General features: G+C 40.6%; 2 protein-coding genes and 2 long non-coding RNA genes across 8 annotated transcripts; 3 read left to right on the top strand and 1 right to left on the bottom strand.

Moving 5' to 3' along the window:
* Positions 1-14,898: 14,898 nt before the first annotated feature.
* Positions 14,899-35,287, top strand: LOC117776876 (uncharacterized protein C18orf19 homolog B-like). Of its 2 annotated transcripts, none has more exons than XM_034611247.1 (4): positions 14,899-15,078; positions 26,717-27,172; positions 30,863-30,974; positions 33,617-35,287. In XM_034611247.1, exons 2-4 carry the CDS (start codon positions 26,772-26,774, stop codon positions 33,929-33,931), a joined length of 828 nt encoding a protein of 275 aa, XP_034467138.1. In that variant the 5' UTR covers positions 14,899-15,078; positions 26,717-26,771; the 3' UTR covers positions 33,932-35,287. The 2 variants fall into 2 exon arrangements, with proteins under 2 accessions (XP_034467138.1, XP_034467137.1); XM_034611246.1 differs by having other exon boundaries at positions 14,959-15,130.
* Positions 35,288-49,255: 13,968 nt separating this feature from the next.
* Positions 49,256-76,029, top strand: LOC117776881. Its single transcript, XR_004616503.1, has 4 exons — positions 49,256-49,965; positions 60,358-60,373; positions 60,632-60,636; positions 76,016-76,029. It is a non-coding gene; the product is annotated as an uncharacterized LOC117776881 (long non-coding RNA).
* Positions 72,356-143,454, bottom strand: LOC117776873 (low-density lipoprotein receptor class A domain-containing protein 4-like). 4 transcript variants are annotated; one of them, XM_034611243.1, is made up of 5 exons: positions 142,981-143,454; positions 139,191-139,251; positions 83,260-83,414; positions 80,958-81,008; positions 72,356-74,322 (listed from the first exon to the last, which is right to left on the bottom strand). In XM_034611243.1, the coding sequence occupies exons 2-5, from the start codon at positions 139,219-139,221 to the stop codon at positions 73,738-73,740; spliced, it is 822 nt and encodes a 273-aa protein (XP_034467134.1). In that variant the 5' UTR covers positions 139,222-139,251; positions 142,981-143,454; the 3' UTR covers positions 72,356-73,737. The 4 variants fall into 4 exon arrangements, with proteins under 4 accessions (XP_034467134.1, XP_034467133.1, XP_034467132.1 ...); XM_034611242.1 differs by lacking the exon at positions 139,191-139,251 and having other exon boundaries at positions 142,981-143,451; XM_034611241.1 differs by lacking the exons at positions 139,191-139,251; positions 142,981-143,454 and adding an exon at positions 96,740-97,072.
* Positions 108,856-127,257, top strand: LOC117776887. Its single transcript, XR_004616509.1, has 3 exons — positions 108,856-108,988; positions 120,852-120,857; positions 127,247-127,257. It is a non-coding gene; the product is annotated as an uncharacterized LOC117776887 (long non-coding RNA).
* Positions 143,455-144,179: the final 725 nt, after the last annotated feature.

Genomic DNA, 144,179 nt, shown 5'->3' with positions numbered 1-144,179 from the left:
CCCACATATAAGTCTCAGTGTGCCACTCTCTCACGGACCATGGCACGATGTCGCGTCAGGAGCGTTTCACCAGAGAACAGGTTCTCCAACAGCTATTCTCCCAGCAACCATCCTCTGAACCCGAAGAGGACGGGATGCGGGATGAAGTCGTGGGTGGCCTGCGATGCGAAATCAAGCTACGCTTGGAAGATGCAAGTGTACACCGGAAAGCTGATGTAGTGCTCGATGTAACGGAGGGAATGCACGGTCGTAACGTCACGTGCGACAATTACTTCACCTCCTACGAACTCGCGCGGCAGCTCCTGGAGAGGAAGCTCACCGTGGTCAGTACTGTTCGGAAGAACAAGCCCGAGCTCCCGACCGGGCTGCTCGCGGTCAAGGGAAGAGAGGTGTTCTCATCCAAGTTCGCATTCACGCCCACTGCCACTCTTGTGTCCTACATCCCAAAGAAAAACAGGAATGTGGTGCTCCTGAGCACACAGCACCCTGAGGCCGACATCAGCGACCGCGAGGACGGGAAACCGGTCATCGTCCTGGACTACAACCGCAACAAAGGTGGCGTGGACAACCTAGACAAGGTGATCGGAATGTACAGCTGCAGGAGGATGACCGCGCGCTGGCCCCTGGTTGTCTTTCACAACATTCTCAACGTCTCTTCCTACAACGCCTTCGTGATATGGAGAGAGATCAACCCAGACTGGATGCGGGGCAAGCGGAACAAGCGGAGGGTGTTCCTAGAGCAGCTGGGAAAGGCTCTCGTGACTCCGTTCATCGCACGAAGGGAGCGCATCCCCCGCACGGACACGTCCGCCGCGGTTGTGAAGGCAGTAAAAGCCGCCGCCGCCGCTGCACAGAGAGCTGTTTACTATGACGCTCGACCCGAGTGTCCGGCCTCCTCCATAGCCCTAGCAGCAGCCCCGCTCGGGGCGAGTAAGAGGAAGAGGTGTCAGATATGCCCCAGGAAAAAGGACTGTAAAACTCACACCATGTGCCGCGGGTGTAACAAATACATCTGCAAGGGCTGCTCACTTGTCTATTGCGCTACGTGTGCGTCCTAATATGGGGTGGGCTATGTGAGGGGGCCAACAGCCGGGGGAAGCAGGGACAACACAAGGGTTATATGGCAAATCCTCCTACTTTCACTCTGGTAATGTTAGAAGTTTATCTTCCAGTCACACAGACTTTTAAAACAAGGTGATAAGTCTAAACAGCAGCAGCTTCTGTATATTCTAGAGTAGACGATGTGTAGGAAACCAGAGTAATGACGGGTTAACGTGCCTGGCATCACCAGATCCATTAGCAGGTCTAGAACCTCTTAGTTCCTTTTTGATTTCCAATTAACCGTTGCAGAACAGACCTAAAACTAATCGGAGCAATTAAATGTGTGACAAAGGCCAGAGCGACAGAAAAATGTTAACAGACTAAAATGAGCAGCAGTTATCTGTTCTTGTTTATGAGAAAATACACTGTCTCTTGGTTGTTAACAAAATGCTTCAGCTGGGCTCCCACTGGGTGCTTCTCTGGCTCTGTTTTACCAATTTAAGAAAAGATAGATGGATAGATAGATGTACTTTATTGATCACAAATTGGGAAAACATTGTGTTACAGCAGCATGTCAAGGGCATTGCACATAGAGCAAAGAACAAAAGATTAAATACAAAAGACGACAAAGGAGACAAGCATGCAAAATTGCAGTAGTTGTTTGCAAAGGTAAAGTTAGGAACATGACTAATATAAATGAATATGGATATAAGATGTGCAGTAAAATATGAATATGAATATAAGATAAAAAAAGATACAAAAAATATATTCTACAGGGACTATAGGGCTCATTGTTTTGAGAGTTCACCTTTGACAGAGGTGAGAAGTTGTACAGTCCTAATGCTGTGGGCAGGAAAGATTTCCTATATCTGTCCTTGCAACAGAAAAAAACATAACATGCCTCCATCCTGCGGTGTCATCCAACTGTCCGCAAGCCCCGACATTAATTCGACTCAAAACGGCATCATTTACACCATGTTATAAGCCTAAAAGTCCACTCCCTGAAGTAGCAATTCTAGCAGACGTAGTGATGAGTATGTGCACCCTGAACGTGCCCTTGGCTGAGAGTGTGTGCGGTTTTACAGTGTGTCTGTGAGAATGTGAATGGGCCTCCGAGGAGGATATCAGAGGACATTTAGGCTAAAGACACAGTGTAAATGACACCGTTTGGAGTCGAATATAAATGTCGGGGCTTGCAGACCCTTGGATGATACCAGACGAGCAGTATGGAGGCATGTTAGTTTTTTTTTCTGTTGTTTCATCACATCCCCAATACCACAGTAATAAATCATTAACAGTGATAAGTGAAGAAACTAACAAAGAATCCAAGTTGAATTTCAGAGAAATAAAGGTCAGCATGATTAGAAAACTTGTTTGTTTACCTTTTTACTCTGTTCATGAGTTGTCCATATGAACTATCCCCTCTTGTGCTATTCACAAACACTGAATCTTCTGAAAGTTCAGAGTTCACAAGTTGTGACCTAAACATTTTTTTTTTTGCGTGATGTTTTACATTTGAATGTGTTTAAATGGGTACGACTGGTAAAGTGAAGCTTTATTGGGGGCACTGACAAATAGCAGCGCAGGGGATGAAGGCTGGGAATTGAACAGGACTGGGCAACTGGTCAGCAGGCGTAAGAAAGAGCTGGGGAGCAGACAGATGAGGAAGGGGGCTGAGTGAAGCTGGAGACCGGTGGAGATGAACTCCTTATGGAGAGGTGGCAGTCAGAAAGCCAAGCAGACAAACATGCAAATTGAGGTGAGCCTGAAGCTCAAGGAAATGAAGCTTATCCTGAGGAAATTACATCAGGATAAATCGGAGCAAACATTTCAAAGCAGCCGGGAGCACTTGGACACAAACTGGCTGAAGCAATGATCTGTTATATAGTGGGTGAAGAACTGGAGTAGATGCACTGCAGGGCTTGTGAGTTGAGATATGGCTGATAGACAGATAGGCGAATAAGACACAGGGAGGAAAGAGAAAAAAACACTAGAAGTAATCTACTTAAAGGGATAGTTCACAAAAAAAAAATCAATTCACTCATTATTTACTCACCACAAGGGGTGGGTGAAGTGTTTGAGTCCGCAAAACACTTCTGGAGTTTCAGGGGTAAACTTTGTTGCAGCAGAATCCAATACAATTGAAGTCAACGGTGAGTCCTTCTTCAGACGTAATAAAACAAAAACATAACATGCCTCCATACTGCTTGTGTGGTGTCATCCAAGTGTCCGCAAGACCAGACATTCATATTTGAATCCAAAATGAGGTCATTTACACCGTGTTTTAAGCCTAAAAGTCCACCAGAAGTGGCTAAGCTAGCGGACGTTAGCATTTCCGATGGTCTGAATGCACCTTGTCGGAAGATATCAGCGGACAGAGTTAATCTGTCACTTCATGCCTCTGGCTGCTGCACCCAGCTGCTCCACCTCTGGCCTGAATAATACAGAGGTAGGAATCTGTTCTTTACTAGCAAGACCTGGTAAACTGAACTGAAGAATCCTCTTGGATGAGTGACGAAACATTTCACTAAATCACATGATGTAGCCTCTTTAATGGGCTTTAGTTTGACACACACTGTCTGCACTGACTCTGAGGCCAGACTGTTGTGGAAACGTTTGCAATTAATAGTCAATAAAAACATATGGACCTATTTTCGTGTGCCTTGACCATACGCATTTGGTATTCTTGTGACAGGAAGTGCCTGGCGCATCTGGAAACAGAGAGAGATCGAGATCTACTCAGACTTACTGAGTTGATAACCAGCGTCGTGTGACCGCTTAGCCTGATTGCGATTGTTAGATTAAGTTCTCCCAGATATCAGAAATATATCCTGGGTAAGTTGAACTTGTTTCGTAGTACAGGCCCCTGGAGCTCCTCACAGTAAGGATCTTCCAAGTGGATTAACAATAATTATGCAATTAAATTAAAGCAATTATGGCAATAAACCTTCCCACACAAGCTATGGCGCAGGTATTCCTTAAAAAGCTCATCAACAAACAGCTTACAGCTCGCCCAGATGACGTGATCATCATAGTAAGGGACTTCAATCATGCAGATCTCAAACTGGTTATACTCAAATGTCATAAACATTACCTCATTGCTATGCATCCTGCAAACAGCTGTGTCTATTTTTTCACTTCTTCCAAAACAAATAAACATACTGGCTAGACTAAAAGAGACAGTGGAAACACTACCGCCTTTGTCCACAAAGGCGCCAAAACCTTGAGAGAACTTCAATTTGGTGACTACTCACTGTGGGTTTATCATCATGAGGAACACCTTTATATTACACACAGTCATTTGATCCATGGTTAATATGAAAGTTTAAATGTGTCAGGTTTTGATAACAGGTGTTTCATAAATGTACATAAACACACTCTTTGTGTGAACTCAACCTGCAGACATGTGGAATGAAATTCAAATATGTAACAAAAATGCTATGTGATGTGTCCTTTGGTTAGATTAGCCTGTTTGTATGGTGACCTGAGCTGCTGCCTCTTGAAGCAGGGATGATGTGTGCTTGGATTTCAGATGCTGGTAAGTACAAACAGTGCCTGCAAATGTGTGGACAGGAATACAGAGGGAATATGTCTGCACTGGGTCAGGGAGGTTTAGTGGTGAGAGTCTCCTTCTCAGCTGAAGGACTTCTCCATCACCCAGTATCTGCTGTGTCGAGGATCCATGAACATGATCCTGAATCCTAATTAGCTTCAGGATGATCTTAAAGCCAAAATTAATCATACTTTCTAATGAAAGAAATTTTAAGAATAAACCACAACATTAATTTCACTTGGAAAAAATCTAGTATAGTGTTGAGACATTTTAAACAGATCTTTTTCCCTATTATACAAGACCAGGTAAAGAAGAGTCCAGTGGGTCCAGCGTCAAGAATGTAAATATGCTGTCCCCTGCTGGTGGAGCTATTGTAATGCAGATGGAGCGCATAGTATGTGCCATCATCCTGTACTAGACAGACCAGTGTGATTTAGGCACATTTATGAGAAGCCATTTTAACTTTTAATAGGTAGGTTTGACTATCCTGACTAAACATTACAGATATCTGCCTGATTACATTTTGACTAGTGATATTTCTATTTTGGATATCCATGACATCATTGTGACTATTTAAAATGACAGTAAGAGATATCTGTAACTCAGTTTTGACTAACAGCTCCTGCCAATTGTTCTACCCATTAAAAATGTATAATTAAAGACATCTTGAATTAGATTCAAAAATAATTTCAAGACATAAATAACTTTTCAGTTGAAGGGGAAATAGAGATTAACTTGAATTATGAGTGGTCAGAACTAAATTGTAAATATCTAAAACTGGAATTAGTTTGGTCTGTATATAGGGCTTTGCTAGTCTTGATGACCACTCAAAGCGCTTTACAGTAGGGTTTATTGCCATTCACCCATTCACATGCACATTCATTCAGTGCATCTATCCGCAGCACTTTGTTTTCTATGAGGAGCAATCAGTATCCTGCTATATACTATCTTATATGTCTGCTTGAAGGTCCTTCTATTCAAGCTGATCCTGACCCAGCTACAGCGACAACACATCCAGAACCATCATCCAGTTCACAAGTGTGTCCTACTACTGCTGGTCAGGGAAAATTAATACTAACTGTGTTATGTGTGACATTGCAGATATACAGTATGTCAGTATATGGTAAAGGTTTTCTGGTTATTATATATTATCTCAAATGTCTGCTTGAAAATCCTTTCTACTCGAGCTGATCCTGAACCAGCTACATCGACAACCCAACCAGAAACATCATCCAATTCACAAGTGCGTCGTACTACTGCTAGTAGTTTCAAAGTTAACACTGTGCATTAGTCTATTAATATAGTGTCTTATATGTCAGAGGTCCACTACAGTTAAAATCTGACTACACTTTCCCCAAAAGAAAAGATGGCAGAGCATGCCGCCACCACTACTTCTTTAGAAGATGGTAAATAGTAGCATTTGGCTACCTGGAAGAATTTAGAGTTGCATCTCAGAAAGGGGGAGACTATAGACAAGCACGAAATGCCATTACTGGAGGCTGAGAAGAGGCGTTGGAGGGATGTTCTTACTCATTTAGTGGCTATCATCCAATCTCTTGCACAGATAAACCTCGCTTTAAGTAGGTTGTACCAGCCAGACAATGGTCATTTTTTTAAAGAGGTGGAACTTCTTTTTGATTTTGATCCTGTGATACAGCAACATATTGCAAGGGTGCAAAGAGCAGTTGGATATCATCCACATTACTAAGGGAAAACTGTTCAGAATTAACTAATTGCAGCAATGAGTGGCAGAGTAATGGAAGAAATTCTAAACGTAGATTCAATCGGACATCTAACTTAGACCCAGGAGACGACTCTGCAGACAACGGGCCATAGTGTGGAAATGTGAAGGGCTTCCGTGTCGTTCCCTCCGGTCGGACAACAGGAGTTACACTAACGGGCTGCCCCATCCCCTCAGTTACCTCTGGATCAGAGGACGCCGATAAACTGATAATCCCCTTACTAATGAGGCTATCGAGAAGAAAAGCCTTCAGCTCAGCTTTGGCAAGGGAAATAGACACAGATATGTCATAATATTCCGCAAGTTTATAAAAATCACTCTTTTTTTCCGGTCAAATTTAATTAAAGTCGGGTTGGATATAAACAGATTTAAATCAAACGCTGTCATCTCAAAGACACACCGCAAAATAACCTTCAGCAATATGAAAATATTAATGTCTGATACCACACAAACTGTGAACACCAAGCCTTGCCCCACAGAAACAAAACTTCCCCGGAACCTGCCTGGTAAAAAACTTGTCCTTACTTATCTTCTGAAGCCGTGCCGGGCTCGAGGCGATTTAAAGGCACCAAATCAGCGGCCGAAACCCTGAAACGCCTGCCTCCTTTGGAGAGCACGGTCTCCGCCCAGGATTGGCTCCAAAAATAAAAAAGGAAAAATAATAAATGAGTGCCCGAAGGAAAAGCTGGATGAGCTAAGCTGGACACTCCCCTGCCTAGACCGAGGAAGCCGTTCAAACGTTAGTCAAGGCTACACTAGGGTTATACAACTTGTTTTGACCAAACTTGGCTGCAGTATTCCCAGTTGTAACCTTATCTGGACAAAAACACATGCAAGGTTGCACATACAATTGTTGGCTTGACTATAAGAAAGTCCTTCACATACACACTAAGGGCCTGATCTACTAAAGGTTTGCGCGTGTAAAAACGAGTGCAAACTTGAATTCACCCGCAAAAAAACACTCAAGCTGATCTACTAATGGTGTGCACTGAGGATTGCATGCAGAATAACACGCTATGTCCATTTAGTATGTTTGCCTTAATGAATATGCAATATCGGGCGTTTCTACCCGAGTGCGCAAAATATTGGGAAGAGTAGATGCAAATACTTTAATTTAGCACACGCATTGTGATTTTCAAAGCCTGAAAATAATTGTGATTGTGACTGCGTCTATATTTAATATGTTTGAAAGGTAGGTGCTAATTGGCACAGCCTTGTGCACAGATGGCTGCAGCCAAACAAAACTGAGCATTCACAGCCACTGAAGAACAGAAAATGTACCTCAAGTCCAAAGAAAAATTACCTTTGACATTCATTATGTCTTCCTATTTCGCTACAATGGCCCGAGTGTCGCAGAAAGTGAACTGCACCTGCTGCTCAATATTGGTCAAGGGCATCTCTTCCACTGGCCCACCACCTGTTTTATTTACCGGTTTTATTATGAGCTATTTTTTCTTTTGTTCTTCTTCTCATGTCCTGCTATCTTCTCTTAATTTCATCGGTTGTTTTTTTTTTTCATCCACAGCAATTACTTTCTCGCAGATACTCTCCCATATCGCGTTTCTTTGAGTCAAGGCTGTAGTCATGAAGTGAACATTGGGGGGGGACCAAAATCAAAATTTTGTATGTGTTTTGTTATTCAAAACAATGTTTAATACTGTATTGTAAGTCTAATGTGTGCATGGTAATATTAACTTGTTCATGTGTATTTTATACAACTATATTTATTTATTTTTTATATTTTTAAAACTACAATTACATAAGTATATCAAATTATACAAAATATACATAAATATCTTTAAATTAGCATGTATAAATTAGACTTAGATACCACTTGCTGGCCAAGCATACAGCTGATACAGAGAGCCCTCCTCCCCCTCACCAAAGGCAGACCACGGTGGATAGTTTGCAACGGAGACGCATGGACAACTCCACAAGCAACAAACCTTCAACAGCGATAGCTAAATGGGTGGCTACAGCTTGCAGGCCGATGAACATTGTCAATATGCCCATCTGTTGTTTATTGTTGGGCTTGAGTTTACCATGTTATGCTTTCACCATATGTTTTGAGCATGCAGTACTTTTGAGGGTATTCTGGAGAATATTCTGGGAAGGGGAAGGAAAAAGAGAGGAAAAAGAGAGGAAATGGAAAGAATCGAGAATTGAAACTGATCCTGGTGCCTGTCAGAAGTTATAGGATGCAGTTTTTATTGTATTAATTTGAGTAATATGACCAAAAAGACACTGCTGGAGTATGGCATAAGACCCAAAGGTCGCTGGATCAATTCCCGTCAGCAACATGTGTCTATTTACCTAAACTGTTACCTAGTATTATGAATCTTTCAAATGTCACTTAGTTACTTCATATTTGATACAAATTGGACAGTGACTCATTGAGAATAACCACAGAGCCAAATGGTCAAACATTCTGTTTGTAATGCTTATGTAGGCGGAGGCACGCTCCCTCCCTGCCGCTGCGTGGCGCTGTGCCTGCTTTCATGGCGCGCTGGTTGCTAGGCGACGTCATGCGCCCCCATATTTAAGGAAGCGGCCGTGCATGTCTCTCCCACCTTCCGTTTCCGCTCGTCTCCTGTGGCGGAGTCTTTGGTTTGACGTGGACGAAATCGTCTCGTTGCCGTGGCGGAGTTGTTGTTTGGCGCAACAGCCAGCGCACCACTCGGACATCCCCAATACACAGGTAATGTGTACTACTTGTTGTAGTGCCGCTGGCGTGGGATTGCTCCGCCAGGGACCTTCGGGGCGCAGTTGCGGGTCTGCTTGGTAGGTAGAGTTGTCTGCCTATCTCTCTGGCCTATTTAATCCCAGCTGGTGATTGTTGTGCATGTTGTGCTACAGCTTGACGTGTTCTCTCTCTTTTTCACTGTGGCTGTCTATGCTCATTTGAGTGGAAGCGTGGAGTGACCACCTCAGAGGGACGCCTGACCGTTATTAATATTCTAATCCCATTTAAATTGTTTATATTGGTTTGGATTCTGTTTATTTTGTTGTTTTAACACTGACATGTTTTAATTATCTTCTTATTGTTGGACAGGTGCTGTGGGCCTGAGGCGGAGACCCAATCCCTGGTGATGGCGTTTTCTTCACGACACCTTTTGTTGGTTTGCAGTGTCACGGGTGGTTAGTTTATTAATCCTTCCCTTTTTCCTTTGGTTTTTGTCGCCGTGGTAAGTCCCAGCCCTGTCTTTTTTCTCTGGTCTAAAGTGTTTAATTCCATATGTTAATTTGTGTTCTGTTGATTGTTTTTATTTAGCTTTTCGTTGATTTTATGCATTTGGGTTAAATAAAATTTATTTTCTACGAGTAAAACACTTCTCTCGCCCCGTGATATCAACGAACCTGTGCTGTTGCACACAAAATAATTTAGTTATTTCCTGGAGGTGAAATTCCCCAGGTGGCGTTGTTGAAATCCCTCATTTCCCCCGCTTTCCCTCACGCTACACTTCCATAGAGATGTGATTCTTGTTAATTAAATAATAATAAATCTTGTTTTGATAGCAATGGAAAACAAATTCTTTACAATCTGTAGTTGCACCAACAAATATTTTGTTTATTTTGGCTAGAATGGTCTTTTCTTATTGTATTTATTTATATATATTAGGGCTGTCAAAATTAAACGCAGGATGATTTAATATGTGGAATTAACGCATACATTTTTTTTGCGCAGAATGGCTCCATGCTCGTTCACGTTAAGCAGCCAGTCAGTGACTTCGTAGAAGAATACAGAGTTTCTCTGGTCAAAGCTGCTCAGTGATCAGCGCAGAAGCTGCAGTTGGTTTGTACCGAGCTGGAGTCTCTGTGTCCTCCTCCACTCTGCTCTCACTTGAACTAATAAACACTCATCACTAGTTATCAGGACCTGATCAGCACATGAAGTAACTTAGTGTTTGTTTGATTCGCTCCAGAGTTTATGAGGCTGCATTTAAACATCATGAAAATGACTCGTCAACATGAGACGTGATGCTCACAGTCAGAGATGGGCAAAAATACATCAAAATGTATTTTGATACAAAATACCCCTCAAATAAATGTATTAAAATAAAATACTGGTGCCAGAAAATGTAACAAAATACAATACTTGTATTTAAAATATAGGAAATACTTTTTCTGGATTTTCCGTTTTCTCACAATTTGGTATAGCAGAGCATTCAGGTTTGGGCTATATAATGTACACAAAGCTCTGGTGAACCCCACAAAAAGGAAGAACAGTCACAGAATGTCAGTGTAACTAAGCAAAGCTATTAAAAGACAACTTGATTGATTATGTATATATATATTTTTATTAATTGGACTTAACAGCCCATAAACGTTGGCTTTGTATCAACAAGAAATATTCATCATGTATGAATAGCATCACACATTAGGCCTATGTATACTATAAAAGCAAAATATAGAATTAAAACCAGTTGTACACAGGTAAAGAGCCTAAATAAATTACTGTACATCAAGTTCTGCACAGAAAAATGAATAAAAATAAAAGCTAAATAGTAAATCAATACAAAAGTGAACAGGTAACTTAACAAGTGAGTAGCCTACTTACTTCTCTTTTACTGTACCTTGGCCAGTGGCATGGTAGCCTACTTATTTCTCTCTTACATTGGCCAGTGGCATGGTAGGCCACATAGTTCTATATTACAGTGTTAAGTGTCTCATACAGGTTCACACTGACATCTTTATGACATAATAATCCTTCCATTTTGGTTAGGGTTAGGGGTAAGAACATACAAGCTCCCAATCTCCCTCTTCCTATAGCTAGCTACTCGACTGATAAGTTAACTTGCTAAACACTGGCTATGCACTAGCCTAGACAGCATGCTAGCGTCATTAGCATGTTAGCATCGATCGCTAGCTTGATATTATAACCCTCACCATGTATATACAATAGGCTATGTACCCAGACATAAATTATACATCAAGCTAGTTGACATCTGTCACACTCAGATAAAATATTTACCTTGACAGACAATCCGTTGAACTTGAAGATCTGAAGACTGAACTCGTGAACTGTTTTTTGATTCGTGGAGAAAGTATTTTGAGTATTTTAAATACAAAATTACTCCACTCTAAAGTATTTTGTTACAAATTACGTTAGATTTTTTTATTGGCCCTATCAAATACAAATTACAAAATACTCAAAAGTAATTGAAATACGTATTTTATATCACAGTCAGGACTCAGTGTTAAAGTGAGGGGAGCGACATGCAGACATGATCCGCCACCATCGATTCATAACCAAACACATGACTGTATGTTTGTCACCTAAATCATCCCAATAAAAAATTTACTATGAACGTGAACTAGTTAATTTTCATCTGCATGAACTGAACTTGGAACTCGTTCTTTTTAAGTGTGAACTGGCTCAGCACTGCTTCTACAGATGGGCTCAGATTCAGATTTCACATTTAATTGTGTAAAGGTTTGGTTGTTTGTTTGATTTAAAAAAAGAAGTTTTATTAAACCATCCTATATTTGCAATCTTAATTATCATTTGGACTTGTCATCAGTAATAAACAAATGTTATAGCCACCTTCTGTCATTTATCTTTCCGTTCCCACAACAATATACAGAGAAAATGGGGATTTTTCGGTCATTTAGAAATGGTGATTAATCTGATTTTAAAATTGTTATCGATGGCAGTATATATATATATATATATATATATATATATATGGTCCTTCACTTTTCTGTGAAAATAAATCTGTTAAGAGTTGTCTGTGCTATGATGAGCTCTAAACCCTGACTGAAACACTTCATAAACATTACTTTCCTGAAGAAACTCCCATAGCTGATTGGCTACAACCTTCTAGAGGATTTTAGACAGGAAAGGGAGATTCGATATTGGTCTGTAGTTGGCTTAAACCTCTGGGTTCAGGGTGGGTTTTTTGAGAAGGGGTTTGATTACAGCTATCTTAAATGACTGTGGTACATATCCTGATGATAATGATAGATTGATTGTGTTCAGTAAAGTACTATTAATTGGGGGCAGAAGTTACTTTCTTTAACTAACTCTGTAGGAATGGGATCTACGATAGAAGAATAAGAGAATATGGGTATCCAGTTTTAAATGATGCTGACAATCATAAGCGAAGAGGGAAGAAGAGAAACTATGATGGAGGTGAAGGAAGATTTATTACAGGAAGAGGAAGATGCTACTGATTTTTGAAACAAGCCATTTAACAAAGACAGAGCTATTTGAAAGAAAATTATAAATGAAAGGTAACATTATGTAGAAAGTAAAGGATATTTATCCAATTACCAGAGTAGCTTTGGACAGGTAGAAATACAATAAATCCAACTGTATGTTTGGAACATGAAATTAGGAAGGCGCAAATAAACAAAGAAAGTGTTGTGGCTGTTTTCTTTGATGTAGAGAATGCATAGGAGAAATGTATTAATAAGAATAGGCAAATTAGGCACTGAGGTTTGAATGTATAGATGGATAAAGGAATTTTTTATCAATAGGTTAATACAAGTCAGAACTGATTGAAAATGGCATACCTGAAGGCAGTATAGTAAGTCCTTCATCATTTTCCATAATGATGTGTTTATGGAAATAGAAAATGGGATAGGATTCTCACTGTTTGCAGATGATGGAGCAATTTGGAAGAGGGGAAGAAATCTGGAATTCATAGATAAAGTAAAGAAACTGCAGAGAGCAATTATGAAGTTAGACGAGTGGTCATATAAATGGGGTTTAAAATTATCAGTGGATAAGACAAAAATAATGTACAAGGAAAGTAATGTAATGGATAAATCTAAGAAAGTGTTAAATATATAAGGTGCTTCGTGTGAAGTGAATGGGGGGCAGATAGAACAGCTTTGAAGGCCATTTACAGTGGATTAATTAGATGAGCATTACATTATGGTTGTATGGTATATGGATTAGCAGCAATGAGATTGTGTGCAGGTGCTTTTAAAACAACCCCAACAGCAGCATTACAGGTAGAAATGGGAGAATTGCCTCTAGATACGAGAAGGAGTCAGCATGCATTAAATTACTGGGCTAATTTACAGGGACGAAGTAAAGAACATGCAACACAGGACACTTTAAAACCTTGTTGGGGAGAGGAGAGAGACAAAAAGCTTTGGATGGGCAGTAGAAAAAAAGAGCAACAGAACTAAACATAACAGAATTAAACTTCAGTCCAAACGCACCATTACCAGCAATAGCATTGTGGATACTTCCTGATGCTAATTTAGATTTCACACTATTAAAAAAGGGTAGAGGGGCTATTTTCAATTTGAATACAATACAGGCACATATTGAAAGTTACTACAGTTATATCCAGTTTTTTACAGATGCATCAAATAATGTATTCAATAATGTGGGAATAGCAATTATAATTCCAGAATTTCATATTAAAATAAGGAAAAAGATCAGTGAGGGGTTATTGGTATATGCAGGAAAAATAATTGCAATAATGTTAGACTACATTGGATAGAGGACACACGACCATAAGGAGCAATTATTTGTTCAGATTCAAGTTCATCATTAGCCAGCATACAGAACAGTCATTCAGACAGCAGACTGGACATTTTGATTGAAATACAACAAAAGTTATACAGAATTCAGATGATGGGCCTGGCAGTAGTTTTTTTATTGATACAGGCACATGTTGGTGTTAAGGGAAATAAAATGGCAGATAAACTTGCAAAGGAGGCAGCGGAAAAAAGCTGCACTGATGTGGCAGTCAGCCTCAGTAAAGCATAGACTAAGAGCATCATTAAACAGAGGTTGAAGGAAAGGTGGCAGAAACAATGGGAGGAAGACAGGAAAGGACGATGGTTTTACCAAATTCAAAGGAAAGTAGGAGAAATTAGATGTGCAGGAAAAAACAGGAGAGAAGAAACAATAATATCAAGACTGAGATTTGGACACACAGGACTAAACAATACTTTGCAAAAAATAGGAAAACAAGATACAGGAAAATGTGATTATTGTGGACAAGAGGAAACAGTTCATCATGTCATAGTACACTGTCCAAAATATGAGCAAGAAGAATGCAGCTAATTGAAAACCTTGGTAAGATTAAGAATTTAAATTTTGATTTAAGAGATATCCTACAAACAACTCAAAAAGCAAGTGTTATCGAATACTATTTGATTATCTTAGAAAAAAAGATATAATTAAGATAATATATATATATTTTCTCAATTGAATAGATAATATGACATCCTGGTCCTAACTCCATACCAGCTGTTGGTAATGTCCCAAATCGCTGTTTGCCAACCGCCAATAAAACCCCCCAAAAGATATTTTATTCATGCCTCTGACGCAAGACCAGACCGGGATAAAAAAAAAGGTGGTGGCAGTAAAACCTTGAATACATTTATTACAATATCAATGGCAATCACATAGATTTTTCATTGCCCGGTCTCTTAGGAAGAACAACAGGCAAGATTTACTGTGATATTATCAAGTTCATAAGAGACAAGGATTTGGCTAAAAGGATATCGTTTTTTCTGCAGAATCTCATGCACACTCCAGTCCAGTTGATGGCGGTAATGCACCTTTAAGCTGGTTTGTCAAAAGCCAATATACACTGAAGAAGAAGAGGAGTAGGAAGAAGTTGGTGCGACATGCTTCTTCCCTACTTAGCCCGTGCTGCTTCTGCGTTAAACGTCATCCATAAGCCTGGTGGGCTCACATCCCGGACACCCTCGCTCTTGGCCCTTAGGAATGAGGAGAACGACGTTGTCTTGAGCTGAACACGTAACTTCCACTGTAAGTGTAGTTGCCTGTCTGTGCTCTGCATTAGTATGGTTAATTTATAAAGGTAAGACTTATTTACTTGTATGTCTCACTGTTGGTTAGCGGTGCAACCAGCTAGCAGCTAACAAGCTAACACCAGTCGTCAGAAGCCGAAGTTGGCAGCAGTTCAGACTGTACCCTTAGCAACAGCCGTCTGCCAGTCAGTGTCTAAACCAGGTGCTCCGTCTGCTTTAATGAGATAACGTCTCATCGCCTCCACAGAGAACCTTCCCCTTCTTGTCCTTCACAAAAACTGACCAAAGTCAACTAGCCTAAAATAGCCGCCTGTGTGAAGTTAGCACGAGTTAAAATGTAAACTTCCGGTTGAAACTTCTATAATAAGTGGGGAAAATGTTCGGGCTCATTGCTTTCCACAGGATAATTTTATTATTATTATATTATTACATTAGCAGTGGAATAAGTAGAATTGAAATGTTGCCACCCTTTTGTTTTGCTGGAGATGCTGCATTTATGACTCTGCAGTCCTAACATAAGGTATGTTTGTGACCTTTGTCCTATAACCCATGTCATCAGAGATTTAAAAATGAGAACATTACAACTAATGCATAATGGAATTTAGATCAAGACTGTTGCTCTGTGTTGTGGGAAACTTGCCTGTATAATGGTGATAAATTTACATCAGTGGATTTGCTGTCATGTAGGACTTGGTGTTGAAACACAAGTTGTCTATGTACACATGTACAACTCCTGAAGGGAGCAAATGTATATCTCTAGTAGTATTTACCGAGAAATATCATATACACTATAACTTGCTAGACTAACGATACTATAGTATTTATAATGTTCAGATCACACACACTGGACGATTTGGCCAGAACGTCAGACCACACACACCATTTGTAGGAAACATGAAATTTCTCAGAAAGTGAGCTGGAATGTGAAACACTCTAATGATTAAATGTTACATCAGTTTTTAGAATATAGGACAAGATGGTCAAATCAATTGTACGTTTGAAGGTCTTCTGCAAAATTTAAGTTACCGTCAAACGTTTTGGCCTTGTAATCTGCAATACAAGCCGAACTTCAGGGTACGCTGAGGCGAAAGATAAATCTGACCGGCTACTGGCTTGTATGGCAGTACTATGAAAGCCATGTGGCTGGCATTTTATAGCATTTGGCTATATATTATATATTATTGTTAAGATCAAGGTCATAACATAGATGTACATATTATAACTGCGGCAGTGAGAGAAAGAAAACGCAGGTCCACAGGGAGGCACTGCAGGTTGTTCATTTTTTCCCACCTTCCACGCGCAGAATATAGAGAGAAATTCTTTCAGCACAGTTTTAGTGTTTATCTGACCAATATGTCACAAATGTTTGCAACACTCCCTGTAGGACACCCTTTTCCGAATAAAAGCACTCCAGCGTTTCTGTTGACCAAATCCATTCATTTGTTTTCAAGTTTTATTGTGAAACATTTTCAGGAGCAGAAGATGCATGGCTTATACTGTATGGTACCGGTATTTATTTGAGTACGTAGGACTACTTTTATACAAGGAAATACTAGGGATGCACGATAATAATTTTTCCGGCCGATACGATAACCGATAATTGCCTGCTTCGCATGACCGAAAAGATAATCATTTTATGTTTAATATTCCACTGTTAACACAACAAAAATAGGGCTGTCAAACAATTACAATTTTTAATCAGATTAATCACAGGGTAGCTGTGATTAATCTGATTAATCTCCATTTCTAAATGCCCGAAAAATCCCCATTTTCTCTGTATATTGTTGTGGGAACGGAAAGATAAATGACAGAAGGCGGATACATACATGTATTTGTTTTTTTTATTGATGACAAGTCCAAATGATAGGGTTATGAAGATTGAAAAATTTAAAACTTAAACATACAACACCATAATTAAATGTGGCTGTCTCTTTGCTATGCCTCTGAGCAAATATAGGATGATGTTATTTAGAACTTTTTTTTTTTTTTTTTATCAAACTCAAAGATAACTGTTATCCTAAACAATTGGGGCATCTTAGCCTTTGCTTTTTTAGCAAATATAGGATGGTTGAATACAACTTTTTCCATTTCTTTTTTAAATCAAACAAACAACCAAACGTTTACACAATTAAATGTGAAATCTGAATCTGAACCCATCTGTAGAAGCAGTGTTGTGCCAGTTCACACTTAAAAAGAACGAGTTCCAAGTTCAGTTCATGCAGATGAAAATGAACTGGTTCATATTTCATTTTTTATTTGGAAGATTTAGGTTACAAACGTACGATCATGTGTTTAGTTATGTGTCGGATCATGTCTGCGTGTCGCTCCCCTCATTTTAACACTGAGTCCTGACTGTCAGCTTCACGTCTCGTGTTGTACTGAACACAAAATGTTGAGTCATTTTCATGATGTTTAAATGCAGCCTCATAAACTCTGGAATCAAACAAACACTAAGTTACTTCATGTACTGATCAGGTCCTGATTATTAGTTACAGTGAGAGCAGAGTGGAGGAGGACACAGAAACTCCAGCTCGGTACAAACCAACTGCAGCTTCTGCTCTGATCATGATGCAGCGCCGCTGATCACTGAGCAGCTGTGACCAGAGAAACTCTGTATTTCACTGTTCTTGTACGAAGTCACTGACCGGCTGCTTCACGTGAACGAGCTCTGATCTCACTGCGTGTGTCACTCTGAGCGAGTGAGTAGGGGTGGGGCATATGGGTACATGGAGCCGGTCATTCTGCGTATACTTTAAGGCGTTCAAAAAATTAACCCGTTAATTCCACAAATTAATCATCCTACGTGTTAATTTTGACAGCCCTAAACAAAAAAAGTTCTTACTCAGTTCTGAGTGTTCATTTAGTTTCAACTTCAAACAACTTTAGTTTTTAGAACATTTCTCCTTCAAAATACTTTAAATTAAATATTTTTGACATGTCAATTTATTAAAATAGAAATTCAAATAAAATAAAGTGGATTTGAAAAGAAAGGCTGTTATAGAACTGAAAGCCTAATTAATAACTGACCAAAGCACATGGAATATTATGTGCAATAAAGGAAAAAGGTTGAGGATAGCTCATGTACTTTTTGTTTAGTTTAATTTGGGCTTCATGTAACATAAAGCTTATCAAATGTTTTGCATAAAAATTCAAATAAAATTTAATTCACTGACAATATCCCTGAACATCCTCACTCCGGAAGAAACGGTACAGAAACCTGTGTCTTTTGTGGCTTCCAACTCCGAATTATTTCAATTTCTGGTGTTGTGAAATTCTTATGTTTTTACCCTTTGGGACCATCTCTTATAACTTCAACTTCTCTGTTCAGCACACAGCTCTCTTACACCAAACAGATGTCCTTGTATAGAGAAATAGTTGTGGCAGTATGCAAAGCTACTGTGTGGGATAGAGGCCTCTCTTGTGTAGTGTTCAATGTCCCTCTCGAGCAGTTTCTGTCACTTTCGGCTCAGCTCCCAGAGCCCCCTCTCTTCCATGTGTGAGCTCCACCTGCTGCCTCTTTTCCCCTCTCCTCAATCTCCTCAGCTGTGGTCTTTAAACAGCAGAAACACTGGCTTTAACCTTAATAAGCAGCAAAGAGCCCCCTTCTCCTTTTCAACACACACTCTCACTCTGATGCTCATGTTTCTATCACATGCACACACATTGCATAAATCCATTCATTTTTTTCAGTTGGTAGTACCATAGACCGTATAGATCAGGGGTGTCCAAACTTTTTTTCCCGAGGGCCACATACAGAAAAATACACGAAGGACTGGGCCACTCACTAGACGTGAGGTATACTGCCTCACCTCTCATGCACTAATATTGGCAAAATCAATCAAATGCAGGTAAATTACATTCGATAATTGAACATGTTTGAAGAAAAAAAAGCCTCCATCAAAGCTCTCCATTAGTAGATTTTCATTTTATTTTTTACAAAAAGGTTGGCAGGTCATTCTCTCAGTGACAGCCTCAGATTGGTTCTTAGGGTGCTGATCCCCCTTCATTGTCCTGTATGAAGGGAGAGACAAGAAGAGAAATAGGGGATGTGGATATTTCAAGCTTATTACACAAATAAATGATTGGGCTTGTTAACACATCAACTAACGTTTGTTAAAAAATTGTCATCAACTTTAATTGACTGAATTTATTAAGTAATTGGGTTTATTAACAAATGAAAACTGTGTATATTTTTAACTCACCTGTAATGGGAAGAATGTTGCGCTCAGTGGGAGCAGTGATGCTGCGCTTTGGTCTGAAGGATAGCTGGCAGGTCAGGAGTAAGTTTGGTGGTTGAGATGCGAAGGACGTCACGGAGATGGCTGTCGGTCGTTCTGGTTCTCAGTCTGCTTTTGTTCAGCGTTAACAGAGAGAATGTCTGCTCACAGATGTATGTTGAGCCGAACAGACTCATCATTCGTTTAGCGTGGCGTCTCATCAGAGGAAACTTGGCCTTTTCCAAGCTCCGGTAGAAGTCAGGTAGGGAGAGAAGCTGATGCTGATTCTTCACACTGAATTTCGATCAGTTCTAATTGCAGACTCTCCTCCACTTCTTCTGCATCCATTGAAAACGGAGCCGCAAACAGTGTGATTTCCTTCTCAATGACAGAAAAATCTTGGAAGCGCTGACTGAATTCTGTCATGAGAGATGTGATCACAGACACATATTCTCCCATTTTTGCAGAGAGCTTGGCATTTGGAAATGCGCATTTGATTTCGGTCAGCGTGGGGAAGTGCGCTACATTGAAGTTGCACAGTTGTGACTCGAAGAGACGGAGCTTCGCACGGATATACTTCAGAACTGGTTATTGTTGCATTTTCTTGAGCTTTGTTAGCACGGAAAAACTGTTGCTGCGTTAGCAGGCTAGCTGCCATTTGCTTTACCTTCTCTTTCCGCTCGGCGCCAGTGTAGGACGTGAAGGTCTGATGTTTCGTTTCATAATGCCGTCGTACATTGTACTCTTTCATCACGGCAACACTCTCATTGCAAATCAAACAAACACACTTCCCCTTGGTTTCTATGAAAAAATATTCATTTTTCCACCGAGTCTGACATTTTCTGCACTCGCTTGCAATCTTGCGTCTCTTCGGTTCTGGCATTCGGCTCCAACTGGCTAAAAGAAATCTCTTACTCCATAGACTGCCATTCAAAAAAACACCAATTTCTCCCATGAAATTAATTGCCCACCGGTGATTACGGTCTCATTCGCTAGATACTCTCCTTCTTATCACAGATCTGGTGGTCCATCTGAAAATAGTATCCTAATTAATTAGATATTAGACCTAAAAAATCTGTAGATTTGTCTGTTTGATTAACACACAGACTCCCGGATGATTGACAGGCAGCAGCTGCAACGGGTCTGACTAGAGAGAGAATCACCGGAGGAAAACTGGAGCTTTATTTACATCGTGTTCAATCACTTCTCTCACATATAGTAAGATTCTGTAAGTAATATATAGTAAGATCAGTCACTGGAAAAGGTTTTTACACTGACACGTTAACTGTTAGTTTGTCTTTATTACTGTCCAAGCACCATGCAAGGACCATATTGCTTTAGCTTTGATTATTAGTTTTGAGTTTACTGGGTTTAAGGCCTGTTCTTCATTAACAACAGACACGGAGGAGCTGATGTCTGGTTTGTTCGGTGAGTAAACTCTTGCGTTATTAACGATTTATAGTCTTTATCTTCACGTGTTTACTATGCTCCACAAAAGTTAGTGTTTCTATGTGTTCTGACCGGAGAAGAGTAGCTAGCTAGTTAGCCGATAGCTTTGCAATGCTGGGCCTACCAGTTCCCTCAGTGCTGCTAACCTGTGTTAACAAGGTGTTAAAGTTACGCTTGATTTAAAAAGGTAATTTTATAAAGTCCATGCAAACGTGGTGATAGTTAAGTTTAACATAATATTTAGGTAACTTCTTGTGGTTAAACAGTAGCATTAACATTTTGTTTTGTTGTGATTACCTGCTGTATGTCTAAAGTTAATCAGTTAAGAGGTTATGTAGTAAAGCTGTCATATTATACTGAGTGTGCATGAAAAACAGACAGTAAGTTAACTACATTAGATTTTTATGATTACATTAAGTTTTATGATTTCTCCTGGGCTGTGGATGCTGGATTTCTTGGTGCCAGTGTCTTTATTTCTACTTTTATCTTATTACTTATTTCTGATGTGCTAATGTCTGATTGTTACCAACTAATTCATTATTTATTTTTTCTATCTCTCTCTCTGCTGAAGTGCTATTGGAATTATTATTATTATATTTTTTTTTTAAATCATCAATGAATCTACCAGAGGCTGAAGGACTGAAGCTTTAGTTGATGATGTTGACCTGAAACAACTGCACCTCATCCAACGATCATGATGACTGGTGTGTAAAAAGAAGGAAGATCCATGTATGGAGCAGAATATTTGGTGCCATTTCTTCAGGATGTGGAGTAGAGAGACTGGATAACATATCTTTAATGAGATGTGATGATGTCAATAAGCCACCTTCAGTTTTGTCTGAGATGACAAACTAACAGAACATTGTGTTTGATTCTCTATATTCTCAGATTCCGTTTCTTACCTTTTACTTACTTTCTGCTGTTTTTAGAGGTGGTAGTACATTTTTTTTAAACATAACTTTCAAATGATTTACCTAGAATTAGTAAATGGATCAACTTCAGCAGACACAACCTTCACAGGTAAGTGTTTACCAATGTGACATGAAGAGTCTTCAATTGTAGAAAGCTGGAACTGTCCAACCTGAAGTTCACCTGGATAATTGTGACTACTATAGCCAATGGTTATGGCTGTTAACACTTTAAAAGTTTGTATTAGATATACATGATTAAGTGTTTACCTAACCTCTGATATTTATGATTAAACTGTACTGAGTACATTTTCCATTGACTACAGATGACTTGCCTGGTTTTTGCACATTTACCCCTTTCCTTATAAGTCAAACAGGACACTTTGGTGAACTAATCTTTTCATTGTCATTAAATTTAGCCATAGGACACATAAGGAAAGTATTAACTCATCTTAACTATCAATGATGGATTTGATTAAAACCAAAATGTAAAAGGCCTGTGATTAATTTCAAATTCCAACAACACGTTCATCAAAGTGTTCTTGTATGATTATAATACTGTGCATGTTGCTGCTGTTACTTTTTATCAGATGTGCTCCTTAGAATCATGAGTAGTAAAACACTTTCATAGATAACTTTATTGCACATTAAACTAAATTAATTATTTTAATAAAGACAAGCCTGGACCGGCTCTAACTATAAGCTTTATCGTAAAGGAAGGTTTTAAGCCTACTGTTAAATGTACAGAGGTTGTCTGCCTCCCGAAATGAAAGTGGGAGATGATTCCACAGGAGAGCAGCTTGATAGTTGAAATCTCTGGCTCCTACTCTACTTTTTGAGACTTTAGGGACGACAAGTAAACCTGAATTCTGGGAGCACAGTGCTTTAGTGGGTTGATAAGGTACTATCAGCTCTTTGAGGTATAAGGGCCTTGAAGGTGAGGAGGAGGAATTTTTAATTCTATTCTAGATTTAACCGGAAGCCAGTGTAGTGAAGCTAATACAGGAGAAATGTGGTCTCTTTTCCTGGTACTTGTCAGGACACGGGCTGCAGCATTTTGGACAAGCTGCAGAGTCTTTAACTGCTGGAGCTTGATAATAAGGAATTACAATAATCCAGTCTTGATGTAACAAAGGCGTGGACACATTTTTCTGCATCTTTTTGAGAAAGGACATTTTAGATTTTTGAGCTGTTACGCAAGTGAAAGAAGGCGGTCCTAGAAATTTGTTTTAAGTGAGAATTAAAGAACAAATCCAGATCTAAGATCACTCCCAAGTTCCTGAGTGTTTCATTGGAAGCAAGGGCAATGTTGTCTGGCGCAGCTATATCATTAGATAATGTATCTCTAAGGTGTTTAGGGCCAAGTATTAGAACCTCTGTTTTATCTGAGTTCAATAAGAGAAAAATGCTGGTCATCCAGGTTTTTATGTCCTTGAGACATGCTTGGAGTTTAGTTATTTGATTACTTTGTTCAGGTTTTATTGACAAGTATAACTGTGTCATCCGCATAGCAGTGGAAATTTACAGAGTGTCCTGTATAATGTTTACTACTGGAAGCATATATAATGGGAATAAAATTGGGCCGAGCACAGAACCCTGTGGAACACCGCAGTTAACTTTGGTGTGCACAGATGACTCATTAATTTGCACAAATTGGAATCGATCTGAAAAATAGGATTTAAACCAGTTTAGGGCGGTTCCTTTAATGCTAATTAACTGTTCTAGTCTCTGTAATAAAATTTGATGGTCAATAGTGTCGAATGCTGCACTAAGATCTAACAGAACGAGGACAGACACAAAACCTTGATCTGAAGCTATTAGAAGGTCAGGACTTTTGCCAAGGCTGTCTCCGTGCTGTTATTAGCTCTAAACCCTGACTGAAAGTGTTCATATACATTACTCTACTGGAGAAACTCACACAGCTGATTCTCTTCAACCTTTTCAAGGATTTTTGACAGGAAGGGGAGGTTAGATATCGGTCTGTAGTTGGCTAAAACCTCCGGGTCCAGGGTGGTTTTTTTGAGAAGGGGTTTGATTACAGGTAGTTTAAATCAGTGATTCTCAACTGGTGGGACCCCAAAAGTGGGTCGGGGACCTGTTTTCAGTGGGTCGTGGGGCTTTGCCTGGCCAAAAAAAATGTTCCGAAAAAAATCCTGTGCTTTTATTTTGAAGGGGATTTTTTTATGCAGTGGAGTGCTATCTATTCACACTCCTTAACTTGAAGTGAGTGCTGCTTAATTTTCTTCAAAGCACAATGTTTTTCAGTATTTACCTACTGATAAGGTAATCAAAAGAAAAGTAAATTTTGTTTACTTGAATCTTTTTGAATTGCACTTTTTGTTTAATTTATTTTGAGTTTGTGGATAAAAGCTGCTACTCAAGACACTGAATTTGTTCCATAGTGGAGTGTTGGTTGTCATAGATTCAGTGAGTGCGTATTCTCAGCTAAAGCTACATAATTTGAGTCTTTTTGAAACTACTTCTCAGTAGTTGGAATTTTTTTATTTCATGTTTGTGCATGAAAGCACTGTTGAGTCTGTTTTAAAAAAGGCTGAAGTTACTGAATTGTTATATATGTTGTATTACCTTGTGTCCTTAAGATGGACTTTTTGGTTTTTAATTCAAATGCAGCTAATTGAGTGTAAAAGGGAATATTTCCCTCTAGCATCGCCACCTGCTGGTCGTTTTGGTTTATCATTAAACTAGTTTTTTTGTGTTGGCATACTGTGATATTCTGTACTATCTCAGGTTCAAACTGCACCATCTTTTCATTAAATAAATTTGAGAAGTTGAACATTTTCCTCGATTTGGTGTCATTAAGGGGTGATGGTGAGTTGAGAACCACTGGTTTAAAGGACTGTGGTACATATCCTGATGATAATGACAGATTGATTGTGTTCAGTAATGTACTATCAATTAGGGGCAGAATTTCTTTAAGTAATTTTGTAGGAATGGGATCTAAGATACAAGTTGTGGGTTTAGAAGATGAGATTATTTTGGTCAGCTGATCAAGGGTGATCAGAGAGAAGCTGTCTAAATAATTGGTAAGATTCTCAGCTGTTTCTGAGATTTCTGTTCTTGATAGGGTATTAGTGCCAACTGAGGGCAGGAGATGGTTGATTTATTTCTAATAGTTAGAATTTTATCATTAAAGAAAATCATAAAGATACTGCTATTCAGGGATCCAGGAATACTGGGTTCGGTGGAGCTGTGACTCTCTGTCAGCCTGGCTACAGTTCTGAAGAGAAACCTGGGGTTGTTTTTATTTTCTTCTATTTATGTGGAGTAGTAGGCAGCTTATTATATGCTTTAACACTATTTTGCCAGTGTTAACATGCTAACTTCAGCTTCAACTGAATATGTGGACATGTGCACCACTTGCTTTTCAGATTACTAAAACATTACAAACTTTACCTCAGATGATGGAAGCTAACTGTGTTAGCAGCTAGTTCTCAGTGCAGTTCAGTGTGGTCACTCCTCGAGTTGAAGGTCAGAGGTCAGGCTGGCTCAGCCTGGCTCCAAATCGCCAAGATGGCGCTGATCAAATTCAAAACTCTCGGCTTCAAAACGGCAGTTCACAAACCAATGGGTGACGTCATGCTTGGTTGCCACTTGGTTGGTAGTGGGAACATAAATTGAGTAGGTAGAAAACATTGTTACACACGCACATGGAAGAAAGCAATTTAAAGTGATATACCTGATTTTGCTGCAACTGTTTTGCCTTCTTCTCTACCCTCAGGAAGACAGCATGGCACTGTTTATGGTCTAGCTGTGGTTGAGCCTGGAACCTAGGGTCAAGCGCTGTGCACTCCAGCAGATAGTTGTATGCATCCCTGCTGTATCTGCCCGAAATATGTTTCTGAGGATTTGCTCTTCGTTCCGGCCACAGTGGTGGAATCGCAATTGTTTGGTGTCATGCTCTGTTTAATCATGCTCTTCAGTGGCACAATGAAGGACACTGTGGGGCTCTTCTCCTCACATAAGACTGTGGTGGCTGCCTTCAGCAGCTTCATGCTATATTGTCTTCGGTATCTCAGATATCGCAGCTGTCCTGTGTATAAATGATTCAGGCATTTTGTCTTATCTCTGCGCAGGTAATGATCCAGCATATCCGAGGTGCTGTTCCATTGCATGGTAATGTTCATGATTAACTTGTGTGATGGCAGTTGTAGCAACTTCTGCTTGGACATTAACACCGCGGTAGCTGTTGAACTCTGACGTCTCACCCGCCCGAGCAAACGAGTGAGGCGTGCTACACAGAGACCACCTTGGGTTGCAAGGTTTATAGTGTGCGCAAAGCACTTCATGTGCAGCTCCAATCCTGCCTCACGTGCAGCCACTTCCATATTATACACATTTTCAGTCACAATATCGATGCCATGGTTTGGCCTTAAGCTGTCAGTTAGCTGCTTGTAAAAGTTTGGCTATGTTTGCCCCTGTGTGGGACTCAAAATGGGTCAGTCTGCAGTACAACATTTACCATTTCCCAGTCACTGTTGATTGTGTGGGCTGTAATTGTCATATAGCTCAGTGTAAGGCTTGTAATCTTCGTTTATTGTTTCCACCGGATTCCCAAAATACTGCAGAGTCTAAGTCAATGTTGTAAATATTGTGATTTTATTTGTGTGTTCAGCTACAAGCGGCATCTATTTCACTTCTGTCCCTCCTGGAAGAGGGATCCCTAACATGTGGCTCTGTCTGAGGTTTCTACGGTTAATCACGCTAAGTCCTAATTTTAAACTGCACTCAGCCCCATGTCACCACTTCCTACATTTTGCAGTGAGGTCGTACGGTGGCCAGAATGCCACCCAGTTATTACTCTGACAGAAGAGATTGCAGATTTTTTTGATGCGTTTCACTGACTGTGGTTGTACATTTCTAGAAAGAGAAGTATGAAAGGTGCTGATTAAAAATTAATTAGATTCAAGAAATAAAGATTAATTGAAAGTGAAAATATTTGTTAGTTGCCACACTAGACTAAAATATAATCATTAGGTCACTGCCTGCATTTGGAGTTTATACTGTATTTAAAGACGGTGTTTTTTTTTGTCTGACCCCACAGTCTGGGTGAACATCACAGCAGCAGAAAGGAGGAGGAGGAGAAGAGAGGGAAGATCATGCAGCGTATTCTGACTCCTGGGACACTGTTGCGTATGGCAGCAGTGCGCCCACTGCTGGTTGACATCACCCTTCCTAAGCCAGCAGTAGCAATGTGCTGCTGTGCTCTCCGTCTGATACCAATGCCATCTGCAGGCCAACACTGGCTCTCAACCTCAGCCTCCAGCAGGGAGGCACATCAGCCGAAACACCAGCCACCACAGGAGGAGCCTCAGACCCAAGAGGTTCAGAGAGGGGAGGCTGGTCCTGATGCTGCAGAGGTGGATCCCCTGCAGGATAAGTCCATCGGCCTGTTCCAGAGGTTTAAGAGGACCTTCAAACAATATGGGAAGGTGATGATCCCTGTACATCTAGTGACGTCCTCGGTCTGGTTTGGAACCTTCTATTACGCTGCTATGAAGTGAGTTTACTTTTATTCTTAGTTTCTGGCTTTGTGTTTGACAGGATTTTATTTGTAGGGTTTTGTTTGTAGGCCCCCCAGTTGCAGGATAATATAATAATATTGTTCAGAACACAGTATAGCATTAGTCAGAAGTATAAGTCCTGGTCAAAGTAATTGCCATCTCTGAATTTAAAGAAAATAATTAATTATAAAAATTAACAAACTTTGTCTAACCACTATATTTTAATAAAATGTCTAAGGTTACTGAACAGAAAAACCTCATAATAATTGCATAATACAGTGGAAACCACTTAGAGTGAACACGTTTGTTCCGGGCCGAATTGATAACTAAAAGCAATTGATTACTATATCCGTATTGTGTAGCCTCTGTATGATAGTCCCGGAACTTGAGGGAAAGTAATGGTGATATTTAAGTATGTGCGCGTTCACGCTTCTCTTTCGCTCTGTCTTAACATTAACACACACACCGACTAAGCTGACATCTCTGACCCGCCACAGTTCAAATGTTGATTTGTTTGAAATGACGCCACAATATGAATACTGATCACCACATAATGATCATAGCTTTTCTTAAATAAGTAAAATCTTTCCTCATATCTGTGCATTCATTCATAATTCAGCTTGTCTCTTGCGCTGACACACACATCACATGCGCACTCACACATAAAAATTGTCATGGGACACGTGTAAACAGACTTTGTTAAATTGGCAGCTCGAATGATTGACGGAGACAGGAGCAGTGAATTACTGACAGAGCTGGTAAAAACTGTAAAAAACAAAATCACTCTCTGACCCGCTACAGTTTAAAAGTTTATTTGTTTGAAATGATTATATCAACACTGATAACCACATAATGATACTTTTCTTGAATGAGTAAAATCTTTCTTTATATCTGTGTGCATTAATTCATTAATTCACCTCGTCCTGACTCCGCTTGCTCTCCTTTCTCTCTCACACTGACGTGCACATAGACACCCGCACTCACACACAACAGTGTCATCGGATAGAAATTGCCCGACCCTACTGGGCGATATGACTTCAATATATTTATATCTATTTAATCAATATCAAGATTATTTGAAACTCCTACCTTGATTAGAATTAATGAACGATTATATATATTTTTTGAATTTATTTTTTACATTGCGCTCATATCTCTGAAAAGGTCTGCATTGGAAATAAGTACAAAATGATAACTTTGCATCTCTTGTAAACAAATTGATTATTTAAAAGAATGCCATGTTCAAAAATGTTATGCAACACTGCTGATTAAGAACAAGAGAAGGGCTTGCACTGGGCACCTACAATACTTCAGCAAGCTGTGTGCTCATAGTGTTGTAGATGTGTATCTCAACACTGGGCGGCTGTGGCTGAGGGGTAGAGCGGTCGTCCTCCAACCTGAAGGTCGGCAGTTCGATCCCCAGTCTTCCCCATCTGCATGCCGAAGTGTCCTTGGGAAAGATGCTGAACCCCGAATTACCCCTCATAGAACAAAAAAGTGCTGCTAATTGATGCACTGTATGAATGTGTGTATGAATGGGTGAATGTAAGTGTACTGTAAAGAGCTTTGAGTGGTCATCAAGACTAGAAAAGCGCTATATAAATACAAACCCATTTACCATTTACTCATACCCTCTGCTGAGAGATGAAATGATGTGAACATTTTGTATTATGATTATAGTGACCAAAAGGATCAGTTATCAGTATTATCGCTATCCTTACTATATTAATTTCACAAAATTTTACTTTGAAATAATGTATATCAATAAAAATTTGAGTGTTTTCATTATTCATCAAAGGTCAAAAACTTGTCAAAAACAGACGTCATCCTCAAATCAGGCACAAGTCGGGACAAAATATCCGTATTAAACGCACGCAATTTGGTGACAATGGATGTTAGCAATTCTTATCTATGGCCATATATTTCTAACAGCTCTCCTGCTGTTGCAGCCCCCACCTGCCTGCCAGACCTTTCCGCCATGTTTTTACAACACATAAAAAATGCTGCGCCTGCATCTTGGAGACTTGCTGACTTTGGTTGATGGACAGTATCAAGACTATATGTTGCTGGTTTTCCCATTAACATTTTTGAATTATTAGTAGGGCTTACTATCAAATTTATTTTACATTTAATTTGCCCCACCTTAGGGTTTCATGTTGGCACCCCCCTCCACAGTACCCACATAAGCGTCACTTGAGGCACCAACAGGCAGCACACATTCACACTTGGACCAATTGACTGGCATATATGCAAAGAACTATGCTGGAAATAATCACACACTTCTGCACTGACTCTGGTGAAAATGCTTGCTGTTAATAGTCAATAAAAACATTCCAGCTGGTCTTCTCCATGCTAACTTGTTCCGAAGGCTAACAACATCTGCTCGCACCATTGCAAGGTAAATAGTGTCACAAAACCTGACTGGTTAGGGTTAGAACACCAACTGGTCTGTATTCTTACACAGTGATGCCTTTTGGCCTCCGGAATGCGCCAGCTACTTTTCAGCAACTCATGAACCGTGATTTGGTGATTTGTTGGGGTGTGCAGAGGATGATCTGGTGGTTTAATCAGACACCGGTGAATATCACCTAGAGCGTTTGTGCTTTTCACCCATTTGGCTTTGACAAGGCTCACTGTTAACCTCGCTAAGTGTGAGTTTGCAAGGTCAACTGTGACCTAGCTCAGCCTAGTGGTTGCGCAAGGCCTACTGCATCAATGCAAAATTACAGGGTTTAGAGCAGTTTAATCTTCACAACCAAAAAAGAGCTAATGCGCTTTCTCTGCCTCATTGGCTATATTTCAGTGGTTTTGGCCCCCCTTGCTGAAGGGAAAGGCAAAATTTCTCTGGTCCCTCAGTTGCCAGCAAGCCTTCAAACAGGTGAAAACACTTCTTTGCTTCACTCCTGTTCGCGTTGCTCCACGTTTTGAAAGACCATTTAAGCTTTATGTGGATGTCATGATCCAGCATCATCAAAAAATAAACTAAGCATCATGTTTTCCATTTTAATAAGAACACCAGCAGTCAAAGCTACAAAGAAGTCTACAAGGTAAATGAATGACGCTGAGGCAGTCGATGAAAGGTTTCTGATGGACCAGATTGTGAACATCCCATATGGTTGTCAGTTTTGGTGTGAGGAGGGACAGAGAAGAGCGGGGACACAGAGACACACACACACACTCCCGCAGACAGAAGTTCCCTCCCGCAGATTATGACAGAGCAGTGTTTTAACTTCACTGTTGCAGAAGAAGTGATGCCCCGTTTATCCAGGTACATAATATGAATTCATCAGATTTTTATAAAGATTAGTTCAAAGTGTGATGATTAAAAAACATCAGAGGAGCAGAGTCACTTGTTGACCAGTGGAGAGTCAGAACCCTATTGTTTTTACTCCGGTTTGTTATTATTTATTTGTAGTCTGTCGCTTCGGCTCAAATTCCCGTGAGCTGAAATGAGCTAGTAACACGAAACTTGGCACAATAACTGGCATTGATGTGCATCAACTTTCTGTGAAACATGAGCTCAATCGGCCTGATGGTGGCGTGCGTGCGTGCGTGCGTGACAATAGTTTATAGAAAAAGCAATTTTTCGCCCATATTTTCTCAATTGCTGTTGTAGGACATATAGACTGTTAAAATAAGATTGTTTCATAATATCTGTCTTCCCTTTACATTTTGTTTCCCCTCAGAGGTGTGAATGTTGTGCCATTCCTGGAGATAATGGGTCTACCGGAGACATTAGTGGGCCTTTTGAAAAACTCTTCGAGTGGCTACGCTCTGACTGCATATGCCATGTACAAGGTAATTTGATGGGTTTTTATTGTTTTTGAACATTTTGTTTCATTCCTTCATTGATCATTTTCAATTTGTTTTAAAACAAGCTTATTGTCAGGTTTTCTTAAATGTTCCCAATGCTGATTTGCATGTGTCTCTCATTAGGGCTGCACGATATATCGAAAAATTATCGTCATCGCGATAACAACATGCACAATATCAACACATGCGATATACGTATCGCAAAAGACTGCTTGAACTGCGATAAATGGTGTTCCATGTGCCATGCATTCATGATCTACATGTCTATATTATACACTGCTCGGGAAAATTGAGGGAACACTTAATTGTCACAGTAGAACACCAAGTCAGTTCAACTTCAGGGATATCAATCTTTCCATTTAGGAAGCACAAGTGATTGTAAATCAATTCACCTGCTTTGGTGCAAATAAAAGTGACAACAGGTGCAATGGAGAGGCTAAAGCAATACAACCCCCAAAAAGGGAGTGGTTTTGCATGTGATGGACACAAATATTTGTTCTCTCCTTATCCTTCCTGACTGATTCTTCTCTAGTTTTGTGTCCTGCTACTGTTGTTGTTACTACTGGTAGCATGAGGCTGTACCTGCAGCCCAAGTAGGTTGCACAGGTAGTCCAGCTCCTCCAGGATGGCACATCCATATGTGCGTTCGCAAGAAAGTTTGCTGTGTCTCCCGGCGCAGTCTCAAGAGCATGGAGGTGATACCAGGAGACCAGCCATTACACAATGAGAGCTGGACAGGGCCGTAGAAGGCCATCAACCCAGCAGCAGGACTGGTATCTACTCCTTTGTGCGATGAGGAACAGGAGGAGCACTGACAGAGCCCTCCAAAATGACCTCCAGCAGGCTACTGGTTTGCATGTTTCTGACCAATCTGTCAGAAACATATTTCATGAGTGGCATGAGGGCCCGACGTCCTCAGCCCTGTATAGCTTGATTGGCATTCGCCAGAGTACACCAGCATTGGTAGGTCCGCCACTGTTGCCTGTTAACTTCAAAGATGAGAGCAGGTTCACACTTAGCACATGTGACTGGCGTTAAAGAGTCTGGAGATGCTGTGGACAATGTTATGCTGCCTGTAACATCATCCAGCATGACCAGTTTGGTGATGGTCTGGGGAGGCATATCCTTGGAGGATCGCATAGGCCTCCATGTCATAGCCAACAGTATCCTGATTGCTGTTAGGAACCGAATGAAATCCTCAGAGCAATTGTCAGACCTTATGCTGGTGCAGTGGGCCCTGGGTTCCTCCTGGTGCCCAGCCTCATGTGGCCAGAGTGTGTAGGCAGTTCCTGGATGATGAAGGCTTTGATGCCATTGACTGGCCCTCACATTGCCCTGACCTAAATCCAATTGAGCACCTATGGGGCGTGATGTATCAGTGTATCTGGCGCCGCCAATTACCACCACAGACTGTCCAGGAGCTCACTGATGCCCTGATCCAGGTTCTGGAGGAGATCCCCCAGGTTACCATCCACCGACTCATCAGGAGCATGCCCAGACGTTGTCGGGAGTGCTTACAGGCACGTGGAGGCCATACACTACTGAGTCACATTATGAGTTGCCGTGATGAAATTCACGCAAGTTGGATAAGCCTGTGATTTCAATTTTCTACTTAGATTTTCGGTTTAGTTTTATATCCAGCCCTCAATGGGTTGATGATTTTTGACAGATCATTGACGGATTTTTCTGTTTGTCCCTGGTCAAATTCATCACTATGAGCGGTTGATTATATAGAAGAATTACGTAGCTTCTTTATGATAGTACCAGAACCTGAAGAAAAAGTAACCGCGTGCGCACACACACACACACACTCTGCTGCTCTATATCTCCCTCTCACTCTCTCTCTCACAGACTCAGCTGACGTCTCTAACACACTACAGTTTAAGTGGTCATTTGTTTAAAATGACACCACAATATCAACACTGATCGTCACATAATGATCAATACTCTTCTTAATTTGTTAAATCTTTCTTCACAGCAGCGCACGCATTCATCAGCTGACTCTGTCTCTCACACACACACACACACACACACACACACAACTTGCAACAAATTCGCATTGATTGAATCACTCTCGAATTGGTCTCAACACCATGGCTGCACTGGAACCATATGCTTAAAGAGTTGTTTGAAACTGGCAAGACGCATGCAGAGATGTTCACCACGCTGCAGCAGATGGGTATCCAGCGATGCTCTGAAATGCAGCAGCGCTGGGTGGGTGGTGGAAGGAAAAGCGGGTCGGGTGTGTTATTGGACGCTAGATGAGTTATCAACGCTGATACTCTCGTCATGCACCTCGTAATGCCTAAAGGGCAAAAGTGGCCATCACCCCCAGGAAATATGGCTACATTGCTGTCATCAGTGATTTAGAGACTGAGACCATGTAGCTTTTCAAATGTAAACAGTGAGGCAAGGGTTTCACCACAACATAACTTCCAGATCAAACAAATCATACAAATTAACTATCAAAATCAAGTTTGGCCCGTGACCCGTTTTTTAATTGTCTAATATCGTGCAGCCCTTTCTTCCATCCTTAGCATAGATTTAATAAAGCAGATGCAGTATAGTCATTTTATGAGGGATGGATTCAGGGATTCCTTGTGTTCCTTGTCTTTGTTTTCTTACAGATTTCCACCCCTGCTAGATATACGGTAACTCTGGGTGGCACATCACTATCAATTCAGTATCTCCGCAAACACGGCTACTTGTCCACGCCACCACCTGTAAAAGAATACATCCAGGACAAAATGGAGGAGACAAAAGAGAAATTTACAGAAAAGATGGAGGAGACGAAGGAGAGACTGTCAGAGAAAATGGAGGTTACAAAGGAGCGCATCTCTGAGAAAATGGAAGAGACTAAGGACAAGCTTTCTGAGAAACTGCAGGAAACCAAAGACCGAGTCTCTGAGGGAAAATCATTTTTTAGAAAGAAAAATGATTAGCGAAACACATCGACAGGTTGACAATTCATCAGTGAATTGGGAGCAAGACAGCACTTCTGAGACTGGGAGGAACAGAGAGAGACATTGCACTGTCTTAGGTCAGAAATCACCTCACACAGTTAGCTTTCACCTGTTGTCTGTTTTAATTGTCAGATTCCATTTCTTATTGTCTAAACCCTGCGACTGTTAGTGTTGACAAGACAGCAGCTTCATCTCTCTGATTTTACACAGGCTCAAGTTATCTGGACTTCAACTCTCTGCTGGCTGATGAAGAGGCATGGTCATATTTCTCTTAACAAAACTTTTTAACACATACATTTACAAGAGGGGAAAATGTCCATGTACCATTTATCTTTGTATAAACAGTAATAATAGAAACATAAAGATTGTAAAGCTATTTTCAGACATGCACTGAAATCCAGATATCCTCAGCAGTTTTATAGGAGGTGTATGTGTGAACGCAAATGTGAGTGAGAGTCTCTGTACTTCCTGCCTGGCCCCCGTAGATTAATGTGGGCACACAGCAGGGGATCCCCGTTGGATTCACTGTAAGTGAGTGGGGTGGTTAATGAGGCTTTTTACATGAGACAGACGTAAAAAGATAACAAATCTAATGGTGATAAGTGCCGATGTCAATATGCTGTGAACAAAATCACAAGTTCTCCGCAGCAGAATTAATTCATTACTTCCTTGCTTTGCCTGCTACCCCACCCCTCACCTGAATCCTATATGTGACGGGTGTGAGTGGAGAATCTCCAGCTGCGTTGCGCATGTCCTCCGCAGGACATGTCTGAAAATGGCTTATGAGAGAGAGCAGTCCTAATGCATCTGGGTGTTGAGAAAATAAAAGTTGAAGTTTGTGGTTACTTATGTGTACTAGTCCATCAAAGCCTTTCAGAAGAATCTTTTAAAACCTTATGTCTTTTCTCGTGAAATGAGAAAAAAATAGTTTTTCTGATGTATTTTTATCTCATAGCCAAAACGATTATTTTACTGTCTGTACCACTTTATGTTGTGGATGAAAGCCCATTCATTTTTTGGAGACTGCTTTTGGGGCAGAAATTGTCACAGTGCATGTCAGTTCACATGTGATGAGTTATTGGTCCGGTAAATTGAGTCATGTAAACATGGTGGGTCCAGTATTGTACATGCAGTCATATGTATGAACACAGGAAGTACTGTGTAATACACGGATATAAGAAAGTGGTTACAGTGTCCTCCCTGCAAGCTATCTCAGCTGGTAGGGGGGACACTGTAACCACTCTCCTGGCTTTTCTAGTAAATATAAAATGTTGTCTGAATTTCAAACAGATGTGTGGTTCAAACTACAGATGAATAAAATAAATTGCAAATCAACAGTTTGTTGGCTTTATTTATAAGCTTGATTATAAGACTAAACAATTTGTAGAATTAAGACTATGTGCATTCAGATAGAGCCTATGTTGCTTCTCAGGTTCTCACAGTTGATTTGTATTGAGCAATAATTCAGGTCAAAGGTTCTGTTGAACAGCCCCTCTTTAAATCCATCGTCATTTACCATAACTGACATTTGACTGAGACTCAAAATAATTCGCTGCAGTAACAACCTCAACCTACAACTGTGGAGGAAGCTGATCAGATTCTTTATATGAACCTAGCAACCTAATATCCTGAATTTGAATTCATATTCAAATAAAAGTACCAAATGAGCTAAATGTACTAAAATCTGCAGTTAATATGTTTACATTGTGGCAAGTGACTACTTGCAACACAAAGGGGATCCAGTTGTGACAAACCCATGGAAAATGATCACCACTTTCCAGACTATTGCAGTTAAGTGTCTATCAGTTCTGTGTTTTGGTTTTTGCGGACCAAAACTACTATTTTTCTTCACCCTCACTAGCCTCTTCAAACTCGATCATTGCGACACTCCCACCAAGAATCATCACAACAATTACACAAACCTCTACAAAACCTTTAAGCATCTTTCAGCTTATTGATTTTTTTGTTTGGTCCACTCTCACCAATCTCATCAGTGTTATTTCCAATGGCAGTGGGGTGCCAAACGTTTTAATCCACAATACTTTTCCTGCCCAGCAGCAAACAGAAGACAGACACAGTAACTAGGTGAACATAGTATCAGATACTTTTTACAGGGGTAGTTAGAGACAAAAACAGCTAAAATTAATGAATATTGGACTTTCATTCAGCAGTTGGTCAGAAACATGACTCCAGTGAATGCTAATATTGTCATGTGTCTGCTGTATGTGTAATACAACTATTAGCAATATCACCTTTACTAGGTCAAAGTTGAGTCATTTTTAGCTTATGGAGTTGCTACTAAGTAGCCAAGAGAAAGATAAGTAATGCAATTACAGCTCCTGTAAGAGAAACCTTATTGTTATTGAGCATTGCAGTTGCTCAAGTTGGATCTTATTTTATCTACTTTAAATATTGCAATTACTCAATAAAATTTTATTTGCATAGTCAATATTCACAAATCATAATTTGCCTCAAAGGACTTAACAAAGAGGATATCATCCTCACTAACCCTCCACTAGAGATAGGAAAAACTACCAAACCAGGATGGATGGAAGTGTAATATATGTTGCATGTAACAGAGAATGTCAATAAAATAATATTTGTAACATTCATGAGAAAAAGACAGTGTCTTACATAAATGGCGAGGTTTATCAATGTTTGAAGTATTTATAAAAAAGAAAAGCCAGACAGAAATGAAAGGAGGAGTAATGAGGATTGTAATTATAGCAGTATGGCCTGTAATGATCGTACATGTGAGTAGGCATATTGTATAACGGTATCTAAGCAATCAGGCTGTAATCATTATCCATGATCAACGGTCACCACAATCCCTCATCATGAGCCATGGTGTGGCTGTGAGCTGCGATCCTGGATCTATAAAAATACAGCAAAAAGTAGTCAAGGAGGAAAAGCTCAAAAGTGAGTAAAAGCTACTGCTGCAACAGTCTGCCATTAGTGAGGCAAAATTCAATAAGATAAGACTGTGTTGCAGTAAGTAGAAATGAAATTATAATGGAAGCAATATGGGATATTGCCCATGATATTGAAATGTATAGAAATAAAATATTTTACATGATATTGAAATCAGTTGAAAATATTAAATATTGAATTAATGTGAAGATGACCAAAAACAAATGTTACACAAATTGCACGTGAATAGTGTTATTACATAAGTGCTAATATTGCACTATACACTATTGTGTATGTTGGAATTATGTCTAAGTGTCCGATTATAATCTGTGGCCCTCAGAGTTATACAGGTTGATGGCCACAGGAAGAAAAGTCTTCCTGTGGCACTCTATGGTGCTCCTTGGCGGTCTTAGTCTTCCGCTTAAGGTGCTGCGGTGTGACACCTGTGTGGCATGCATGGGGTGAGCAGCATTATCCATTATACTGAGTAGTTTCCTCAGCATCCTCCTCTTTGTCACCTCCACCAGAGACTCAAGTTCCACGACCAGGACATAGCCAGCCTTCCTGATGAGCTTGTTGTGACTTAGTTTCAGTTTCATTCACCCTGCTGCCCCAGCACACTACAACATAGAAGATATGTTGGCCGCCACCGAGTTATAAAAACATCTGCAGCATGGTTCTGCAGACATTGAAAGACCTAAGCCTCCTGAGAGAAAACAACTCTCTGACCTATCTTGCGTCTGTGTTTCTAGACCACTCCATCTTATTGTCTATGTGGACGCCCAGGTATTTGTATTTCTCAACGACATCCACCACTGATACCTTAATGGTGACTGGGTTCAGAACAGTCCATTGCTTTAGTCCACCAGCAACTCCTTGTAAATCAAATATTCTTTATCTTTTTAGTTCTGAACTGAACGTTTCTGGCCCTTTAGCTGCTAAGTGCTCCACTAAGTTCACCTGTAACTCGTTAACTTTGTCTGTCTGACATTTGGTTTTTAACAGTGGCATTATCAGTGTACCTTTTAAAGAAAATATCTGCTGCAGTTAACACCACAAACATGTACAGGAGGCAAATATTTTAAAGAACCAAAAGTATCTACATGGCCATGCTGGTATCGCTCGGTTACGTTGTAACCCGTGTTCTCTGAGTGAAGAGACCATCTCTCCAATCCGTTACATATTCCATATGTACGGGTAATGATCCCCTTGCTGTCTAGGTTCGTGGATATTTCTTTAAGACACACCGGCTTGCCTGTCTTCGTCCTACAATTAACCAATAAAACATGTGTCGGCGTCGAACCAGTTGATAATTTGATCGACACGTCTCAGAGCGGCCTATGAGTTGAAAAGATAGTCTCTTCACTCAGAGAAACAAGGTTACAACGTAACCAAGCATTCTCTATTGCATTCAATTCGATTTCAATTCAATATTATTTGTTAAGCGCCTAATCATAATATACATTATCTCAAAGCACTTTACACAGAAGGTCTAGACCTTAAAAATTATAGAAAAACCCAACAGTTCCCACAATGAGCAAGCACTTTTGCGACGGTGGAGAGAAAAAACGTCCTCATTAAGTTGAAGAAACCTCTAGCGGAATCAGACTCAATCTGCCTCGACCGGTTGCGGTGAGCAGAGAAAAATGAGGAGGAGATTAGTGATGGATGGAAAAGAGTGGAGAGAGACCAGGAAAAGTGCTCAGTGCATGATGGGAGCTATAGGTCTAGACTAACCCTAACCCTCACCCTATAGCAGCATAACTAAGAGATGGTTCAGGACTCACCTGATCCAGCCATTAACATAGGTTTAAGTGTCCTTGGGCAAGATACTGAACCCCTAAAATGGCCCCTCATAGATGTTGAATGCACTAATTTTAAGTCGCCTTGGATAAAAGCGTCCGGCAAATGACATGTAAATATAATTGTAAAAGAGGAACGGTTAAAGTTTAACCTTAAATGTAGAGATGGTGTCTGCCTCCCGAACCCAGAGTGGGAGCTGGTTCCACAGAAGAGCAGCCTGGTAGCTGAAGGCTCTACCTCCCGTTCTACTCTTACAGACTCTTGGAACCACAAGAGAGCCTGTGTTTTGGGAGCTAAGTGATCTATTTGGACAATACCGTGTTATGATCTCTTCGATATAGGTGCTTGATTTTTAACGGCTTTGTATGTGAGGAGCAGGATCTTGAATACTATTCTGAATTTTATAGAGAGCCAATGCAGAGAAGCTAAGACAGGAGTAATATGATCTAGTATCCTTCTAGTTCCTATCAGAAGTCGTACTGCAGCATTTTAGTACAGCTGGAGGCTTTTATCAGACTCACTGGGACATCCTGATAAGAATGAATTTTTAGAAAGTGCTTTAAAAACATATATTATTACAATTGTGCTGTTTTCAATTCAAAAATCTGACTACAACAGTAAGTCTATGACAGTGGTCAGTGCTCTCCACACTGATTTGACAGTTTAGACTTAAGTGATGCACCTAAGGCTTGAAAGGACAAACTCTGATTATAGCCTTATTGTACAGTATCAAGGTGGCCCAGCCAACCTCTGTCTACAGGAGTGTGTGTGTCTGCTCGTCTCTGTTACTCTTTACACAAACAGATAATCATTTGTAATTAGTTATTAATCGACTCCGGGTCGTTCTGCTCACTTTAACACTGATGTCCTGACTGTGCGTCACATTACGTTACATGTGTCTCATAAACTCTAGAGCAGTTTTGTCAAACTCAATCACAGAGAGGGACAACATTTTAAACTGGGACGACGTCGAGGGCCAAACAGGGTCAACATTTATTAAACAGGATATTGGATAAAGTGCAAAAAGAAAACATTCACATTCTTCTTTTATGCACATGTGCCAGAGCCAGATGTTTGGCATCTTTTCTTGGCTGCCAGTTTATTAATGTTTGTGTTTAGGTTCTGTGCTGTGGAAACCCTCAAGATGGAGGAAAGGTGTGCATCAGTGAGACGACTCCTGTGTGGGTTGTTGTTCATCTTCATCACAGAGAAAAGCCTGTGGGTGAACTTGATAGGGCAGGCACTGGGGTCTCTGGAACGCTCTCTGGCCGAAGCGAGATGGAGAGAGAAAGATGGAAGGAAAAAGAGAGAGGGATAAGCCTGAGAGACACGGTGAACTACGTCGTCCCTAAAGTCTCTAAAAGTAGAGTAAGAGCCAGAGCTTTCAGCTATCAAGCTCCTCTCCACTTTCAGTTCGGGAGGCAGACACCATCTGTATGTTTAAGAGTAGGCTTAAAACCTTCCTTTACGATAAAGCTTATAGTTAGAGCTGGTCCAGGCTTGTCTTAGACTTGCTCTTAGTTGTGCTGTGATAGGTCTAGATTTGTTGGGGGACACAGGACACACGGAGCTTCTCTTCCCAGCTTCTCCTTCCTCTTCTCCATCCTTACCACATCAAAGAAATTAATATCTCATGAATACATGTTACTGACTTGACTTCTTCCCCCGGAGTCCCTTTGCCTTATCGTCCTCAGATCCAGCGCCGCGGCTGCGGCCACAATCGTGGATTATGATGGTGGATCGCATATCAGAGATCGTGATAATAATGGCAGATCCTGTATCGTGTTGGCATCTGATAGTGGTGGTGGACCATGATCGAGTTGGCAGCTGATGGTGGATCCTGATGGCAGCAGTGGATCATGATTGTGGACTATGGTGGCATCCGATCTTGATGGTGGATCATGATCGTGGTGGCTGCTGACCGTGGACTATGATTACAACAAGCCTGCTTGATATACAATATTTCTCCTCAGATACTCGACCATTACTGACAATAATCCATCAATTCATTGACCTTCCATTATGCTACAAAGTGTTTATTCTAATCAATGCTGTAAATACCCTTATCTTTCTGATGTTCTCCTTTACACTTGACATCCATTGCACTTCTGTCCGTCCTGGGAGAGGGATCCTCACATGTGGCTCTCTCTGAGGTTTCTACGTTCTTTTTACCCTGTTAAAAGGGTTTTTTAGTAGTTTTTCCTTCCTGTTGTTGAGGGTTAAGGGCAGAGGATGTCACACCTTGTTAAAGCCCTATGAGACAAACTGTGATTTGTGAATATGGGCTATACATTTCATGTCTGGTCCAGGAATGCACACATTTACACATTATGTTGTCAATGCACACATTTCTCTGGAAACATTCTAAAATTGCTTTTTTCCCCACATTAATTGTAAGATAAACAGAATAGTGTAACCATAAAAGATTTTGATTCAGTGCTTAACATAAATGTGCAATATTCAACTGAAAAAAACAACAGCCGCAAAAACAAATTACATTTCAAATCCTTTGAGAGATGTTTTGGAGTATGGGTAGATAGTTGTGTAAATCGCAGTCTGAAAAAGAAAGTCCATTTTTTATAGTCACACTGAAAACATAAAGTAGTAAAATAGATACATGTAATTGTAAATATTAACATGAACATAGAAACAATAATGCAGCATGGTTACATGAATGTAGAATGGGTCTTAGTTTGTGTGATGCAATTTACATAAAAATGGGGGGCAGTAATGGAAAGACATATTTTGAATCCATCACAAGAACCTCTCTCTCTAACATATCCTCACAGACAGTGAATCCACTTGAACTGGAGGTAATACTAGATAATCTTTAGAAAGACTTGTATCATAAGGAATCTTGTCAATAAATGTATTAAAAGAAAATTTTAATTTACCAAAAGAAAGGGAAATTTAATATATAACTGTTAAATTACTTTGTTAAAGGATACAGTAATTACAGCTTATTCTGACTATTTTGGTTTTGGTGACACAGCTATACAGTCCTTGCTTGAGACTAATCTAAACTGTTTTACTTCTTGTGCTTTTGACACCATTTTGTCCACAGTCTTGCACCCATGACTTTATTTTTTTTTTCTCAATTTTCAAAATGCAAAGTTCAACCATACTCACGTAAAATGTAAATCCTTTTAGTAAAGAACAGAGACAAAACTCTTTTGGAACCTTGAAGGCTTTAGAAATATGACACTTTCCAGGTCTACTGCCCAGTGTATGAAGGTAAGTGTTTGACAAAGTTTCCTACAGTAGCATTTCATTGACTAGACAGAGGATAATAAATATTAGTAGTTATCTACAAGTCCAAATATCATATCTAGATCTAACTTGATATGGTATTTGCTTAACTTGGTTAAAAATGTGAAAAGAAAATCTTTAAAATACAAAATGGAATAATTAATTAATCTTACCTGCTGGGTTGACTTTTGTGCCTCTTCTGCTGCCACCTAGGGAGTTCGGGAATGAAGAAAACGTTTGAGACCCAACATATAAAAGAATGTTACTAAAAATCTTTTCAAGGTTACACTTATTAATACTTAAATCTATCTACCAGGCACATAACTAGGGCAATACAATCTGTTTCCCATAGTTTAATAACATATTACTACAAATTGTATATGTTGCTGAAAACTGAAAATGTTGCTGTGGCAGTAGACCATGCCACGGGGCTCTCCCACACACAGCCAGAGACACACGTGTTGCTTTTAAGCATACTTTATTAATAATTACAACCAAACTCAGAACATAAAGGGCCAGCAAACTCTGCTGGGGACTAGCTTTCCAGCTCAGTGTCTCCGAGTCCTGTGTCGGAGAGTGTCTGGAGGCAGATGCTGCCTTTCAAGCGTGAGGACCAATCAGCTAACAGCTCTCACCTGTGCTGATTGATCCTCGGTGGTGCAGGTGAGAGGTGAGGGTGCTCTCCCAGCCCCCTCACCTCTACAGTTGCCAATGTGGCTGGTCTCTTACAGGGTTTATTTACAGGGTCTTACCTGGATACTTTGGTGGAAAGCTCTGTTTGGAGTGTGAGTGTGGGGAGATGAGGGTTGGTAACTTGGTCCAGGAGGTGAATGGGATCTGGATGGTGCTGTGGTAGGAAATGGAGGTGCAGGGTCTAGTGTACAGCTAGGCAAAAGAGAAAAAACGTAACACAAGGTAAAGACATTTTCACATGATATTTAAGGGTGACAAAATACATTTTAAAGCTAGGAAGAAAAGTCTATGAGAAAAAGGACAGTGTTACACATGTGTCCAAGTGTCTTGTGGTGTCATGGCCTAAATTTACTCAAAAACTAGGATCATCAGATTTATCATGATGATCCTTATGATGAACTCAAAATTGTATGAACTGTAATGGAAAATTCCACTGATCAATGTCTTACTACTGTGATGAATGTCTTACTACTGTTTTGACTATTTTCTGTGCACTTAGCTGATGCAACCTCAAAGTTCATGCCCTTACTTGGTGATTTCACCTCCTCTTTGACCTTTATCTGTGCAACTGGGTGCTGGGTTTGATTCCTCTTGCTGTAGCAGTGATGCCAGACAGCAGACATTTCCTGTCTGCTGTCTGTCTTGTTTCCTGTTTATCACATTGTATAAAAACCTTCCTTTTTAACTACTCGTGGTTGCACTCTGAGCCATGTTGCTGGCTGTGTAACCCTCTGCAGAGCTAATAATTAAAACTCTAAGACAACTCTGGTCTGAGAAACTCATTATTTCACATCTCAAATTTCCACTACAGAACCCTGTTTAAACCATATTGAAAGTACACATTCAAAATGAAAATGTGGGGTAAACATACTTTACATAAAGGATTTATTTACAAGTTCTTACCTGGATACTTTGGTGAACAGCACTGATTGGTGTGTGAGTGTGGGGAACTTGGTCCAGGAGGTGAATGGCATGTGGATGGTGCTGTGGTAGGAGCTGGGGGTGCAGGGTCTAGTGTACAGTTCGGCGGGTTAGAAAGAATAAAGATTAAGGACAGGGTAAATACATTTTGATGTATTCCAGGATGTCGACTGAAAGTAACTTGAATGTTAATTAGATTAGACTTGTAAACATAAAGACAAAATCCCCAGTATTGGATCCTCCACAATTTGATGTTGCATGCAAGATATTCAGGTTTTCATTGTGGAGCCTGGCATTTCAAAGGGAATAGAGAAAGAAATATTACATAGTTACATTACATTAATACATAATAGTACATCCATCAGAGGCAATATTATCTTAAGAAAATAAATAAATTAGTCTTTCAATTACTATAGTCTCCTTATATATATATATATATATATATATATACACTACCGTTCAAAAGTTTGGGGTCACTTAGAAATTTCCTTATTTTTCAAAGAAAAGCACTGTTTTTTTCAATGAAGATAACATTAAATTAATCAGAAATACACTCTATACATTGTTAATGTGGTAAATGACTATTCTAGGTGGAAACGTCTGGTTTTTAATGAAATATCTACATAGGTGTATAGAGGCCCATTTCCAGCAACTATCACTCCAGTGTTCTAATGGTACATTGTGTTTGCTAATCGCCTTAGAAGACTAATGGATGATTAGAAAACCCTTGAAAACCCTTGTGCAATTATGTTAGCACAGCTGAAAACTGTTTTGCTGGTGAGAGAAGCTATAAAACTGGCCTTCCTTTGAGCTAGTTGAGTATCTGGAGCATCACATTTGTGGCTTCGATTATACTCTCAAAATGGCCAGAAAAAGAGAACTTTCATGTGAAACTCGCCAGTCTAATCTTGTTCTTAGAAATGAAGGCTATTCCATGCGAGAAATTGCGAAGAAACTGAAAATTTCCTACAACGGTGTGTACTACTCCCTTCAGAGAACAGCACAAACGGGCTCTAACCAGAGTAGAAAGAGAAGTGGGAGGCCCCGCTGCACAACTCAGCAAGAAGACAAGTATATTAGAGTCTCTAGTTTGAGAAATAGACGCCTCACAGGTCCTCAACTGGCAGCTTCTTTAAATGGTACCCGCAAAACGCCAGTGTCAACGTCTACAGTGAAGAGGCGACTCCGGGATGCTGGCCTTCTAGGCAGAGTGGCAAAGAAAAAGCCATATCTGAGACTGGCCAATAAAAAGAAAAGATTGATATGGGCAAAAGAACACAGACATTGGACAGAGGAAGATTGGAAAAAAGTGTTATGGACAGACGAATCAAAGTTTGAGGTGTTTGGATCACACAGAAGAACATTTGTGAGACGCAGAACAGGTGAAAAGATGCTGGACGAGTGCCTGACGCCATCTGTCAAGCATGGTGGAGGTAATGTGATGGTCTGGGGCTGCTTTGGTGCTGGTAAAGTGGGAGATTTGTACAAGGTAAAAGGGATTTTAAATAAGGAAGGCAATCACTCCATTTTGCAACACCATGCCATACCCTGTGGACAGCGCTTGATTGGAGCCAATTTCCTCCTACAACAGGACAATGACCCAAAGCACACCTCCAAATTATGCAAGAACTATTTAGGGAAGAAGCAGGCAGCTGGTATGCTGTCTGTAATGGAGTGGCCAGCGCAGTCACCAGATCTCAACCCCATTGAGCTGTTGTGGGAGCAGCTTGACTGTATGGTATGCAAGAAGTGCCCATCAAGCCAATCCAACTTGTGGGAGGTGCTTCAGGAAGCGTGGGGTGACATTTCTACAGATTACCTCAACAAATTAACAGCTAGAATGCCAAAGGTCTGCAATGCTGTAATTGCTGCAAATGGAGCATTCTTTGACGAAAGCAAAGTTTGAAGAACAAAATTAATATTTCAAATAAAAATCATTATTTCTAACCTTGTCAATGTCTTGATTATATTTTCTATTCATTTTGCAACTCATTTGATAAATAAAAGTGTGAGTTTTCATGGAAAACACGAAATTGTCTGGGTGACCCCAAACTTTTGAACGGTAGTGTGTATATATATATATATATATATATTGTAGATGTGTCCTGATATTAGCAGTTAACATCAGAACTGATATAGAACTAACATTACTGTCTTTTTGGTATCTTGGGTTTTTGATGCTAGAAAAAGTGTAAGGTACAAATGGAAACTATTTGAACTGACTTAGCTACATTTATGCTATTAGCCTATATATGATACCATAATATAGCATTACTGAATATAATTGTGCTAATCCAGACTAACTCTTGTTGGATGTGACACCTCATCTTACTTGAACACACTCTGGGGTTATGTTAATATTACTTTATGTGTTAGCTTAGTGTGTGCAGTTAACTTTAGAAGTCACAATCATAGACTGTATATGAAAAGGTCACAATTGACTAATGTTGGTCTTCACACCACCGTCACAGAGAAGAAATATTTTGAAAATAATCAAATTCATGCAGACTGTCCCATTGATTAATCATTTTCAAAGAACTGAGTTTTGCTTTTATGTATAATTAGTATTTAAAGATGAACGGTTTACTAACTTTTCAGTAATGAGTGACCTCTCGGCGAATGACACATTCTCAGTCGTTTGCATTCTTAGTCGGTAGCGTTGACCCAACACAACATCTACAGCGCCATCCTGCGACCTTTTGATGAAACAACATCTGTACAATCGTTTCGAATTTCAAGTTGATGGAAATCATTGCTAATTTGCCGAATCAAAATATACACTTAGTTTCCTCTCAGTGTCTCCTCTTTAGCTAAGTCCTGTTGTGCTCCTCTCTTCTCCTGGGACGGTCATACCATCCACTGCAGTGTTTGGTTCAGCCATTCAGCGTCCTGACTGGGTAGTCAGAAGAAAACATCTAAACTCAGGGAGGTGAATAATTCCTGGCGGATGGTCGGCAGTACAATGACCAGACATCCCTGGTTTGTCCGGGGCTCTTCCGGTTTCCTGATCTGGATTTCTATAAAACACTAAAATGTTTTCAACTTTCACTGCCTAATTTCCCCGGGTTTCAATCAAAATAACAATTACATCTAGCATTACATATGTTTTCAGTGCTTACATGGAGGGTTAGCAGGTTCTGGCGTTCTTTTAGTTACCTTACCCAATAAAAAAACATAAACAAAACACCATGTGTATGTATTCAACACTGATTGGTCTGTGTGGTTTGTAAATCAGTCGGATGTTTCGTTGTCAATCAATCAATCAAATTTTATTTGTATAGCCCATATTCACAAATCACAGTTTGTCTCATAGGGCTTTAACAGGGTGTGACACCCTCTGCCCTTAACCCTCAACAAGAGTAAGGAAAAACTACTAAAAAACCCTTTTAACAGGGGAAAAAGAAGTAGAAACCTCAGAGAGAGCCACATGTGAGGGATCCCTCTCCCAGGACGGAGAGAAGTGCAATAGATGTCAAGTGTAAAGGAGAACATCATCAAGATAAAGGTTTTAGCAGCATTGATAAGGGTAAACCTTTTGAAGCATAACTGAAGGTCAGTGAATTGATGGATTATTGTCAGTAATGGTCAAGTATCTGAGGAGAAATACTATGTATCGAGCAGTCCTGCGGCAATCATAGTCTATGGTCAGCAGCCACCACGATCATGATCCACCATCAAGATCGGATGCCACTATAGTCCACAGTCATTGTCCACTGCTGCCACTAGGATCCACCATCAGCTGCCACCCCGATCGCGGTCCACCCCCACCACCAGACACCAACACGACAAAGGATCCGCCACCATCACCACGATCAGCCAGGACGACACAGAATCCGTCATACTGGATCCACCATTACGATCTCTGATACGCGATCCACAGATCTTAATCCATGATGTGGCCACAGCTGCGGCCCTGGATCTGCGGACGATAAGGCAAAGGGACTCTGGGGAAGAAGTCAAGTCAGTAATATGTATTGGTGAGATATGAATTACTTTGATGTGATAACGGTTGAGAAGAGGAAGGAGAAGCTGGAAAGAGAAGCTCCGTGTGTCATGTGTCCCCCGACCTTCTAGACCTATAGCAGCATAACTAAGAGCAGGTCTAGGACAAGCCTGGACCAGTTCTAACTATAAGCTTTATCAAAAAGGAAGGTTTTAAGCCTACTCTTAAACGTACAGATGGTGTCTGCCTCCCGAACTGAAAGTGGGAGATGATTCCATAGGAGAGGAGCTTGATAGCTGAAAGCTCTGGCTCCTACTCTACTTTTAGAGACTTTAGGGACGACAAGTAAGCCTGAATTCTGGGAGCGCAGTGCTCTAGTGGGTTGATAAGGTACTAACAGCTCCTTAAGGTATAATGGTGCCATATTATTAAGGGCCTTGAAGGTGAGGAGGAGAATTTTAAATTCTATTCTAGATTTAACCGGAAGCCAGTGTAGCGAAGCTAATATTTGAGAAATGTGGTCTCTTTTCTTTGTTCTTGTCAGGACACGTGCTGCAGCATTTTGGACATGCTGCAGAGTCTTTAACGACTTCCTGCTGCAGCCTGATAATAAGGAATTACAATAATCCAGTCTTGATGTAACAAAGGCGTGGACTAGTTTTTCTGCATCCTTTTGAGAAAGGACATGTCTGATTTTTGAGATATTACGCAAGTGAAAGAAGGCGGTCCTAGAAATTTGTTTTAAGTGAGAATTAAAGGACAAATCAGGATCGAAGATCACTCCCAAGTTCCTGACTGTTTCATTGGAAGCAAGGGCAATGTCGTCTAGCGCAGCTATATCATTAGATAATGTATCTCTAAGGTGTTTAGGGCCAAGTATTAGAACCTCTGTTTTATCTGACTTTAATAAGAGAAAATTGCGGGTCATCCAGGTTTTTATGTCCTTGAGACATGCTTGGAGTTTAGTTCATTGATTACATTGTTCTGGTTTTATTGACAAGTATAACTGGGTGTCATCCGCATAGCAGTGGAAATTTACCGAGTGTATCCTGACAATGTTTCCTAGTGGAAGCATATATAGTGAGAATAAAATTGGGCCGAGCACAGAGCCCTGTGGAACACCATGGTTAACTTTGGTGCGCGCAGATGACTCATCATTAATTTGCACGAATTGGAAGCGATCAGAAAAATAAGATTTAAACCAGTTTAGGGCGGTTCCTTTAATGCTAATTAACTGTTCTAGTCTCTATAATAAAATTTGATGGTCAATTGTGTCGAATGCTGCACTAAGATCTAACAGCACGAGGACAGACACAAATCCCTGATCTGAAGCTATTAGAAGGTCATTAGTGACTTTTGCCAAGGCTGTCTCTGTGCTGTGATTGGCTCTAAACCCTGACTGAAAGTCTTCATATATATTATTTTCCTGGAGAAACTCACACAGCTGATTGGCTACAACTTTTTCTAGGATTTTAGACAGGAAGGGGAGATTAGATATCGGTCTGTAATTGGCTAAAACCTCTGGGTCTAGGGTGGGTTTTTTGATAAGGGGTTTGATTACAGCTATTTTCCTGACGATAATGAGAGATTGATTGTGTTCAGTAACGAACTATCAATTAGGGGCAGAATTTCTTTAAGTAATTTTGTAGGAACGGAGCTAATTTACTATGTTTTACATGTTTCTTTTTTAGAGTATTGTTTCTATTGAGTCTAATGTTAATCGTAATGAGTCTACAGAGCTATCGATGAGATGGTCAATCTCAGTGGAGGTAGGGTTTTTTTTTTTTTTTTTTTTTGACTTATTTTTTATTTAGTTTTCAACAAAACAATATGCATTTTCAGACAGTTACTTTCTTTGTCCATTTTTCAACTGTATATAGTATTGGTATACATGGTATTCAGGTACAGTGTGCAATGCATAGAAAGAACAACAAACATCAAATAGTGCTCACTCCAAGATAAAAAGAGGGGGGATAAGAATAAGAATAAATGATTGATTACATACATAATTAATTAAATTAAAAGAAGAAAGAAAAAAGAAAAAAGAAAAAAGAAAAAAGAAAAAAGAAGTAAAATGAAAATAAAACCAGGGATGAAGAAATAGTAATTGTCCACTCCTGAATGTAGTATCATAGGTGCTATATATGCTTTTCAGAGAGGATGGTGTATAATGTGTGTGAATAGGGAGAGTTAACAGATAACCGCTCAACCAGAGGCCCGAGCAACATAAATTAGTAACCCTCATTGTATTAATAACGCCGAGACAGGACCCCATCGTTTAGTAAAGATAGACTTTTGGAGCCTTAATGAATATGTGATTTGCTCCATTTGGTAGATGTCCCATACTTTTTGGGTCCATATATTGTATGTGGGGGGGTCTGGTTTTAACCATTTGATGGTTATACACTTCAATGCTGCTGTGAGTAGTATGTTTAGCAGGTATTTTTTGGCCCTCCCATCCAGGCCTTCAGGCATCGCTCCCAATAGTGCTACTGTGTGGTCTTGTGGGATGTCCTGCTGGAATATCTCTTTGAGGGCAAAGACTTCTCTCCAGTATGTGTTTAACTTAGGGCAGAGCCAGAATATATGTGTGTGATTGGCAGCACGTGTTCCACAGTTCCGCCAACACAAGTTGGAATGAGTCGGGCCCATCTCGGCTAATCTGGTAATTATTTTCCATTTAAATTCCCTCCAGGTGTTTGAATTTGTAACTAGGTGTGCCTCTGTGCACATCCCCTCCCAGGTATTCTGTGGTATGACCGTGTTCATTTCTGCCTCCCATCTCTGCTTTATCTGTAGGGAATTATGTAGATTCATAGATAGAAATATGTTATATAGTTTACTTATTGTTTTCTTATCTTCGTTCCCATCTGTATTTCTATTAAGAACCCCTCTAAAGGGGTACGTTCTCAAAAAGTTCTCAATTGCAGATATCTGAAGAAATCTGTTTTGGGGAGATCAAAATCCCTTTTCAGCTGCTCGAATGTCTTGAGGTTGTCCTCATTAAATAGCTGGTGCAGGTAAACCAATCCCATATCTGACCACTTTCTAAAGCCTGTGTCTAGATTGTTAGGTGTGAAGGTCTTCATAGATCCAATGCTTGTTAGTGATGAAATTAACTTCGGAAGCCCAAAAGTGGTCTGTATTTTGTTCCAGGTTTTAAGAGTGATCTTAGTCCACTCTGCCAGTTCTTTTATGGGTGCATCTAAAAAAGGCAAGTTTTGTAAGGGCTCTGGGCATAGGTTTTTCTCAATATTAAGCCAGCGAGTGTATGTGCTATTCTGAATCCACGCTATCAAAGGTTTCATTTGTGCAGCCCAGAAGTAATATTTTAGGTTTGGAAGTTTAAGGCCTCTGTTTACCTTAGATAGTTGTAAGGTTTTAAGTCTAATTCTAGGGCGCTTTTTTTGCCAGATAAATTTGGAAATTATTTTATCCAGGTTATCAAAAACGGATTTTGGAATTTCTATAGGTAGCATCTGAAATAAGTCTGGGCAGAACATTCATGCGAATACTTTCAACACGACCGAGCAGGGACAGAGGGAGCGTAGACCATCGTTCCAGGTCACTATCAATGCACCGAATTATTTTACTATAATTGGCCTCGTACAAATTCTGTAAGGATGAGGGGATGTATATGCCAAGGTATTTTATACCGTCTTTTGGCCACTTAAATCCACTTTGGAGTTTTACAGTTCTTGAGATGTTACCATTGACATCTGTTTTTTCCACATTTACCTTGTATCCTGAGTAGTATCCATACTGTGAGATGAGTTCCTTTAGATGTGGTATAGTTGATGCAGGTTGGGTCAGATATAATAATACATCATCAGCGTAAAGGGATATTTTATGCTCTTCTTTATGTATTACAGTTCCTTTTATTTTGTTATCATCTCGGATGAGCTGGGCCAAGGGTTCGATACTAATTGCGAACAGCAGGGGTGATAAAGGGCAGCCTTGTCTGCAGCCGCGTTCCAGTGTGAATCTTTGTGATCTATATCCATTAACTTTAACAGCTGCCTGTGGTGATGAATATAATGTTTGTATCCAATTTAGAAAGTTGGGGCCAAATTTGAACCGTTTTAGTGTTTGGAATAAATATTGCCATGATACCCGGTCAAATGCTTTTTGAGCATCTAGGGACAATTGATTCTGATTTTTCTTCTTTTTGATGGGATATAATGTTTAATAAGCGTCGTAAGTTATCGCCATAGTATCTTCCAGTGATGAATCCCGTCTGATCCGGGTGGATAATTTCAGTGATTATATGATTGACTCTTCTTGCTAAGATTGCTGTTAGAATGCGCAGATCCCCATTCAGCAGCGATATCGGCCTATAGGATTGGCACTCTGTGGGGTCTTTACTTTCTTTATGAATTACCACTATAGTGGCCTCTTTCCAAGACGGTGCCATAGTTTTAGATTCTAATGCATGGTGGTATGCTTTTAGCAACAGTGGTGAACAACAGGTTTTATAAAATTCATTAATATATCCGTCTGGTCCTGGGCTTTTATTATTTTTGAGCGTTGAGATCACTTGCTTGATCTCCCATTCCTCAATAGGCTCATCTAATTCCTTAGCTGCTGGTTCTGTCAGTTCAGTTAATTTTATAGGGTTTAGGAACTCTGTAAGTTTTGCATCATCAGAGCAGGTATCTGTATTTTTGTATAAAGATTCGTAAAACTCAGCAAAGGATTCTGCTATTTTATCTGGTTTTGTAACAAACGTTTCTTTTGATTTTATTTTCTGTATTGTATTAGATGATTGCTGTTTTCTTAATCTAAATGCTAATAATCTGCTTGCCTTGTTACCGTGTTCATAGTATCTTTGGTTTGTGAATCTTAAACTTCGCTCAATTTTATCTGATAGTAGGCTGTTGAGTTCTCTCCGGGTTGCGTTTAGGTCATTTAGGAGACTGGCCGACGCTGATTGTTTATGTTTATGTTCTAAATCTTTTATTTTATCCTCTCTGTTTAGCCTCTTTTCCTCTTCTCCTAGCACATGTAAATGAAATAATACCTCTGATGTATGCTTTGGCACAGTCCCACAATATAAGAGGAGTCGTTTCAGCCGAGGTATTATTATCCAAGTATTCCTTGACTTCTGCTGTGACAAAGGAGGTAAATTCTTTATCATTAAGGAGAGATGCATTAAGTCTCCATTGTTTAGATGTTGGTCTTTGGCCTATGTCCCATTTTAATGCCACAGGTGCGTGATCAGATATAGTTATAGGCAGAATCTCAATGTCCACTATCCTATGTAGCTCTGCTTTAGTGGTAAAGAAATAATCAATCCTTGAGTAGGATGTATGTCTGCTTGAATAGAAGGTGAAATCCCTGCTTCTCGGAAACTTGCTTCTCCATATATCTACAAGGCCTGCTTCCAGGGATTGGTATTTGAGCATTCTACTCATTCTAGAGAGTGGAGCTTTAGAGGCAGGTTGTCGGTTGATTAATTGTGACATTACACAATTCAGGTCTCCTCCCATCAGTAGCAGTCCTGAACTATATTGTAAGATCTTATTGAACAATGTCCTGATAAAGCCGGGCTCATCTTCATTAGGTGCATATACATTTATGAGAGACACTTCTATGCCATCAATTAAACCATTAACTATAATATATCTCCCCTCGGTATCTTTATGTACCAGTGTTTGTGTGAAGTTAATTTGTCTGTGTATAAGTATGGATACTCCCTTTTTTCTCCCTGACCGGTGTGAAGAGTAATATACTTTATCTGCCCAGGACCTTTTCAACTTTTCATGTTCCGCATCAGATAATGGGTTTCCTGTAGGAATGCAATGTGACAGTTGGCTTGTTTCATCTGATGCAGAATTTTCTTTCTCTTAGCAGGGCTATGGAGACCTTTGACATTATAACTTATAACTTTTAGCGGGTCCATTACGTATAATATGCAATTTGCATATTTTGGGAGTTCGTTCAGGGAAATGGGAAGCGGAAGTAAACAGTGAGCACATGGGTCATGTATCTTGTTATGTGGAGTGTGAGGACTTGGACTACATAATGGAACCAATAGGGGTGGGTTAAACAAGGATATTTAAGAAAAATAGGTAATGACCTTGTTGTTCTTATATCCAACATAGGATCCCCTGGGAACAGTGGGATCAGAACAAGGGGAGCACAACAGTTGTGACTGCTGTTAACTAACATTAACAACAGTCCGGTGGGACCTAGTCCCTAGCCACTAAGGGCAAGCAGCAACGGTGCACAGTCGAATAGAATTGACTATGCTATGGGTGTGCTAAGATAAGGAATAGAGAAAGAAAGATTCAGGCCCCTGCAGTACCTGGCATAGGTCTGTAAAGTCAAACAGCTCCTCATGGTAAAATAGTATCTGAGTTGCACGCAGAGCTAATAGTCTCCTCTTAGGGTAGCTGCCTGTGAGCAAGTATAGTGGAATTATACAAATAATATGAATAGAAATAACAGGCACAATATAGGCTATAAGGGTTTGTGTTCTCAAGTGGGATTTGAGTAATATAAAAAATATATATATTTAAATACAAAATAAACTAGGAAATAATGATGGGCCAATATGTGAGAGTGCAAAGTGTTGGTAGGGATACATTTAGTCAGCAGCCTCAGTAGATGGAATAACTTTCTTCTGGACATACTCCATGGCTTTGCTGGGATCCAGAAACTCCTCGTCTTCGTTGTTGTGTGAAATCCGGAGCCTGGCTGGATACAGTAGACCGTAGCGGACTCCTTTCCTTCCTCGTAGGGCCTTCCGTATGTCTGTGAACGCGGCTCTGGCTTTGGCGACGCTGGGTGTATAGTCTGGGAAGATAGCGATCCGGTTCCCGTTGTACATCAGCGGTGCTCTGTCTCGGGCTCTCCTCAGGATCTCTACAGCATCTCCGTCATTGTGTAGTTTAGCGATGATCACTCGTGGTTTCTCCCGGTCTCCTGGTTTCCTGGTGGCGAATGTGCGGTGCGATTGGTCAATCTTTATATCCCGGTACATCTGCAGGACTTCTCTGATAACTTTGGCAACTGTTTTGGGGGAGCTGGAGTCCAGTTGTTCTTGAATGCTGGCTATTCGGATATTACACCGTCTCATTCTCCCCTCCATGTCCTCGCATTGGTCTGTTAAAGTTGTCACCTGTCTTTGAAGGCTGGTTACCGTAGCTTGTTGTGCCGCCACCTCGTCGGACCATGTTGATAAGCCGCCCTTCATGTCTTTTATTTCGGTTTTCATGTGGTCAACTTCTGTTTGGATGGCGGTCGTGTTATTAGCAATTTCGGACCGCACCGCTTGTAACTCGGACTTCAGGGAATGGAAATCCTCCGCTAGCGCACTTTTAATTTCCTCTCTTATAATTTTGGAAATCTCTCCCTTTAGGGAAGACAAGATGTCCGCTTTAATTCTTTCAGTGGCCATACCTGGGCTTTCACTTCGGGTGGGGGAAGGTTGGTCCGGATCACCTGGTGGTCTCTGTCTTGTCGTTCTTGTAGGCCGCGATGAGCTACCGCCGGATTTATATTTGTATTTTTGAAGCTTTTCCGCCATTCAAAACGACGTAGCTTGCATAAGTCAGCTTTTGGCCTCTTTGTGTTGTCCTCGGTGAGCTTTGTTGCTGATATTTATGTAATAGTAGCTGTTTTTTGATGAAAATATTGTCGCTTCTGCAGGAGCACCGAAATTTGCGTCTTACTCCATATCTTGCTCACTAGCGCCCCCGGAGCTAGGGTTTTTAATGAATTTGTTGTTTATATCAACGGATAATACGGGTTTAAATGTAATTATTTCCTTAAATTTAGCTACAGCACTATCAGGTAGACATCTAGAAAATTAGTTTTTTATTAGTGGCATATATTCTGATAATGAAAAATTGAAGGTTATTAAATTATGGTCTGATAGAATTGGATTGCGCGGAAGTACTGTTAGATGTTCAATTTTGACACCGTATGATAATACAAGGTAAAGTGTGTGGTTACAACAATGAGTAGGTTGGTGTACACACTGACTGAAACCAATTGAGTCTAGTATGGAAATAAATGCTACGCTAAGGCTATCTTTATTATTGTCAACATGAATATTAAAGTCACCAACAATAATAATTTTATCGGTCTTTAGGACTAGGTTTGATAAAAACTCAGGGAATTCTGTTAAAAATTCAGTATAAGCCCCAGGAGCAAGGTAAACTACAGCAAATATGATTGGCTGTTGGTGTTTCTTGGATTGGCGTGGAAGACTAAGAACAAGACTTTCAAATGAGTTGTAGCTTAGTTTAGGTTTAGGATTAATTAATAGACTGGAGTTAAAAATAGCAGCAACTCCACCTCCTCGACCGAATTCTCTGGGAACGTGTGAATTTACATGACTGGGGGGAGTAGATTCATTTAGGCTGACATATTCATCGGGATGCAGCCAGGTCTCAGTGAGGGACAATAAATCTATTTTTTGATCTGAGACTAGTTCATTTACTAAAATAGCCTTTGATGATAATGATCTTATGTTTAAAAGACCACATTTAAAAATCTTTGTTTCCTGAGTTGTTGCAGAGGTTGTGTTAATTTGTATTAGATTTGTTTGTGGAATTCTCCCTCTGTTATTGTTTGATTTAAATAATTTAATGGGACGGTGGACAGGACCTGTCAGTGTGATACTGGTTGGCTGGCAGGCCTGTCAATCACTCATTTTAATGCCAATTCAATTCAAGCGTGTATTGCCATTGAACAGCTGTACAACCAAACTTAAGTGCAACTCCTCTAAGTAGTACAAAGAGACAATAACAGTTAAAAGAAAACAAAGATCAAAGATCGACCAACCACATTTGTAAATAAATAGATATTGCATAGACGATTATAAGATAAAATTTGTACAGCACTTACACCAGGATAATATAATATTAATGCATATTACCTGTGATACTGCACAGACCCGAGTTCAGTTCACAGTTCTACTGTGACTTCAGTTCTTTTATAGCAGATGGATAAAAACTATTCAGGAATCTGGAGGTCAATCAATCAATCAAATTTTATTTGTATAGCCCATATTCACAAATCACAATTTGTCTCATAGGGCTTTAACAGGGTGTGACACCCTCTGCCCTTAACCCTCAACAAGAGTAAGGAAAAACTACTAAAAAAACTTTTAACAGGGTAAAAAGAAGGTAGAAACCTCAGAGAGAGCCACATGTGAGGATCCCTCTCCCAGGACGGACAGAAGTGCAATAGATGTCAAGTGTAAAGGAGAACATCATCAAGATAAAGGTTTTAGCAGCATTGATAAAGGTAAATAAGAGGTGCAGCTCTAAGTAGACCTGTAGCCCCTCCCAGAGGGCAGCAGAGCTAACAGGTGGTTACCTGGGTGGGCCGATTCCTGGGTTATGTTTGTGGCCCGACGCCAGCATCGGACTCTGTATATGTCGGTAAGAGAAGGTAGTTGAGTGTTGGTGAGGTTCTGTGCTGAGGTAGTGCTTTTTTGTCAGCCGCTGTGCAGCTTGTAAACCACACCAGGATGTGGGAGGATACTTTCCACAGAACATCTGTAAAAAGACAGCAGCAGCTGCTGGGACAGGTTTACTCTCCTCAGTGTCCTTAAAAAGTAGAGCTGCTGTTGTGCCTTTTTCACCAGACAGGTGGTGTTAACAGTCCATGAGAGGTCCTGGGAGATGTGTGTGCCCAGGAATTTCAAGTCAGCTCAAGAGTCAGCACTCTCTCCACCACGCCTCCTTTGATGTATAGAGTGGCTGGTTCCTGTCTCTTCCTCCTGAAGTCGATAATCAGTTCTTTTGTTTTGGAGTGGTTGAGTGCCAAGTTGTTGGCCGAGCACCATGCAGTCAGTTTTTGAATTTCATCCCTGTAGGCAGACTCTTTGTTGTTTTTTATCAGCCCCACCACAGTTGTGTCATCCGCAAACTTAATGATTGTGTTTGTGATGTGGGTTGGTGTGCAGCCGTAGGTGTATAAAGTGTATAGCAAAGGACTCAGCACACAACCCTGCGGGGGCTCCAGTACTAAGCGTCAGGGTCGGGGAGTGATGGAACCCCAATCTGACTCACTGTGGGCAGTTTGTTAAAAAGTTCTTAATCCATCTACATGTATGCTCACTGACACCCAGATCGTGAAGTTTGGATACCATTTTGCTTGGGATGATCGTATTAAAAGCAGAGCTAAAGTCAACAAACAGCATTCTCACATATGTGCTAGGGTGTTCCAGGTGAGTTGGTGCAATGTGAAGAGCTGTGTTGATGGCGTCTTCTGTCGACCTGTTAGCTCTGTATGCAAATTGGTGTTGGTCCAGAGTGGGAGGGAGAGAGGATTTGATGTGTTTAAGGACCAGCCTCTCAAACACTGCACGAAAAGCTGAATTTTCGCCCCTGCAAACGCCTGCAAACTCGCCTAATTCCTGGCAGTTAGTGCCCGTTTACAGGATGCTAATTCCGCATTTGCCCGTGACACAAATTGGCAGAAACGTACTCCTGGTAGTGCAGTGGGGGGGCTGAGGAGGGGGAGTGCTGCCGGGGAGTCGCGGAGCGAAGGTTTGATCCAATTAGCATATGAATCGCAATGAAACCGCTGGTGAGAACTTCTCTCGCTTCACCATTGGATGAAACCACAGACCTTTGAAACGAAAAGTCACTCATGATTGGCTGGTAGATCTGTTGCTATTGGTCACCCTGGGTCATTGCAATACACACGTGGGAAAACCCCTCACACACAATAACAATGATAATTATAATAATCATAATAATAATAATAATAATATTATTGTTGCTTATATTTATTTATTAATATGAATTATTAGTAAGCCTATACCAAAACCACTGCAGATGCTTGATGCTATATATATTCATGTCATTGTTATCATATTGGCTACACTATATCAATGACGTGAATATACATTTTTGGGGCAAAGAGAAAAACAATTTATGCTGTAAATGTTGAATCAAAGCTTTATTTACAGTGTGTACATTTTGAACAAACAAAACTGGCCCAAGCAGTGTCAGCCAAATGCAGCCTACACCCGGATCTGGGGTATCATTTGAGACTTAAAATGCCTCTTTGCAGCCTCCGGGTCGTAGGATCTGGGTGGCAATCTGTCCGAATCTGCCCCAGTGTGCAGACACCTGTGGTGCGTTGCTATGTACAGAACTAGGAATTTTAACAACAAAGAGCCTTGATGAACTTCAAACTAGAGTAGATAATATCAAAGTACCTTACGAGGTTGGAAGAATTCCCCTACGAATTTCATCTGGTTTCACAGGATTTACAGCAGATCAGTGGAAAAACTGATTTACAAAAAACAATTTACTCTCTGTTTTGTCTGAAGGGTCTTATTGACAGCAGACACTATGACATGTGGTTTGACTTTGTACAGGTGTAACAGAGTTAGAAATGTACTTTATTTATTTTTATTTATAATTTGTATTTGTGAATTTTATTAGTTATTTTACTTTATTAACGCTACCTGCGGAAATTACCTTGCTGTGCATCACCTTTTGTGTTCCTCCGAAAGCTCATACTTCCTGTCGACTCCTCCCCCCCTCAGTGTTGTTTTACATTGCTGAGGGTAAGTCACCTGCGGAAATGCTCCGCGCTATTTTATAATTTTCTTTGAAAATTAACGGTTTAAATTACATGTTGTAAATACAAGTACACTGTGCTGCTGTTTTGAGTGTTAATATGTTTTGTAAATGTTGTCATTTAACTTTCACGGCGATATATTTTACACGATGGTGGCGCCATTTTGTTTAGTAGCGTCGCGGGGATTTCGGCAGCCCTTTGAAGTTAAATTATTTTATTTTGTATGTTTAAGAACGGAGGTGCAGCAAGAGAGGAAAAACAATCACAGCAAAATAATGTGTTGTTTTCTACAGGTATGTGGGTTTTCATTTTTGAAACCAAATTTTTGATTAAGCTGTTTAATAACCCAACCCAAGGCATTATTCTATTTCACCCAACAATGTGTCACTTTTGTCCTGTTGTATATAATTCATTTGTAATCGTTCCCTGCAAAAGTCTGTGTGGTAGACTGTGTTTATTACATACTGTTGTGAAAAGTATGAATGAGAGTGTTGTTTTACATTGCTGAGGAATGGAGGTGCAGCAAGAGAGGAAAAACAATCACAGCAAAATAATGTGTTGTTTTCTACAGTAAATAAAAAGCTGGAAAACAACCCCCTGAGTCGTTCGTCCCTGTGCCCAATGGGCACAGGGACGAACGACTGTGCTGCCTGCAGATTCCGGTGAACAGTCGTTAACCTGAAATTCCACCTAAGTTTCCAGCGACACTAACTGACACAAATTCTTCTTTTCATGCAGTGAAAGCACTTCATTACTGTAGAGGTAAGAGCCACAGGTCTGTAGTCATTCAGGCAGTTGATAGATGGTTTCTTGGGTAGAGGCACAATGGTGGCAGATTTTAAACATTTAGGGACCGTTTAGTTGATAGAGAGAGGTTAAAGATGTTGCTAAATACCTCTGCCAGCTGGTCCGCACAGTCCCTGAGTACCCTCCCTGGTATGCAGTCGGGGCCAGCAGCCTTCCTGGGGTTCACACCATGGAGAACTCTCCTGACATCTTCTGTGTTTACAGTAAGTGCCAGGTTGTTTGTGGATGGTAGTGGTGCCGGCCCGGTCTCTGCCTAAGTCACCTCAAAACGGGCAAAGAAGTGATTGAGCTTCTCAGCAAGCAAGTCGCTGCGGGTGCTGGTAGTTGGGTCCTTGTTGTCCTTGTAGTTTGTCAGATGCTGAATGCCCTGCCAGACACCCCGGGGGTCCCTCTCGCTGAAGTGTCCCTCGATCTTCCTCCCATATGCTGCTTTGGCCTCTTTGATGCCTTTCTTTAGGTTAGATCTGGCAACGCTGTATAGTTCCTTGTCCCCAGACCTAAGGGCTGAATCACAGTCTCTCAGCAGCAGCTTGACATCCCTGGTCATCCATGGTTTGTTGATCCGATAACATCTGATCTGTTTGTTGACAGTGATGTTATCAATACAGTGGATGTGTAGTCTGCCACATCCTGTTGTGCAAATAGATCCCAGTGAGTGTGCTCAAAACAGTCTTGGAATTGGATGGAAGCATCCTCGGGCTAAATCGTTATGCTCCTCACACTAGGCATAGTTTTCCTAATGAGAGGCCTATATGCCGGGGTGAGAAAAAGGGAAAGGTGGTCAGACTGGCCTAAGTGAGAATGGGTGGAGACTTTGTATCCTTCCCTGATGTTGCTGTATACATGATCCAGTGTATTTTGACCCCTCGTCTGACATGTAACATGCTGGTAGAATTTAGAGAGAACAGTTTTTAGATTTGCATGGTTAAAGTCCCCAGCCACGATGAAAAACCCATCAGGGTGCAGTCTGTAGATTTTTGATAGCTGTAAGCAGGATGTTCAGTGCTATGTTGACAGACAAATACGCCCATGCTAGCGGTTACTGTCATGCTGAAGAGAAAGTTTTCCAAAGACCTCCAGGACTCTTCACAAAGTATACTATCTGGTCAGACAGTAACTTGGACAGTATTAGTTTGGCCCCCAGCTCTACTGTGAGGAACCTTGTAGTTATGTTTGACCAGGACATGTTATTTGACCCACATATAAAACAAGTCTCGAGGACAGCTTTTTTCCACCTGCTTTTATGAATGTAAATTTAATTGAATTGATTAGTGCTATACTTAAATTAGTCATACACAGTTAAGTGACGTTTAATGTGCTACGTCAATTCTTTAACATTAATTCAATTCAATTTTATTTGTATAGTGCCATATCCAGAGATGGGCAGTATTTCTATTACTTGTATTTGAAATTTCAATTACTTTTGAGTATTTTGTAATTTGTATTTGATAGGGCCGATAAAAAATCTAACGTAATTTGTAACAAAATACTTTAGAGTGGAGTAATTTTGTATTTAAAATACTCAAAATACTTTCTCCACGAATCAAAAAACAGTTCACGAGTTCAGTCTTCAGATCTTCAAGTTCAACGGATTGTCTGTCAAGGTAAATATTTTATCTGAGTGTGACAGATGTCAACTAGCTTGATGTATAATTTATGTCTGGGTACATAGCCTATTGTATATACATGGTGAGGGTTATAATATCAAGCTAGCGATCGATGCTAACATGCTAATGACGCTAGCATGCTGTCAAGGCTAGTGCATAGCCAGTGTTTAGCAAGTTAACTTATCAGTCGAGTAGCTAGCTATAGGAAGAGGGAGATTGGGAGCTTGTATGTTCTTACCCCTAACCCTAACCAAAATGGAAGGATTATTATGTCATAAAGATGTCAGTGTGAACCTGTATGAGACACTTAACACTGTAATATAGAACTATGTGGCCTACCATGCCACTGGCCAATGTAAGAGAGAAATAAGTAGGCTACCATGCCACTGGCCAAGGTACAGTAAAAGAGAAGTAAGTAGGCTACTCACTTGTTAAGTTACCTGTTCACTTTTGTATTGATTTACTATTTACCTTTTATTTTTATTCATTTTTCTGTGCAGAACTTGATGTACAGTAATTTATTTAGGCTCTTTACCTGTGTACAACTGGTTTTAATTCTATATTTTGCTTTTATAGTATACATAGGCCTAATGTGTGATGCTATTCATATGTGATGAATATTTTCTTGTTGATACAAAGCCAACGTTTATGGGCTGTTAAGTCCAATTAATAAAAATATATATACATAATCAATCAAGTTGTCTTTTAATAGCTTTGCTTAGTTACACTGACATTCTGTGACTGTTCTTCCTTTTTGTGGGGTTCACCAGAGCTTTGTGTACATTATATAGCCCAAACCTGAATGCTCTGCTATACCAAATTGTGAGAAAACGGAAAAATCCAGAAAAAGTATTTCCTATATTTTAAATACAAAATACATGTATTGTATTTTGTTACATTTTCTGGCACCAGTATTTTGTATTTTATTTTAATACATTTATTTGAGGGGTATTTTGTATTTTGTATCAAAATACATTTTAATGTATTTTTGCCCATCTCTGGCCATATCATAATATTCATAATCTCAAGGCACTTTAGATAGAAGGTCAAGATATGGAAGCCCATTTCCGCCACTGTGATTAAGAAAATATAAATCCTGTATCTCATAATTATGACTTAGTATCTCATTATTATGAGATACTAAGTCATAATTATGAGATACTCACTGTGGGCGGGGCGCAACAGAGCAGGGAAGCCGTGGTTGAGAGGCTGCGGTCAGGACAGCCGCCTGTCTCGCAGAAGAGAGCGACTATGCATCGAGGCAGAGACATAACAATCGATTCATGTTTTCTGCTCAGTTCATTGTCTTCGCGATGTGCTGCTGCTGCATAATTATAACCAGCGCTGCTCCAGGATCAGAACAGACGCTCATTAAAGGTCCGGTCGATCTGTATGTGTCGGAGTCTGTTTACGCCTCACTTCCCCTCTGACCTGCGCTCACTTTACACTTTAACAATAAACACCAGCACTGATCACAAGTTAGTAGGACACGTACAGGACTGACGTTTACTTTGTGTTTGTTTGAGTTCATGAGACACATGTTTAAACACCGTGTCTCATGAACCTGCATGCACCGTGTGTTCACACAACACGAGACGTAACGTGACGCGCACAGTCAGGACATCAGGGTTAAAGTGACGGAACGATCCGGAGTCATGATCCGTCATCATCGATTCATAACTAAATACATATGATTATCAGTTTGTGTGAAGAGGGACAGAGACGAGCACACACACACACACACACACACACAGAAACGCACACTCCCGCAGACAGACCCTGCAGTCAGTATCTCATGATTATGAGTTAACTATGTCATAATATCGTTCCGTCACTTTAACCCTGATGTCCTGACTGTGCGCGGCGCGTAACGTCTCGTGTTGTGTGGAGCAGGGGACTGCGTGCACACGGTGCAGTAAGTCATAATAATGAGATAGTAAGTCATAATTATGAGATACTAAGTCATAATTATGAGATACTAAGTCATAATAATGAGATAGTAAGTCATAATTATGAGATACTAAGTCATTATTATGAGATACTAAGTCATAATTATGAGATAGTATCTCATAATAATGAGATATTAAGTCATAATTATGAGATACAGGATTTTTATTTTCTTCATCACAGAGGCGGAAATGGGCTTCCATATCAAGACCTTAAAATGTATAAAGAAACCCAACCGTTCCCACAATGAGCAGCACTCTGGCGACTGTCGAGAGAAAAAACTCCCTCGTTAACTGGAAGAAACCTCTAGCAGAAGCAGACTCACTGTGGGCGGACATCTGCCTCGACTGGTTGGGGCAAGCAGAGAAAAATGGGGATGAGAGGAGAGATGGGTGGAAAAGAGTGGAGAAAAGAAAGAGAGATAGGAGGGGATAGGGAGGAGAGAGAGGAGAGAGAGACCAGGAACACTTGTGCACCATCAGGTTTCAGCTCAGACTAGTTATAATAAAAACAATATGAGTGTAAAGATGTTATTAAAATAGCAACAACAATTCATATAATAGTAATAATAATAATAATAGTTGTTACCACTATACATTCAAGTGCACTCGAAATTATTCAAAATTATTTGCACGAGGAATACGATTTTAGATTTTTATAGAGATGTAAGCCTATCAGAGGTGTGAGCAGCACTAGCAATACTCAAATTTATGACTATGAACAATTTTGCAAATTTTTCATATTTCATGTTTGAACTATTTGTGAACTCTATTAGGCTCTGTTATTTTAGTCATAGTCATCTCTCTAATTAGAGAATTACTATTATTATTATGATTATACTATGGCTTGGTTGAATCCTATTGTGACGCCTTCTTTATAGGAAAAACGATGAACACTACTACTGTGTGAAAAGGTGTCAACCCCAAATTTCTAAATGCCTCCTGATTCTGAGCAGTCTAGATCTGGGCCTGGTCCTGCCACACACTCTTAACCCGAATAAGTTGACTTTACTTGAAAAGTGCGTGGAAACCCGTTGCCTTAAATCATTTAAGTTTTTACGCAAGCTAAAACTTAACTGGTCAAGTTGTACTAACACAAAAACGTATTTAATCAGAGCACATATTCAAGTTTATATTAGCCATCTTCACTCAAAATCATTAGTTAACATAAATTATTTCCTAGTTTAATGAAATTATCATTTTAAGTTTAACAGAAAAACATCTTTTAGGAATAATGAATAACAAACATTACTTAACACTACTTCAAATCATTTGTTAATGTAAGTAATGTCTTTTCTTTTAATTTAATCATATGAGATAGCTAAATACATAGTTTAAACTAAATTGTATGGAAAGTAAGACATTAAACAATAATGTAAATTCTCAAAAGCATTTTATTGTTAACAAAACCATTTCAATATTTTATCACAGCAGTAAAAAAGCTTGTCAATCTAAAGAAAGCACAGCACTTTCATGCTCAACAAGGAGGATCCCAATATCAATATGGTCATCATCAGAGCCCTTAATAAAGAAGACAAACATAAGAGCACAATGACAACTCATTAAATAAATATCAAAAATGTTTAGCGATGTAGCCGAAAAAGCTTGGAAAAGGCTATTGCTAGTACAGTGGGGCAAAAAAGTATTTAGTCAGCCACCAATTGTGCAAGTTCTCCCACTTAAAAAGATGAGAGAGGCCTGTAATTTTCATCATAGGTACACTTCAACTATGAGAGACAGAATGGGGGGAAAGAATCCAGGAAATCACATTGTAGGATTTTTAATGAATTAATTGGTAAATTCCTCGGTAAAACAAGTATTTGGTCACCTACAAACAAGCAAGATTTGTGGCTCTCACAGACCTGTAACTTCTTCAAGAGGCTCCTCTGTCCTCCACTCCTTACCTGTATTAATGGCACCTGTTTGAACTCGTTATCAGTATAAAAGACACCTGTCCACAACCTCAAACAGTCACAATCCAAACTCCACTATGGCCAAGACCAAAGAGCTGTCAAAGGACACCAGAAACAAAATTGTAGACCTGCACCAGGCTGGGAAGACTGAATCTGCAATAGGTAAGCAGCTTGGTGTGAAGAAATCAACTGTGGGAGCAATTATTAGAAAATGGAAGACATACAAGACCACTGATAATCTCCCTCGATCTGGGGCTCCACGCAAGATCTCACCCCGTGGGGTCAAAATGATCACAAGAACGGTGAACAAAAATCCCAGAACCACACGGGGGGACCTAGTGAATGACCTGCAGAGAGCTGGGACCAAAGTAACAAAGGCTACCATCAGTAACACACTACGCCGCCAGGGACTCAAATCCTGCAGTGCCAGACGTGTCCCCCTGCTTAAGCCAGTACATGTCCAGGCCCGTCTGAAGTTTGCTAGAGAGCATTTGGATGATCCAGAAGAGGATTGGGAGAATGTCATATGGTCAGATGAAACCAAAATATAACTTTTTGGTAAAAACTCAACTCGTCGTGTTTGGAGGAGAAAGAATGCCGAGTTGCATCCAAAGAACACCATACCTACTGTGAAGCATGGGGATGGAAACATCATGCTTTGGGGCTGTTTTTCTGCAAGGGGACCAGGACGACTGATCCGTGTAAAGGAAAGAATGAATGGGGCCATGTATCGTGAGATTTTGAGTGAAAACCTCCTTCCATCAGCAAGGGCATTGAAGATGAAACGTGGCTGGGTCTTTCAGCATGACAATGATCCCAAACACACCGCCCGGGCAACGAAGGAGTGGCTTCGTAAGAAGCATTTCAAGGTCCTGGAGTGGCCTAGCCAGTCTCCAGATCTCAACCCCATAGAAAATCTGTGGAGGGAGTTGAAAGTCTGTGTTGCCCAGCGACAGCCCCAAAACATCACTGCTCTAGAGGAGATCTGCATGGAGGAATGGGCCAAAATACCAGCAACAGTGTGTGAAAAGCTTGTGAAGACTTACAGAAAATGTTTGACCTCTGTCATTGCCAACAAAGGGTATATAACAAAGTATTGAGATGAACTTTTGTTATTGACCAAATACTTATTTTCCACCATAATTTGCAAATAAATTTTTTAAAAATCCTACAATGTGATTTCCTGGATTTTTTTTTCTCATTTTGTCTCTCATAGTTGAGGTATACCTATGATGAAAATTACAGGCCTCTCATCTTTTTAAGTGGGAGAACTTGCACAATTGGTGGCTGACTAAATACTTTTTTGCCCCACTGTATATAAGTTTACTCGTGTAAATGTCTGAACAGTTTGAGCTCAACAATAGACCACTTATCCAGCCTCAGTGGATTGGGGTACTCAGTGAAGAGAAATATTTTTGGCAGATTAAAAACCACCATTTTCACATGAAAAGTGGAACAATATCATATTTTTTTAATTGTATGGATAAAACTATGCCCATATGGTTTTACAAATAATTGTACAAGTTTATATAATATGTTTGGATACGCTTACATAAAGAAAGAAGTTACTTACAAGAAGTAGGAGTGAAGAAGTCTGTCGGGTTGTCTCCCAAGAATAATGGGAAGGCCTCCGTATGGATATCAGCTCTGTCATTTTTTTAGAGAGCAAAATGACACTTGATAGATAATATAATGACAAGAAATTAATGGTTTATAAATGAAAGCTGAAACAACCAAGCACAATTTGGATTGGATTGCACAATTACACAAGTAGAACTTTTCAGAAAATGTTGTCATGACATTGGCAAGTACATGATGGGTATGCACCAACATCTTGTGAGAACTGTGAATAGCTGCCCAACCTTCCCTCTATTGGATCAAAATATTTTAATACGAGCAGGACTGTGCCCATCAACGCCTTCATAGAATTTCTGCTTGAGGTTCTTGCCCCCAAACCTGTTGAACTCCACGTAAACCTGAAAAAACTGAGAATGTTACAGTATTACATTACAAGTCATTTCTGCTCAAGTTGTTTCCTTTCCACTCTACCTGTATTGTGTGTGCATATCAATACCACCCTGTACCTCTACAATCACAGTCATTTAAGGTTAAAATCGTGAGCAGTTCATTAACAAGCCTCATTGTTTCAACAAAACACAGTGCACATTTTGAATCGGTATGAACAGCGAGCATGAGCCCCAAGTACATGCTACATGCATGCTAACATCTTGCTAACACTAAATTCAAATTTTAGCTGAGAGTTTTGCACAATTTTTCCTTTACACACACACCATTTCATTTGGTGTAACTTTAATTAACACTGCTTTTTAAAAAAAACTGTTTTCGTAACTTAAAGTGAATGTTTCGCTATCGGCAGCAGTCTGTGAGCCGATAGCACATTGACACTTACTTAAGCTTGTGTTGTCACTGGACCATCTTTTTGATAATAACATGTTCCAGAGAGCTGTCTGAAAAATACTTAATTTGGTTAAACACACTCACCGTTCCACTTGGTGTTGATGCTTCCAAACTCTCACAGTTCTCACAGGTCAAGTTCTCCTGTCTACACAGTAGCAACGGACTCCTCACACAGAATGTCCCAAATTGTTACCGGCAGAAATTCAAATAAATTACCTCTGTTTAACATGATAATTAACACTGGATGCTACAGCTGAATAGTACAAACAACTAATTTGTTTTAGTAATGACATGATGTTTGTACAAAACAAGATAGAATAAGTAATGACCACTAAAGAAGTTTATTTCAAATAAAATCCGGGTTTAGAGCGCAAGCTGAGGAATTTTTGGATACCATCTTCAGTTTAAATAGTGGCCTTTACAGCAGACAGTTAATCTCTGACTATCTCTCTGTGATTTTAAGCCGCTCCATTGACTTTCTAACTCTGAGAGAGTGGAAATCTGATTCCCCTCCTTGCTTTATATATCATATCCTCAACCTGCATCATCAAACAACACAGAAACCAGGCTAACTAGCCGGATAAGTTGCTGATCTGCCTTCAATCCTGTTCATGTTATCTGGCTGCATCAGAGGAGAGATCAAGAGCTGAGTGGCACAACCGCTTGCCCTGACTCCAGTGATCACATTACAAAAAAATGTATCCATATAGGGCTAAGGGAAAAAAAATATACAGGGAGACCAGCAGAGTAATCACTTTTTAAGTTTTATTCATTACGCTGCAGTTTAACTACAGCATAAGTACAAGCATAAAATCTTTGACTACAACAGCAACATTTTTAGATTTTTTTCTATTTTTTCTGTAAAAGTATTGCAATAACAGACCTTAGGCCTAAACCCTATTACATCACAATTGCTTAAATAAAAAGAGGCAAAAACACAACTTTATTTCTGTGGCTGAGCACAGAGGGAGAAGGGGAGAATGAGAATAATAAATCTTTGCAAATAAAGCAAACTGATGTTACAAAACCAATGATGGAAGCAGTCCTATGGTAACTGTCAAGACAGTGATACCAAACGGTTGAAATGCTATCTTTGCTATTATAATTGTTATTGTTATCTGGAACAGTAAAAACAGCTACTAGTCAGCATTTGAGTAAAGACTTCTTACAAGTGGAAAGAGGGAGCACACTGCAGGGGCAGAATTTAAATAATTATCAGTCAGAGCCCAAGCTAGTTCTTCAAGCTAGTGCAGGAAACAGAAAAAAAACTGGTCTATTGGAGGAACAAGAGCCAAGCTCTAACCAAAGTTACTGCCCCTTATTTGTTGCTTTGAAGAGGAAATGGCGTGTTGCTATGTACATCGTCTATAGGTAAGAATAAACATGCTCTGCTGTTACTCTACAGTGACGTTGTTTTCAGTACATACTGTAAATAAATGACTGCAGATTAAACATCACTCTTGTTTCAATATAATGTGCCAAATATAATATTGCAATGTAGAAAAAAGATAAATAAAAGAGAGAAACGTTCAATGACAGTTAAATATGCATTTTTCACACTGGTGCAACTGTCATCTTGACCACAAAAAAAAGAGTGGGAAATAAACCTTTTTCCTTTCTGTTCAGTAATCAAGTATTAAAACATTAACCATTCCAATTCTGAACAGCTGAAATGCTATATGTATAGCCCAACATTCAGCTACATCTATAGCATTTCTAGTGTGTTCTAGTTTTATTGTGACTGCTTGTTCTCAGAAAAAATATATATTTCTCAACAACTTGCTCAAACCAGAAGTTATCCTTATCACAACACACTATCATTTATAGCAAAATATTATGTTTTTATTTGGGTTACAACCATATTCTAAGCATAACTTGCAAACCATGTTTTCTCATTAAAAAAGACAAAGTACTTATTTATTTTTTTACTGTAGGCATATACAAATTTGATGCTTCCTTCTTAAAATTCTTATATTGTCTATACATTATATTACATCATTCACAAAAATGTTTGTGGTTTCTACCCATTGGGTAGGATATGTGCATAATATATTCAAGTTATATACAGCACCTTACAAATAAACAGAAAGACAGACTACTGAAAAAAGCACCGTTAGAAGTGAGGCACAACGAAGGTGGGAGCTTTTTGAGTGCAAGTGGGTTCCAATGTCTGCTCCACACGTGGCCTGTTACTGAATGAAATGGCTTAAGCTGCTTCACTGGGAACCACCACTCCTGTCTGGCACAATGGAAACACGCTTTGTAAACATTGTCAGTGAATCCAGTCATAACTCGGAGCTAAAAAAATCTTTTCAAGGCTGAGCTGCAGGTTATTATGTTGTCAACATGGAAAAACACACACACACACACACACACACACACAGTGCTGGTCCTGTGGTAAGATTCAGTCTGTAATTATGGAGGAGCTTGAGAAGTGAAGACATTTTGGAAAAGCACTCCACACTCCAGGAAAGCGTGTCAGCACTGGAACTATACTTTGCAAAGAGATGGAAATTATCTTTTTAAGGCAATCTTAACCAACTCTCCCTCACATGTTTCTGTTCCAGTCGGCCAGACAGGCTGACGGTCAGCCCTCACATCAAGCACCTATAAGGATTCCAAGCAGCAGTTTCACCAAGGTGTGGTCTGGCACCTTATTTACTCACATAATAGTAACATGCAAACCTCCTTGTAGAAAACATAAAATGTATCTTTAGAACTACATTAACAAGCTATGACTGTGCAGACAGAACAAGCTGAGAAAACAGAATGAAGGAAGAAAAGTGAGGAAAGAAAGAAGGTCTGTATAGACAAAGGGCATGTGTTGGGACAGTATCTTCTCCCAGACCTTTCTGTGTAACAAAATGTTCTGACAGGTAAAAACAGACCATGTTTTCCCTCAATACTTGTGCATGTCACTGCAGACAGGCAGATTTCTCTCCTTTCAATTATAGGCGAGGGAACTTGGGAAGGGACATAAGAAGCAGCAGTAGCAACAATGGTAGCAGTAGCAGCAACAACAATAGCAGCAGTGATGTAGTAACACACACACACACACACGCACACGCGTGCACACGCACACACACACACACACAGATGATAACAGAACATAAGAGATATGTGCTGTTCTTATCTGCTGCATTAATATACTCTCTTTAGTCTCTACTAATCATGTATCAAGATAATGTCAGTATTAAATTCAAATGATAGCTGTGTTCCAACAGATGAATGTACTTTTCTTATTTGCAAAATACATGAAATAATATAAAAAGTGTGATTTTTGTATAACACCAATAATACAAACGAAAGGAGAAATCCGGTGATATTTTAGGCTTTTGTAATGGTCAGTATATCCGCTAAAAACACAACAAACATCAAAACCAATCAACAAGTGTCTCATCCCCTTTCTGTCACTGGCCTCCACTGTTGTTTGAAAAACAATTTAAACACATCAGTGACAGTGCTGCACTTGGTAACACCATTGATTAGCATAAATAGACACTGACTTTTGAATCCACCCAAATAGGCCTATTCACTAGACTAAAGTACAACATGTGTAAGCTGCCACTGAAAATAGTCTAAAATATTCACTATTTCTTCTTAAAACTACAGATGGGCTAATGTGGTCTGGGGCTTTATATTAAAAAGAAGATGAAACCCAGTTTTGGTGAGCCCCTAAAATGTGTTCTTGACATTGAAAACAGCTCCAGTTTCCTGGGGCCTTCCACCATCTATCACAGTCTTCATTTGCAGAAGGGGTTTGCTCAATCAATGACATGAAAGAAGTTGGTTGTATGTGTGGGGATCAGATTGGTAACCCATCTGTTTTAGTAAATGGATAACAGATAACATTAAAGTCTTCAGTATGAATCAATGGTCCTGAGGTTGATAGCCACAGCCAGCGTACAGAAGTCACCAAGAGTTAAGATTACTTTGTGTTTTCATGAAATTTATACATATGACATTTAGAATAAACACCAGCCTTCTCCTCTAATCTTCTACAAGACAAGCAAAATAGTTTCCTCAAGATTTAGTTCTTATTTTTTGTTGTTTGAGTAGTCTCAGTCTCTACAGCTGCAGTTTGTACTTTGCTCAGTTTACATTGTTTTCACTGTGCAGCTTTAATGGAGCCTGTGGGAGGACTGCGTGCCCTTTGTTTGAGCTTTTACCCTGAGGTCACTTCCACCCTATGTTAATAACCATAGTGCATCTGTGATTTTTTAAAGAGACACTCAACTGAATTCTAATTAATAGCTTAATTAATAATAATGGTTAACAAGGACAATGCCGCGCGCGCACACACACGCACAAGCACACACACGCCTCACACACAGTAAGCACACAGGGAGAAGACAGCAAAAGCACACTGCCAAACAAGGTCTCCACTCCGGTCTACTTTAAAGGGCTTCAGTGGACTTCATTTTCACACACCTTTTCTGCACATGGATGAAAGGAGGGAATGATGAACACTGTTACAAAGCTGGGATGCATTTTGGGGGTGGGGGCAGGGGGGGGAAGAGAGTGCAAGAAACAGAAAAAGCACAAGAGCGAGTAGATAAGGCAACGATGAGCAGAGAAAATGGCTAGATTTTCATAAATGTTTTTTAACCCTCCCATAGCCCTTTCACTTTAACCACAAATTTCATCTTAAACCTGATTGCTGTGCTGACAGGAATCTTCACTTTGTAAAGTCTTGTTTTTGTGACTTAAGAGACTTTAAGTAGCCTTCTTCTTGTTGTTGTTTTGTGTTTATGTTGTTATGGTGGCAGGGTTCGAGTTTCAGTGTGGCTGTTGGCAGATAACTGTTCATGCCAAGATGAGCAATGAGAGGAGGTCAAGGGGGTAGGTGGAGTTATAGATGCAGGAAACTGGAAAGAGGAAGTGTCAAGTGCTCAGAGGTCAGGACAGGGTTGAGAAAAGACATATTTGCTGTGACCAGGCTGCTGAACAGACATGTAGATATTTTGTTATCGAGTTCAGCTGTTTAAGATTAGGTTGATATCCAACCAGCTGGCCAGATTAACCACTTGTTGGTATGGGTCTCACCAAGCAGCTCTCATCAATCTAATAGTTTACTCTGGCTTTGGAAAGCCATCTTCAAATCCTGTAACAATCCACCAGAGGATTTAGAGATGTTTTGTCCAACCAGCAGCTGGTTACACAGCAGATTCCATCCGCATGAGGCTGAAGTTTACTAAGACATGAAGCAGTACGAGGTTATTCTCTTACTAAGTCTCGCTGTGCCTGTGGTGTCAGCCGACAGTGATACCGTAGGCTGGGTACAAGCATTTCTTGTGGTTTTCAAAGGAAGGATTTAAGCTTATAATACTTGTTGTTGGTTTTAGTTTTTTGCTCCTTTGGAGCTTAAGTTCAGTCAGTCCATTCATGTAAAGGACAAAAATAAACCCCAAGAAAACAAACAAAAAATAAAATTAAACAAAACATCAGAATAATTATCATCACATACCATCTTCTCTTTAACAGCAAAGGGATAGTGCAACTTTTCTTGCTTGTGTTTTCAATGTCATAATGAGTAATTTCCACCCTTTGTTTTGTTTCCTCGTGAACCTTGGCACTAAGATTTGGGTTTGTGAGGCTCAGGTTTTGTTGTGTTCTCTTCATGTCCTTAATTCTCACCTCAGTTCTCGCTTTGTGCACAGGTCCGGAAAAAAAGGAAAAGAAATAAAAAATAGAAAACAAAAATGAAAATCATAATTTTCAGTTCCCAAAGAGGGGAAAAATAAAGCAAATGGTTTCAATCTATGCTCGCAGTATGTTTCTTTCTTATATGTTTCTTTCTTAAAAAAGTCTTCACGCAGTGCATATATCCCGAATCAACTCTTTGTTCCTCACATTCCTTGTTTAGTTTTAGCTAAGGTTGATATTTGTTTGTGCATGAGAGTGTGGAAGGAGGACATCAGAGAGACAGAGAGCAAGAACACTTATTGATCATCAGGGGTGAAGTGGAGAGACATTTCTCAGTCTGGGGTGGGTGGCCAAGCCTGCTTTGCTAGCCTTTTAGTCACACCAGGTCCTCCGGCTGGCCATCCTTGGCCTTTGTAGGTACTATTGTGCTTTCTGATTGGCTCTGCTGCGGGATTGTCCTGCTCCCTGCGCCCCCTAACCTCGGGTTATTGCTGTGCTGCTGTGGAAAGAATGCAGAGCCGGGGTAGTGGCACATCACCTCACTGTATGCCGGTGGGGGGCCCTCCAAGCATCCGTGGTTGCTGGAGTTGGCTGCGCTGATGCCCATGTTACTGCTGGGCGGCCTCGGACCACCACCTCCCATGCCTATCCCTCCACCCACAATGCCACCCAGACTCCCACCTCCTCCCATGTCGATCAAGTCACTGTCGTAGATGGTCCTGTTGGGTGGCGCCCTCACTGACTCACGGTTGAGCTCCATCTGCTGCTCAGAGTCACGGAGCTGCAGGGTGCAGGGCCCTTGATATGGTGGGGGCTCCTCGCCGTCCGACAGCGATATGGTGGGCGGAAGGTCAATCTGGTGCTGCAAGTAGGGATAGGTGGGCTGAAAGCGGCTGAAGCGGTCACGCTGCATAAAGGAGGGAGCAGTGAAGCGATCCCTGGCCTGGGGAGTGTATAATACCTGGGAAAGTGAGAGAAAGAAGGATGCAGAAAGGGTGAAGAAGAAAGGTAAAAGGAGGTGAGGAGGGGGGAGAGAGATGAGAGAAATTTAATTGACTTGTACTGACGAATGCTGTATCGTCTCTGTTTTGTGTTTATAAAGCAACCTGTGAAACCTTTTTAAATATCCATAGATAGAACTGCATGTCACCGAACACAATCACTACACAAAAATGCTGTTAAATTATGTTTTGCCTGTGTAAAACAATGAATTTAATGTAAACACTCCCAACATTTAAACATTTTAAAAAGCCAACTCTTGATTCAGAGGTTTTAGCTAATTATAAACCCGTATCAAACCTGCCCTTCATTTCCAAAATCCTTGAAAAAGTTGTTGCTAACCAGCTGTTTGATTACTTAGATCAGGTCTCTTCAACGTTTTTCAGGCCAAGGACCCCCAAACTGATGGAGAGATGGAGCAGGGACCCCCTACTATATATATTGTATAAAATTGTGTTTTATATTAAACTGGGCCTAGTGCCATGTATAAACATAGCTACCCTGTTATTGTGCATTCAATACTAAGCTATTCAAATAATACCCAGGTTCATATATTCATGTTTTTATTTTAAACATTTGCAAGGTACAGGGTGGCCGTGCCACTGCCATTTATAAACATACATCTTGCATACAATTATTTTAACACTGAGCTATTAAAATAATTCACAGATTCATGTTAATGTGTATTTAAAGACATTTAAATTTGTGGAAAAAAAATTGGTTGGAAATTTTTTTAATAAAATGTTAAAAAAAATTGTCTAATCAACCAAAAATTTCGCGACCCCCCTGCAGTACCTCCGCGGACCCCCTGTTGAAGACCTCTGACTTAGATAGTAATGGTTTGTTGGAAGACTTCAGTCAGGATTTAAAATCCATCACAGCACAGTTAAAAGTTACTAATGACCTTTTCATAGCCTCAGATAATGGACTTGTCCCTATACTCATCCTGTAGGATCTTAGTGCCTCATTTGACACCATAGATCACAAGATTCTTTTACAGAGACTGGAACAACATGTAGAGATTAAAGCAACGGCACTAGACTGGTTTAAATCATATTTATCAGATAGATTTAAATTTGTTAATGTTAACAATGACTGCTCCATGCACACACAAGTTAGTCATGGAGTACCACAAGATTCTGTCCTTGGACCGATACTTTTCACCCCTATATATTCTCCCTTTAGGCAACATCATCATAAAGCACCACATACACTTCCATTCTTATGCAGATGACACCCAGCTGTACATATCTATGAAGCCTCCAGCTGGTAAAAAGTGCTGCAGCAGGACTGCTGACGGTAACTAAAAGTAGAGATCATATTACTGCTGTCTTAGCTTCTCTGCATTGGCTCCCTGTAAAATTCCGAATAGAATTCAAGATCCTGCTCCTCACCTATAAAGACCTTAACAATCAAGCCCCTTCATATATCAAAGAGCTCATAATACTGTATTGTCCAAATAGATCCCTTCACTCCCAAAACACAGGCTCCCTTGTGGTTCCTAGGGTCTGTAAGAGTACAATGGGAGGTAGATCCTTCAGCTATCAGGCTGCTCTCCTGTGGAACCAGCTCCAAATCTGGGTTCGGAAGCAGACACCATCTCTGTATTTAAGGTCAAACTTAAAATGTTCCTTTTTGATAAAGCCTATAGTTAGGGCTGGATCAGGTGAGTCCTGAACCATCCCTTAGTTATGCTGCTGTAGGTGTGACTGCTGGGGGAACTCCCATCATGCACTGAGCACTTCTCCCCTTCTCTCTGTCTCTCTGCCCCCACATTTATTTATTTATTTTACTACATGTCACGAAGCATCACTACTTCTGGTAGCGGACATTTAGGCTACAGACATGGTGTAAATGATGCTGGTTCGAGTCGAATTTGAATGTCGGGGCTTACAGACACTTGTATGACACCACAGTAGCAGTATGGAGGCATTTTATTATGTATGTTACTTCAATTGTATTTGATTTGGCTGCAATGCCGTTTACCGCTGGACTCAAACACTTCACTCACCACTCCATCAGCATAGTGGTGAGTAGATAATAAGAGTTTTCCGAGAGAGAGAGCAATGAATAGAATAAAGAAACTAAAGCATTTTCTGGACATTGGAGCCTGTAAACCTTTTCTAATTAAAATTATGAACAAAAATGAGCAAAATAGGCCTCCTTTAAAAACATTAGTTTATTTACAGTGAAAAGAAAACTAAAATATTTAACACACTGCTTCATAGTGAAGCTTCCACCAGAGAGCTTCACATCAATTATTATTTCTCATATTTTTTTCCAATACAACACATTGCTGAGGAGAGTCCCTGTCAAAGGGAATCCATTTCCATCTGACTCTGGCTCCAATAGTCAACCTACACTGACAAGGCCGCTAGGATGGAGAGACCATCAGACTGGAAAAACATTAAAAAAATGGGGGGATAGAGGATCAGATCAATTGAAAGTGAGACACAGAAAGAGAAAGATAGGAAGTGAATGGATTAAAGGGAAGACTATTGAGATTCAAGATTCAAGATTCAAGATTCAAGAGTTTATTGTCATATGCACAACGATTACATTAAGCAGTCGTTTGCAATGAAATGCTTGGGTCACAGGCTCTCTTTAACAATGCTCAGAATATTACAAGCAGAAAAAATATAGAGTAAAATAAGATCAAATAAGATCAAATAGAATATCAAAATTTAAAATAGAAAATAAAATATACATATCTAAAATATATATATACACCTAAAGAAAAACAATAGTGCAAGTGTGTGCAATAGTGCAAATATGCAATAGTGCAAATATGCTAAGGTGCAGAGTAGTGGAATTATGACAGATTGGAGGAGTTTAAAAGTCTTATGGCCTGGGGGATGAAACTGTCTCTGAGCCTGGTGACGGCAGCAGGCAGAACAGTTTATGGCTGGGGTGATAGGGGTCTTTAATGATCCGGTTGGCCTTCTTCCTACACCGCTGGGTGTAGAGGTCCTCCATGGATGGTAGCTCCGTCCTGGTGATGTGCTGGGCAGACTTCACCACCCTCTGCAAAGCCTTACGGTTCAGGGCGGTGCAGCTGCCATACCAGGCGGTGATGCAGCCAGTCAGGATGCTCTCTATGGTGCACCTGTAGAAATTGCAGAGAATCCTGGCATCCATGTTGAGCCTCCGCAGCCTGCGGAGGAAGAAGAGCCGCTGTCTGGCCGTCTTCCTGATGGAGTCTGTGTGGTTGGTCCAGGTCAGGTCATCACTGATGTGAACCCCGAGGAACCTGAAGCTGCTGACTCGCTCCACCGTAGTCCCGTTGATGGAGAGGGGGGCGTGTTCTACTCCTTGTCTCTTCTTGTAGTCCACGATCAGCTCCTTTGTTTTGCTGACGTTGAGATGGAGGTTGTTGTCCTGACACCAAGATGTCAGGGCTCTGACCTCCTCTCTCTAGGCCATCTCATCGTCACCGGTGATCAGGCCTATGACGGTCGTGTCATCAGCAAACTTAACGATGGTGTTGGAGCTGTGGGTGGCCACGCAGTCATGCGTGAACAGGGAGTACAGGAGAGGACTGAGGACACAGCCCTGGGGGGCACCGGTGTTTAGAGTCAGGGTGGAGGATGGTGCTGCCTATCCGCACCGCCTGTGGTCTGCCCGTCAGGAAGTTCAGGATCCAATCACGGAGGACGATGTTGAGCCCAAGGTTGGTGACGAGCTTCAGGGGCACGATGGTATTGAATGCTGAACTGTAGTCAATGAACAGCATTCTCACATATGTGTCCCTCTGGTCCAGGTGGGAGAGGGCAGTGTGAAGGGTGAGGGAGATGGCATCTGCAGTCGACCTATTTGGCCTGTAGGCAAACTGAAGAGGGTCCAGAGAGTCAGGGAGGGAGGAGGTGATGAAGGGTTTGACTAGCCGCTCAAAACACTTCATGATGGTGGAAGTGAGTGCTACTGGGCGGTAGCCGTTCAGGCAGAGGATTTTAGTTTTTTTGGGAACAGGGACAATGATGGTCTCCTTGAAACATGCAGGGACTACAGACTGGAGCAGTGACAGGTTGAAAATGTCTGTGAACACATCTGCCAGCTGATCTGCACACACCTTGAGAGCTCGGCCAGGAATGCCATCAGGTCCAGGTGCCTTGCGTGTGTTGATCCGGTTAAAAGATCTCCACACATCTGCCCTGGATATTACTGGGGGGCAGCGGTCCTCCTGGGCCTCTTGTATCTCCACAGCCGGGGAGTTGCTCTCAAAGCGTGCATAAAAGGTGTTCAGATCCTCTTGGAGAGATGCAGACACTACATCAGCACTGCTGGTCTTTGCTTTGTAGTCAGAGATGGTTTTGAGTCGAGCCCACATGTTCCTTGTGTTGGAGCCCTTGTAGTGAGACTCCACCTTGTCCCTGTAAAGTCTCTTGGCACTGCTAATAGCACTTCGGAGCACATACCTGGACTTCCTGTACTCCTCTCACCTGAGATGTAGGCGTTGTTCTGTGCTTTAAGTTTGGCATGGACGTCACCATTAATCCAGGGCTTCTGGTTTGGGAATGTTCGTACAGTAATCCTGGGTACGACGTCATCGATGCATTTGCTGATGTAGCAGAGCTGTGGGGGAGCTTGAGACACGGCAGCCTTCCTCGGCGCCATCATGTGGACTCATGTCCACATGATGTGGATGGATGGATTACAGAAAAAAGTAATGTAATGTAATGTACAGAAAAAAAAGAGAGAGCCATGTTGATAAAGAGAGGAAGAAGGGTAAAGGAGAGCTAAAGAGGTAAAGACAGAAAGAGATGGAAGAGAGAGAGAGAAAAAGAAAATGTATAGAGCCAGACAAATAGAGGGAGGGAAGGTGGGAGAGAAAGGTGCATCACCGATAGAGGGAGGAGAGTGCAATGGGGCAGGGCAGCTCTCAGACAGCTGTCTAGACAGTGTCAGGGGAGGTGTTGCTGATTAATGATGCACCAAAATCTGTCCACCTCCTCTGCCGCAAACACCAAGACACACATAGACACACACACATGCATGCACAGCCCCCCATCACTGCATCTATCAGCCACCCACACACATTGGCTGCGTCACCCTCTATGTTTTTCTTTCCATGGCCTTTTCCTTGTTTCTCCGTGTCTGTCTGGGTTCTGTCTCTCTAACGTTGACACTGTTTTTTTCTTAGCCTCCCCTGATACTCCTACACCTCCTACTCTCTGTCAAATTTTCCCTGCCTTTTACCATTTACTCTCTCTATCCAATCCTCACGTTTTTCCCTCATCTACTTAAGTCGTTCACACATGACAATTTTAGCTGTCAGGAGACTTATAATGAAAAAAAAATGGTGTGTTTGTTTTGGTGGAAATGTGTTCTTTGAACTCTGTATTTTTCCCGGCGCGTCTCTGCCCACTGGTAATCGTAACCTCCTCCATCTGGCATGGACACCATCAAACAAACAGTCACAGTGAGTGTACTGGCATTTGTTTGTGGTTATGTATTCACAAGTCTTGCCAAATTGTGATTTTGTTTTTGGAGTGAATTGCCAGCTATACCCAGTGCAACATAGAAGCTCTAATTCCTGGATGATCAAATATTTACACTTCAAAAATATTTGCGCCCCAAGAGTTTTCCTGTCACTGCTGAGTGATTCTACAAATAGTGAGCACTAAGAAAAACAAACTGACAAAACAAAGAAGACCTGAGAAGAGACAGATATATTTTAATACAGAGCAGCTACAATACAAAAAAGAGATCACTGATTGGATTCAGCTCTTCTCCCTCTGTTTCATTTATATTATTTGCAATCTTCATAGCCTATACTTTCAACACTGCCTTTGTATGTCAAACAAAGTTTAATGTGCTACTTGAAGCAAGTTATCATTTAAATAAACTATATACAAAAGCTGTACAATGTGTAATTTTTCAATTTATTTAATTCAATTAAATTTTATTTGTATAGCGCCAAATTATAAAATACATTATTTCAAAGCACTTAACATTTTAAGGTCTTAAATATTATACGTAGTAATTGTTTTACTACAATTGATAGAACAGTGAAGCCTCTGAAACCAAATCAGATTCAGCAGGAAGTCCACTGAATTTCCTTACGGGACAGTGCGTTTATTTTATGGAACAAAACAAAGGGAAGGGTTACCTCTTTCAGCACAAATTACCCTTGGCAGAAAAGAAAATCCTACATGTTGAAATGTCTTCAGTGAAGCCCGAGAGGAAACAGAACAGGCACACATGGAGGAAAGGGGTAATAGTAACACTTGATTACAAGAAATGTGACTCACACTAACAACGCCATGGCACCGCTTTTTCACCCAGAGATATTTGTTTTCTTTCTATCGTGTGTTAGAAACGTCATCAACCCCTTACTTACTGCTACATTTGTCATTACTGAGATGAAACAAATGACTCCACTTATCAGGCTGCTTGTCATGTCAGCTCTCCTCAACACCTAATAACATGTCTCTACATACAGCTGTCATTGTGCTGTATATATCTGAATCTAAGTACAGTCTTGAGAGCAACAGTTCAGGGCTCTCAGAGTCACCATGGTTGTAAATATCAAGCATATCTATAGTCCTGCTGGGATGGCTATTCTCTATGATTAAGAGGGTTTAGTAGATGTCTTACCTCGGAGGCACCTTGTTGAGATCGAGTCGCTGAAGGCCACAGACACCCTTCCTAAACATTAAGACGAAACAAGGACAAAGGCTAAGGTTTAAGTGTCTGAAGATGATGTGTGAGCTTCAGGGGTTAAGTAAGTGCATCTTTATTTTCTAATGTTGACAAAGTCATCTTTTTGAACAGTCTACTTTTTTATTTGACAATATATTAAAATCAACATTAACTATAGATTTGTTACTTGTTATGTCTGGGATGATTTTTGATTTGACCCATTAAGCTGATGCTACAACCTTTCTCTCTTACAAAAAAAGGGAAGGAGAAGAAAAAATATAACAACTTAATTAGAACACAAACGATGAAACAGCCACACGAAAGACGCCTGGTGGATTCAAACGAAAATCCTGTCCATTTTGGGAATGAGGACAAAATAGTTCCCTAAATATTGGGCAAAATAAAGGGTACAATAAAGAAATACAATGATGAAATAGTAGCTGTTTTTTTTTTATCTACATTAGGGCTGGCACCATATTAGGAAAACATGCGATAACGTTGTTGAATGTTGAAATGACGATATTCCTTGCGATAAATAAACAAATGCTTAAGTATACTGTGTTACAATCTTTCTTCTTTGGGTTTGCTGCTATTATAGACCTCATACAGTGAGTAGCTAATGCAGACACTGAAAAAAATTAAATGCATTATCAACATGTTTTTATTGAAAAAATTCCACCTGGCTACGGACGCAGGGACCATGGACAGCTACACAGCCCGAGGGAGAGGGCGCATAGCCCGGCCATAGCGCCACCAAGTCTGGGGCAAACACCCAGCCTCCACTAAGTCTGCTTACAATGATCATTTGTGGTCTTTTCATTCATGTTTGGACCATAGAAAAGTCTTACAGTTTTACCAGTTCTGTCAGTAATTTACTGAACTATTGGAGGCTGCTTTAGTCTGATTCATTTTTACTTGTCGGCACACAGCAGAGAGTGACTAAAAAGATCAAAAAGAGGAGATGTGGGTTTATTAGCTGAATTTCAGTGGGTGCAATCTTGCAGTGTGCGTATGTGCAAGTGGGTAAGCATGTGTTTGTCGCCATGCCAGGGTGCAGCGGTGCTGCTGTCTAGACAGCACTGTAGTGAATTAAAGATCAAGGTCTGACAGAGCTTGGCTATGAAGAAACCAATTCTGCTAATTCACCTCACAGACTGGAGCAAAGCTCTTACCTCAGTGACACAGGGACACAGACTCTGACTAGGATGAAAGGATTAATTTAGCTCAGTGCAGCTTCACTGAGAACAAACTGTTGAGCTATGTTAGTCCTGCTTCAAAAAGGAAGAATGCACAGCCTCACTGACCACGCAGGGATATTCAGTGAGAACAGATGAACTGATACACTGACATACACTGAGCTTGTTACTCATCAGAAGTTTTGATCAAAATGTTATTGGCACAGATGCTGAGAGAATAGCACTGCCAGAATCAGAGCTCCAGAGTGGGTCACACAAGCGACTGAAAGTTTACACCCGTGTGCCTAACATTTAGCTGGTCTGTCTCAGTGTATTTTAGTGAGTCATGTCCTCTGAATTTTTGTTAACAAAGCCAGAGAGTCCATTTTATTTATTGGTGTTTATTTAAATTTTTAAAAAAAAAATTTATTCAGGATATTTTAATATTTAATTCAAATGTAAGACTGAATATTCTTTATAATTAAAAGTTAATTGCTCTTTGAAATGGTTAACTCGCAGGATTATGTTATATTATCATTATATCAGTGGTATAAAATGGTTTCAAAATGATGACAATAAAATCATTTATCGCAATAATTTATAATTTATTTGTTTATAACAAATTGTCCAACAAAATTTGTTATTGTTATAGCCTATCTTAAAATCTTTGATAATGTACTAAGTTAGAGGTTTCCTTGCACAGCTTTAGTTCTCTGAGAATTTCTTTCACAAAATAAATTGGTATTGTACAATGAAATATCCTTATTCACTCACCTTGTGAGTCGGAATCAAAACGATCTGAGAAAGCAGTGATAGTATCCAGCCCTAGTCAAGAAATTACCAATGTATATGGGAACTGTCAAGAAAAGTTATTATAGGAGCATTATTGAGGTGCCAAAAGGTACAGTGAAAATGTTTGGGCTCACCTAAATTATGTGCTGGTGCACCTAAATGACGACCATTTAAAATGTAAGTCTGGAGCCCTGGCCAGAACAGATAAATACAACCTGATACAAACATTTATTTTCTGTCTCATTCACTTTCACTTTCACTTTCACTTTCACGCAGAAAGACAGACTGACCTGCTGAAGGGCATGGTTGTGCCTGTGGGCCTGGCTCTGCCTTGTAATTAAAGACCAGGTGGAGAGCTTGTAGTGGTTGAGCAGGCAGATGATCACCACCACCATCACTGTCATCACCAGGATAATGATGACGATCTGAACAAACTCCAGTTCAGCTGCAGAGAAAAGGAGAGAGGGGTGGGGGTTAGAACCTGAAAAGTCTTTCCACGCAGGTCATGTCATGTCTTGTCTCCTATGTCTGTGTTACAGCTTTTTCACAGGGAGATATTAGTTTTTCAAATTTTGGCTTCTGTTGCGTGTTAGAAGCGTCATCAACCTCCCCACACGCTCACTGTGAATCCAGCAGGGATCCCTATCGAATTCTCCCTTCTTTCTACAGATAATATACAAGGAGGTCAGGCGGAGAGAGCCGCAAAAACTGCGGAGGCTGTCACTCTGACATTTGCGTTAAAACATGCACCACCTCCAGAGAAAATACGGAGGATCTACAGAGTTCAGTACATGTCTGAGAGCAGCTCAAGAGAGGTCAGTCCAAAATCAAATAATCCACATTAAAAAACATGACCTTGTTTAATTTATTGAGGCTATTTAAATAGTATTAAAATTTGGTATAATAAAATCGAAAGTAGTGGTACTACTAAAGGAATATGATTAATCTGTATATTATTCTATATTGATTAAGCCAACAATCTATAAAAATAAAAATATATAAAATGATTATTGAAAAAAACAGTTACTGTAATTTGATGCACTTAAATGATTTGCTTGAGTAAAACCACATCAACGTCATCAGTGACACTTGCGGTCTTCCTTCCATGACAAGTCAAAATATCTCTGGGGTAAAACGCTTTTTTTACAAAAGAATTCTACAGTTCCATGACAACAATACTCATGAAAACCCTGTGATATGAGCTACTAAATTGACCTAGTTTTCTCAAGTAGGAAACAATGTTTTAGTGTGTAAACAGAATATTTAAGGAGTTGCAGACTCATTGATTGAGCAGCACTCTGTCTGTTGTTAACAACTATTCACCAGCAGGGGGCAGCACACGACAGACTCCCAGTCAGTCTGTCACATACTGAGTGGCTTTTGTTTGTAAAGTGTGCAGGGCATGTCAGTGTACAGTGGTTTCTTTGTGGAAACTCTGAATAACTGTGTTGTTTTGTCCTGTGATACTCACACTTGCACGCACTCATCAGAGCTGATCGGGCATGACCTCCCTCCCTCTCTTGTTCATTATTTTATCCTTTCATCTTTTTTTACTTTCCTCCCACACCATCTCTTTTAAGCCTTTATTTATCACCACATGGCCATCTTCTCTATAACCAATCTTTCCTTTCTTTACGCCACTATCCTCCTCTGTCTTTTCCACACCACTTCATGGACTCTCCCAACACTTCCTGCCCTTTATCAGTCTTTCTTCTTGCATTTCTCCCTCAAACACCATCATTCCTTCCCTGCTTTTCCGGGGCGGCTGTGGCTGAGGGGTAGAGCGGTCGTCCTCCAACCTGAAGGTCGGCAGTTCGATCCCCAGCCTTCCCCATCTGCATGCCGAAGTGTCCTTGGGAAAGATGCTGAACCCCGAATTACCCCTCATAGAACAAAAAAGTGCTGCTAATTGCACTGTATGCATGTGTGTATGAATGGGTGAATGTAAGTGTACTGTAAAGAGCTTTGAGTGGTCATCAAGACTAGAAAAGCGCTATATAAATACAAAACCATTTACCATTTCCTATTCTTCAGTCTCCCATTTTCAATCATCCATTCCTCTTTCCTCCACGGAGGAAGTCTGCAGTCTGAGACACTTATCAGTTTGTTTTGAGCAAAAGTCTTGACCTTGTCTGGTCTTGGTACCCAGTGTCAGACCTGACTCACACTTACTCGTGGCTGGACACTCACTCACTTGTGTGAAGTTCCTGTGTGGGAGGAACAATACACAACACTCTGAGCTATAATGCCTGGGCGCTTGAGGACACTTTTTTCCACAAAGCTCTGTGCAGCTTTTAGTGTATTACAACAAGCCATTGTAACATTTGGAACAGAACAGGGATTGAATCAGGGAAAGGTAAGACAGCATGATGTAAAAATCCCAAAACAGCGAGAGACTTTCAGAGTTTTAAGTTTGATTATAGTTGGAAAAAAACACTTAATTCAAAATAACTTCTTAGGAGCAACATGACAATTTGCAAGAAACACAAAATGCCCACCCCAGTCCTGTTGTACCCAACCTATCCCAGTCTAAGGTTGGGCAGAAAAGTCCATCGATGATGGCTGAAAGTTTTAATTTTGGCTGCTCATCTCTTTGTCTCTATCACAACCGAATCGAGCCAAAACAAGCGCACCCCACCATCTTCTCCGGCTGTCCACACAATGTCTAAGTTTACAAATTCTGTTGTTTTTACCCAGTCTGAGTTTACACGTGTCTGATGACACTGTTTGTGTGTAAGAGTGCGTGTGTCGTTGTGTATCTGTGAGAGAGAGAGAGAGCGAGAGAGAGAGAGAGCGAGAGCGAGAGCGAGAGAAAGAAGACGGAGTCAGGATGAGCTGAAATAAGTGCAGCTATGAAGAAAGATTTAAGTCATTTAAGAAAAGTATTGATCATTATGTGGTGACCAGTGTTGATATTGTGACAGTTATTTCAGACAAAACAACGTTCAAACTGTAGCAGGTCAGCTGACATCTGCTGAGTCGTTTGTGTGTGTGCGTCTGCGAGTAGAGTAAGAAAATTTGTTTTACGACCCCCCCACCGGATGGCATCGTCCATCATACCTCGTCACAAGCCAATTAGGTTGACATCACCAAACCCTATCCCAGTCTTCCCAGCATCAGTAATCAACTGACATTAATCACCACAGAGCAGAGGAATGCAGTGTTTAAGTGCAAATGTCACTTCATGTCAACGATTTTTCAGAGTTAATCTACATTAACACACTATTTACATTTCAATAAATTATGTTTACATTTGCACAAATTGGGTACTTACTGAATGTTATAATTCACTTTCAAATGTGATTATCAATTGAAAGGACAACCAACTGTTACAATACAGATAGAAATAAGGAATAGAATAAAGAATAAATGGGAATAGGGGAAAATAATTAACAGTCCAGCAGATCCATCAAATGCTCGTGTAGAAAACCTATGCATTCTATTAGCACAGTGGTTCTCAAACTTTTTACACCATGTACCACCTCAGAAAATATTAGGCTCTCCAAGTACCACTGTTATGAAACAAGTTAAAATACAGTAGTGTAGGCCTAACCTATTCAGCTACAGACAGTTCACGCAAGATGAAGGTTTATTCCTAATAAGAAAATTATTTTTGCCACGCTGTACAAAAGGTGTAGAACTAGAACTGGCACTTAAACACTTCCACACACACGGGTGTATAGATATAGACGCGGCTCCATCAAATCTCGCTCCGCTTCCTCCAACTAAACTAGTGATCACGTTTGTCTCGAGTTAAATTCATCATTATGAGCGGTTGATTATATAAAAGCATTTTGAAGCTTATTAATGATCCCAGAACCTGAGGGAAAAGTAACAGCACACACACACACACACACACACACACACACACACACACACACACACACACACACACACACACACACACACACACACACACACACTCCGCTGCTGTGTCTCTCTCACTCTCTCTCTTATATGTTTGTCGCCACAATATTAACACTGATCATCACATTATGATCGATACTTTTATTAATGAGTTCAATCTTTATTTAGAGCAGCATTCATCAACCGTCAGGCTCACTCTTTTCCTCTCTCTCCAAAAACAACACAAACAGTGTGATCGGACACGTGTATAAACTCAGTCTGAGTAAAAACAACAGACCTTGTAATCTTAGTAAATGTATTTAGAGCTGGAGGAGATGGCTGCGCGCTTGGTTTGGTTTGACGCGGTTGGTGCAGCGCGAATGACAGAGCCACAAGAGATGATGTAAACTACTTACAGAGCCACTAAAAACTGTTTCCAAACATGTATGAAAACACCCCACATTAACACTGTAAGTGGACATAGTGGAGCTGTGCATGGCTCCCTGGTTTCTGCCACAACTGGGTGGTGGCGCTGCCGCCGGGCTGAGCACCTTATCCCGGCTGTGGAGCTGTCTGTGATCTCTGCGTCCGTAGCCAGGGACTGTTTATATTTATTTATCGCAAGTCATATTGTCATTCCAATATTAAACAACATTATCGCATGTTTTCGTAATATCGTGCAGCCCTAATGCGATGGATTCATGGATTCATTGCTGAGAACATCGCCACATACCACACACTGCGGCCTGGGCTCATCCTGCATCCCGCTCCTACTAAATCCAAATTGGAGGTAACTAGTGTCATATCTCCTTACTGTTTTGCGCCGTTCCCTGCTAGCAGGTGCTGTGGAGACTTCACTGGCGCTGCTAACGTAGCTACTAGCACTTGCGCTCGGTTTACTGTCGGTGGCCACTTCACCTTCAACACGGCTCTTCCTTATACGGTCTTTTCTTCCAAATAGAAGAAAAGGAGCCAAGATTGTAGTATTTTTGAACCGTCTATTTTTTTTACAATAATATTATAATATTTCTGAGATTCTTATGCGTACCACTGTTGGTACGCGTACCATAGTTTGAGAATCAGTGTATTAGTGGATTGCTTGTTTGACTTTTTTGGAGTCATGATACCTCTGCAATATTCACAAGACATTCTCAGATGTTACAACACCCACATGAATGCTTTCTCTTAGCAGGCTTCAAAACTATTCAGTGTACAGGTCTAGTTTCTCAGTGAATTCTGTGAGACTCCAAGACACAGTGTACAGACTCTTGCACTGGCTAAAGAACAGAGTGTGTCCAAGCGCCAGTCTGATGTTATCAGAACAGTAATCCACTTGTCAAAACAAGTCTGGCATCTGCAGCGCCATTATTCCCTCAGCAAGCTGAATCATTTGCACTGTAAGTCACATGTTCCGTCACTTTTTTCTGCTGTGATGAGGAGAGAGGCCATCAAGTTCATTTAAATCATTTGAATGTGTTCAGAGAGGTTACAACAGTGACAACTCTTTCAAACAATGAGACAACAAACACCTATTCACTGAAAGTAGTAAAAGAACAACAACATTAAATTAGTTAAACTATCAAATGTAATGTAGGTTATTCTTTTAAGGCTAAATTAGCATAAAGTTGTTGACAGCAGAGTTGACAGAGAAGTTGACTTCTCTCCTTTTCATTTTATTGGACGAGTAAACGTTGTTTTGAGTGACTTGTAAATGCTTCAGTACCATTTCAGGCATTTCCTCTAAAACATTAAGGCTACATTTTACTGAATCAGCCTGTCCTCTCCTCCAAGCCATGTCATTGAAAATTTGGTTTATTCAATAATAATGCAATTGCGTATCGTTGATTATGACCGTGATGGCGAATCGTGGTGGCAGTTGATATGAATATTTGAGTGTATAGGTGAATGGCAAAACTGGGATGTAAGGTGTGAGTGGTCATCAAGAATAGAAAAGTGTTCTATAAATACAGACCATTTACCATCCCTCACATGCGGCTTTCTCTGAGGTAGTATTTTGGTAGTTCTTATTAGTTTTGTTGAGAGTTAAGACAGACAAAGATACAGGGATATCCCATAGGGACTCGTGTGGTCCGGCCAGGTTTGAACAAGATTTTAAAAAAATATTCGGGTTAGGTCACGTTGGCTGGGCTATCTGCTTTATTTTTTTCACTCCAGTGGCCTGCAATCAGGTAAAACATCAGGCTCTGAGACAAAAAAAAAACAGTGCTTATCGGGTTCAGGTCGCGCTTGGTATGTTTTCGTTTTTTATTACCTGTGAATTAGGGCTGCACCTATCAATTTTATTTTTATTGATTAATCTAAATAAAAATTTCAAAACTCGTGTGATTTATATTTATTTATTAATCTTCTCCTAAATACAGACAAATCTGACAACAAAGTATGCACTGCAAGGCATTATTCCATTATTATATCTGGAGCATCACATTTGTGGGTTCGATTATACTCTCAAAATGGCCAGAAAAAGAGAACTTTCATGTGAAACTCGCCAGTCTATTCTTGTTCTTAGAAATGAAGGCTATTCCAATGCGAGAAATTGCGAAGAAACTGAAAATTTCCTACAACGGTGTGTACTACTCCCTTCAGAGAACAGCACAAACGGGCTCTAACCAGAGTAGAAAGAGAAGTGGGAGGCCCCGGTGCACAACTCAGCAAGAAGACAAGTATATTAGAGTCTCTAGTTTGAGAAATAGACGCCTCACAGGTCCTCAACTGGCAGCTTCTTTAAATGGTACCCGCAAAACGCCAGTGTCAACGTCTACAGTGAAGAGGCGACTCCGGGATGCTGGCCTTCTAGGCAGAGTGGCAAAGAAAAAGCCATATCTGAGACTGGCCAATAAAAAGAAAAGATTGATATGGGCAAAAGAACACAGACATTGGACAGAGGAAGATTGGAAAAAAGTGTTATGGACAGACGAATCAAAGTTTGAGGTGTTTGGATCACACAGAAGAACATTTGTGAGACGCAGAACAGGTGAAAAGATGCTGGAAGAGTGCCTGACGCCATCTGTCAAGCATGGTGGAGGTAATGTGATGGTCTGGGGCTGCTTTGGTGCTGGTAAAGTGGGAGATTTGTACAAGGTAAAAGGGATTTTAAATAAGGAAGGCTATCACTCCATTTTGCAACGCCATGCCATACCCTGTGGACAGCGCTTGATTGGAGCCAATTTCCTCCTACAACAGGACAATGACCCAAAGCACACCTCCAAATTATGCAAGAACTATTTAGGGAAGAAGCAGGCAGCTGGTATGCTGTCTGTAATGGAGTGGCCAGCGCAGTCACCAGATCTCAACCCCATTGAGCTGTTGTGGGAGCAGCTTGACCGTATGGTACGCAAGAAGTGCCCATCAAGCCAATCCAACTTGTGGGAGGGGCTTCAGGAAGCGTGGGGTGAAATTTCTACAGATTACCTCAACAAATTAACAGCTAGAATGCCAAAGGTCTGCAATGCTGTAATTGCTGCAAATGGAGCATTCTTTGACGAAAGCAAAGTTTGAAAAACATAATTAATATTTCAAATAAAAATCATTATTTCTAACCTTGTCAATGTCTTGACTATATTTTCTATTAATTTTGCAACTCATTTGATAAATAAAAGTGTGAGTTTTCATGGAAAACACGAAATTGTCTGGGTGACCCCAAACTTTTGAACGGTAGTGTATGCCAATTATAAAAAACTCCTTTTCTAGATGTCTACCTGATAGTGCTGTAGCTAAATTTAAGGAAATAATTCCAATCTGAACCTCCACTGAACCCAGTATTCCTTGATCCCCGAATAACAATATCTTTATGAGCTTCTTTAATGATAAAAGTCAAAATATTACAGATAAAATCAACCATCTCCTGCCCTCAGTTGGCACTAATACCCTATCAAGAACAGAAATCTCAGGAACAGCTGAGAATCTTACCAATTATTTAGACAGCTTCTCTCTGATTACCCTTGATCAGCTGACCAAAATAATCTCATCTTCTAAACCCACAATTTGTATCTTAGATCCCATTCCCACAAAATTACTCAAAGAAATTCTGCCCCTAATTGATAGTACGTTACTGAACACAATCAATCTCTCATTATCATCAGGATATGTACCACAGTCATTTAAACTAGCTGTAATCAAACCCCTTCTCAAAAAATCCAACCTAGACCCAGAGGTTTTAGCCAATTACAGACCGATATCTAATCTCCCCTTCCTGTCTAAAATCCTAGAAAAAGTTGTAGCCAATCAGCTGTGTGAGTTTCTCCAGGAAAATAATGTATATGAAGACTTTCAGTCAGGGTTTAGAGCTAATCACAGCACGGAGACAGCCTTGGCAAAAGTCACTAATGACCTTCTAATAGCTTCAGATCAGGGATTTGTGTCTGTCCTCGTGCTGTTAGATCTTAGTGCAGCATTCGACACAATTGACCATCAAATTTTATTATAGAGACTAGAATAGTTAATAAGCATTAAAGGAACCGCCCTAAACTGGTTTAAATCCTATTTTTCAGATCAATTCCAATTTGTGCAAATTAATGATGAGTCATCTGCGCGCACCAAAGTTAACTGCGGTGTTCCACAGGGCTCTGTGGTCAGCCCAATTTTATTCTCATTATATATGCTTCCACTAGGAAACATTATCAGGACACACTCTCTAAATTTCCACTGCTATGCGGATGACACCCAGAACAGTGTAATCAATTAACTAAACTCCAAGCATGTCTCAAGGAAATAAAAACCTGGATTAACCGAATTTTTCTCTTATTAAACTCAGATAAAACAGAGGTTCTAATACTTGGCCCTAAACACCTTAGAGATACATTATCTAATGATATAGCTGTGCTATACGACATTGCCCTTGCTTCCAATGAAACAGTCAGGAACTTGGGAGTGATCTTCGATCCCGATTTGTCCTTTAATTCTCACTTAAAACAAATTTCTAGGACCGCCTTCTTTCACTTGCGTAACATCTAAAAAAATCTGACATGTCCTTTCTCAAAAAGATGCAGAAAAATTAGTCCACGCCTTTGTTACATCCAGACTTGATTATTGTAATTCCTTCTTATGAGGCTCCAGCAGTAAGTTGTTAAAGACTTTGCAGCATGTGTCCTCACAAGAACCGGGAAAAGAGACCACATTTCTTCTGTATTAGCTTCGCTACACTGGCTTCTGGTTAAATCTAGAATAGAATTTAAAATTCTCCTCCTCCCCTTCAAGGCCCTTAATAATATGACACCATTATACCTTAAAGAACTGATGGTAACATATCACCCCACTAGAGCACAGCGCTCCCATAATTCAGGCTTACTTGTCATCCCTAAAGTCTCTAAAAGTAGAGTAGGAGCCAGAGCTTTCAGCTATCAAACTCGTCTCCTGTGGAATAATCTCCCAGTTTCAGTTCGGGAGGCAGACACCCTCTGTACGTTTAAGAGTAGGCTTAAAACCTTCCTTTACGATAAAGTGTATAGTTAGAGCCGGTCCAGGCTTGTCTTGTACCTGCTCTTAGTTATGCTGCTATAGGTCTAGAAGATCGGGGGACGCATGACACATGGAGCTTGTCTTCCCAGCTTCTCCAGCTTCTCCTTCCTCTTCTACCTCCTTATCTCACAAATAAATTAATATCTCATCAAAACATGTTACTGACTTGACTTCTTCTACGGAGTCCCTTTGCCTTATCGTCCGCAGATCCAGGCCGCCGCTGCGGCCACATCGTGGATTATGACGGTGGATCGCGTATCAGAGATCGTGATCGTAATGGTGGATCCTGTATCGTGCTGGTTGATCGTGATAATAATGGCAGATCATGTATCGTGCTGGCAGATCGTGATAATAATGGTGGATCCTGAATCGTGTTGGAATCTGATAGTGGTAGTGGACCACGATCGAAGTGGCAGCTGATGGCAGATCCTGATGGCGGCAGTGGATCATGATGGTGGATCCTGATGGCGGCAGTGGATCATGATTGTGGACTATAGTGGCATCCGATCATGACGGTAGATCCTGATTGTGGTGGCTGCTGGCCGTGGAATATGATTACAACAAGACTGCTTGATATACAATATGTCTATCAGATACTCAACCATTACTGACAATAATCCATCAATTAATTTTCCTTCCATTATGCTGCAAACTGTTTATTCTAACCAATGCTGTAAATACTCTTATCTTTTTGATGCCCTATGAGACAAATTGTGATTTGTGATTATGGGCAATACAAATAAAATTTGATTGATTGATTGGGCTCAGGGGTTAGAGCAGTCATCCTCTAACCAGAAAATAGGCGGTTTGATCCCAGTCTTCCCCGTTCAAAATGGAAGGGACCATTTACCATTTACGTATTAACTCGAGTAACGGTGAAACCTTTTCTGGAAAGAGTGTCACAGTTGAACATTTTTATATTTTGTTTTTGTTGTAATACGGGAATCAAACCAACCTTTCTTTTTTTTTATGTTGCCTTGAGGCCTAGACACACACAGACACACGCATTTACTATCCGAAGTGTGCACAACAACATCACCAGCCCAAACATGTCTGAGAGCGAGAGCAGCGTGTCAATAGTTTTGAAAAGATATCCAAGAAAACTGTTACTGCTAAAGGTGGAAACACAGCAAACACCACTTGAAGCGAAAACACACCGTCGAGTACAACCAGGCTGTGAAGGCATGCTAGCAGGAGACACGAGCAGCTGGTGATGTGTGGCCAAAAAGTAGACAAACGACTCAACCGAGCATCGCTAGTTGCTCTCGCTAGTGGTTCTCCATATGACAGGAAGAGCAACCGGTGGATGTAAAGTACTGATACGGTTACATATCCTCGCATGCAATGTATGAAGCATGCCGCAACAAACAAGCAGCTACACTATCGTTGGTGGAGTTTTTTGCCTCAACCACGGACCTGTGGTCTAGCCGAACCACGGAACGAAGGGTGAAAATATTGCGAGTGGTTTAAGGGAGTTTCTGAACTCATGGAAGAGAACAAGCAGCGGTGCGAATGTTTTGAAAGCCATCGCTCTAAATAACTGGACAACACTGTCATGCTTTGCCCATCGTCTGCATATTGCTATGCGTAAGTTTAATTTACCATTAAAAAGCTTGTAATGTATTTTATGAGAAATGTCTGTTACTTTTCTCAAATATCAAGTAAGAACCAATCACAATCCTCTCTATTATAACCCCCACGTATAACCCCCAAGAGACCGAGAGAGAGGGAGGGTGTGTGTGTGTGACAGAGAGAGACTAACTATCTTTCTTTATCTTCAGAGAGGAGTGTGAAGGACCCCAGGATTGACAAAACAGTGCAAGTTGGAAAAAAGATTGTGGCTGCCTTTGCTCACCGCTGGAAGCGGCATCTGGCTTCTAATGCTCAAGTGGAAATAGTCCTACCTCAGCACAAACTGGTCACAGAAAGACAATATATGATCCAGCGGCTGTTAGAGCGAGAAAAGGCTGCCACACAGGTCTTGGCTGGTAACAGGTCAACCAGACACCTGATGCTAACGTCGCAAGAAGGAAAAGAAGGATGGAAAATGCCCATTAATTTAGTTCGGACTAATATATGCTGCTGCCTGCAAGCTGCAATCACAGATAAAACGTTGTTCAGTATTTTTTTTCCTATATCGTCATAAATATTGAATTTCCTTTAAATATCGTGATATAATTTTGAGGCTATATCGCCCACCCCTACCGTCTGCCTCTTTATTCTGGCTTAGCAAAACTTTTTCAGTGTTTAGCTCTCTATAAGTAGGACCAAGTTAAATCTACAGCAAATTCATTCCTACTGGCAACAAGAAACGGGGAAATCTCACTTCTGTGACTAATGACGGCGTATTGGCTTAAAATGTTTGGCCATGAAATGAAAATCAGGCTAATGGTTAACTACAGAGACTGCACACACACCAGGGCCTCTAAAAGCAACACACCTAACATCTGAGCTTACATGACCTTAGATTCACATGTGGCTCTCTCTGAGGTTTCTACGTTCTTTTTACCCTGTTAAAAGGTTTTTTTAGTAGTTTTTCCTTACTCTTGTTGAGGGTTAAGGGCAGAGGATGTCACACCTTGTTAAAGCCCTATGAGACAAACTGTCATTTGTGAATATGGGCTATACAAATAAAATTTGATTGATTGATTGATAGATTCTTCCCAGAGAAAACAAGGCCATGGCTTGCTTGGCTTGCAAAAATGAGCATTATTTGTCCATAACCACAAGGAGGTATTGTATTGGTCAGGTTTTAAAGCAGATGTATGGTGACAGCAGAGCAGAGTGTGGAGGGAACGTCTCCCAAGCTGCTTGCAAATTCAGAGTAGTAAAAAAGAAAATGCCTTTTTTCTCAGACTAAAGAGACTAAGCAGCTTCAGCTATTATGAATCCCTTCTTGAAACCAAGCAGCACACAGCCCCAGAGCTAAAGCAGCTGTTTCTGGGATCAATACAACAGTCAGCCTGATCAGATGCTACTCTGGGACATGATATGACAACAGAATACAGGACACGACTTAAGAATCTTCATCGAAATGGCCAAAATGTAATTGTCCCCATAATAACTAAGAGCATGCTGGGCACTTAACATGTCGCTTTCTTTGTTTAGTTGTACATCCATAAACCACAAACCTGAATTATTATAAATTTGAAAGAAATATGAGCGATAGAACAATTTAAATAAACAAATAATTATTTTCTCCTTCTTGTTCATATTTCTCATGTTGCCCAGAGAGCTCCAGCCCAGCAAGAGACCTGCTGAGTTCACTGCCTTCTGCCCACCACACGGCAAACACACACACACGGAGAGAGAGAGAGAGAGAGAGAGAGAGAGAGAGAGTCCTCCTTTGACATACATAGACACACACTGCCCTGTCTGCTGCCACTGCCGTTGCTATGGTAACTCTTGGGCCTCGTGATCAACGAGGCCCGGAGCTGCTGGGGCACCATGGCAGCAACCTGGTTGGTTGGCACACACACACACAAACACATAGAGCAAGATAGAAGGAGACAAGGAGGGAGAGGAAGTGAATAATGAGCACTCATACACAGACACACACACACACACACACACACACACACACACACACACACACACACACACACACACACACACACACACACACACACACACACACACACACACACACACACACACACACAATGAAACAGAGCAAGATAGAAGAAGACACGGAGGGAGAGCAAGTGAATAGTGTGTGCACGAACACACGAACACACAAACACACAAAAATACACTACGTTCCTTGGGAGCAACAGTGTCACCCACACTTAACCACAGTATGAGTGTGTGTGAATGTTTATGACAAAGCATACAGTAGGTATCAGTTGAGAGGAGTCAGGGCAGCAAGACAGCTAACAATTACAGACCTGTGCTCAGAGCCCAGCACTGTGCAGCTCGATTGGCATTCGCCAGAGAACACCAGAATTGGAAGGTCCGCCACTGGCGCCCCATTTTCTTCACACATGAGAGCACATGTGATGTGGCGGTATATCAGTGATGTTCTGGGGAGGCAAACCTCCATGTCATAGCCAATGGTACCATGACTGCTGTTAGGTACAGGGATCTAATCCTCAGAGCGATTGTCAGACCTTACGCTGGTGCAGTGGGCCCTGGGTTCCTCCTGGTTCAGGACAATGCCCCAAAAACCCACCTACATGCATTAATACAAACAAACAAGAAAACACTTAACAGATAAAATACAATTTTATTGAGCATGGAAATAATGAACATAAAAGGCATTGTAAGTCTAGCATTTCATGGTGATAGATAATATTGGAGAGATGCAGACACCACCTCAGCACTGCTGGTCTTCCTTTTGTAGTCTGTGATGGTTTTAAGTCTAGTCCAAATGTGACTAGTGTTGGAGCCCTGGTAGTGAGACTCAACTTTGTCCCTGTACTGTCTCTTACCACTGCTAATAGCGCGTACCTGGACTTCCTGTACTCCTCCAGATCACCTGAGTTGTAGGCGTTGGTCTGTGCTTTAAGTTTGGCATGGACGTCACCATTAATCCAGGGCTTCTGGTTTGGGAATGTCCTTGCAGTAATCCTTGGTACGACGTCATCAATGCATTTGCTGATGTAGCAGATGGCCGCGTGTTGATATTGTTGCTCTGGAACACACACCACTCCGTAGTGCTGAAGCAGTCCTGTAGAGCCAAGTCTGATTGGTCGAACCACCGCTGAATGGTCCGAGTCACCGGTCTGTCACATTTGAGTTTCTGCCTATCGGAAGGCAGCAGCAGAACTGAGACGTGATCTGATTTGCTGAATGGCGGGGGGATGGAGGGCCCTGTATGCATCCCGGAAGGGAGTGTAAACATGGTCCAGTGTGTTCTCACCACGCGTAGGACAGCTGATGTGTTGATGGTATCTTGGAAGGACTTAAATCACCAGCCACAATAAACGCAGCATCCGGCCGTGAGGTCTCTGTCCTGTCGATAACCGCATGCAGCTCGTCCAGGGCCTGATAAGTGTCGGCATGTGGTCGAATATATATATACCGCTGTTATAACGACCAATGTAAACTCCCTTGGGATATAGTTCGGCATCTGATCATGAGGTGCTCCAGGTCCAGAGAACAGCCCGAAGAAATAATCTCCACATCTGAGCACCACATATTGTTCACCATGCAGCAGACACCTCCCCCCTTGCTCTTCCCCGAGTTTGTTGTCCGGTCCTGGCGGTGAATGGAGACCCCCTCGGGAACAATGGCGGAGTCCGGGATCGAGGGGTCGAGCCATGTCTCTGTGAAAACCATCACATTACAAAACTTAATGTCCCGTTGAAAAACCATTGTGCTCCGAAGTTCGTCCAGCTTATTATCCAGAGACTGAACATTAGCCAGAAGAATACTCGAATACTGCAGGCCAGTTTGCACGTTTCCTCAGCCGGACTAGAATGCTGGCCTGCGACACTTGTTTCCTTCGACGCCTCCTTGTTCCAGGTACAACAGGTAAACACCGGCGTGTTTTCCACCTTCGACCGGATGTACAGAAGTTGTTGTCTATCATATTGCATGATAGGGCTTGCTTGGTCATTGTGCACAATGCAGAATAAAGCAGAATAAATAACAGAAAAACTGAAAGAAGAGCAGAGATATAGGGGAGCTTGAGACACGGCAACTGTCCTCGGCGCCGTCCTCAGCCCCGACTTTGGGCCTGCCGAGACCTGACTTGCTTGATCTGTTGGGCACACCTCTCCTTAACGCATATCTTGAATTATTTGTCGATGGGTCAGCTTCTGGTGCTCCGGAAACGGGCACTTGTCAGCTTGGGGTGTCCGTGGTTACACCACATGAAACACTGGTTAGTGGCAGACTTCCTTCAAACCTCTGCACAGGCAGCATTTGGCGTAGTGCATGATTTCGGATCTCTTTGGAAACACAGAGGGTACCTGACATCATCTGGTAAACCCATTGCACGCCACACCCTTGTTGCAGCTCTACTCGATGCTATTTTGTTACCCCAAGCTGTTACTGTGGTTAAATGTGAAGCTCATACCTCCTCTTCTGATCCTATTTTTTTAGGAAATGTGGCTGCAGCAGCAAAAACTGCAGCATCATCTGGTCCATTCTTCCCCCTAGCTCACCTGCTCTTGACACCAGTTGACTTTGACCCATATGCTGATCTTCCCACACTCCAGTCTCTCGCCGGTGCACAGGAGCGCTTCCTTTGGGCACGCTCCAGTGCAACATTTCAAGTCGACGTCTGGATAAGTCAAGCGATAGTAATGATCTTCTTTTACATCCACGAATCACGACCACGTAACCCTGCCAAGGTTACGAGTCCCCACCATTGCCCCAAAAGATAATGGCAAGAAGACAAAATTGTTTTCCACTGCCCAGCCAATCAAATTTATATGAATAACTGTTTATATATTTGACAATGGTGCGCTAGTAAAAATTTTAAATCACCTCCTTCAAATCACTTGCAATGTAAAAGCAACATCTAAGAGTGGATGCACAGTAATGACACGCAAACTGCTCAATTCAAATGTAGACTCATTTTGGTGCAGGGAACAACAGTCGTGCCAGGAGGTCCCCACTTATATTGGCTATACCAACTGGAGAAAAATGTGTCAGGAGACACAACGACACATTTATCAGACACCATCTTTAGCGGCACTATCTGCAATGGTTAGCCCAAATCTGTCAATTACTGTTAGCCAAGCAGTTTGGAGGTAAGGAATTATAAGTTTTAAGTGTCTTAGAGAATCGTGCCCGGGGGATATTTGTGAAATATAAACATTAGGACTCAGCAAACCCCTTATTCAGTATTCCCCCCACAGGACATCCTAGACAGAGTGCAACGTTAACAAAACCTGTTCTGTGACACTGAGTGTAGATCATGACACGAGCTGGGAATACCCTCTCTGGTGCTGTAGGCCTGCAAACTGCAACACCGAACCTGCTTACCTAACTGAATTTGACTGGGTATATGCTTGTAAAGTAAGCCTGGTGTTAAGAGGACTGCTGGCTCGTATACCTCCTCATGAGGACGAAAATATTGCACTGACCATGATGTCTGAGTTTGCTCACAAAAGAAATATCTCAAACTGTTGGAGATGTCAATATATGCCCTTTTCTTCTAACATCCCTATGCTTGGACCAGTTCCATTGACAGGAGCAGACTGGAGCGTCATGTGGTGGCCTACTATATCTATCTATATCAGGTTGCAGTCAACGATGGGGGATGTTACACCCCCCCATCAAACGCAGAATCAGCCACCCAGACTACGCCCAACTACAAGGGGGACAAAGGGGAGGTTGTACAATTCGCGATGGGAACGTTCAATTATGAAAATAGACCTAGAAAGGCCAACTGGGTAGCTCTGTTTAGACTAACATATTATAAACGGTACGTTCAACAAGGGTTGAGTTATCAAATACAAATGACTAGCAGAAACTGACGGCAAAACGAAAAGTGAATGGTTAAATTCTGCATGCACTCTTATACCTGACACTGCTTCTATTCGATATAAAATAGGTATACAAAGCATACCTTGGGCAAAAACCTTTAAAGTTACATATTCTTCCTGGACAAGACATAATTGTACCAAGCCTTTAATTCCGACCTAAGGATAGAGATTGTACCAATCCAACACCCCCGTACCCGTACATCCCTTAACTAATGTTAGTCATTGTGTCCAATGTCTTGCAATGAAGGGATTCTTTATGGGCACAAGTAGCTGTACCGGCAAAATAGTTTACCTTTCTGGTGAAATGGACCTTACACAGCCAGAGCAAGCTTATTTAGTTTGCGATAACCTTGCTGTTCCCATTATAGGAAGAGCTCACAGGAAGCCAGTTACAGGTAGCTGTTATTTAGCTTATCTTATCCCATAAATTAGACAAGGTAATTCCAATGAGCTCGCTCCATACCGCGTACACCACAGACGTGCCATTTCTCTAAGTTCAATAATCCTGAGTGTATTAATACCTTCAAATTCTTTGACTCAAACCTTAATTTAATGCATACTACCGGCGAATGTGTGTAGACGGGCTCTCGTACTGCTCAGTGGCCACTGTGTTTCACACGGATGACTAATACTGTTGCACAACAAGCCTGTTTAGAGGGCAGAGTTTCCCCAAAAGTTCACAGATTGTGTTGCCACTTGTTGTTCTCACCACCATTTCTTGTTCTTTGTTCCCCTGTGCATTACAAAGGAAATGAGATGACAGAAAGCATCGTTGACAATGCAAATGACATTTACCCCATAAGTTTAGTTTTTGGTGCTGCCTTCAGGTGCAGTTGAAAAACCAAAACACTTCACAGAGTACAACCAAGCTAAAGTCTCCCAGTTTACACAGTTTTCACATTTGCTAAAGCATAGCGGACTGTTTAATGTTTTTAAAAAATGCATTATTATTAATGTATTCAAAAATAATAGTCAGTGTTGTGTTTAATTGCAGCGTCGTCCACAAACAGTTTCCTTTTTTCCTGAGGTACCTGGACTCATCACCTGTATGTGTGCTTCTATGGAGGCGTAACAAAGTCCAGTGGCTCTATATAATTTGCCAGTTGTCACTTTCACCGGTACATCACTTCGCAACTGAAGATCAACTAGATGTGTGAAAATTTCTCAATTCTTAGATGCATTGCGATGCAGTCTGTTTGAATTAGAATTAAAAATATTAAAGGAGACTGTTATGCTAGTTTTTGGGGTTCATATTAATAATAACAATAATAATAATAATAATAATTTGGGCCACACTTGAAAAGGTTTACAGGCTCCAAAAATGCTTTAGTTTCTTCATTCTATTCATTGCTGCAGCAGCAGGAGACTCTCACAGACTCTGTCCGTGTGCGAGTGTGTAAGTGAGTGGGGGCCAGGCGAGCCAGGGGCTGTGTAAGTGTAAACTCTGCAGAGGAGATGAGATGAGGAAGCAACACGAATCGCTAAAATACAGAGACAAAACTAGCTAAATATTTGGTGCACCTTCACAGATTTTTGGTCGCACTCTGGAGCATTCAGTGGTCAGTGCTCTCCACATTGATTTGACATACATTCAGTTTAACCTTGTGTGCTAAAACTTAACTCTAAAAATTATTATAACCTTTACTGTACCAGGTTGGCCCCCCCTGGTCCCCCTTGGCAGAGTCACTGCATTAAGGCGCATTAGCCTACTCTACTGGTAAGCAAGGGATTTCGCTCCTCTAATTTTTTCTAATCACTCACTGGTGAGATGGTCTTTATAATAACCTGCTGAATTCATATTTAGATTGGGCGTTGCATATTCTGCAACAATGAAGTAAAAAAAAAAAAAAAGCTGCGGTGGTAATAATTATGCAATAATGTCCTGTCACTTTGATTCCCACTTAAAACAAATTTCTAGTACTACCTTCTTTCACTTACGTAACATCTAAAAAATCAGACATGTCCTGTCTCAAAAAGATGCATAAAAAACAGTCACCGCCTTTATTACATCCAGACTTGATTATTGTAATTCCTTATTATCAGGCTCCAGCAGTTAGTCGTTAAAGACTCTGTAGCTTTTCCAAAATGCTGCAGCACGTGTCCAGACAAAAACCAAGAAACGAGACCATCTCCTGTATTAGCTTCTTAAATCTAAATCTTTAAATCTAGAATAAAATTTAAAATTCTCCTCCTCACCTTCATGCCAAGCTTCTCAGGCTTGTAAAACTGCCCGAAACTTGTCCTTGGCCGCTGGTCATTACGAGCATTTCATTCCTACATCCACAACAACCACTACATGAAAAGAAGAATTTGTGTCAGTTAGTGCCCCTGTAAATTTCTGTGGAAGTTCAGGTTAACGACTGTTCACAGGAATCTAAAGGCAGCACAGAAAACTGCCAGGAACTGCCGGGAATTGACGTGGGGTTCCAGTTTCGGGCAGTTTTACAAGCCTGAGAAGCTTGGCAGTTGATCCCCTTGCTCCGAGGTCTATGGGTCTATGGCTTTCACATGTAAGAGCTAAGCTAAAGAGAGAAGCCATTGCTAACTGCTAAGCTAACTAAGTAACTCTTAGATCACAACGAGGCAGTCACTGCACATTAGGCCGAGACTCTCGCTGCAATTCCGGATTTGCAGTGTGGAAAATGACGCCATTGTATGTTAGTAACTGTTTAGTAATTGTGTTTTTTTACTGTGGATCTTCCAACGGTGATGTAGCGAGGCTATTTCTGTTTATTAATAATATACTCATGTTACTCATGTTGTTTTCCAGCTGCCTGTACTATGACGTACTATGACGTACTAAGACGTACTAAGACGTACTATGAGCCAGTATGAAGGAACTTCCCATACATCCAACCGGACCTTGCAGCTCTTGCAGCAGCATTGAGAAGTTCAGGAGTTGACAGAGAAGAAAGAGGGAATTAGATTCATTAGATAATTTTTCAGTTACATGTATAGGTGTATGTGGTCATTGAACTGTGCCGATTGTACCGATTGTGTTTACAGCTGATTGAAGCGGGACAGATGACATGGATCCATCCTTCCACAGCCAGGAGCTCACCGACCTGTGTGCCACACTTTAAAGAAGACCAGAAGCTACACTGAATCTCACAGCTACACACCACAGACGTCTACACACTGGAGCAGATTCAGACAGAGTCCCACAAAGAAGTTATGACCCAGAGGCGGAAAAGAGACATTTCAAGCTTCACCTGATTAGTTTTTCACTGGCTAGGCCAGTTGTGTTTTTATAATATTTGTACTGTATGTAAATAAAGCTTTGACTCAACATATACCTTTTATATGTTTTTTTCCCTCTACAATATAACATCAAGCATCACATGAATAAATGTAGTCTTCAGCAACTGCAGTGCTTTAGGTAAAGGCTTACTAATAATTCATATTAATAAATAAATTATTAGTAATAATAACTGTATATTCATTATTATTAGTAGTAATATCGTGTGGGAGGGGATTACCCACCTGTGTATTATAATGACCCAGGGTGACTGTGACGACCCTCTCATTCTGCCTGCCGGTGTGCCTTGCTCTGTGCTGGTGGGTGGAGCTACAGCCACCTACCTGCCCATCTGGGTGGGCCTTCCCAGAATGCATACAAGTCTGCTCTTCTGGGAGTGTCGCTCTCTCTCTCAGCAGGGCCTGCTGCACCAGCCTGAACCTGGATCCTTTGTTTGGTTTGCTGCACTAACAAACACGCATCACACGATATTCTCACTCATCCACACACTTCTGACACCACTGATGCCCTTCATACTTACACACCTCAAAAGTTAGGAAATATGATGTTTGAGTTCAGTTGAATAAACTACTTTTGACTGGTCGATCTGTGTGTGATCTCCCTTTTTGTTGCCAGCCTTGAGTCAGGTGGTAACATGACCAATAGCAACAGATCTACCAGCCAATCACAAGTGACTTTTCGTTTCAAAGGTCTGTGGTTTATCCAATGGTGAAATGAGATAAGTTCTCACAAGCGATTTCGCTGCGATTCATATGCTAATTCGATCACACCTTCGCCCCGCAACCCCCCGGCAGACTCCCCCCACTGCACTACCAGGGGTATGTTTCTGCCAATTTGTGTCACGGGCGAACGCAGAATTCGCATCCTGTAAACGGGCACTAACTGCCAGGAATTAGGCGAGTTTACAGGTGTTTGCAGGGGTGAAAATTTGGCTTTTCATGCCGTGATTGCCACAACAAATTCAACTAGGCAAGAAACGCAAAATATTATAATGCGCCATTACACTACCTGATTAACATTATTGTGAAGTCTAATAATGTATCCTTTTATTAAAAAGAAACAGTGTGTGCACATGTATCAAAAGTAAAGCAGTTCAAAGCTGAACCAGGAAGTCTGTCCTTAAAAGTGTTATTGTTTACATAAAGTTACGTTTGACTTACATGGGGGTATGTGTAAAGCAGTGGTAACCAGCCTTTAAGCCCAAGGGCACTTTGTAATTCCAAATGTTAACCGAGATCTATCAACTCAATGTACGAGCATAAATATACACAAAGAAAGGCAGTTATGCAACTTTATCTATTCAATGCACAATATTCAATGCACTTGCATTCAAGGAAATGCAGTAGATATGCCAGCAGCTCTGTTGCCAGTAGCAGACAACAGACAACCGCCACACACAGCTGGTCTGCGGCGCAATAGCGACCTGTGGATCGACGGGTTGGTGACCTCTGTGTATTAAAACATTAAATTGGCAAGTAAAAGGTTATCTTTAATGACAGCACTGATGGCCAAAAACTACTATTTTGTTTAAAATGCTCCCATCCACTGACTTTCCCAGGGAACTTAAAAGGATCACAGCAATGCAGGCTAGTAACTACAAACCTAGTCTAATCTACCTTTGATGGAAGTTTGCTTTGGAAAATTCTGATTTGAAAGCAGCCATACTAAAGGTCATTCGTACATAATACCACACAAACAAAATGCCTATAAAGGGTAAAGAAAAAATATTATGTTTCAATTACTGTTCCACTCATTCACTGTTGGGGCTTTGCAATGTGGCCAAAATACTCAATGAATCTCAAATCATAATTACTTTTAAGTTTAAAGACAGAAAGCACAAATGTATTTAGCAAAGAAAGTTAATTTTCTTTTTTTCTCCTTTTTTTGGTGGGGGTAGGGTCTTCCAATACTTCTGAGTTAAATGTGCCTGGGGGTTCTGCAATCTCAGGGCTGTCATCCATCTTGAGTGCACAACTTAACTTTTACCGCAGGAATGATCACTCAATCTTGATTGGACCAAAACAGTCATGTGCAGGCAGAGAGCATACAATTTAACATACAGCTTGCACTAAATTAAAATAGAATACTGATTTTGTGATTTACATGTGTTATAGTGTTAATTGTGTCATGAAAAATTTAGTACATAAACAAAAAAAGTCACACAAAACAGAAGTAAAGTTACAAAACTTTACAAACTCTGCAACAGACATGGAGAAAGGCCGTCCAGACGCAACCGCGACACATAAGCCGTGGACTTTTGAGACACAAACTGGTTCCTGTACTGTTAGGTTACAGGCCTGCTTGTTCACACACACATTTGCTTTTAAACTAGTGTCATTCTCATGTTGCGTCAATCACAGGTCTTTATTTATTAAACCTAACATGTATTTGTGTTGGTTCCTGATTCTGAGAGAAGAGCAGCATTCATCCAGTCACTGAGCTGGCGGACGCATGGCTGCCTCAACATGTCCTATAAGAGCCAGACAAACAGGATAGCATCTAGACAACCCTGTCAACCCCACCCCCGTTTACCACCATGCCATAAGGACTGACTCTCTCAGTCTCTTCAACCAGATTGATTTGTTGGGTCATTAGGAGGACTATTCTTCCAGGACAGTGACTCTGAAAAATAGAAGCACTTGCTGTCCACTTAAGAGCAACTTTACTATAGTTGCTGGTTGTTGACATGTTATTAGCAAATGTCTGAAAAAAATCTAAGCAAAATTTTGAACAGACAACAGCAGTCCCAACACCAGACAAGTGCTTCAAATAAGAATAAAGGAGCAAGGCAACAAGTGATGGAAACACCGGGATGACAGTGAAGGGTATTGTAGTGTGGGGGTTGGGTTGGGCACACACACACCAGACAATGTTGTCCTGCAGGCCATAATAGCCTGGAACAGATTAAGAAAGCCAGGGGTGTGTAGTAGTAGTGCGCTTTAACCTGAAAGGAGCATTTCGATAGTGGCTGGCAACGAAAGGCTTTGGATTATTATAAGGCGTGGCGTTTAAACGATGCTCAATTGGTACTAAGGGGCCCAAAGTGTGCCAAGAAAATATCCCCCCTTTCTTCCCCATTCTGATGCTCGGTTTGAACTTCAGCAAGTCATCTTCACCACGTCTAGATGGCTAAATGCATTGAGTTGCTGCCATGTTATTAGGTATTTGTGTTAACAAGCAATTGAACAGGTGTGCCTAATAAAGTGGCCGGTGAGTGTACGTCTCTTATTTAAACACTGTTGCCCGGGGCACACAGGCTGCAGAATGGCCGCGGAACCGCCGCTGTTCAGAGGGGCTCTTCTTCTTTTTCTGTGTTCCATGCACAGTTCATAGCAGAAAAAAGAAGAGAAAATTATTTTTCAGCACAGTTTCAATGCATCTGTTCCACGGAGCAGATGCTGCAGTGCGTAGGATTCATACTAAAAGTCTATGTGCGAACAAAAGCCGAAAATGGCGTAAGAAAAATAAGAAATAAGACCGTTTTATAAAGCAATAAAAGCATTTTTATGTTTTAAAAGCAATTTTCCCTTTATAAATCACACTCCACCTGGAATTGTGCGTACGGGAATCTGCCTCAAAGGCTGCCATCTAGACGTCCACATTCAACCATTAATGGTCAATGCAAAGCACCTCATGCATATTAAATTGTCCTGCTGACCAATGGGTATCTACCGTGAATCGTTGTGTCAAGAGATGTGTAACTTTCTGACACAGACATCAAGGTGTTTATTTTTGTGAGGTGGAGTTGAACAAAGAGATTGTTTGGTGGCCACAGCAGTGGTGTTATTACTAACGATAGAAAGAACAGTGCCTGAAATAAAAAAAAAAGGTGGAGGCAATGCAGAGGACTCTCTGCATTGTACATCACATGCTCATATGGGTCCTGATATCACATATGAAAAACAATGGTTTAGAGATGAATGCAAAAATGATAAACTTTTGATAACACATTTATGCTTGGACACTGATCAGTGTGTGGGTTTAATTAGCTTATCAGAAAAAACGTCTGAAATGTTTCAAGTCTCAGACTCCAGCCCACACATCTCACTTGCTTAAGGTGAAAAACAAAAATGAAAAGACCTAGGTCTCTTTGCTAAACAATTAAAAAATGTCACTGATTGGAAAAATACATAGGATGTATCTGTACTATATTCCGCCCAACTGTATGCATATAAAAAAAAAAAAAAATTCTGTTACAGCACACACGCAGAGAACTGTTCATCTGGTACCTTTAATGTCGTCGACTAATCCTTTTTTATCTCAAATAGATGTTGTGAACATCTCCGCCCTACAGGAAATCCCTAAGACACTTTGGGCTCAAGGCAAACATGACGTTGGCTTAATAGAAACTGCTGAACCCGTAGTTATTAACGCCTTAAACTGACTACAGGCCCTGCCAACAGCAATATCCATTAAAAACTGAAGCCATTAAAAGGCATTACTCCAGTTTTTGAATCATTACGAAAAGTAGGAGTAATCATTCCCTGCCATCACTCACCAGTATGCACTCCTATGTTTCACGTGAAAAATCTAAATTGCAATTTGTTCGACAAAAGTAACTTTTCTGGGTCATGTGATCACCGCAGAGGGCAAATCCCTCTCACCCAAACATATAAAGACTTGACCGACGCAGAACAAAGACTTGACCGACGCAGAAGAACAAAGACTTGACTAAGACTATGCACCTCTGAGTTCCCTATGAGCAAAGAGAAACACTCAATGACGATGGAGATAGCAGAACTTCACCCCTGCGGGTGAGGCCATCCATGTTTGTTTCTACCTGAGACAAATCCCTACTGCTTTCCATGATTTCTGTTAGTGTGATTCTAGTAATCAGACAGTGAATTCTTATAATTCTAATAATTGTGTTTCTGTTGCTTTAACTCCATAGATAATTTAGATATTATAAATGATTTACAGGACTGTTACCCTTTTTGTGACTAATTCTATATAATACTTTGTAATGAATTAAAATATTTAATTCCCAGTTTAACTTTAGCATATCTTTTGTTTAAGTGCTCCTATTTGATGTGATTATTAAACTGTTCTTATCCCAAGGGTTCATACCCTCCTAAAAAGCTCAGTTAGTAATTGTCCCAATAATTCTGTAACTGTACAATATGAATGTTTAGATTTTAACAATTCAATTAGAGAAGCAGTTTACTGAGCTGGTAACATATATCCTGTGTCAAATGTTTTTATGTATTCAAGAGCAATTTTTGTTAACGGGACTAGAGAGTCCATCTTATCTGGTGTTCTAGTTGTGAGTTGTTTTATTTATGTTTTTTTATTGTTTTATTAGACGTTTATTATATTTATGTTTTTTTATTGTTTTATTAGATGTTTATTTTATTTGTTTTTTATGTTTTATTCATAAAGGATATTTTAATATTTCTAAATAAAAGGCAAATGTCAGACTGAGTAATGTTCATTGCTCTTTGAAAAGGTGAACTTGCATGATAATGTTATAATATTATTTTTATATCAGTATCCTAAAATGGTTTGAGAGTTATGACATATCACCCTACAAAATTTGCTATCCAGATATTTTTTATAGTGCACCAATTTAGAGGTTTCCTTGCACTTTTACACATATCCAAGCAAAATTGGTGTTTTTGACAATGATATATCCTTAACTGAATAGATACTGAATCAAATCGAAATTAAATCGTGTGAATCGGAATTTATTAATAATAAACACGTTTTTATGTTAGACTTCTATAAGACATGAAATAACAGATGTTTTTACAGAACAGCAACTTTTATTCCCCTCCGACATTACAAAATATCTAAGTCAGTGCTAGCAACAGTAATTCAGACTTATATTTGAAACTTTTAGTCAGACTAAATAATTTTCAAATAAGACATTTGACCTTTGTGATGCATTGTATCTCTTCAGCTGACCTGCAATGCTTATTTTGGGAGGAGCATATGATTATCACCATGTTAATGATGTCCGAGATTGAATCTTTGTGAATTTCTGGGTCTGATGTTTATTATGTTTTATATATACTGTTGTGATCATTGTATGATCAAAAGGGAGGAATGTAATGGCAAATTTTACCATTATACCACACTTGTATTATCTCTGCTTATGCATACTATTTCTCCTTGTGAAACTGTTAAGATGACATCAGAGCCACAAATCTGACTGGGCTTGTCTCCCCCACCAAGACCTCGAAGAAGCCTTCAGCCAGTGTCTGGGTCTTGGCTTGGCCAGGAGGCCTTCAGCATGTGTCTTATCTCCTGGGATTTTACTATTCACTCAGTTGACACACATAGTTCTCACACACACACACAGTTCTCACACACAGTTCTCACACACAGTTCTCACACACAGTCACACACACACACACACACACACACACACACACACACACACACACACACACACACACACACACACACACACACACACACACACACACACACACACACACACACACACACGAAAAGCATACTGTATGATTGCAAGGAATAAAGTCTACTTAAAAGACTATGATTCTCCAATCTCTTTATTTCAGAAGTCTCACCAGGTCAAATTTCCATCACAGTAGTTTTTCTTTATTTTTCGTGAGTGATATCCAGTGCGCTCGGTGCACTCTGTGCGCCTGATGGCACAATCACATTCACTGCAACGATTTTACACACACTTGTACTTGATGATACACAGTGTTAGAAGATATAAAAAACTATTAATGAATCGGCTCTTCAACTGCGCTGTTTAATTGGTATTTGAACGTAATTTGCTGTAAGTTGTTTAATATCTTTTTAAATTGAAGGTTCTTATGGAACTGTTTTGTCGCGCAAGCACATATAACACTGCTGGTTTTAATGTTAAAGATGAAGTGGATCAATAATCTGGCTTCAATTCATCACCTCACACCTGCATCGTAATTTCCCGTCTCCAAAATGTTCGCACGCATGGGTCAGAGTTAGCGTAAAGTGCGCACATTCTCCCTTGAGGTTGGTTTTAATAAATCCGAACGTTTACAGGGTTGTGGTGTAAGTATCTTTCAGGCCCTGTTGTGCGTACGCAGCAGTTATAAATGAGGCCCCTGGTCCTTGATTAGCTGGAGCTGCATTACCATTAGGTGAACTGGAGGCCCCTGGCCAGTGCCGCCTACCAAGACGCCAGTGTGCCATTGCCACTGACAACATGCACCACACCGTGATCATTTCAACCATATAACCACACTGATTCCACACTATCACATTCCATGTTGATTATTGACCTTTTCCTTAATAAACAATCTGCAGCTGAATATAGCTCCCAAAGTACTGTTTCCTCCAGCTTGAGAAACATATCCTAAGAGCTGCAGAGCCCAGCTGTTAAAAGTTACTGAGTTTTTGGAAGAAAAAAAAGATGAACCCAGTCGGCTTGCGGCTGAGTGTCACAGAGAGTAATGAGAGATGGACTAAAACAATTGATTGGATTTGTAGACAATAATAATATAGAAGACAACAAATATTATCCTTTAATATGTTAAAATGTTTGCTGGTATTGGAGTACTTCCTTAGCGCTTAAAAAAAAAAAAATACACATACGCAGTTAGTTCCCTGGATTTAATAGTAAGCAAACAAGACCCAAGGGCACCAATTAAAAAAGCCATCATTAATAGAGACTGCTTATGCACACATATGTACATACACCATCTCACCCTGCTGACTTCTATCAGCCAAAGGCAACTCAAACAGCCATGCAGAAACATTGACCTTTGTTAACTTAGCAGGCTGGTAATAGACATTATTCTGCAGTAAGGATACCAGGAATCTCATAGCCGGTACCAATAAAGGTGAAATCCAACAATTCCATCCATCCATTTGCCATATATCTTTTGACAGTCATGGATGGGAGGGTGGGGGTCTTGAGCCAATCCCAGCTGACATTGGATGAGAGGCAGATCGCCGCAGATCCTCTGCATTTTTTTTGGAGGAGGTGCATGTGTCAATGCAAAAGTCTGAGTGAGAGCCTCCACAGTTTCTACGGAGTTCGAAACTCAGGATCTCTAATGACGCTGTGTCACCGCAAAAATCCATTCTGTCACTGGATTCTATGGTTGAAAGATCAGTTTAAAGTACAAAATGGCAAATTATCGCACTAGCCTGAGAAATATAATCTCTGAAATCAATCAATCAAATTTATCAAATTTTATTTGTATAGCCCATATTCACAAATCACAGTTTGTCTCATAGGGCTTTAACATGGTGTGACATCCTCTGCCCTTAACCCTCAACAAGAGTAAGGAAAAACTACTAAAAAACCCTTTTAACAGGGAAAAAACGTAGAAACCTCAGAGAGAGCCACATGTGACGATCCCTCTCCCAGGACGGACAGAAGTGCAATAGATGTCAAGTGTAAAGGAGAACATCAAGATAAAGGTTTTAGCAGCATAGCAGCAAATGAGCATCAATTCCCTGAAACAAAGACGAGGCGACACGCATACAAGGCCAAACTAACTAAAGAAACCCAGGAGAGCCGAAGTGAATTACTTACCAGACTATCCAGTCCAAAGAGAGTCTTGAGAAAGAGAGGTTGGAACTACTATCTGAGGTCAAGAAGAGGGACAACCATCTGATGATCAAGTGAAGATGGACAAAACCTTTGCCCACAGGAGGCATGAATTCATAATCGACATGCCCTCCAGTGCAGAATTCAAAAGCAGATGGCCAGCTTTTTTCTGAACGTGTGGTAAGTCAGAAATAAGTGTCCAACTCTTAACATGACACACTTAGAAGATAATTATTATTGAAAAAATATTTTATCAGAATTTGGAATGTAAAAAATCTTAATATTTCAACCATATTACCAAGCCCTACTGAACAATACAATTTTTTTTTTCATGCAGCTTTTTTTTTTTATTTCTGTATTGCCAAATTCTGTAAGTTGTTGTTTTGTGTCTCCCCTCCCCACCCCATAAACTCATATAATTCACATGTATTACCACCATCCCACTGATGTCCAAGTTTATGTCAGAACTTGACCACCACTCCACCAAGCTGTCCAGAGGGTGCCGTAAGAAGGGAGGAGCAGCAGGAAGCAAGATCGTGGAGATCATGGCTGTCATAAACAAGGTTTGTGATTAGTTGTTTTGTGGAGTGTTTTAGTCTTGCTGATTTTACACTAGAGACAACATTTAAAATGATATCACAGTTTTGTAGTAAGGATAAAATCACCCCATTAGCTCTGCGCTCCTGTCACCACAGTTTGTGAAAACTGGAAAACTCAGTTGGAGACGTCTTAATGCAGTTTCTTTCTCATTTGGACAATTGGGGAACATTTTTTAATAAAATTATATTACTAGTGCATGTGCCAAATCTTGCATCAATAAATCTGCTTTTGACTGTCTTGATAGGAGAAAAAGGACACTTTCACACGATTCACAGAGAGTCTAGCATGCCAGTCTTTCCATCGGGATGTTGTAAGGCAGTCATTCTCAAAGTGTGGGCCGCGGCCCCCTGGTGGGCAATCAAAAAATTCAGATTTGTAAGTTAGCATTATATTACCACAAAATATTTGATTGATTAAAAAAAAAAAAAGTATTCATCACAGGTAATGAAAAAAAGCCATGAGATTTAAATTCCACGTTATTCTTTTATCTGAAAGCAGGTGTCATTGTATTTGCTGACCATCACATTAACACCTGAACGCATCACACATCATTAGCGGGGAATCATAGGTGAGGGAAAACTTTGAGATGTGCTGGGTCGAGCAAGATGGAGCAGTGGCTGTCAGGGCGAAAGAGGCAAGCTGTTTATGACGAGGGGGAATCAGAAAATCAAACTGAATCATTCAAAACAAAAAAGAGGACTCGCAGAGAGTACTCAAGTGAGTACCTGTCGCTTGGATTTACGAGTGCTGGCTCAGAGGCAACCCCAAGCCAGTTTATGGACATGTGAGAGCAAGCATTTTTTCTTCAGGGGCCTTAAACGCGTCAAGTATATTTGGTTAAGCTGCAAATGTGTTTTTCTTCTTCCTGATATTATTGTTGTGAAATGTAATGTGCAAGTGCACTGTTACACAAACAGCAAGAATATACATGTATGTTTAACAACCCACTATTTGCACTTAATATTTTACATTTGTTGCTCTGCAAATTTTTACGCTTAAATGTGGATGGATTATTACGGACAATTTTTTGACTTTTGAGAGAGCGCTTTGATTTATCGAATGTTGGGAGTTGTGCGCACGGATCCCCTCTAAATTCATGGCAGCCACCATATTTGGAAGCTCCCTTTCTTCATACATGCAATAGATATGCAGTACTTTCCTTAAAGCTACAGTAGTTGTCTCTGAAGTTGGGTTAGTTTGTGTTCTAAAATATTTCATAATTTTTCAATACCAAGGGTATTTCCCTAGCTTGTCCCTGTATTTTTATCTAAACAAAAGTGGCACCGGGTTGTAATTCTGTGTTTCTATCCGTGGCAGTTGACCGTGCCATGGGGCTCTCCAACACACAGCCAGAGACAAGGCTGTTGCTTTTCAGCATCTTTTATTCTTAACTGTAACTCAAAAACACGCAACTTAACTGTGCTAGCTTTTAAGCTGGCACCTCGGCTTTGCAGCTCGGTTCAGTTCAGTGTCCATGTGCGTCTCTGTCCGTGATTCTCGTGTCTCAGTTCTCCGCTTGTATTCCTCCAGAGGCAGCACCGCTGCTGCCTTTTAAAGCTGAGGATCAATCAGCTAACAGCTCTCACCTGCGTGGAATGATCCTCTCCTACAGGTGGAGGTGCTCTCCCTGCCACCTCCACACTATCATTGACTGTAACACAGAGGGCACTGTGGAGCCAAAAAGTTTGATAGAAATACAGGGTCAGGCAAGACAAAAATCCCTCTGTATTAAGAATTATGTAAAATTTCAGAACAAAAACAATTGGACTTCAGAGACAACTGTGGCTTTAAGGCAAGTATTGTTTTTGAGAAATGTTCTGAGGCAAGTAAAAAATTTGCCTGTGAGCATCAATACAGTGAACAGATACATTTTGTTAACCCTTACTGTTTTACATGTCTGCACTTAAAGGACAGTTTTTGAGAGAGGAAAATGAGAAGGCTATGAGAGAATTGAGGTTTTATGTATTAAGCTGCTGCTGTTTTATTATGTTCTGTCAAGTTGCTTGCAATTTATGCAACTACAGTTAGCTGTTTACAAACTGCCGTTTAATGCAAAATAAATGCAGTTTTGTTGTGAAAGACACTGTGTGTGAGATTCCTTTTTTAACATTATTTTTCTATTTAACAGAGCCAGGCATTTCAGTAGGACAAATTCAGTTACTTTATATCTACTTTGTTGTGTTGAGTTTCAATTTACTTAAGAATGTTATGTCAAGTGTGGTTCCACGCAACTGTCTTACTTAGTAACTTAACTTGACTGTGTTCTTCTTATCTACTTAACTTAAATTAGTTGAACATCACAGTGTTAAGTAGGTTCAATGTAAGAAAAATCTATTACAAATTAACTAAACTAGTTAAATTGAATATACTCAATTCACTTCTGTATAACTTGAATTATTTGAACGTAACAGTATTAAGTAGGTTTAATGTAAGAATAATCCATAAAAATTTTGTCCATATTAAAAAATAAAGAACCTTAGCAGTTACTTAACACAGTTGCATGGAACCACTTGACATAACTTTTTTAAGTAAATCCCAAAATATTTTTTTTGTAGTGTACTTATCTGACTTACCTGCTTCTGAGGTGCTTAAAGAAGTCAGATGTTTTTCCATCTTTTGTTTGAAATGCTGTGTTAACAGATTATTATAATGCTGCTGACCTTGTCATTCCAGAGGACTTGCATATCCACCACATACCTACGACATCTACAGTACCTAAGTAGAATTTTGGCATCATTGTGATAATGAAGTATCGATGGAAAAAAACAAAAAAGGGAAAAGTAGAGGGGAAATAAATGAATAAGAAAACAAACTAAGAATGGAAAAGAGGGAGAGAGTTAGTGACAAAGAGAGAGATAAAGAGCTCAGAGAGCCGACAGGAGCAAAGATCATAGATGGGAAAAGGACAGACAGGGGAAACAATTGAGTAGAGGAAGAGATAGTGTGTGGGGGGAGAAAGTGGTAGAGGCAGACCGATGTTAAAAGCAGACAAACAACAAAGCATGGCGTCTTGTGTCTCATCTCTGAGACTGAACAATTAAACAGCAGAGCAGTGGAAACAAGAGTAAAACAAAAGATCATCTCTTTTGTCTTTGAGAGATGGGAGGGTAAGGAAGAAACAAGTGGGCTTTTGTCTGTCTGTGTCAGTCTATGTGCATGTCATGTCTGTCTGTCTGTCTGCATGCTTCTTTTCTGGCAGATAATAATTTGATTAAACAGTCAATTCCTGCTTCCCTCTAACTGCCACACACCTCACCAAGGAGAGGCAGATTTACTAGGGATTCACCGATATGGAAATTCTTGGCCGATACCGATATTTAAAACAACAATCTAGCCGATAGCCGATACCGATATTTGTTTATTACTTGCATGTGGCCTTCTTGGTGTGTAACGCCGGGTTTACACCGGGCGCTGAAGCGCCGCCCCGCGCCGCGCAGCGTCATTCTCAAGCGCGCAGCCGCCTGGCTGTTCACACCGGACCCGCATTTCTCCGCGCCGGTCAGCCCGACATTGAACGGGTTACATACAACAACAAGCGTTCCACCCGTTCAATGTCGAGTGTCGAGGGTAAATGACGTATTCTCCAAGCAAGCCTTTAGCCCCCCCCCTCTCTCTCTTTTTATCTATATGACTGCTTGTGTGGCTGTAGTGGATGGGCAGAGGGGGACATTTAATTATGTGATTGGGAAAATTAAAACTCCAGGACAACAGAAGGGGAATACAAAGTATAGGATGCATATTTGATCATTTATATCATACAAAATATGTAATTTATATTGTTTAAAATCATTTTTCAGTCTCTTTCCTGGCGCGATACGCTCGCTCGCACGCCGAAAACATCGGTGAAGGGCGCTGGTGCGACGCGGCGCATCGCAGCCCATGTGAACCACACAAAGGTTTAACAGGGGGGTGGATGGGAGGCGCCTGGCTTTCCTTGGCGCTGCGCTGCGCGGCGCGGCGCTTCAGCGCCCGGTGTAAACCCGGCGCCAGTGTACCATAATCTGGATGCCAGATTGGCAGGCTGCAGAAAACATACCAATGAACATCGGCCAATGTTATCGGTGAAAGTCAAGTTTATTACCGATACGCCGATGGCAGTAAACGAGGCGAATATCGGCCGCTACCGATATACGGCCGATACATCGGTGCACCACTAAGATTTACCATGCATCAAGATTTTCCTTGCATAGAGGTGTCCTAATACTTTTGCAGGGCGTATCACCAATAATTGGTATCACATGAGTATTAATAATATCTTAATGCCTCACGGTTTTAAGTAATTGAAAGGTTTTTCGCAGTAATTACTTAGTCAATCACCCAAAAAAGAAGACATTAAAATATAGTATTCTTTCACCAAATACTCTGTAATCCTAGCCTCTTAAATATGAGGATTTGCTTCATATCTGTTTTATAACATTGTAAATTGAAGCAGACACTGCTGTTGCTTTCCAATATCTCAATGTGTACCAAATTTACAATACAATATTCTGCATAGTATTTATATTTCACCATATTTTACTAGTAGGTATAAAACAGGAATGTCACCAAATTGTCCCAAATGTAAAGCTCATGTCGATACTACCAGTGTGCATAAATATCAGTTCATTAATTGTGCTGCAGGTGTCAATAGATCCACTAATCAATCTATGTATCTATCTATCTGATAATATAATCGTGTGTGTGTGTGTGTGTGTGTGTGTGTGTGTGTGTGTGTGTGTGTGTGTGTGTGTGTGTGTGTGTGTGTGTGTGTGTGTGTGTGCGCACTTTCAGGGTAAGAAGAAATTGTTAATTGCTTTTAATGCTGAGAAGGAGCGCAGTCGTGGCTGGTCCTTCCAATGTCATGAATTTGGAAAGAATGGAAGAAACCTCATTTGGACAACAATTATGATGGGAATCCATGTACCTAGATTTTTATTTTATATTATGTGCGTGCTTCCTACTTTCCTCTACGGACCAGTCAATTTCTTTCTTAGATGCAACGCGATGCAGACGTGAGCTACTCTGCATAGATGCAGACACAGAACATAATCGATTCATGTTTTCAGTTATGTTCATTGTTTTATTGATGTCCTGCCGCTGCATAATTAGAACCAGCACTGCTCCAGGACCATGACAGACGCTTATGAAAGGTCCGGTCGTCCTGTGTCAGAGTCTCTGTCGGAGTCTGCTTCCTCCTCACTCCCTTTACACTTTAACAATAAACACCATCACTGATCACAAGTTATAGGGACACGTACAGGACTGACGTTTACTTTGTGTTGATTTGATTCTCTAGAGCAGCCGTTCCCAAACTTAAGAATGCCGCGGCCCAATTTGAGAACTGAAAAATTTGTGCGGCCCACCCACACCTTTAATCACAACTATAAGATCCACACACAGGACAATAATCATCTATTACCAAACAGATTATTCATTTTATAGCTAAAATAATTGTATATGAACGTAGGCATGTGCAGTGCAAATCCAATAACATCCACATTTAAGCGTAACAATTTGCAAAGCAACCAATGTAAAAAAACATGAAGTGCAAATAGTGGATTGTTAAAAATATATTCTTGCTGTTTGTATAACAGAGCACAACAACAATATCAGGGAGAAGAAAAACACATTTGAGGCGCAACCAAATATACTTAAGGCGTATTTTTAAAAGATGCTCGAGGCTTGGATAAATATTGTCCATGTTTAGTTTCTAAATGGCGGCGCATTTTACATGGTCCCAGGGTCTTGTTAGCTAGCATCTCAGCGCACAGCACACACAGGCTTGGGGGTTGTCCTCTGGGCCAGCGACAGGTACTCACTTGAGTCCTTTCTGCGAGTCCTCTTTTTAGTTTTGAATGATTCAGTTGGACTTTCTGATTCCCCTTCGTCATTAGCAGCTTTCCTCTGCTCCATCTTGCTCGACCCAGCAGACAACAAAGTTCTCCCTCACCTATGATTCCCCCGCTAATGATGCGTTCAAGTGTTAATGTGACGGTCAGCAAAAACAATGACACCTGCTATATAGGTCAGATAAAATAAGAACAACGTGGAATTTATATCTCATGTCTTTGTTTCATTACCTGTGATGATTACTTTTTTTTTTTTTAAATCAATCATAAATGTTTTGTGGTAATTTATTGCTTACTTACAAATCTGAAACTTTTTTATCTATTTATTTTCTGATGACCTCTCACGGCCCACCTGCAGTGGCTGCACGGCCCACCAGGGGGCCGCGGCCCACACTTTGGGAATGACTGCTCTAGAGTTTATGAGAGACATGTTTAAACACACCGCGCATGCATTCCCCTGCTTCACACAACATGAGACACAAAGACAAGAGATCAGGGTTAAAGTGTGCGGAGCAATCCGGAGTCATGATCCAACATCATCGATTAATAACTAAATACATGTGGTTATCAGTTTGTGTTTGAAGAGTAACAGAGACGAGCAGACACACACACGCAAACACACTCTTGCAGACATACGTTTTCCCCTGCAGATTACAATGTAACGCAGCACAGAGTAATGTGCCTTAGTGCAGTGGCACTGCTAAGGGGGGGCCAGTCGGTGCCACCTTGATACAGTAAAGTCTATAATCAGTTTGTCCTTTTAAGCCTTAGGTGCAACACACAAACTAACATTGACCATGGGCCTCCTCCCCTCCTTCTGTCTCCCCCCTTCAGGTTGAGATGCTTAACAACAAAGAACTAGGGCTGTCAAACGATTAACATTTTAAATCAGATTATCACAGGGTAGCTTTGATTAATCACGATTAATCACCATTTCTAAATGTCCGAAAAATCCCCATTTTCTATGTATTTTGTTGCGGGAATGGAAAGATAGACAGAAGGTGGATATATACATTTAACATTTGTTTTTTTATCGATGACAAGTCCAAATGATAGTTATTAAGATTGAAAAATAAAATAAAATCAAACTAAAACATACCACACCATAATTAAATTTGGCTGTCTCTTTGCTATGCCTCTGAGCAAACATAGGATGATGTTATTTATCAAACTCAAAGATAACCTTTATCCTTAACAATTGGGGCATCTTAGCTTTTGCTCTTCTTTTTTTTAAGCAAATATAGGATGGTTGAATAAAACTTATTTCTTTTTCTTTTTTAAATCAAATTAACACCCAAACCTTTACACAATCAAATGTGAATGGGAAATCTGAATCTGAGCCCATCTGTAGAAGCAGTGTTGAGCCAGTTCACACTTAAAAAGAACGAGTTCCAAGTTCAGTTCATGCAGATGAAAACAAACTGGTTCACATACATAGTTAATTTTTTATTGGGATGATTTAGGTGAAAAAACTTATGGTCATGTGTTTGGTTATGAATCGATGTCAGATCATGTCTGCGCGTCGCTCCCTTCACTTAAACACTGCGTCCTGACTGTGTGTGTCACGTCTCGTGTTGTACAGAGCACAAAATGTTGCCAAGTCATTTTCATGATGTTTAAATGCAGCCTCATAAACTCTGGAGCGAATCAAACAAACACTAAGTTACTTCATGTGCTGATCAGGTCCTGATAACTAGTGATGAGTGTTTATTAGTTCAAGTGAGAGCAGAGTGGAGGAGGACACAGAGACTCCAGCTCGGTACAAACCAACTGCAGCTTCTGCTCTGATCATGACGCAGCGCCGCTGATCACAGAGCAGTTGTGACCAGAATAAAGGGAAGTATGTGAGCAACAGCTGCTGACAACAGAGGAAACAGCTGAAAAAGAAAAGAAGCTTCAGTACAAGGAGGCGGAGCAGGCAGGCAAGGTGTAGGGGTGGGGGTCGAACTATTCTCTAAGTAATGGTGGTGGTATTTTGAAGATGGCAAGGATGTTTTAGGCTGAGGGAAGGACAGAGGTATAAAAAGACCAGGGATTGGCGGGGTGGAGGGGGGAGCGATGGGAGGACAGACGGGAGGACAGTTCCATGCAGACAGCAGCTCACGTCTTTCCAACAAGAAGTTAAACTTGACTCCTCTGAGTATAAGACCCTCCCAGATGCTACAGTACTCAAGTCTATTATTTACCTCTGCAGTTGACTGCTTCCCTCGTCCGACATGCTTCCACGAATGCTAAGTGTGCCAGTGGTTCATCCATTTTTATTGAATTTTCAACACGTTCTCTTTCTCTCTGACCTTCAGTGGTAAGTATAGCTGCCCCCTGAAGTCCAAGATTCAAATCATTCTTCCGGGAATTTATTTCCCCTCAAAACATATACTCCAAAATACTGTTTCACTGTTGGTTCTGTGGATGATCCACATGGATGGGGTGACTTATTCTGGAAAATTCTTCTGATTCTTTAAAGATCTTTTTTTCGCAGGTTTGAGCAATATTAATACAATTTCCATGGGGTGAAGGCAAAGGTCTAATTGAGGGTTAGGCTTCAAGAGACTGATCCAATTTGGATTCACTTGCTGGTTGGCAAAACTGATTCCAGCAACTGTATTCTGTAAAGAGAAGTGTAGAAAAAATTCGGGGAGCAGCTTCTCATCTCATGTTCACGCCACATCAATGCACATGCAATTTGACAATGTTGGTGACGGACGGATCTTTGACCACGAGTGGAAAAGGTTTTTTTCAGTTCAACAAGAACAACATGGTGGTGACACTTTGCTAGAGAAACCATCAGCTGACCATATCATGTCAAATCTAATACATATCACTGTTAAACTTTGATGCACAGCTCATCTATATTTATCAGCTTAACTCTTGTTATTTAGTAGTATCATGATGAAACTACTGAAATTATGAAACTTGGAGGAAGGATGTTGTATGAGTCCCAAATTTTGGTGCGGATAATTGTTTTAGTTTTGTCTTAAGAAATAATGGCGAGATCTTTGTAAAAAATTCTGTAGATCTGTAGAAACCCAGTATCTATTAATATGTGAAAATGTGTGCGGATCTGGACAATGATGCAGATTATGTGAATCAAAATGTGTATTTTTGGGTTGGTGATAATTTTTTAATTGCTGTATGCTAGCAAATATTCCTTTCAGCTATATCAGAGAATGGATATTTAGCCTGTGTTCGATAAACAGTCTGCTGTGCACGTAGTATATGTATCTGATGCAATACTGTGATAAAGTGGCTAATCTGCCTTGGTGGAGGTAAACACTCTGCCCTTGTAGTTTCCATGTATCATACACGTACTAACATATTAAGGAAAGATTATCTACATTCTATTTTCAAATTTGATAATTAAATTTTTTGGTCTATATATAATGCCAGGAACATGTCCAAAACCCACAGCAACAACCTAAAGATAGTGCATTTATTATCCTTTAAGACAAAAAAAAGCTCTGAGGGTTAATATGGGAAAAGCTGTAACTAGGGAGAGTATTTTTGTGCATGAAAAATCATTTTAATGATTAAGGCTGTATCAAAGTAGTTAATGATTAATAATCTCCTTCAGTGGATATAACGATTAATCTCTAACTGTTTCAGTCAGGTTGAAGCCTCTAGGTGTGAACATGAGCCTGCCACTTAATGGTTTTTGTCTCCTCAAATACAAGAACAATACAGATCATAAAGTGTTGAGTGAGTTTTTTATAAGATACATTTTTCGAAAGGTATATTTTAATCAAATTGAATTAGGCTTGATGCACTTGGAAAAGATTTGAAAAATGCATTTTATGCTGGATTCAAGCTCAATAAAATGTTATTTAACTAGCACAAAAACAGAATGCTACTAAATTTCTGGAGGACCCACACATGGAACACGAAGTTCTGAAGCCAACTCTGGACCTTTTTTCCATAAACTTTAATTATATTGGAGTTTGTATGGTCAGTTGGTTTGCAGCTAGAAGCATTACTGTGTGTTTATCCTCTGTCTTCTGTACATTTTCAGCATAATGGGATGTGGTAATCTTAGCTAACGATAGCAGAGAATGTTAGCAAACTTTTTTATTCTAAAGTTTGAAAATACTCCAACATTATGCTCGACATATTTTGGCACGTAAGACGGTATGCATATGCACACAAGAGACATTTCAGTCTGTATTTCTTTTAATAAGATTTATGTCATGTTTGATATGTTTGGTGCAGTCATTTGTTTTCTGGCATTGCGATTGGTACGATAGGGTTGTTCTGATTATCCATCATTATTAATGCCAGTGGAGAGAGTTACAAAAAACATATGGTAGACAGGTTTAAGTTCATGCTTACAATGCAGGTTCAGTCAACTTGATGCTCTTCTAAATTTGTATCAGTATTGATGCTGAATAGTTACATGACAAATGGAACTATGTGTTTTTTTATTGTTGATAGCTGCTAAACGCTTTTTTCAGACTTCAGATGGACTCATCCTTCTTGCAGACAGTAGTTTGTTTCTCTTCTCTTTTCATTTATATTGCATTGAATTTTTGCCATCTTGAAAATCATCCTATGAAACTAACATTCTCACCACAGTTTTGTTTTGCTGCAGGACCAACCTTTGACTCCTTGTCTAATATTGCTCAGTAATTAACATTTATTATATTGTATATTAGATAGGTTTTTAAAGTTAAGTGTACTTGAATGAAGCATTAATTTTCTTCCTAATAAAGACGTTTGCAAAAGTCGAGATGCTGTTTGAGTTTCAGATGGAAAAGAGCATGTGACAGTTGGACACTGGATGATCAGCACTGAGGATCATATCGTATGTGAGGGCATCCACAAAACTTTGTTGTTTTTACAGGGCTTGCTGCTCTGTTTTCAGTGTACTACATCTTTAACTGGGAAGCTGCCTGCCTACAAGGTATGGCTTGCACTGTCCATTAGTCATTTTCTCTTTTTTTCCCATGTGTATTTTAACCCAAACTCCATGATCACTTCATATAGTAGCTAACTTTATTTCTATTCAACCTCTAATCTCAGATTCCAGAGTTTTTAGATGCTTCAATTAGTCTCTGCTCACCCCAACCGGTCCAGGCAGATGGCCGTCCACATTGAGTCTGGTTCTGCTAGAGGTTTCTTCCAGTTATAAGGGAGTTTTTTTCTTTCCACAGTCGCCAAAATGCTTGCTCATTGTGGGAACTGTTGGGTTTCTCTATCATTTTTAAGGTCTTGATCTTCTATGTAAAGTGCCTTGAGATAATGTATATTATGATTTGGCACGATGCAAATAAAATTGAATTGAATTAATTGGAATCAACCCAGAAAGAGGGATAAAAGCCGTTAGGAGCTAGATCGTCTACAAGAAAACAGGGAGTGTCATTCAGAAGAAGTATGTCACAGTCAATCCTCATGTTCAATCCTCTTGTGATGAACCTCATAGACTGTTAGTGGAATTTCATAGGTCAATGAGAACTCTCTACCAAGGCACGTCAATGCAGCCACGATTATTTGCCAATTTTTGTCTTTAATTATGTGATCATAGTTGTTGGGATCTAAAGCCAGTAAAGAGAACAATAGAGGGGCCTACACGTAACCCCAGTAGCCTAAGCCAGAGTTTTCAGTAGTTGGTTAAAGTGTGACAGAATTCCCTTGTGGACCCCCCGGAATTGCAAACCACTGTCTGAATTCGAACTTTGGCCTCTCACTGGCTGAGAGACAACAGACTCCCCGTGACCCCCCAGGAGCTGCCTGTAATGCCATGCAGGTGATAAAAGAGAGCTGGCTCCTCAGCTCTGTGCTTTTTCCCGTGCTCCGCTGTTACTACAAGGACCTCTCCAAGTTGTTCCGTGTGACCCGGTCACTAAAAGGGAGCAAACCCGCAGACGTTTGTTTTACTTTCATTTCGTTTTACTCTGTTAGTTTTTACCTTTCTGCCACGGACCGCGCTGATTACGCACAGAAAAACCACGGAGCAGCACCAAGTAATAGGCTTATGTCTGGGCAGAGACTAGTTAATATTTAGTTTTTAATACAATATTGTGTCGGACCGCTGGGTCCTTGTTGTTGCTGTGTATTTACTGCTGTGTATAGAATCCGTGCTTTAGGCACACCCGCGAACTGTTAGACTTGCCTACGTCAGAGCAATAGCGGGTATTTTACAAGTTAGAAGACCGGTACCAAGCTGGACAGACCTCAGGGTTAGCCTGGTTACCACATGGTAAAATCACCGCATATTGTCCTTGGTGGTGATTTAGATCTCCTCTTATCACTGATTGCATGTTTCTTTCTTCTCTCTCTCTCTTTCTCTCATAACCCGCTTACAGACACACATTCAGATGCATCTATACACACAATCACACTTATATACATTCTGGGGACCAGATAGTGTGATCAAGCCACGTTGTTCATCAATCGCCATTCCTCGACTAGAGCCACGAGTTAGGTCACATTGTCCTTTGTTCTCGAACTCCCTTTGTTTAAATCATGCGGTTCAGCTGCCATATTGAATTTGGCGATATGACGTCACCAGCGTGACCTCGTACGCCATCTTTATTGCCCCTCTCTCTCTCTCACTCACACACACACACACACACACACACACACACACAGTGTTACAATCATTATAGTTGTCGGTGTTGGTAGTGTCTTTAGTACATTGGACTTTTGTTGAGATAGTATTATTGATTTGAATTAATGTTACTATGTTTAATAAATTATATTTATAATTAAAGAACTAGCATTTGTGATTATTCGTGCATATGTGTGCAAAACAGCTGGATTGTGACAGTCAGTGCTCGGACTTAAACCTTCACTGTTCATTTTATAACCATTCATTTGCATATTGATTTTATTTTATTTATTTATTGATTACTAATAATTAAGAATTGATCAAATCTGCTCCTTCCTGTGTAGAACATAGTCTTGTTCTCCTGTCCACAATTTTTTTTTTATTTAGTATGTTTTATGTTTGTTTTAATTATTTCACTTAAAAAATGTTGGTATTCTAACTTTTTCTGTACACAAAAAGGAAGTTGTTCATTTATCCCAGGACAGGTAAACCATTGTTGTATTTCAAAATGTTTGCCTTTAAAGGTTACTGTGTATCAAAGCAGTATCTGAGCAGACCCTATTATTCTTCCTGTTTAAGTTCGTTAGCCGAATTTGTGCAATGTTTTTCACTCTGGCAGAAATGTTGATTAGTTATTGGTTGTGTTTACTTCACATGTCACTTCTTGGCTTCACATGCAATAAAATTGCCTACCATCTGTCCTTCACACACATTACCTCACCATAATTATAATAATAATAATTGTCTGATGAAGGTGATATATATATATATATATATATATATATATATATTATAGAATATGTATAGAGTTTCAAATCAAAACAGCTAAACAAGGTTACAGATAAGGGGATGTTTAATCTATAGTAATTAACTCATCCATACTGTTATTACATTAAATTACATTGTACTGTTTTTAAGATTATTGTGTAATTCCAACAAAAACAAATATTGTACAGGCTGCTGCTAATAGTACACTGCAAATAAAATACACTGTTATCCACATAGTAAAACACTATAGTGTTTTACTATGTGGATACAGCACTAAACTTTAGATTGAGGTTACAGTAAGCGGTAAATTGCTTGCAACCCTGCTGCCAGTAGTTTACTGTGACAATAAGAAAATACAGCTATGTGCTGTAATTTAGTTAAAGCTGGGCGATATGGAAAAAAATCTTATCACGATATAAATCAAATAACCAGAAAATAATTTGTATGCACATTTGTGTTTATGTACAATGTTCTTCTGTACAAACATAATATAATTTTTATATGCAAAAAACTGATTTTACTTGCTAGTACAATAATTTTGTGCAATGCACTTTACTTACTATAAACAACTACAGTGAAAAGGTGTATATCATTTATTTTAATTTTTTTCTATTACCTATTTCTATTTCTTTATTCTCGTGTCTACCTAATTCTGACCTGCCTGCTGCTGTAACAACAACATTTCCCAGTGTGTGGATTAATAAAGTTTGATCTTATCTTAACTTAAATCAGCTCCACTCCACTGAGGCGCATTTCTCCACTGGTCAACAAGTTGATTTTGTAATCACTCACACTTATATTATTATCTAAAAAGCTGACGAATTCATATTTAGGTTCCTGGATAAACAGGGCGTCGATTCTTCTGCATCTATGAAGTTAAAACACTGCATTACGTCGTAATTTGCAGGAGGAACTTCTGTGTGTGTGTGTGTGTGTGTGTGTTTGTCCCCCCGCTCGTCTCTGTCCCTCTTCACACATTAACTGATAATCACATGGGATATTCACCATCTAGTCCTATATTCTAAATAGTTATTAATCGATGATGTCAGATCAAGACTCTGGATCGTTCTGGACACTTTAACCCTGATGTCCTGACTGTGCGCGTCACGTTACGTCTTGTGTTGTGTACCAGATTTATACATGTGTCTCATAAACTCTAGAGCGGATCAAACAAAGTAAACCTCAGTCCTGTACGTGTCCTAGTAACTTGTGATCTGTGATGGTGTTTATTGTTAAAGTGTTAAGTGAGCGCAGGTCAGAGGGGGAGTGAGGAGGAAGCAGACTCCGACACAGGACGACCGGACCTTTAGGCCCAATCCCATTTCACCCCTTGGCCCTACCCCTAACCCTACCCCTTGTTTTCGAGGGTTATCTTGCCCCTTGAAACGGAGTCACAAGGAGTAGTGGTTGAAATCTTCCCCTACGAATTAGGACAGCCCTTCAAGAAGCCGTTACCATCATCAGTAGTCGTCGCGAAAACCCGACACGTCATCAGTAGTCGATGCGAAAATTAGGTATTGGGACAGCCTACCCCTGCATGTGAACGCGCAAAACGAAGGGGAAGGGCTAAGGGGTAGGGCCAAGGGGTGAAATGGGATTGGTCCTTAATGTGCGTCTGTCTTGAAGCAGCTGTGTTATAATTATTCAGCGGTGGAAACCCGCTAAAACTATGAACGTAGCTGAAAACATTATTGTGTTCAGTCACTGCATCGATGCAGAATCGTCCACCTCTGTGCAGGAGCCCAAACATTAACACGTGTGCTGCTGCTCCTACACTCTGTGCTGTGGGCATCAACCTAACCTGATGTGGGCGTAATCTATTCCAGCCACATGATTGGTTCGGCACGGCGCTATGCTCATTCTCATTGGCTGTTCCGGTTGTCCGTCAAAACATGGACGGCATGAGTTCTATTGACGTTATATCGACATGTCTTAAATTTCTATAGAGGAAAAGTTATATCGCGATAATAATCGATATCCAGCCCAAAATTCAGTACATCACTGTAAAGTTGATTACAGTAGGAGAAATGTAAAATTAAGTAAACTGCAGACAACTCTACTGCAAGTATTTTACTGTTAATTTACATGAGAATTGTTTACAGTGTATGAAAATTAAATCTGTTATTTGCGTGGTTTAAGTGGTAAGTGGAAAATTGCCTGTATTTTTTAGTACTTTAGCTCAGGCTGGTCCGTTAATATGTTGGGATTCTTTATGTTTTTATTTTCTTTAGAAAAATCAAGTTGTTTAAATAGAACTGTAGCTCTGTGCATGTAATTTTCCCTAATGTGATTAGCTGAAGAGAAAATGGGCTGATCCAGCTGGGGTCAGGTAGATGACATTAAATTAAGCATTTCTCTTATGATTGTTTTGAAAAAATTCATCTTCTAGAGTGACTAAGGAGAGCAAAGAGAACAACACAGAATTGACATTTTCCATCTCTTTTTCCTCTCTCTCTTTTCTTCCCTTCTATTTTGCACTCTTTCTTCCCACCCACACCACCCACTTCCACTTCTGTAGAAATACCACTTGGGGAGTTCAGCTCAAGGCGAATATTGCAGAATGAAAAGACTCGCCAGACTCAATGAGTTAAAACTCTTTTGGCTAACACAAAGATCCAGTTTAACCAGAGATATCAACAACTTGGCAACACCCACGCACAGACACACACTTTTATATCATTTTACTAATCTTTTCAGTACTGCCTCAGCTAATAGCGGCTTCTCTTTCTTGTCAGATGCCAAATTCAGGTCAAAATCACGGAGAGTTTTCACTTAGCCGTATTCACTGGACAGCTTTGAAGAAATAATTTTTAAAGTGTTGTAAGGTGGTTTAAAAATTCAAGAGTTTATTCTGGGTAAAAATCTAAGCAGCGCTACACAATATTAACCTGAGGTTGATTCACAGCAATCCAGTGCTGCATGGAGTTGCAGTCCGTTTCTGTGCTCAGGCAGACAAAAACAGCTGAGAGGGCATGTCTGTTTAGAGCTCTCTCACACACACGCATGCTCTCACTCCCTCAGTCAGTCAGTCAGTCAGACACACACACACACGCACACACAAACACCTCCTAGACAGTCAGCCACACTACAAGACTTTCACTGGTGCAAGTCACACATTAACTAAGGGTGAGTAATTTGGCTCTTGAATGGGACTCCCGAACATCACCACCACCCCACCCACTCACACATATATTGATGTAATTCATAATGGTAAGAAAGTTTCTTTTGAGGACCCATAAACTCCTACTTTTAAGATTCTTGCCTCATGAAAACATAATTACTGTAAATGGCACTTTGTTAATGTTTGTGTGGTATGCCCCAAAATATTTGATTTATTACTTTTAACAGTCATTTTTGCAATTTTCAGGGTCTAATATTATTCCTAATAATATATGTGATAGTCAAGTGGGGTTATGTTTCATATGCATTATGGAGAGATCAGTAAATGAGCACTCAGGTGGAACGTTTGGCACGGGAGCAGTTGCACCCCGTACTGTCTCTTTGGAGGTAACTTCCGCCCTCATATCAGATGCAGTCTGGATGATGAACTGAATGCTCCGTGTCTTTATTGCTGCTGCATTCATGCTGTATTTTACAGGTTAGTAGTGGGTGAGAGTCATCTACATTAATTCCTTAAAGCTTAGCTTTATCACCACGAGTGTTATTGAGACATATTGATGACGTTTCGATTATTTTGTCGGACTGTTAAAAACTTTGAAACTTGGCTAGTCATTGAGGCGGGAGACACAAGTGGCACTAGGTGGGCGGTGACCATATTCGCGTGTATAGGTGTTTATTTTACCTGCGCATAGTCTTGCAGGCAGGTCGCTATAGTTTGTTTACTTTAAACATTGTGTATTTCAGCTCCGACACGCACGTACGTTGTAATAGAGTCATGAATTGTTATTGTGCCTGTTATAAGCTAATGATCCAGCCTAATAGATTTATATTGAAAATGTTTGTATTTCTTCCTGAGTGAAAGCTGTGTTGTGATTAAGTGTGCATGTCCAGAATTAATTTCTGATTTCACTACAGTTAAGAATCACTGTAACCTGCACTATGTGATTATAGTAGCCCTGTTCACTTATATATGAGTGATAATGTGTATTAAGATGTTGATTGAAGTAAGGAGACATAAGATGTACACCAGAAGTGTGAGTAATACTGAGAACACATTCCATTACAAAGGAGAGGATAATTGAATGTATGTGTTATGCACTTTAAAATGCAGTTATAAACTGAAACAGAGACTGACACTCAGAGAATTGTTTGTATTTGAAATTGTGTTGAATTTGAATAAGATGCAGTCTGGATGATGAATTGAATGCTCCGTGTCTTCATTGCTGCTGCATTCATGCTGTATTTTACAGACATACTTTGTTGCTGTGGTACCAATCCTGGGAAGCGTAACATTTGTAATAACCATGCTTTGCACAATCACAAAAAGGACTATAAGTTTTGAATATGGCTGCACAATATTAAGAAAACATGCAATATGCTATATCATTGTTGAATATCGCGAAGATGATATGTTTCGCGATAAATAAACAAATGCTTAAGTATACAGTGTTTAAGTATTTTTTGCTTTGGTTTCACTTCTAACATAGACCCCATACAGTAAGTGGTCTATGTAGACAGTGAAAAAATTATTTCCATTTAAACAACATGGTTTAAATGAAAATATTTCACCTGGCTACAGACGCAGGGAACCATGCACAGCTCCACTAAGTCCACTTATAGTGGTAATTTGTGGTCTTTTTATACATGAAAAGTTATATATTTTTGAATTTTTTAGCAGCTCTGGCAGTAATTTTCTGCTCCTTTCTGTAAAATTAAATAAGTGCATGTGCAAAATCACCGCCGGATTCATGACACGTGTGCACCAGCCAATTTTGTTCTCACCACCTTGCGTATGTTTGTGAATCAGAATGATTCTAAATTGACAGGAACGTGTCCACTGTCTGCAATTAGCATACAGCCATGCCCCTATTTCGCCATACAAGGACATCCATTTGGTGTATCATGAAGAGAGCGGTGTGCTGAACTGGGAGGTTGAAGTTATAAGAGATGGCCCCAAAAGGTAAAAAACTGAAGAATTTCACAACAGCAGAAATTTTTATAAATTGTGTTGGAGGTGGAAGCCACAAAAGGCACACTTTTCCAAAGTGTGTCCTCTGATGACGATGCAGCCTGGGCTACAATAACTGAGGCAGTGAATGCTGTGTCCCCTGAGGTTAGGATAGTGGCACAAGTAAAAAAAAATGGTTTGACATCAAAGTTGATGCCAAAAAACGAATCGCAGACAAGGAAGGAAAAAGGAGGAAGACAAGGAACATCAGATCTGACAGGAAGAGAGGTTGCAGCGATTATTGGACAATCATTATTAAATGGAATTTGTTCAAGAAATGAGGGAGAAAGTAGTAAAGTGCACTAAGAACCGTCACCCAGAGGTAATTTATTTCTTAATTTTTACGATGATAATTGCAATTTCTTGTGTCTTTTGTAATTAAGGAGTGCAATTGAATCAGAACAAAATTTTATTCAAATGAAAATTGCGTACCAAGCCAGCCCAGCCAGGAACTCTGTATTTGGCTAGGCGTCTTTGAGCCTGTGGTTGTGGTTCTGCTCCGGGTGGTAAGGGGATGCCATGAACCATAGCTTCGTTGTGCACAGCATGCCAGGATAATTCTGCACATCTTCTCAGGTGTATATAGGACAGGGGTCAGCAACCTAAGGCACGCGTGCCATCATTGGCAAGCGGCGCCATAATCCTTGGCACACAGGCGATTTCTTATTAAAGAAATGTTCAAAGGTTTTGCTGTCATGCAGCCTGTATTATTTAGCTTGATTGATGTTAACACCTCCCAGCCACTAGGTGCCAGTAATGCGCCATAGGCTGGATGCCAATCGGCATTAAATAATAAGAAGAAGAAGCCTCCCAGCCGGCGCTGCTCGCATTTCCCCACATGAATCTCCGTGAAGTGCAGCCGTTCAGGTGTATTGGTGATGACATGCTAAAAAAATGAAGGTACGGGCATTTCAGCCCTCATGGGCAGAAGACTGGCTTTGACTGGCTATGGCTTTGTTTTTCATAAGGACCGTGCTGTGTGCACGTTATATTTTGAAAATGTTGTGTGCCGAACGTCCAGTGTTAAGCGCCACTTTGAGACAAAGCAAGAAAGAAGTTTCAAGGATCAGGCAGACAAGGGAGAATCGATCAAACGTGCAGTGTCCAGGTATGGGAAGCAAGCCAACTCTCTCAAAGTCTTTGCCACTGCCAAAAACTATGCGACTGAAGCAAGCTTTCGCAATTCTGAATATGAGTGTGGTTGGTGGGGTTAATGACAAACTTATTATTGCAATCATAATGAGATAAACATGTTTCTTTAAAGTGTTGTTCTATATATAGCCAATATGGATGGAATAAAATGACATGTCTGTTGGAAATATTAATGTGGTTCAATAATAAAACTTAATATAAAAAAATGTTGATATGGCACACTAATTAACAAGAAAATGTCACAGCGGCACTTATTGTCAAAAAGGTTGCCGACCCCTGATATAGGAGCTTGATGCCAGCTGTGTCCAAGCGCACCCAATGACCCTTGAGCTGCCCAAATATGCGCTTTATAACGGTGCGTGTGTGGGCATGGATGTCAATGTAGCACACCTTTTTGGGGGTTTGAGGGTTGAAGTTAGAGCAGAACTATGCACCAGTACAGGCCTTTCGATTCGGTAAGCACATGTACCCATCTTGACACACAAGACCGACCGCCATCTGAATCACAAATGAAGGTGGAGGAGGATGAGAAGGATCTGGGCAACCACACTCCCACAAACCTCCTGCTAGGGTTGGGTACCGAACTATGTCTTTTTAAGGGTACCGACCGGATTAAGTTGGTACTACCGGGTACCAATTTACGCTAAATCGGTGCCAAATCTTGGTACCTGTGAGCGCATTTGGGTGAGAGAGTATGTATATGTGAATGAGAGTGAAAGAGAGAGTATACATTAGATAAAGAAAGAGAGAGCGAGCAAGACCATGTGACTCTCCCTTGGGACGTGATCAAGCCAAGCTCATTTCTTATCAGTGCACACGGTCAGAACAATGGTGAATCAATGGCGACAGCTCGACCACAGCGCCACCAAGGGAGCCATACACAGTTCGCTTACAGCAGTGGTCGCCAACCCGTCCATCGCGATCGACCGGTCGATCTTTGAGACTTCCCAGTAGCTCCCGAAATGAATAGAAGAAAAAAAATGTTTTGCAAAAGCATTACCTTTCCCTCCCCGCTCTCTCCCCTCTCTCTCCCTCCCGTTCTCTCCCTCTCTCGCTCCCCGCACTCTGCCTCTCCTTCTCTCTCTCTCAACGCTGTCTCTCCGGCTCTCACTCTTGCTCTCTCCCCCGCTCTCTGCCTCTCCTTCTCTCTCTCTCAACGTCTCTCCGGCTCTCGCTCTCTCCCCCGCTCCCTGTTTCTCAATCCAACTGCTGAGAGTTCTTCATGACCAGGTTCTGCCTTGACCAATGATATTAGAGATAAGTGCCTGTACGTTAATTGTCGTAAATTTCAATATACGGTACTCACCGGTGACAGGTAGCTAACAGTAAGCTAGCATGGCTGAGGCTCCACGGAAGAAGATGAAAACATACAATTTCCATTCAGAATGGGAAGAGGAATTTCTTTTTTCCTCGGTGAAAGACAAGTGTGTATGCATGTTATGCCGCCAAACACAATCACTGTTTAAAAGAGGAAATCTGGAGCGGCACCACAACAACAACCACCACAACTTTAAAGACCGGTACCCGCCGAAGAGCGAAATCCGTAAAAGGAAAGTTGAAGAGCTCAAATCGGAGTTGAAGGCTCAGCAAACACTTTTCACAAAACCTGCTACTCTAAATAAGGCTACTACTGAAGCATCATTTCTTGTCAGTCACCTTTTGGCTAAACACAAGAAGCCTTTTACAGATGGCAATTTATTCAAGGAAGCAATGGCCATTACAGCAGATACTGTTTTCAACGACTTCAAAAACAAAGACGACATCAAAACCGCCCTCCGCTGTATATCGCTTGGCCCGACAACAGTGACAAGGAGGGTTGAGTCACTATCAGAGGACGTGGATCAACAATTGTTAAAGGACTTGTCACTCTGTGAATATGTTTCACTACAGTTTGATGAATCTCTGGATGTAATGGACACAGCTCAGCTTGTTGTATTTGTCAGAATGGCTTTCCAGGATTCTTCAACAAAGGAGGACTTCCTCACTCTTTTGCACTTAAAGGAGAGAACGAGAGGTGAGGATATTTACAATGAGTTTTAAAAATATGTTGATGAAAATGATTTCCCCATTCACAGACTGGTGGCAATTACTACTGATGAGGCCCCGGCAATGCGCGGTGTGCGCTCTGGTTTTATAGCACTGTGCCGTAATGACCCTGATTTTCCAGACTTCGTAAATTATCACTATGTGATTGATCAGCAGGCCTTGGCAGGGAAAGTCGTGGACTTTTCTCATGTAATGACATTGGTGGTCAAACTGATAAACTTGATTCGAGCGAAAGCACTTCAGCGCCGCATGTTCAAGGCATTATTAGATGAGCTCGATGCCGCTTACAGAGACCTCCTTCTCCATGCCGATGTCCGGTGGTTGAGTCGCGGCAAAGTGCTGCAGCGATTTGTTGACTTGCTGCCCGAGATAAAGACTTTTCTGTCGAGAAGGAACGAGGAGCACCGGGAACTGTTAGATGATGCGTGGCTATTGGACCTGGGGTTTCTGACAGACCTAACAGCAAAACTGAACGCACTCAACAACGAGCTCCAGGGAAAAGACAGACACCTGCCCCACATGATAAGCGCAGTGAATGCATTCAAGGCCAAGCTCGGTGTCTGGACCACACATTTAAAGAACGGAAGAATGACACCCAACCTGGAGAAAATGTCACAGGCCATCGTAGACGAGGATGCTTTTCAACCTGGACTGTACTGTGCGCACCTGGACAAAGTGGCAACAGAGTTCAGTCGGCGTTTTGGTGAGTTAGACATCATGGAAGATATTGCTGCATTTGTGTCAAATCCATTTCAGTCCTTTGAAATAGAACAAGTAGCAACCAAATTCCAGCAAGTATTTTCTTTGCCATGTGGAGTTGACATGGAAATGGTTGATTTGCAAAATGACAGAGCTGAAAGCCAGATCAAGGGACAGTGACTTTTGGGGACCTGTCAGCAGAGAGAAGTTTCCACTCCTCACTGCATGTGCACTAAGAGTGAGTGCCTACTTTGGATCCACCTACCTGTGTGAAATGGCGTTTTCACAAATGAAAATAATCAAATCTAAGTACAGGAGCCGGCTTACTGACAGACACCTCACAGACTGCCTCAGACTGGCTGTCTGTAGCTATGAGCCGAACTACAAAGCACTCACAGACAATATTCAGTCACAGCCATCACATTAACAGTTTTGCCTTCTGATGGCATTGTGGCATTGTGAAAAGTGATGCTGCATAAGATGGGACATAGAATTGCACTTAGTTTCATTGCACTGACTGAGAATTTTGTTCTTTGTTTTGTTGTGCACATTACAGTTCTACTTTCTAAAATGTTAATTGAAAACATAGTAACTTACATGAAGCTTCAGAGGATAAACATTTTCAGTTAACAATGGCACCTAATATGATCTGCTCAGTGCAAGTATGTTGATTTATTTCTTTGTTGACTACAATTAACAAAATAATTTCCTTATACAAGATAGACCACATGCCTTTTTTTGGTGTTGGAATAAAATTAAATAAAACTTAGAATTTATTTTATTCTTAAAGCAAGACAGACCTGCTTGATGTGCTAGTTACATTGTTTTCTTTGTTGCATCCATTTGAAAGTTGGTCCAAAGCATTTCATGTAATTCAAATACAATTTGCCTAAATAAAAGTCCGCAAGTTGGAAGTTCAGTGCTTCAATAGGTAGGTCTTGCCTTTCACCAACGCCAAGGTCGGGGATCTTGAGCTTAAAAAGGTTGGTGACCACTGGCTTACAGTGTTCATTTGGGTATTTTCATACATGTTTGGACCGTAAAAAAAGTTATTTTTTACCGGCTGTGTCAGTAATTTTCTGCTCCTGTGTCTCTATCATTCGCGCAGCGCACTGCCAACGGAATCGAGCTAAACTGTGGCACCCAGCCATCTCCTCCTGCTCTCCATATATTGACTAAGTTTACAAATTCTGTTTTTTGTACCCTGTCCGAGTTTACACATGTGTCCGATCTGTTTGTGTGTGTGTGTAAGTAGGGCAACAACTATCGTAAAAAATAAATATCGATTAAGCTAACGATCATTTTTTATTACTTGATTAATATAACAATTAATTCATCAAAAATAAAATGCATATTTATTCAGTCATCTTCTCTACAAACAAATCTATTAAAAAACAAATTATGCACTGCAAGGCATTATTCCACAGCAACAAATAGCCCAGTCTGAACTGCTAATCTCCCTTTTACAGTCCCATAGTCCCCAAAATAAAATTAGTGCAAGAGCTTGTTCCATTCAAGTAAAAGGAATATATCAATCTACATTATAAATGAAGACAACAAAATAAATGAAAACCAGTCAAATTTAAGTAACTTTCTGGAGAAATATCAAAACACATGGTGTATATTCAAGTTTAGCAGTCTATAAAAAAATTATCTTGAAGAACCCAGTAGTTAATTACAATGTCTGTATTAAGTCCAACTGACTGTAAAATAACATAAAGAAAGTCCTATTCAATAGTATTTCAACAATGTTTATAATTTTCACACTGAACTGGAGGGTAATCTAATAATAAAATAAATGTTCTTTTCTTGTTTCAAGTACAATAAGGTATGCATTTAAATACAAAATATAGAGATTTTGAAAAAAGGCATCTTAAAATAAAGAAAAAGATGTAGTTTGAGTTTCCCCTTTTCTTCTTTTTTCTTAATATATAACTACATTACATATAAAAATAATCTCAACAAATATTAACAACTAAACAGCTTTAACTTCTCTCTTTGTTCCCACTTTCTCTTGTTCAGTGAGAGAAGTAAACTACCGTGTGCTGCCAGGATGTACTACCGTAAATATGGAAAAAGCTGCGCAGGTTAAAATAAGACTAGCGTAAATGCGAGAAAGGTTGTGCAAGTTAACAGGTCTGGGTCCGTATAGAACGCCATCTGGGTCCGGTCCGCGGTCCACCTATTGGTGACCAATGCTAGATTATCGTCTTTTTTTCCGCTTCAGGTTGCTTTTCAGGTGAGTCCATGCTTTGATTATGCACAGACACCTTTCTTACAAAGGTGTCTTCTTAAAAAGAGAGAGAGAGAGAGCAGTGGAGTCAGTGAATATGTGTGCGCCGTACACAGTAAAGGACGACAAGACCTTTAATATGCTTTTGTCCTTAATTGTTCAGCAGTGGAAAACAGCAACAAAAAAAAAAGGACATAGTAACATGAATCGATTATGTTCTGCCACTGCATCGATGCAGAGTCGTCCAGGTCTGCATCGCAATGCATCTAAGAGTCAAGACATTTCCACACCTCTTGTCATCATTGTGCCATTCTCGCAAAGTATAATCTTTTGAGATTATTATTGTTGACCGAGATAGCAGACTACTAACCACCCCCCACCACTACCATCGTCACACTTGACAGATGGCCTTCAAACACACAAGGGCTACAAATCTGCCCTGGTCCCAAGGGTATTTTTGAGAACTAATGGAGGATGTCTAGGGGCTGTGTATGTGTCTGTGTGATGGCGTGTAAGTATTGTTGGGGATACAGAATCTAGACACAAAGGGTGTCCCAGCAGCCAGTAATGAGGTTGTGATCGCTGCTGGTGCTGGAGCAGTAAGCAGTGGAGGTGCTGCCGGGAAAACAGGGAACGCAGATTGACCTTTTTCACTGCTTTTGACTTTGGAAAGTGCAGCCTCACAACTGGACCGGCATGGCTGAAGTGAGCAGAACGGCTACAAGTTGCGTTTGTAGCTGGGTTGTCATTATATATTATATATCATATATATTATATATATCGAATTTCATTAATATATAATATTATTTATTCTCATTTTTATTCTTAATCCATTTTCCCCTTGCTACTTCCTGCGCTGCTGTGTCGATTTCACATTTCCTTTACTGTGATCAATACGAGGTACATTTTATTTATCTTATCTTAAGGGGGTGTTAATCTGTGTGTTATAACAATATAATGCCCTGAACCAGAATAAAGAATTCCTTCCAAAGTGTGTGTAAGTCACCTGGGCCAGCAGAGCGCATCGGCAGGTCAGCTCCACAGTTTAGAAATGGGGTGTGGGGACCCCTCTGATATCACTTCCTTGAATAAAACAAGAAGCTCTGTCTTAACCTCGATGAGTCGAGCACCACTGTTCACTACTGAAACCCCTCAGCTAAAGAGAGGTGGCTGACTAAATAATACTCCACTGAAGTCATTTCCAGATATGACCTCTGGGTATAATCCAGAGAATTGGCTATGGAATTTATCCAGAGTTTGCCTTTCACACATGCACAACGCAGCGGGAGGTTCTCTGCCCAGGCGCAATTCCTCCATATTATTCAGGCGACAGGTGAGCAGCCGGGTGCAGCAGACAGAGGAAGGAAGTGTAACTCTGCCATGTAGATCATGTGATTTTGTTTACAGCACCCCGACACCACTCTCTTGACATCGTCGTCAGTGTCCTCTACATGTGTGTTCACACATCGACTTCTCCTGGATTTCTACGGACTTTATACTAGGAGGCCAGGCTGATAAAGTTCGCAGAAACTGTGGAGCATCTCACTCGGACCTTTGCGTTCACACATACACCTCTCCTGCAGAGTCCAGTTTATGTCTGGAAGCAGCTTGAGAGACACTAACACTTTCCCTTTGAAATTAATTACTGGAGCAGTGATGGCAAAATCTGTCTTGAAGGACTACACATCCACTCCCCAAGGCCCTAAATTTTTTTATTGCAACTGTGAGTTTTATGTCATTTTCTGAGGCTCATTGTTAGAATTCATTAATATCCATCCAAACCAACAACACCTCCACAAACAAAGCATACAAAAAAATAGGCTAAAATAAACAATCCCAAACAAACAACAAAGAGCTTAGTGGGAGATTGGATTGGTTGTCTGGCTGGAGACTGAAGGGTAAATATTGGCTGTGCCTAAGTGTGCCTGTGTGTGTGGGTCTATATAGCTGCTTTCAGACATGCTCTACAGTCTCTGCGGACTTTCTCCACCTGGCCTTCTAGTATAATGTCCGTAGACATTTCAGGAGAATATGATGTGTGAACACAGCAGGGGATCCCTGCTGGATTCACCATGAGCGGGTGCGTGGCTTCTAAAGCGCGACAGATGCAAAAATAAAAGAAAACAAATAGTCAAAATAAACACATAGAAGACACAGATGAAGATGTCAAGAGAGATTTTAGTGATAATATGTCACTTCCTGTCTCTGCCTGCTGTACTCGGCTGCACCACCTCTCGCCTGAATAATGCTGTTGTGAACGCGTCTGTGCAGAGAACCCCTGCTGTGTTGTGCATGTGTGAAAGGCAAACTCCGTAGCCAATTCTCCATCTGAAAACGGCTTGCAGGCATATATCTAGATACAGTGATGTTGATAGGTACGCCCACTGCGTCCCTGACGCATTAAAATCTGAAAGGACGCAGTAAACTCACTATCCACGCGTCCTACGTATACGCGCCTCATTGTGAACAACAAACTTGTGTAAAAAATCTCAGTAACCAGCAAAAGAAACCTTGTTGTCAGCAGACCAGGCAAGCGCTGTTTCAACCATCTGAGCATCTAGTCAGCGCAGACGAGATCCTGCGTGCACAGTCTTGCAACATGCTAGTTTAGACACTACCACAACAACTAGCCAGTCAGCACAGATTTTATTTCAACAATTAAGGACACAAACTTCATAGTAGTAAATAAACTCACGTTTCCACTGCTTGATGCTGTGTTCACTCATGTCGAAGATGTTTAACTTCTAGGGGACGTGCTGTAATGAAATAAAGAAAACATACTCCGGTGGCTGTGATAAAAAATATTTAGATATGCTCAGACGACGCATACATACTGTACCACTCCTGATGAGATACTATTTTTTCTCGAGTAAGCAGAAGAAGGAAAACGTAAAAATGCCACCGAAGAAAAAGATGAAAGCTATTGGTGGCCAGCAGACTATTACAGTTGTATTTTTTGTTTAGATTTAAGTTTCATTTTTGTCCTAAGATTTTCACAGTGATTGACTCAGTTAATTTTTTTTATCACTTATAATCACATTTGATTTAGTTCATGTTCAGACTAGAAGATGTTGGTGTTATTTTGGTGACAGTTTATTTTGTAGACTGTCTTGTTTTGTTTATGTGTTAAAATCAGAACTCTTATTGATAAATAAATTTTGAACATACACGATCATATCCGTTCATTATAATCATATCATACAATACCAACATCAAACAGGAGTTTAACAAATTTTATTGGGGACCCATCGAATTTCCCAGGGACACACTAAAATCACCCCCTTTGGGTACCGGGGACTCACTACATTGAAAACCTATCAACATTACTGTGTATGTGTGTCCAAGAGTCAACAAGTGGTGTGTGTGTTTGGCCTGAGGTAGTTGACAGATGACCCTGCTGCCACCTACAGACTAACACCACTCTTACACAGGATTACAGATCAGGTTGTTTACATCTGTCTGTCTGGCTGGTCCCTTTAACTGTTACATATACATAGACACAGACAGCCACTCAAGTCTCTGACACATGGATCAAAGAGGAAAGTCATGTATACTGCATTTCTACTACGTGTGCATATAAAGGATTGAGAGGATGTATTGTTTTCTCTGAGGAGAGACACATTTTGGAAGTTATTTCATAGTTTGAGCTGAGCATGATTTGAAAGTGACTGATTCTATTGAGAATGTACTTGAGTTTGAGTAAGAATATCAAACATACTTTACCAACATGATTTTCTTCAAAGCACTTTAAAGCACACAGCCGGGTGAGAACTTGACTGATTCAAAAAAATGTCAGGACAGGAGATCCAACAGATACAACCAGGTAACCAATGACGTGACCTGGTGCTATGGACTATGGATTGTTTAAAGAAAAATTACCAGCCCTGTTCATGGATTGCTTTCTCATGGATAATCAACACATATGTATAAAGCTGTGGTGTTCAACCTCAGCACTTTATCATACCACACCCACAGTACAAGATAAATTCACTACACAACGAATGCAAGCTCAGCAACAGCTTGAGAGGAACACTTATAAAAGATCTCTGCCATTCACCTCCCTAAATGTGAATCCCAGTGCATAAACTAAGGTTGGATTCCTGGCTGTGGCAAACTCACCACCATGCACTCTCTTAGTTTGTAGGTCCTTTGAATTTCCCTTCTTTTCTAAGCTTATTAGCATGAGCTTATGCTATTCAGTCCTGCAAAGTTTGCATGACAACACAGCCGACATACAAGAGCTCTTTTCAATCTAGAAGGCCACTACAGTAGAGCACAGTTATTTCAGGCCGCTTGTGAATTTGCAACGTGTTTCTTGTCTGAGTAGTTGGTGCGAGTTCACCAACTACTCAGACAAGAAATGACCTGAAAATACCAGGCCAAAGTATTAAACACAGATGTGTGTATAAACTGTGTATAACACATTTATTTGTAGTTAAATTTACTGCAAGTATTAATCATCACAATCATTTTCTTTTATGCAGTGCATCTCGTCTGCTAATTTTTACAGTCTTGAGGCAGTTCTACTGGATTATTGAATCAGGCTCTCTCTGCTGTATCACTATAGCTGCTTTCAGCCATGCACTGGACTCAGCAGATCCTCCGTATTTTCTCCGGAGGAGGTGCATGTGTGAACACAAATGTCAGAGTGAAACTTTCCATAGTTTCTACGGACTTTATCCACCTGGTCTCCTAGTATAAAGTCCGTAGAAATCCAGCAGAAGTGGATGTGTGAACACAGCAGGGGATCCCCTGCTGGATTTGCCGCGACCGAGTGCATGGGTTGATGACGCTTCTATCACGCGACAGATGCAAAAATGCAAAAACAAAAACAAATCTCCGGGTAAAAAAGCGTTGACACACACGTAGGAGACACAGAAGAAGATGTCATGAGAGTTTGCGGTGATAAGAGCTGACAATGGTGTCGGGGTGCTGTAAACATGATCACGTGATCTACAAAGCAGAGTTAATATGCCACTCCCTGCCTCTTCCTGCTGCACCCGGCTCCTCCAGGATTTGTTGCTGTAAACATGTCTGTGCAGAAAACCTGCTGCGTTGTGCATGTGTGAAAGGCAGACTCTGGGTAAACTCTGAAGCCAATTCTCCGGATTTTACCCGGAGATCATGTTTGAAAACGGCTTATGTCTGTGTGGATGGTGGTAGATGGCACTGGTTCGTGCCTGATTAGGTGTGTTTTTTCCTGGCTAGCAATACCATGACGCCACAGAAAACGAATGGTGGAACACTGGTGCATCTGCCAGACAAACCCACACACACACACATAACCACACAAAAACACTTCTTGGTTACAATGTGGCGTCAGTGCAACCACCCTCTGCTGCCAAATCTAAATATAATATCCTGCATTCACCTCACATTGCCCAGGCATGGCCTCTGCCCCAATGGAAAATACACTTTATTGTAACTCTGTCCTTAGGTCTGTAGCGTATCTGTTTGTCTGCATGTCAACATATCTGTCTGGCTTGCACCACTGTTCATATCTCTGTCTGTGCTTCTCTCTGGCTGGCTGGGAATCTGCTCGTTGTTATGAATGTCTACTATGTGCCAGTTAATTTGTCTTCATAAGTTTGTCTGCAAATCAGCTACATTAGATGTACAGTATGTCTGGCAGGGGTCTACCTGTTTGCCTGCTCTCTGAAAGGTCGGACTCGGTCATGAACTGGAAATGTCTCCAGTGGATCTGGCTTGCGGCAGCATTAAGGGCAGAGCTGATACGAAAGTTTCTCTCTGGTTTGCTCACAAGACAGACAGACAGACATAACACACCATTCCTATGTTTCCTTTCTGTGCCAACTATTTAACCCTCTGTGGTGATCCTTCAAAGCATGTGCACGGCCCAACAGGACTAAATCTGCAAGTGTTCATAACTATAAGTCTGAACAGTGGTACTGCTATATGAATGACACATTTTAACTGATGTAATATAAAGATAAGATAAAATAAGATAATCCTTTATTAATCCCACTGTGGGGAAATTTGCAACGTTACAGCAGCAAGAGGGCAGTCAAAAATAAACATCACTAAAGTAATAATAAATAATACTTATAAATATAAGGAGATATACATATATAAAATATAAATAGAATTTATGACGACTTCAGCTCCACTATGACATCAATTATGCTAGAAATGCTAGAAAATGATATGTGGTACAGAGACACCACAGGAGTTGAGAGTACAGAGAGACAACAGCAATAAGTAGACTAGGGTAACCATAAAGTTTCTGCGAGACAGCGTGGACATAACATGAAAGCCCTACACATGATTCACAGGAACACTATAAAGAATTGTCTTGCTAATGGGAACGGCTGATAGAGAATGAATGCATTGTCTTGTGTGAATGCTAAATCTGATCTGAACGTCCTTCCGTTACTACACTGGAGGAGTGCACATAAAAGGGATTAGACACCACAATCTCTCAGCAGGTTTTTAAGGTCAGGAGAAGCAAAAGTAATGTTACTTACATATCTCCATTGCCTGTGGCTGAGAAGCAGTGCAGTTGCAGGAGCAGGTGACATTGGAGTTTCCGGGGCCGCCTGGGGCCGTTAGGTTTTGCATGGAGCTGGGCAGACAGTGACACCGCTCCGGGGAGAGAGCCGCCGCCACCGTCGGGGCCCCTCGACAGGGGAAAAAGCCACACACTCACGCTCACACACAAAAACTTCCAGGCAGTGGCAGCAGAGTCCGCCACTACGAGTAACTCCCGATAGTTTCGCATTTAGTTTCCATGGTTTTCCTCACGCCATATTCCTCTGGGAGCGGCGGAGCCAGAGAATTGGCAAGTGGTATGGGGACGAGCCACTGCCCGGTGTCTAACGCATTGTGTTGGATTTTCGTTTCCTTCCTCCGCTCTGCGAGCAGCTATCCTTGGTCCACCACAGCACACACAGCGGGTTCAAGCACCGCCAGGCGCAACTGACAGACAGCTGCCGCGGCCAATCAGAGGGCTGCTGAGGAGGACCACATTGGGAGGAGGAGAGGTGCTGCCTTCAATAATAGTCAGAAATAACACAACTGTGACCCCAACTCCTCAAAAACAAAGTAAAACGTCATATACTTCACACACCTCCCTGAAAGTATAGACCAGGGAAAGACTGGCTTAACAAAACACCAGAGTCAGGGTCAGTTTAACAACAAATCATCTGGCTGAACCAAAGTTAGTGCTGACAATAAGAAAAAAACAGGTTTTATGGTGCAAATTTTAAATCCTTGAATTTTATCACTTGAGCTTGTGGTCAGATCAAATGAATATAATTGTTTTGCCTCCTGCATGTATCAGCTGCATTAATTGGATAAGATTCCAGATTCCTTAGATAGGATACCTAAGGGCTATTGTGCTGCCAGACCATTCATACATATTAAAGTGGTGCGTCTGTTTTAAAGTTACGTCTTGGGCCTTTGTTTGGAGCACAAAAATATTCTAAGATGAGTTTTAAAAACACCATCAGCTCATAAATGAAATGTCAGATTGATATTTTTTAGTGCCCCGCAGGAAACATGGTGGCACTTCATTTCTCAAGAAAAACTGTTCAATTAAGTAAAACATCTTTCCCTGAAGGTCCACATTATCATTTAGTCGCTAATTTTTCACCAAAAGCACATAAATGTACACTGACATACATATACAACTAGTAAGTAGAACTGTACGAGGAGGACATGAAGG

The sequence above is a fragment of the Hippoglossus hippoglossus genome, chromosome 16, assembly GCF_009819705.1.
Source record: "Hippoglossus hippoglossus isolate fHipHip1 chromosome 16, fHipHip1.pri, whole genome shotgun sequence".
NCBI classification, from domain to species: Eukaryota; Metazoa; Chordata; class Actinopteri; order Pleuronectiformes; family Pleuronectidae; genus Hippoglossus; species Hippoglossus hippoglossus.
The sequence above is the reverse complement of the archived record's forward strand: the minus strand, read 5'-3'. Positions and strand labels throughout refer to the sequence as shown.

Coding starts and splice junctions, on each gene's coding strand:
- LOC117776876 (XM_034611247.1), top strand. CDS start 26,772: ATGCAGCGTATTCTGACTCCTGGGACACTGTTGCGTATGGCAGCAGTG. Junction 27,173..30,862: donor TTCTATTACGCTGCTATGAA/GTGAGTTTACTT, acceptor GTTTCCCCTCAG/AGGTGTGAATGTTGTGCCAT. Junction 30,975..33,616: donor CTGCATATGCCATGTACAAG/GTAATTTGATGG, acceptor GTTTTCTTACAG/ATTTCCACCCCTGCTAGATA.
- LOC117776873 (XM_034611241.1), bottom strand. CDS start 96,875: ATGACGTCGTACCAAGGATTACTGCAAGGACATTCCCAAACCAGAAGC. Junction 83,415..96,739: donor GAGGAGTACAGGAAGTCCAG/GTACGCGCTATT, acceptor TTTTCTCTGCAG/CTGAACTGGAGTTTGTTCAG. Junction 74,323..80,957: donor CTCAACAAGGTGCCTCCGAG/GTAAGACATCTA, acceptor TCACTTTCCCAG/GTATTATACACTCCCCAGGC.